We start from the raw sequence: 112,194 nt of genomic DNA on the forward strand, positions 1-112,194 counted from the left end.
GTGTCCTGAGCAAGACTTGTTTGTCCTAAACTTTATCTTGATACCAAGGGGAGAGCCTGTGGTCTTGGTGCCCATCCCCCAGTGTCCGTGCCAAGGCCTCTCAGAAGCTGCCAGCCTTCACTCTTACTTTCTGTCCTGAGCTTGCCTTGTTTCTGATTTCCATGGACAGCCCTTTTGAGACTCTAGTCTCCCAGGCACAGTTCTACGCCATTGCAGTGGTCACTGGGGCACAGGGGTTCCTGAGTGATCCCAGTCTTTCAATGCTGACATGTCACAATTACCCAGATTAAAAAGATGACATTAATACCATTGTCGATTGTGTCATAAAGCTCCTTGGAGACTGGGAGACCGCCAGTCTCTGTGTGACAGATATAAATGCCCCAACCCAATTTCTCTTGATAGCTCACATTTCTGTTGGCGCCAAATGCAGTCATTTGCTTTCCCCTGATGCTCTCTGATTTATGCTTCTGTTTTCATGGAGATGGCTGCCAGATCCCCAGGTCCCTGTAACCCAGCAGGGGGCCTCAACACCAAGGCCCTGGCAAGCAGGCAAAAGTTCAGCCTCCCCTAAAAAAAGGTGTGGGAGGACAGAGATTAGGACCCTGAGCTGGGGTGGGGAAGGGGTGGGATGGGGCTGTTCTCCTGGCCTCGTGCATTCTGAATGCAGGAGGATTTGAGCAAAGGTTCTCCTCTATTGAGACACAAACACCAGTGACTTGCCTTGGGCAGCCCCGCCCCCCCAAACCAGTATCTGGGAAATATCTCAGAAGTTTCCACCTCCTGAGCCCCCTGCAAGAATTCAACCAGTCACCACAAAATATTGTTTTGTGTTTTGTTGTTTTGTATTTGAGAAAGAATCTCACCATGAAGTCCAGGCTGGACCAGATTTCCCCATGCCTAGCTCCAAGGTTTGTGTGGGTCCTGTTAGCAAATCTCCTTTTCCAGCCATGTATAGTAGTATACACCTTTAATCACAGCAATCAGTAGGCATAGGTATAGAGAGGCAGGGGGATCTCTATGAGTTAAAGGTCTGCATAGTGAAACCCAGTCTCCAAAAAAGCGAAAGAAACAGCCCCTCTTTTCCTGGCTTGTAGGAGGCGTTGCATTTGATTCCCAGCACCACAACAGAGCAAAAGCCTTTTATCAGCTAGTGTAGATTCTCTTTACCTCCCAGTCCTGTGAAATGGTAGGTATGTTTATAGCAAGAAGCAGTTGTGGGGTGGGCAGGAGACATGGTACCCAGTGGGAGCCCAGAAGCCTCAGCCGCCGATTGGTGAGGCCCCAAGGAGGCAGAACCAGGCATGTGGGTGGGACTGGGGTGGGGGTAGGAGATAGGAGAGTAGAGAGGGCTTCTCCCAATTCTGATGAACCCCAAAGATTAACGTCGATGTTCGATTTTGAGTTAAAGGTTGGCATGTTGTTACATCTCCAGGGCAGATTTTGATTTGGGGAACCATGGAAGCTTTCCAGGGTGGAAGCCGAGCTCGATGGAGCAACGCGCTGCCCCAGAGAGGAGTGAGACTCATGGTAATTACTGGCAACTTGTCTCAGTGCCGGAGTGTGGCTTCAAACGTGACATTTTCCCTGACACATAAATTGCAGGATTCCCCGCCAAATCATTAGATAACTTTAAAAGAGAAAGAACGAGCAGGCAGAAGGAGACGCTCCATCACCGTGCTAGGAAATAAATAGCAATCGTTTTCTGAAAAGAAAGTACATTCGATGAATTTGACCCACTGAGAAAATTACAGCCTCTTTTCCCGGCCCTGCTTCGATCCATCGGTGCCTAATGGAGGAAGCCTTCTTGTGTTTGTCGAGGTGGGGATGGGGCTGGTCAATTTAAAGTAGTGTGCCTCGTCTCGTGAAGATAATAGCAGGCCTGGACCCATCCATCACCGTGGGCTGGAATGTGACCTCCTGATATTGAGTCAGGGCCCTGAAAGCAATCTCTGTGGCTCATTATCATAGCCAGAAATTACTGCTCTGAACCTGATTTCCCTGAAATACCAAGTCAGCAGAGCGACTGCTGGACATATTAGAACACAATGTAGTGACACTGTGGCCTTGATTTTGGACGTGGGCCTGAAAATAGATGTGTTGCCTAACTCGGAAGAAGTGAAACCAGATGGGGTGGGGTCTGACATGACACCTGCCTCGTTGGGTAGACCAATTGCCACCTGATATTAAAGCAGAAACATTAACCCTCTGCTTTAGGCAGCCACACCTGAGCTGTGTCACCTCAAATTTGACCCTTCCTGTGAATTTCCACCGTCCCCAGCCAGGGCCCTCAGTATTTCCTGTCTGTCTTTGAAAACTCCCTTACAACTCTTCTGGGGCAGGAAATGGAAGCCATATGGAAGGGGAAGATCATGTGCTTGGGCACCAGAGCTATTGAACTTGGGCATCTTTGTTTGTGAACATGTCCATTCCACACAGACCAGACACTGGTGAGTGTATGATGTGCATGCGGCTTCCTCCCTAATTCCAGAGCAGAGGGGCCTCCCTCCTGTAGCACAAGGCCCTGCACACATCCTTGTTTACCCCAGTGCCCCTCCCTCTCAGTGTCATTCTCAATGCGGCGGTTGGGGTGTGGCCTAGGGATACAGTAGTATTTTCCTAGCATAAACAAGCTCCAAGTTCTGCATCCAAGCCTCAGCTCTGAAAAGAGTTGGTGTGTGAACATTTATAATCCGAGAACATTGGTATTACCCAAAGAGCCCAATTTATTCCAGTTTCCTTAGTGTCTTTGTTGTTGTTATTATTGTTTCTCTCTCTCTCTGTGTGTGTCTCTCTCTGTGTCTCTCTCTCTGTCTCTGTCTCTCTCTCTCTCTCTGTGTGTGTGTGTGTGTGTGTGTGTGTGTGTGTGTAAGACAGGGTCTCAGGCTAGTCTGCAACTCACTGTATAGCAGAGGATGGCCTTGAGTTCTGATGCTTCAGCCTCCTCCTCCCTCCTTCCCCCACCCCCCAGAGTGCTAGGATTACAGGTATGCATCCCCACACCTGGTTTCTGTGCTGAGCATCAACCCCCATGCATGCTAGACAAATTCTACCAGCTGAGCGGTGTTCATCCCCAGCCTTCTTTAACACTGAACACTCCGATAGTGATTTCCCCGCCAAACTGTCATCTCACCGCCTATGTGAAGGGACTGATAGGCATGGAACTCCCAACTGTCCCAGGGGCTTCAGTTAAGCATGGCAAGATCTGCTGGTACTCCAACTACAACTGCCATTTACCCATCTTTCCATCACCTGTCCATCCATCTGTCCATCCATCCATCCGTTTATCTGTCCGTCCATCCATCCAACCATCATCTATTAGCCATTTGTCTGTCTATCCATCCATCTGTCTGTCTATCATCATCTATTGGTCATCTGTCCATCTAACTTTTGATCCCTCTGTCATACATTTATCATTCATCCATTTGCTCACCCATCCGTCATCTGTCCATTCTTCATCAATTCATCACCCATTCGTCATCCATCCGTTTGTCTTGACCTAGTCCTTCACTCATCTCAATGGTCCTGAACTTCTGCAGCCCAGCTTGACTGTGGCCCCACAGCAGCTCTGAGCACAGCCACATCTGCGTTGTTAGTATCTTGCCTACCTGCTTCAGGACTCTGCTTCAGTAGCAGCTCTCCCGCCAGGAGAGCATCTTTAACCCTTTGTTGCCATTCTGTTATACGTGTACATTTCCACGTAACATGTACCATGTTCTCTGTCAGCATGACTAGGTGAGACTGCCAATTGGCCAGCTGTCAGGGGAACTTGGGACTAGTTGGTAAATTGCTACTGGTGTAGCTGTGCAATTTATTGTTATTTAATAAAATCTGAGGTATTGAAAGATACTTATCTGTCTGTTTCTGACATCTAGGGTTTATAGGCTGTGCCACCAAGACTGGATTTAAAAAGATGCTTTTGATTTGAGGATGTTTTGACTCTAGTCCTGTGAGTGATGACTGTGCTGGTTTTCTCCCTTGCTCTCGTTGCTCACACCCTAGTGAGCACGTCTCAGAGTTCACTCAGCAGGCTTCCATTTGGGGTCTTAAAGACTGGCTCACCCTCCCCCCTTTAGAACTTTTTATGTGTCTGTATATGTGTGTGTGCAGGTGCCTTCAAGGAGCCAAAATTGAGAGTCAGATTCCCTAGAGCTGCATTTTTGTGAACCACCTGACCTGGGGCTGGGTCCTGAACTCAGGTTCTCTGGAAGAAGAGCAGGTGTTTTTAACTACTCAGCCATCTCTCCAGCCCTCACCTCCAGAACCTTACACTCATTGGACGACAGCCCCAGAGACCCTCACTTGCTACTTCTCTTTCCTGTCATAGTGATGTAGCAATTTGTCTTTCTATGACAACCTTTTTGTTCTTGTTTTTAAAAACTGAGTCCCAATTACTGGCTAAGAGTGTGGTAGATACACCCTTAATCTCAGTTCTTGAGAGGTAGAGGCAGACAGATCTCAAGTTTGAGGCTAGCCTGGTCTACTGAGTGAGTTCCAGGACAGCCAGGACTATGCAGAGAAATCCTGACTTGACACACCCGCTCCACTGGCTTCCCCACCCCCGGGCCCCCAATGGGACTCAGTTTGATTCTTAGTACCCACATGGCAGCTTAAAACCATCTGTAACTCCTGTCCCTAGGGAGCTGATACCCTCTTCTGGCCCCAGAGAGCACTGCAGGTATATGCTACACAGACATTTGGGCACTTATATACATAAATTTTTTTTAAGATCTAAAAACAAAACAAAAACAAACTGAAAACAAACTGATCCCAAGTCACACAGCATGGGTCAGAATCTCTTGTGTATAAGATGTGGGTGTCACATCTGGTTTGTCCCTCCATGTGCTCGGATGTTTGAGTTAGCTGTCCCTCAGGTACTTTTGTGATCCATCAGTTGTACCTGTGTCCCTACGTTGACTGAGCCATAAAGCGCCAAGTAGTAGTCTTTCCTTGGCATTCTTCCTCTAGGCTATAGAGAGCTAGAGGTGGTTTGGGCTGTGGCACCACACAGCTGGGAACGATACTGCTGAGATTTGCAAGATCTGCTTCCCTAAAGCTGTTCTGTCCACTGTTCCTTGAAGAAACACTACGTTTCATATGTTAAGCACTAGATAATAAATATTCAAAAACTGCTGATGTTTGAATAGTCTTTCTAAACCTTGCATTTTACTGATTGCCATAGGAATCTGAAATGTTGATGGTACTGGGAGAATTCCTGGCACTGAGTTGAGTTATGTCACACACTTGTGATTCAAGAGTGTCACCCGCTCACAGCTACTTGGAAATCGACCTTTACCAATGGTCCACTACGGGGTGTCCATGTGTGTATGTGTGTCTGTATGTATGTTTGTGTGTTCATGAGTGTGTGTGTGTGAGTGTGTGTGTTTGTGTGTGTATGTGTCTGTGTATATGTGTGTCGGTATGTCTGTGTGTTTGTGTGTGTCTGTGTATGTTTGTGTGTGTGTCTGTGTTTGTGTGTGTGTGCGTGTCTGTGTGTCTGTGTGTGTTGTGTATGCATGTCTATATGTCTGTGTGTTTCTGAGTGTGTTTGTATGTATGTTGTGTATGTGTCTGTGAGTGTGTCTGTGCGAGTATCTCTGTGTGTCTGTGTGTTTGTGAGTGTGTTTGTATGTGTGTTGTATGTCTGTGTTGTGTGTCTGTGTGTCTATGAGTGTGTGTGTCTGTGTGTGCGTGTGCGTCTGTGTGCGTCTGCAGAGGAGATGCTGACACCGGGCATGAAGCCCCATCCTTTTAGTCAGGCTGTGCTTTTAGCCATAGTCGGGCTGTACTTGTCTGGGCATTCATTTTCCCAATCAAGACGCATTCTAATTGGTTTTGAAATCAGTCTGTTTACTCTTCATAAATGTGTTTCTTAGAGTTCTTTTTTGCATCAGCAGATGAAAAGGGCTCAAACCAGCTGTGTCACCTAGACGAACTATTTCAAGGTTAAGGATAGAGCTTTCAGACCCAGAGGGAGCTTAGCATGCAGGGTGCCTCCACCATACCCCTAGCAGCCCCTCCGGAATTCAGGCTTCCATCAAAAATACACGTTTGTATTTAAAACCTGTTGTTACAAGCCGGAGAGATGGCTTAGTGGTTAAGAGCACTGGCTGCTCTGTCAGAAGACCCAGGTTTGATCTCCAGCACGGGCATGGCTGCTCACAACCACCTGTAACTCTTCAGGAACTGAATGCCCTCTTCTGACCTCTGAAGACATCGAGCATGCATGTAGTACACAGACAAACATGCATACAAAACATCCTTATACATAAATGTTTTAAAGAATTGTTATTATTAGGGGTGCACATGTACTGTCAGCTTGTAGAGGTCAAAGGGAACTTTTCAGGATTCTGGAGGGCAGTCTGTTTACTCTTTATAAATGTGTTTCTTAGAGTTCCTTTTTGCATCAGGAGATGAAAAGGGCTCAAGCCAGCTGTGTCACCTAGACAAACTATTTCAAGTCTTTACTTGCTGGGCCATCTGGCAACTACACACACACACACATCTCGAATGTGAATGAAAACAGGCACAAACACATAGGTTCTTTAGTTGAAACTTTCTTGATGTCACAGTGAACTATATAGTAAGCTTTCTCTCTTTCTCTCCCTTTCTCTCTCCCTTCCTCCCTCTCTCTTTTTCCCTTCCCCCTCTCCCTTTTCCCATCTCTGTGAATGAGTCTGCCTGCCTGTCTGCCTGCCTGCTTGCCTGCCTGCCTACCTGCCTGCCTACCTGCCTGTCTACCTGCCTGTCTACCTGTCTGCCTGTCTGTCATCAGGGTCTCATTCTGTAGCTCCAACTGGCCTGAAGCCTTCAGTGATTCTCCTACCTCCAATTTCAGGTGTGCAGGTGTGACCCACCATCCTCAGCTCCCCTATAGCAGGTCCTGTTGGAGCTGGTCACCGACATGTACACGTAAAGCTTGCAGGACACTCACTGAGCCTCAGGGCTGGCTAAACCATCACGGATGAAGCTATGCTCTGGCGTCCACTGCCTCCAGGCATTTGGCAACAGATTGCAACTCCTGAGGCAACCAGCCTTATGGACAGAGCAGCTCCAGGGTGCTCAGCCTATCCAGTGTGAACCAGCCACTCTGAGACTATGCAGACTATACCTTGTAAGCCAATCTAGTGACTCCCCTTTCTATGCATATTTATACTGCTGGTTCTGGCACCTATAGAGACCCTCAAGTAACACACCAGGCAAGGGCTCGGCCATTGAGCCACACCACATCCCCTACACTGAACTCTGGAGAGCTTCCTCCTCACCTCCCTGAGGCAGATCAGGAAACAAGGCTCTTTGGGGGATTATCTTTCCCCAGATCCAGCCTGCCTATTAGTGTTCCTCTTTGTTTTGTTTCTGTCCGTTTGTTTTTTCGAGACAGGATTTCTCCGTGAAGCCCTGGCTGTCCTGGAACTCACTCTGTAGACCAGGCTGGCTTCAAACTCATAGAGATCCACCTGCTTCTGCCTTTTGTGTGCTGGGATTTGACATATGTCACCACTGCCCTGCCCATGTGTTCCTATTTCTAACTTTTGGGACAAACACGTGGAAAGTTTCTGTGACACAGGAAGCTCAAGTGAACTCCTTTGCTGCCTTCCTGTGTAGTGTCTCTGTACACAGCCCCGTGTAAGCTCATCTGTGTGTATGGCCACACGGCTGTGCTTGGGCCTCACATTTGTGATCGTGAAGATGGATGCTTTACCAGGCTGCCCTAGGCTGCCCTTGTAGGCTCTGCCCTAGAGCATACTCACCTTTAGCCCCTAGTGATGGCTTTCCAGGGTGCTTTGGTTGCCTGATCTCCAGCAGTCTAGAGCAAGCTTACACCCCAAAACTCACCACCCCTCAATTCTCCCCACAACCACTCATCATCCAACAAAACAGTGTTCTCAAGATAGGTGGGAGGGGAGAGCTGAGCCTCTTATTTTGGGGACAAGTGATACAGATGTAGCAGATGAAGGGCAAAACAAATCCAGACCGGGCACTTGTCTTCTTACCCGCATTAAAAGCATTGGTCTTTTTCACTTTCTTTATTGGTGGAGGGGCTCTGAGAGTATGGGAGGCACATTTAAAGGAGCTTGCTCGTCTGTCCTTTAAAAGCCAGGGGAAGTCTCTTCAGGGATTGCCACGGAAGACCGGGTGGCAAGTTAGTCACTCATTGCTCATCTATAAAATATTTAAGAGCATGAAGTGTATTCGTGGCTTCAATCGCCTGGTTGGCAAGAGGAAAACGCAGAGGGCTTTGCTGTTAAATGCAAATGCGTGCTGTCTCCCTGTGCGCACAGGCACACGAGCAAGCGGAGTCCTTTGGATGAAAGGCTGTTGGTCTCTACCACTTGCTCCTCAGAAGTTCCCCCATGGCTCACTCATGATGGGGGAGAGTGTCGAGGCAGTTTGAAGATTCCAGGCTGTCTTGGTTATCTTCTCATGCACTTAGCCTTTCCAGTGAAAATCACAGATGACTCTCCTGCCAAATCACTAAATTAGCAAGCTGATTAAATAACACGGCTCTGAACGCTAGTTTAGAGGTTCTGATTACAGAAGGCTCCGGAACGCCACCCTGAAGTGCAGTAAGATCGCTTCCACGGTGTAATCTGGGGAATCAAGCATTTTCTCCATCAGCAAATCCATTAGCTCTGCCTGTCCCTTCTCCCCTTCTCGACACACTTCTAGGGCTGCCAAAATTGCTTGGAGGTTTGGAGGTGAGCAACAGTGAACGTCTCAGGGTGTCAGATTTCTGCCGCTAGAGGCTCGTCCTCTTTCCCCAAACCTTTAAAAGCTGTTTGTATAAAATGTATGTGTGTGTGTATATATATATATATGTATATATATATATATATATTTGGAACACTTTAGTCATAGGAGAAGGAAATAAGATGAAATTTGCAGGTGGGATGGGGTGTGTCAGTTTAGACGTGAAATCTTCCCACAGACACATGTGCTTGCACACTTGATCCCCAGTTGGTGGCCCCTACTTGAGAAGTCCTGGAACCTTTGAGAAGTTGGGTCTAGCTGGTGGAGATGGCTCACTGGGGGGGATCGAGTTTGTATGAATTTCCAGGTCTGTTTTGTCTCCCTGTTTTCTAGTTGGCTTCAGTGATATGACCTTGTGCTCTTTCTAACACGGACAGAACACCCTTCCTGCCTTTATCATAGGTGGAAACCCTTTGGGACAGTGAGATTGAGTCCCCCCCATGGGCCTGGAGAGATGGCTCAGCGGTTAAGAGCACTTCTAGAGGACCTGAGATCAATCCTGAGCAACCACACGGTGGCTCACAACCATCTGTAGTGGGATCCGATGCCCTCTTGGCTCGCAGATGTACATGTAGATAGCGCATTCATATGCATAAAATACACAAATGAATCAAGTAAATAAATACACAAATAAACCTTCCTTCTTTAAGCGGTTTCTGTCAGGTATTTTGTTGCAGCCATGAGGGAGGTAGGAGACTGATGCCACAGACACATCAGTAAGTTCTGACACCAGTAAGAGCCCAGCCCTGAGGGAAGCGAACTGGGCTCAGCTGAACTGCCACTCCAGGAGTAAAGAAGTCCAGACACAGCCTGCAGGTTGTCTGGCACAGGGATGCCACCCACTGAGCTGTTTTCAACCAGGCATTATGGATGTTAATTTATGCGTATGGAAATGCCAATGCAGGGGGGCATACCTGGGTGATGGCTCCCTTGAGTACATACACCTGTGAGATTCTCTCCTGGGCCAGGCTAGGGAATGTGTGTTCAGCAGAGCTCACTGGTGCTCCTGTACCAACCCTACCCCCACCCCCATGCCCATGCCTATGCCTTGTAACCACCGTAGTGAAGAGACTTGCTCTTAACTGCTAGTGAGGGTGTTTATCAGGATACCCTCTTGTTGTCTGTCAGGATACAGATGTTGTCTATCAGGCCTTGATGGAAGAAGTATGGTTCTGGGCGGGGGAGGGGGTTCCATCATCGTGGACTCTGACCCTCTGGAACTGTAAGCCCAAATAAACTCTTTTCTAAGTTGCCTTGGTCATGGTGTTTTTCACAGCAATAGAAAAGCAGCTATATATACTGTTGCTCAGCCCCAGCCCCAGCCCCAGCCCCAGCCCCAGCCCCAGCCCCAGCCCCAGCCCCAGCCCCAGCCCCAGCCCCAGCCCCAGCCCAGGAGTGGTATATTTGTCCAGTGAGTTAGGATGTTATGCAAACGTTGGCTGGCTGCTCATCCTCCCCCTCACCTCTGATCACTGTCTGTTCTGTTTATGCTGAAGTTTTGGGCCAAGTGAGAGGTGCTAGTGTTTGAAACACCGCCATCCTGAGATTCCTGTTCTTGTAGCATCGCTGTCTTCTGGCCCCAGAGAGAGCATTCTAGACTGAGGGCCATCTGTGTGTATTGCCTTGTGACTCTAGGTTTATGGGGAAGGTGACAGGAAGGTAGGTAACTGTGGTTTGGCAGAGACCACACAGTGTGGAGTCCAGTGTGGGGGCCACTGCAAAGTAAGAGCTCCTAAAGTATGTGTTCCTGTCCTTCGCTCAGCTTACAGGGACCTGGCATCTCTGGAAACCATGGATCAAAAGCCAGTCAAGTGGATTCTGTGACAGGAGCAGCTGTGCCTAACCCGATTTTCCTAATTATCCTCTAAATGGGATGCATCCTCAGAGCCGCACCGGCTGTGTGTGCTGCATACTAAGAGGCGGAAGATCCAGTCTGTGGAGATGGGAATGAGGTTCTTATTTCTGCATCCCTTTAGGTCCTCTCTTTAGGCAAGATTAGTGTTTATGTTCGCTGAAGTCTGGCATTTTGGAAAGTCTTACTTGGGCCATTCCACAGATAGACAAGCCAGCCAGGAGAGAGAGCTTGAGGGTCAAGAGGGGACAGTAAGCCAACATTTTTCCTTTCTGAAAGAAAAAAATAATAAAGAAAATGCAGACTAAACCATAGCCATCAACGTGTGCGGGCATGCATGTGCATGAGTATCTGTGTGTGTGTGCTTGCATGCATGCGTGTGCATGCATGTGAGTGCGTGTGTGTGTGTACACACATGCACACTTGTGCACTCTTTTTTAAAAATGTTATTTATTTAATATATGAGCACTCTGGTGCATATACATCCACCTGCCTGAAGAGGGCATCAGACCTCCCTAAAGATAGTTGTGAGCCACCATGTGGTTGCTGGGAATTGAACTCAGGACCTCTGGAAGAGCAGTCAGTGCTTTTAATGGATGAGCCATCTCACCAGCCCCAGCACTTGTGCACTCTTGTGTGGAACATGTATGTGTGTGTATGTGTATGTGGAGGTCAACCTCAGGTACCCTTCCTCAGGACCCATCCATCTTTTAAAACATTTAATTTTTTTCCTTATGTGTATGTTTACATGCATATATATGTATCCTCTTTTGGAGGCCAGAAGTTTGTGACAGATGGCCTAGAGATGGAGTCTTAGGAGGCTGTAAGATGCCTGTGGATGCTGGACACCAACTTAGGTCCTCTGCAAGGTGCTCTCTTTTTTTGGTATTTTTTGTTTGGTTTTGTTTTTGAGACAGGGTTTCTCTGTTTATCCCTGTCTGGCCTTGAACTCATAGAGATCCATCTGCCTCTGCCTTCCAAGTGTTAGGATTAAAGGGGATACAGCAAGTGCTCTTAACCACTGAGTTGTCCCTGCAGTCCATCCATCTGTCTTTTTTTGTTTGTTTAAAGGTGTGTTTCCCACTGGGACTGGGGCTTGCTGATTAATCTAGACAGGCTGGACAGTGAGCCTCTGGGACTGGAGTATCTTTGCCTCCTCAGTGCTGGGATTACAGGCGTGCACCTCCACATAACAGCTTTAGATCTGGATGTGGGGGAGGGGTGCTGAGCTCAGGTCCTCCTGCTCCTGTAGCAAGCCATCTCCTCAGCTTCTAAAGCTGCTTTCAGTTGCTGTCGGTGGCATTTATGGGCTGAAAATCCATTTTGAACCATTGCAAGACTCCCAAATCATCTTCCAAATTGCACTGGCTAGGAAACCACCTCATCCTGCAGCAAGCAGTGCATGAAGACTAGGGTGAGTGCATGCAGCTCTCAGCCTGAGACTGGGGAAGACATTCCTCACCCACATTTGTGGGAAGGGTGCCACAAACTTGACCAAGAAGCAAGTATTACGGACTTGTATTTAACATTGGACTCTGCTTTCTGCAACTCAAATGCTAGGACTTCACTGTCCTATATATAACGTGTGTCGTGTGTCAGTTTTCTTGACAACAAGTATTCCCTGTCTGTGGGTTCTCTTCTTGAAACACAGAGGCCCCTGTCAGGAGCTGGGAGTCTGAAGCTTCTTTGTGATGTATGGCATTTTAAAAAGTGGGAATAGGGTTGGAGAGACGGCTCAGCTGCTGAGAGTGGGTATTGTTTGTCTTAGTTACTTTTCTATTGCTAGAACAAAACACTATGACCAAGGCAATGTATTTATTATTTATTTGTATTTTATGTGCATCAGTGTTTTGCCTGCACGTGTGTCTGTGTGAGGGTGTTGGATCCCCTAGAACTGGAGTTACAGACAGCTGTGAGCTATCATGCAGGTGCTGGGAATTGAACCTAGGTCCTCTGGAAGAGCAGCCAATGCTCTTAACTGCTGAGCCATTGCTCCAGCCTCTGACCAAGGCAACTTATAATAAAAGAACACATAATTTAGGGCTTATAGTTCAGAGGAGCATGGCATCGTGCAGACAGGCATGATGCCGAGGCATCTGATCTGAAAGCATCACACACACACACACACACACACACACACACACACACACACACAGAGAGAGAGAGAGAGAGAGAGAGAGAGAGAGAGAGAGAGGCGGGGGGAAGGGGAGGAAAGGACTAAATGGAATGGCATGGGATTTTGAGACCTCAGAGTCAGATCCCAGTGATACACTTCTTCCAAAAAGGCCCCACCTCCTCATCCTTCCCAAACATTTCCACCAATTGGGGTCCAAGCATTCCAATATATGAGTCTTGGGGGCCATTTTTATTTGAACCACCACATTGCTGTTGTAGAGACCTAAGTTTGGTTCCCAATACTCACACCAGTGATAACTTCAGCTCCAGGAAATCCACACTTTTCTTCTGGGTTCTGAGGCACTTGCACTCATGTGTAGAAACCTACACGGATACTTACACATAGACGTAATTAAAAGTAAAATAAATCTTTTTTAAAAGGCAGGATGTGATCTGCCTCTACAGTATTCAAAGAGGAAACTAACAAAGGAATTTGAGACTTCTGTGTGCTTGCTGGTCTCTGATAAAATAGTCCCATCGATTTTTTTGAGTCAATGGCCACTCCCTGTGCCCAGGACAGCATCTGATGCCTGAGTCTCCAACCTTGGCTCTCCTGTACCAGGATCAACACAGCTCTCTTCCATTTTCTTTCTGGTTCCCAGTTCCTTCTCCTTTGCTCCATCCCAGTCAGTGATCCTCCATCTGGAGTGTGCTGGGGCCTCCCTCCCAAAACAGTACACACGTCTTGTGGGAACTCCTGTAGTGGATTCCAGGAAGCCATGGGACCTGAGAATGCGTGCCAGCTTGTTTCCAGCTCTCAGGTCACATAGTCTCTGTCCTGATCACCTGTGTCCCCATCTCACAGGAGTCTCAGTATCTACATTTATGATCTTTTAATGTTCTCCCAGCTTATTAGCAACATCCAAATTCTATCTTGAGATGAAGATGCTTTCAAGACCCCTTTGGACCTTACCATCCCTAACCCTGGGGTACACTCTGCAGGAGTTTGCCGGTATCCTCTGAAGTTCTCTTTTCCCCACCTTCCTTCCCTCTGACATGCCCTTGTCATGTATTTCCATGTTACAAATGCAACTTAAGGAAGGATTCATTTTGGCTTGCAATTTTTTTTTTTTTTTTTTCGAGACAGGGTTTCTCTGTGTATCCCTGGCTGTCCTGAAACTCACTCTGTAGACCAGGCTGGCCTCGAACTCAGAAATCCACCTGCCTCTGCCTCCCAAGTGCTGGGATTAAAGGCGTGTGCCACCACCGCCTGGCTTGGCTTGCAATTTGAAGGTACAGTCTATAAGTCCATCGAACTGGGGAAGGCATGGTGCTTCTCAGGTCAGTGTGTGTGTGTGTGTGTGTGTGTGTGTGTGTGAAATTTATTAGAGTGGCTTGCAGGCTGTGCTAGTCCAACAATGGCTGTCTACCAAGTACAAGAACCCAGCACTTGTTCAGTCCATGAGGCTAGATGTCTCAGCTGCTTTTCTTTCTTTCTTTCTTTCTTTCTTTCTTTCTTTCTTTCTTTCTTTCTTTCTTTCTTTCTTTCTTTAAAGATTTATTTATTTTATGTATGTGAATATGTGAATATACTGTTGTTGTCTTCAGATACACCAGAAGAGGGCCTCAGATCCCATTACAGATGGTTGTGAGCCACCATGTGGTTGCTGGGAATTGAACTCAGGACCTCTGGAAGAGCAGTCAGTGCTCTTAACTCCTGAGTCATCTCTCCAGCCCCACTGCCCATATATGTGTGTGTGTGTGTGTGTGTGTGTGTATGGGAATCTGGAAGAAGTGGGCTTCTAAAGCCACTGAAAGAATGGAGTTGCCATTGAGAGCAAGGGCAAGCAAGTAAAGAGCAAAAGCTCCCTTCTATGTCCATTATATTGGTTGCCAGCAGAAGCTGTGTCCCACATTAAAGACGGATCTTCCCACCACAAAATATCTAGATTTAGGATGGGTCTTCCCTCCTCAGATGATTTAATGAAGAGAAATCCCTCACAGGTGTGCCCAGCTGCCAGTTAGGTTTTAGTTAACTCTAGATGTAGTCAAGTTAACAACCAAGAAGAATGAGCACACCTTTTTATTCAGTTTGGAGCCCAGCTCCTGGGGGTGGGGGTGGGGGTGGGGGTGGGGGTAGGGGTGGGGGTGGGGGTGGGGTGGGGGTGCTGCCCACAGTTGAGGCTGGTGTTGTCTGTCCCTCTCTTCTCAATCCAAAGGAGATAGATAATCCTCTGGGTACATCCAGAGCTTTGTTTCCAAGGTGATTGGAATTCTCATCAGGTTGACAATCAGATTAACCATCACGTGGGATGCAGAGGGTTTGCATTTCTGAGATTTCCGGGATCCCAAGGTCTCCGGCTCTCCCAAGATTAAGAGGGAAGGCAGTCTTAGCACTGAGGTGTAGGCCAGGGAAAGCCAAATGGCCTGTGCTGCCAGGAGGTGGGTGGCTTCTGGAGGAGGGTGGCTTCGCAGAGATAAGAGCGCCAGGAACTGGGCCATCGTGAGAGATGCCTGTCCTAGGCCTGTGAGTTTTCTTCCTATCCTAGTGGAGGGAGGTGACTCTTATCTTGGTCTTTGGAAACCATCCCTCCTTAGCAACTCTCTTTTCCCCATTTCTTCCTAAATCCTGGCCCTCTCTGATCCTTCTCCCCCTACTGGGATCCCCACTGCCCCCATCCCACCCTTGGCTTGTAACTCTTTAGATACTGGGCACCCCATTCTCCATGAAATTCCAAGGTGAGGCCAGTCTCATCTCAGCTGACAAGCCAGCTTGACTATACCCCTTCTGCCAACGTGAAGTGTGAATGTTTCCTGCACTGAACCGAAACCGCTCACCAGAAGGAGTGAGGCTCTGAGCCAATACAAAGGGAGGAGGAGGAAACAGCTCCCCCTCCCCCCCACGATTAGGTGCTGCGTGCAGCTTTACCCTCGCCCGGGTCCTGATAGCTCCTATCTCTGCTGAGCCATGCATCCACCCTTCTCCTGGAGCCACAGGCCATTTGGCTTTCCCTCTGCCTACGACTCAGTTCTCATGCTGCCTCTACCCCGCAGCGTCTCTAGAAACCCGGTTCACTTTGCTCCTGGTAAAACCTCCCTGCCTAATCCCATCCTTGTCCATGACCCACTGTTCCCAAATTGGCGAGAATCAATTTTGTGCAACACAAACCCGGCCATGTCTGTTAGCTTAGCATCCTTCCCTGGGCCTGCGCTCTTCCTCCGGGTGCCCGTGTTGTCCCTCCCTGATTCTTCCAGCCCGTGGCTCCCATGGAAGCCTTTGGCTGAGCTTGCCTTGGGGGAAGGGTCACTGTGTATGAGGCTACTGTCCCACAAAGGCACCCACTACACCCCCAAGCATCGACCCAAGGGATGCCCTAGTCCTGCGTCAGGATCCTGGCAGAGACTCAACAACTGACCGTACATGTTTGTGGGACTAATTGATTCTGGGCTTCCAGCACGGTGAGGCCGAACAAAAGGGGGCCGGTCGTGCCTGGCACTACGCGCAGGGTCCCGCTCTATTGCGGGCGGGGAGCTGAGCTACAGCACCGGGACTTCGGGGTCAGTAGGCAGGGGCGGGGAAGCCGCGGCCGCGCCCTCCTGGCCACTCCCCGGCCGGCGGTGGGTGGCGCGCACTCGCATATGTCCTCCGCGCCACCACGGTCCCCCACCCCGCGGGCCCCCAAGATGAAGAAGGACGAGTCTTTCTTGGGCAAGTTGGGCGGCACACTGGCAAGGAAGAAGAAGACCAGGGAGGGTGAGTGTGCCCCCGCGTCCCTTTGGCGCCAGCCGGGTGCTAGCGGTGTCCCCCATGTGTCCGCTCCTTGCCCGCCTCGGCAGCGCCAATGAGCCCTCCTGTAGCGCTCGCGACCTTTGGGACAGGCCGGTCCCTGTCCCTACAACCTTTGCGGTGCTGGCCCGGTGCCCAGGACGAGCGTCCTGCTCTGGACACAGGCCTAGCAAGCTACGGTTCCTGTGCCCATCCTTGTCGTGTGACACTCTCGTCACAGTGATTGGACACATGCTGGTGGAGAGGACAAGCTGCTGACTGCGTGATGCCTGCAAGCATGGCTCAGTCCCTAAGCTGCGAGTCAGAGAAAGGGCACAGGACACATAGGCCAGGAGCCTGGGAAGCCTAGAACCATTGCCGGGGATGGGGGATGGGGCGGGGGGCGAGGGGCGGGAAGAAGGTCATGCCCCCTGCGCAGGAAAGTAATTTTTAAAAGACTTTTGCTTTTTAAACTTTTAAAAAACAAAACTGCAAGGGATGTAACTTCTGTGCCCTGGTCAGTGCCTTAAGGTACCGCAGTTCCCAGTCCTCCCCTTGCAGAAACATTCCGAATTTTCTATTGTTTTGACCTGGAGGCTCTTGCCCTAGGGCTGAGATTCCCGAAGCTCACCGGGAATGGGAGGGGCTTGCTGAGAAAGGGCAGGTAGAAAGAAGCTTCAGAGACAGACTTCCTGGGGATCATCTGCTAGGGACCACGTAGTTAGGATGTGCTGAGGGTTTCCTCCAGCCAATGGAGCCAGACTGACTCCTAGAAAGCCTGCCTGGGCCTCCAGGGACAAGCCCTGCCTAGGAAGTGCCCGAAGGACAGGGGTGATGTATTTACTCTTAAAGGAGCTTCCAGGCCCTAAATTATAGGCAGACTCATTCTAGCCTTTCAAGGTATCTTGAAAGGGAGGGCATGTGGGGAAATGCAGAGCTTGTCTGGAAGTGTGGTACTACCTACACTTTGATACTGTGGCCCCCACACCCTGTCCAGACTTGCCTTCCCAGGTCTTTGACCCTAGAATGCCCTTTACCAAACTAGATTGTCCAGTTCCCCGAGGGCAGGCAGGCCTGGTCTTCTTCCTTAGGATTTATCCTGGGGTTTCTTTCTAAGCAAATGGGCTCCCCCCTTCTCAAGTCTTTCGTTCATAGCAGAACCTAAAGGTTGGCCTGCATCTCCATCAGGTCTCCTAAATGAGACTTAAGTTGTTGTCTCTCTTGGTCACCCATTGCTGTCCTTGTGATCCTGCCTAGAAATCCATTTTCTTAGGACAGTGTTAGGACAGTGGCAGACCTGAGTTCTGTCCATCACTTGGTTTGGTTTTTGTTTCTGAGCTGGCATTTTGCAGTGTCACTAAGTCTGGATTCAAGTGATCCTCCTGCCTCAGCCTCACCTGTATCAGGAACTGCAGGTGTGTGCCACCCTTTTGTGGCTTACCATCTATGTGAATCTCATGTGGTTTGATCACATCAAGGCCTTGGAAAGTAGAGGAGAGGCTGAGTCTTTCAGGGTCCTGGGAATGGATGCCATAATGTAGAAGCCTATGGGAAATCCCATGATCCTAAGCTGTAATTGTCAGAGGGCCCGGGGATGGGGATGGCGATGTTGGGGATAAAACCTAAGGAAGAAAATCTTTCATAGAAAAGCATGTGTAAGAGTATGAATGGTTAGAGCTGCTGTGTGTTTCATATGTGTGCACACACATGTACAGGTTTGAAGTCAATGCTGGGTGTCTTCCTCAGTTTCTCACTATTATCTATGTATCTATCATCTATGTATCTACCATCTATGTGTCTACCTATGTATCTATGTATGTATGTATCTATCACCTATGTATGTATGTATGTACGTATGTATCTATTATCTGTCATCTATGTATCTCATCTATCTTTCTGTGTGCTGGTATTGAAAGTGTGTACTTCTACACTGGGTTCCTTCTTGGTTTTGGAGGCAGAGTCACTCACTGAACCTGGAGCACTTTGACTGGGATCAGTAAGCCCTGGGGCCCTCTGTCCCCATGTCCTCTGACGTGAGATTACAGGCGAACAACACCCGGATTTTGACTGTTTTTAAAAATCGCCAGTGCTGGGGATGAAACTCTGGTCCTCATGCAAGGCAACCGAGCTGCCTCCCTCTCCTGTTATGGCCTTTCTGGGACAGTACTTAGACTATTGGAACATGAGGGCCGCACCAGTGAGGTAATGAGCTGGCCTCATTTTCCAATTGTAAGTGCTTCTCTGCTTTGCTTTTTGAGATCTTGGGTGTCCAGAAGATGGACGGCTGACCTAGCCCAGTTTAAATGCACCTGGAACCCCAAGCAACACCTCCCCCTGCCTGCTGCTTCTGTTGATATTGCCATCCCGTGAGTTAGCTTGGCCCTCTGCCTCGGGTCTCAAGGCTGGAGTACCTGTCACCCCCTATAACCAGAAAGCCACAAACCCTAATTGGTCTCTGAGGCAGGAATGGAGGGAAGGCTTAGCCTTGCAAGGAAGGGCTGAGTAGCTTCCTTGGGGTTCTCTAGGGAACGGAGGGGCTAATGTGAACACTGCGTAATGAGGCCTTGAATAATTGAGCACTGAGCGCTGCCAGTATTTCTGCAGACCTTGTTGCCTTGGCAACTGGCCCTCCTGACTGCTCTTGGCCTTGACTTTGGGCCATGGGAGCTTATGCACCGATGCCTACTAGGGAATGACCACTGGGAGGGCATGGGGCTTCCCAGCCTGCCAGTCGGAACACTTTGTTAGAAAGTCCAGGGTGGACTCTGGACATTTCCTGAGCTGAGGACACTGGAATGGGGGAGGGGATGGCTGGTGAAATTCAAGGTTTGGGGTCATATGGGCATTCGACCCCACCCTGCCTTGCAGAGTGGCAGAGAGGGGAGGGACCAACTGGGACAAATGCTTTGTCCCTTCCAGGAGGTGGGGGTAGGATGTGGGGTGAGCTAGGATACCCAGCACAGGAAGTGTCTAAGAATGAATAGGGCGTGATTCAGCCCAGCGGAGACTTTATGGTGTCACGGGGTGGCCTGGTCAGAAAAGGGAAGTATGACTAACTGTGCACATTGGAAAACGGATGGGACCGCCTACAACACTCAGGCCTCCCTATGGGGAGTCCGCCTCCTGGCCTGAGAGGTCAAGAGCTAGCTTAACTTCTGGAGGTCAGGGTGGGTGTGTGTGTGGGGGGGGGGGTGAGGGTTGGTGCTGAGGGTTGATGCCCCATATAGGGGCATCTTTCATCTATCTGTTCTATCAATTGTGTATGTATGCATACATGCATGTATGTATGTATGTATGGTCTATGTATCTACTCTATCAATTGTCTGTCTATCTATCTATCTATCTATCTATCTATCCATCTATCTATCTATTTATCTATGCATCTATGCATCTATCTATCTATCTATCTATCTATCTATCTATCTATCTATCTAATATCTGCATGTACTTTTGTTACCTAGCAAAATGGAGTGAAGACTGGAGTTTGCCCTCCCTACCTCAATTCTTCCAGGGAGTGTGGAACTTCATTTTAGTTATAAGAAGTTTTTTGTCTCAAAGCCCATAGCTGACGGTAGGGCTGCTCTCACAGTAGGGCTGCTCTCACAGTAGGGCTGCTCTCACAGTAGGGCTGCTCTCACAGTAGGGCTGCTCTCACAGTGTATAATGAAGGATTTCTGCTGCACTGCTTGTCTAGCCCTCCCTTCTCCAAGGCCCCAAAACTTAACAGACACTGTAGCTGTCTTCAGACACACCAGAAGAGGGCATCAGATCCCATTACAGATGGTTGTGAGCCACTATGTGGTTGCTGGGAATTGAACTCAGGACCCCTGGAAAAGCAGTCAGTGCTCTTAACTGTGGAGCCATCTCTCCAGCCCTGTTTTTGGCTTTTTGAGACAGGGTTTCACTGTGTAGTCTTGGCCATCCTGGAACTCACTCTGCAGATCAGTTTGACCTCAAACTCACAAGAGATCCGACTGCCTCTGCCTCCCGAGTACTGGGAGCCACCCCTGCCTGGCAACTCGTGAATTTTTTTTTTTTTTTTTTTAAATTTTTAACAATCTCCACAGCTTTGCCTTTTCTAGAATCGTGAATTGGAATCCCAGTGCTTAACGTGAGACTTTTCATATTGGCTTCCTTCACTCACTGTCCAGCTAAGCTTCCTCCCTGTGTCTATGGGCCACTATGCCTGGCTCATGCAGTGTTGGGAGGCCAACCCTGGGCCTGGTGTATGTATGCTAGGTGAGTGCTCTACCCACTGAGCTACATCCCCAGCCTTAAACATCTGAAATTTACTCAGTGATGTGAAAGAAAATAGAATTCAACCAACCTGTCAGATGTCCCAGAGGGTCCTAGTAGGAAAGGGGGAGGGGAAGCGAGTGTCCCCTGAGATGGAGACCCTAGGGGAAGTGTTACTCCTATACCTGAGGGCATCAAGAAACAGGTGGCAGACAGCTGGTTGTGTACTGGGGACCTCAGGAGCCAACCTGGCTCAGGTCCCATACTCAGGACCGCAAGGCCTGGTTGGGGGAGGGGTGAGTAGATGTGGGGACTGAGCCTCTTGGGGATACACAGCTAGATTTGAGGGGCTGAGGTTCCAGCTGGAGCTAGTGACCTGTTGTAATAATGTACTGTGATAAAACATTGACCAAAAATAACTTGAGGGAAGAAAGAGTTTGTTTGACGTCTACTTTATGGTGGTTTGAATACGCTTGAGCCATGGGAAGTGGTACTATCCGGTGTGGCCTTGTTGGAGGAAGTGCGTCACTGTGTAGGCGGGTTTTGGGGGCTCCTACTGTTCAAGCTCCACCCAGTGTGGAAGAGACCCTCCTCCTGGCTGCCTACAAAAGAGCCCCTTGCTGCTGTCTTTGGATCAAGATGTAGATAGAACGCCTGGCTCTTCTACCACCTTGCCTGCCTGGACCCTGCCAAGCTTCCCACTAGAATGATAATGGACTGAACCTCTGAAGCTGTAAGCCAGCCCCAACTAAATGTTTGCATTTGTAAGAGTTGGCCATGCTGTCTCTTCACAGCACAGAAACCCTAACTAAGACACACTTCCAGGTCACAATTCATATCTAGAGAAGTCAGGGCAGGAAGTGAAGAGGGAGCCACAGAGGAAGGCAGCTTATTGGCTCACTTGCTAGCTCATAGAGGCTGGGCCTGCCTCCCCCAGTGGCACAAGACCTTCTGAATCAATCATCAATCCAGACTTCTCACAGACAGGGTCACTAGGTCAACCTGCTCAAGGCAGTTCTTCAATTAAGGTTCCCTCTTCCCAGGTGTGCCAAGGTTGACACTGAAACTTAACCAGGACATGTCTTCGGTTGAGAATAAAAGACCGTTGTAATTAGGCAGAGGATGGGGGAGAGTGCCTGCAGAAGACCCCTCAACAAGGCCCTTTTGGGGAAACACAGGGGGTGCCTTGTGTCTGGACTGTGGTTTGGCATGTGGGGCCACGGTCAGCCACAGAGAGAGATCCTGGGGGGTACAGCAAGAATGATCTATTTTGGTGACATTCATTAGAGAGGCCTTGAAGGCCACAGTTTGGAAGCCAGCTGATGTGGATGGAGGAGGAGGAGTCTGTTTCAGCACTGTAGCTTCAGTGGGGTGGAGAGAGAGGAGGGAGCAGGTGGATGCCAGCAGGTAAGGAATGGAGGCATGTGCGCTGTGGTTTCCAGAGTGTTCTGGTAGAAAAAGGGACAGGGAGCTGCGAGGCCCTAGAGACCTAGCCAACAAAGAGAAGCCGCTCCACAGAGCCTTGCTCCAAACCCAGACCTGGTACTGAGGATGGAGTCAGGGCTGTGCCATGCTAAGCCCTTGTGGTACCACAGACCTGAGTCCCAGTCCTTCTCTTCCCTGGCGATCATTAAGGAGGCCATCTTGCTGGGGAGGAGGCAGCTCCTGGTTCCTGAAGGAAGGTCCAGTTAGGTTCACCAGGTATGTGGACCTCATACCATGTGGCTCTCAGTCCTCAAGCACTTCAACTGTCCCTTTTCTGAGCTGAGGTCCCCAGTACACAGCCAGAGCTATCTGTCACCTGTTTGCCTGATGCTCTCAGGTCCAGGAGCACTGCTCTCCCTGGGGCTTGGGCATCTCCCAAGAGGACATGAGGGGGTCTTTCATGGGGACTGTGTGTGGCTTCATCAAGTTTCTTGTCCTCGTTTTTCTGATCATAACATCACACCCAGGCATCTCTTCAAGTGTCCTGGTACATTCTATGGTCCCCGGGGAGCATGTTGATCTGTAGTGGTTGCTTTTCTTGGCAGCCTCCTGAGATTTCAAGAAACCAGGCTTCCGTAGAAAAAAAGGTGCCTCTAGACCCTGAGAACTTCCCCTGTTTCAGTCTCTACCTCTGTGAGCCAGGCCTTTTCTTCTATTCTAACGCCATGATTCTGATGCCTCGAGGTCATGGTTTCCCTAGAAAGATCCAGTCAACCAGTCATCCAACCCAGTGAGCCTTAGTTAGAGGCACCCTGCTTTGAATTCCCATCTCACCTCTCTGGAATTAGTATTTACTGAACACTCCGAAGCTGCTCCCCACGATGCTCTCATCCAGTCCTCAGAATAATTAACGGGTGTTTAGGCAGTGTAATGGGTCAACACCTGCAGCGGGCTGGTTCTAAAGTGCTCCTTTGATTCCGCCCCGCCGTGGCTGACCGAGGTCAACTCCATGCACCTAGCTATTTTCTTCTTGGCAAATACATGATTCATCACAGAAAAAAAAAAAAAAGAAAAAGAAAAAAAAAAAAAAAGCACTCGAAGAAAACGTTTTCTTCTCTTTGCATTGGCTGCGTGTTTCACTTTTTAGGAAAGTAAACGCCTAATGAGTGCGTTTGGGCTGGAAAACATCCCAGTCTTATGAAGTGGAATATAAACTCAGCTTGGCTTAATGGTGTTAATCCTGTCTATGCAAATGGCTGTTGGGGTAAGAGAGTGCAGACATGAGCAATCCATTGCAGGCGTCTGCATCATTAATTCTTAGTAACACTGTACTCAAAAGAGGGGCTTCTGCTTAGAAGTAAATACAGATTGAGCAAGAGTCTGCATCTCGAGCCCACTGTGTCAGCCGTGTGCCACCAGCCCTGGCCAAGCGTGACTGTGCTGTGAGGAATCCACACTCCATGCTGTGGGAGCTCGCCTTCATTCTTACCGGGTGGGGGCGGGACGGCAGGGCCCATGGAGGTAGATGAGTCCTGCAGAGTTGGCAGAGGTAGAATCACTGCCCTGCTGAGTTGGTTCTAGTTGGTTTGTAGAGGTGCAGCTGTGGGGGTACATATTTTACAGCCTGGCTGCAGGGATCTGTGACTTCATCTCTACCAGACTCTGTATCTGCCACCCTGAACACTGCAGCCTCTTCCTTAGGATTTGAGGAAAGGGCCAAAAGAGCCTTGTCCGCATGGGGTGGCTGCTAAGAGGTGTTATTTACTGATGAATGCTGGTAAGTGGTGCTTTGGTTTGCTGGTAGAGCAAGGGGTCAGGTAGATTTCCGCTTGGGAGCAAACTTGGCTAGATAACAGAATTCTGAGGGTGTGTCGGAACCTACGAGAAAAGGGGGCTGGAAACCCAGGGTCTCCCTATTTATGTGAGTGGAATTTCTGGAAGAGAAACCTTCCTGGGCTCAGATTTTTCAGTTAGCCCTGGCTGCCCTGTCCTTCAGTGCTTCACCCGGCTGCAGGTGGCTGGATGCTGAGTTGCCAAAAGCTCTGCCTCAAGGAGTGCCGGGACCCTAATTCTATTTTAGTAGCATTTCTGTTGCTCTGGTAAACACCCTGGCAAACACAACACAAGGATCCATTCTAGGTCACAATTAAGTTACAGCCTTCATTGTTGGGAGTCAAAGCAAGGACTTCAGCCAGTTAAGTGCAAAGGGGGAATGCAGGCTTAGTCCTCAGCTTTCTCTTGTTAATGGCTCCAACCAGGGAGTAATGGTACTGCCCACTTTCAGGCTTCAGGCTGGGTCTTTCCACCTCAATTAAGGCAACCGAGACAATCCCCTGCCGCCATGGTTCTCAGCCTTCCTAATGCTGCAACCCTTTAATAAAGTTAGTCCTCATGGTGTGTGACCACTAAGTATAAAACTATTTTTGTTGCTACCTCATAGCTGTAATTTTGCTACTGTTATGAACCGCGATGTAAATGTCTGTGTTTTCCCAGTGGTCTTAGAGGACCAATCCCTGTGGAAGGGGTCGAGACCCACAGGTTGAGAACCACCATTCTACAGGCCTAGCGTGATGGCTCAGTGGTTAAGAGCATAGGCTGCTCTGGAAGAGGACTGGGTTTGGTTCTCAGTGCCTTCGTGGCAGCTCATAACCATCGGTAACACCAGTTCCAGAGGATCTGACACCCTCTTCTGACATCCATGAGTACCAGCACACTTACAAACATGCAGCACCCCTTGCCCCCACCCCAAAAGACAGTCCCCTACAGACACACCCACAGGCCAATGTCATCTAGAGAATCCCCCACTGATACTCTAACCAGGCAATTTAGAGTGTGTCAAATTGACAATGAACCCTAAACACATTGCCCCCCAGCCATTGTGAAGCACTCTCTTGGAAGCCCTGGCTCTGTGCCTGTGGTTTGTGCCACAAGCAGCAGATACCGGAACCCTGTGCTGGGCACCAAGACTTGAGGCCAGTGCCGGGAAAGCTGGAGGACTTTGCTCCAGTCTGCCATTCCACTGGGTGTCAGAGGGCCAGACAACCAGAGGGCCAGGGAGCCTGAGCAGACGCAGGGTTATTTCTTAGGCTTATGTGTTGGTTGTGGAACACAGGGGTCCTCAGGCTCAGGTCTCCTGAAATACTGACCTTGGCTTGTTATTTGAACTCTTCCTTGCTGGCTGACTAGCACGAATCCTTCATATGGGTTTCCCCAGGCAGCACCACCTTGGGAGTTTATTCTTTAAAGTATCACTCTTTAGAAAAGTTATGTCTTTTCACACTTCTTCTCAAAAACTTACAAATCCCAAGAATCTAGGCTTTAATATCTAGTTAGTGAAAAGTTAAAGAGGCCACAAGGATTTTTATATCTCCTAGGGCTTGGGTGCATCATAGGCTTAAGTCTAGAGGCTTTTGGAAGCAGCTGTCTGGCTGGCTCAGCAACCCAGAGCTGCTGGCTCGGTTGCCAAGGCTCAAGTTACTGCAGGGAGCTGGAACCCCCAGGCCTAAACTTTAAATGTACAAGTGGAGTGGCCTCCAGCACAGCCCTTGTGGTAACTGTTTTAGTATCAATGGGGCTTGAGAGGCATCTTGCCCAAAGCTTAATTTGTACGTTCTTTCTCTTCCTCTTCTTCAACATTGTCTTTCAAAGTAAAGATTATAGATGTTCATATTCAAAGTGTGTGTGTGTGCATCTGTGTATTTGTGTGTATTTATGTACGTGTGTATGTATGTGTGTGTATGCATGTGTATGTATGTATTATGTATGTATGTATATGTGTATGTGTGTGTATGTGTGTATGTATGTGTGTATGTATGTGTATTATGTGTGTGTATGTGTGTATGTATGTGTGTGTATGTATGTATGTGTGTATGTATGTGTGTATATGTATGTGTGTGTATGTGTGTATGTATGTATGTATGTATGTATGTATGTATGTATGTGTATGTATGTTTTAGTTTTATTTCTGTCACTGTGATAAAAATACCATGACTAGAAACAACTCAAAAGTTTATTTGGCTTGTAATTATAGAAAGTTCCTAATTATGTGGCAGCCAGGATACCAGGTCACATCCCATTCACAGTCAAGAGCAGAGAGAGAATGAATACATACTTAGTGTTCAGCTCAGTTTCTCTAGTCTCATACAGTCCAGGGCCCAACCCTAGGGCATGTTGCCACTCACAGTGGACTGTGTCTCCTTACGTCAGCCATTACAAACCACAGTCACAATGTGCATGTATATATTTGTGTATCTATGCATACATGTATAAATGCATACATGTGTGTGTGCTTATTTTTGTTTGTTTATTAATTAATTCATTTATTTATTGAGACAGGGTTTTTCTCTGTAGCCTTGACTGTCCTGCAACTCACTCTGTAGACCAGGCTGGCCTTGAACTCACAGAGATCCACTGCCTCTGTCTCTCCAGTGCTCTGATAAAAGGCATGTACCACTACCATCCGACTTGTGTTTATTTTTGATAGAAGACTACCTAAACCATGAGAGAAACAGCACATGAATTAAAAACAAAGCAAGCCAGAACAGAAGCTGTGGAGAGCCAACAGAAGGCGGCTACCATCCTTGCAGCCATCTTGAGCCATATACCCTGACAAAAGACTTGATTACAATAGCCTATAACAGCTGAGCACACTCTGATAACATCTTGCTTTAGATACCCAGGATTTTTCCCTTGGGTGTATGAGACTTAAAGGTGTGTGACTTAAGGGTGTGACTTAGAGATCAGATTTAGAGACAAGACCTAAGGGCATGACTTAAAGGCGTGACCTTAAAGATGTGGTTTAGAAGTGAGACATAAAAGTCGAGAGGCAGACAGAAAAAATTATTATTAGTAGAAATTAGGCATTGAGGAAGAAGACACTTGGACTAGAGAACTCGGAAGAAGAATTATTAGTTATTAGGAACTTGGCACTTGGAGGAAGAACAGAATTAGGCATTAGACATTAGGCACTTAGCACTTGGAAGAAGTAACTTGGAACTTGGAGGCACTAGGGACTAGAAACTAGGGACTAGGAACTAGAGACTAGGGACTAGGGACTAGGGACTAGGAACTCAAGACTTGGGACTTGGACTAGGAAGAGAGACTGAAGAATAAACAGGATTGAATCACACTCTGTCTGGTCTCCATTCCTTGAGTCCATCCTCACTCTCTCTCTTGCTGAACCCCGACCTGCAGACTGGAGCAGCCTGGGGCAGTGCAGGCTCTAACAATTTAGTCCCCAAGGCTTTTGGCAGTGCGGGTTCCAACATTGATAGAGCGGTCCTTGACATTTTTGGCCCCCAAGCGTGGGGCAGAGTGGTCCTCAACAAGAAGCCAAATGGGTGGTCACAGTGACAGGGCCACTGAGACTCTGGGTTCCCTGACATTCATGGTCCATGCTCACCTCATGCATGGTGCCTTGGGTTATTCTACATGGCTGGAGAGTGACACCATATAGTGATTTCTGTCTTATGGGAGAGCAGAGTCTGGGTGAGGTGAGGGTCTCTTGTCTCACCTCAGCTGGAGGCATGGCCAGCTGGGAATGTACCCTCTCCTTTACTTGCTCTGGCCCTGGCATTTGAGTGACACTTTGCCCCAGAGTCAGAGAGATGCTGCAGAGGAGACTGACTGCATTCTGTGCTGATACAGAGGACTGGACCCTTGTGGTCTCATTCTGTTCTGGGCTGCTGCCTAAGAGGGCCTTGTTCAGTCCTGCAGGCCCCACAGTTTTCCTTGTCTTAGAGCCCTGACTGTCCTGCCCTCTCACCAGAGCTTTCTGTCTGTTATTTTTATGTCACACCTTCTGCTGCATGGGACACTATATGGGACATCCTAACAATGTCCGCCTTTGTGAGGGGTTGGCTTGAGACCTGTCTTCCCACTAGCGGAGGTTCTGGGTCAGCTGGGTCACTAGGAGACCATGATGGGAAATACTCATTGGTCATTTCTATTTATCAAGCCCAAGCCTGGTTTCTGAGAAATCTCAGGAGGCTGCCAAGAAAAGCAACCACTACAGATCAACATGCTCCCCGGGGACCATAGAATGTACCAGGACACTTGAAGAAATGCCTGGGTGTGATGTTATGATCAGAAAAACGAAGACAAGAAACTTGATGAAGCCACACACAGTCCCCATGAAAGACCCCCTCATGTCCTCTTGGGAGATGCCCAAGCCCCAGGGAGAGCAGTGCTCCTGGACCTGAGAGCATCAGGCAAACAGGTAACAGATAGCTCTGGCTGTGTACTGGAGACCTCAGCTCAGAAAAGGGACAGTTGAAGTGCTTGAGGACTGGTCCACCTAACTGGACCTTCCTTCATGAACCAGGAGCTGCCTCCTCCCCAGCAAGATGGCCTCCTTAATAATCGCCAGGGAAGAAAAGGGCTGGGACTCAGGTCTGTGGTACCACAAGGGCTTAGCATGGCACAGCCCTGACTCCATCCTCAGTACCAGGTCTGGGTTTGGAGCAAGGCTCTGTGGAGCGGCTTCTCTTTGTTGGCTAGGTCTCTAGAGCAGGCCCACAAGGTTCTTGTTGGAGGAGAGTGAGAGGTGGCAACCAGAGAGAGGGCTGTGGAGGGAGCCCAGGAGCTGAATGAGGAAGTCAGAACCTGGAGTACCTAGTGGTGTCCCATGCCTGCCCGTATCCTGTCCCGTAACTCCTGATCCATCCCCCACCCCCAGCCTGTAAGGCTTCAGCTCTGTAGACAGGCTATGTTTAGTCTTCTGACGTCCAGAACTCCAGGTTTGCAGGTCTGTGTGGTTTTACATCTCTGATCATTTCTCAACACAGACATTGGATACCAGTGACTGCTGACAGACTGTTGGGTGGACCCAGAGATGAGAGCCGGGGAATAAGTCAACCTCAACCATGGCCTCCTGCAGAGGGCGAGGGAGTCTATGTGTTCCTACAGGCTTGTGGATTTTAACACAAGGCCTTTTGGGGAGAGAGGATGTCACATGAGTCACACAGGTGCCAACATCTTTCTGTTAGCATTTCACCTTTAGTCAGCCAAGTGCCACCCCTCCCCATCCAACAGAGAAGAGATGCCAGGAGAGAGGAAAGGCTGAACTGCTGGTCCTTGGAGGGAAGCCACCAAGATACAATGGGACCACCCAGCATGGTGATTCAGGCAGCTGCTTTCCTATGGCAAGGACTGAGTGCGAGGACTGAGAACAGGAGCTGGGTGCCAGGGCTCATCTCTGCCTTCTCCTTCCCTGGATAACCTGCTCCAGGCATGCGTACGCTTCCACAGAGACAAGGCGGGAAGATGTACCTCTCTTGGGGACATGAGGACGTTCTTCAACTTCCTGAGTGACTGTTTGAAAGCCCTTTGCCAGGGGGGAGACAGTGTTGTCCTGAAATGTATGCAGGAGACTTGTTATTAGTATAATGAGATTTTAATGATTTGAAATTTTGTTGGAGCAGCACACATGGAATTTTAATCTTATTTTATGCAGCTGCTGGTGGTTTTGTTTTATTTGTTTGCCTGAGCCTCATTGTGAGGATGCATGTCTACAGTTATTATTTAGTTTGCCCTCACAGAGACCTGCTTTTATGCTACTCTTAATGTTCATGTTGAGAGACTCTTGGGAGGAAAAGAAATTATATATATATATGTGTGTGTGTATATGTATATAAATTATATACATATTAAATATATTTATGTTATATATAAAACATACATAAAATTATATATGGTCTGGTTTGACCAGAACTGGGATGTGAGGATTTCAATGTCTGTTCCTTATTCAAAATTGCCACAGAGTAGAAACAACCCCAGGGCCATTACCTGATAACAGGAAGCAAAATGTGGTATAATCGCAGAATGGAATAGTCTACAGCAGTGAAAAGGGAGGAGATATTGGTATGGGCTACAACATAGATGACTCTGGAAGATGCTAAGAATCTGTTCACAAAAGGATGAATATTGTGTGATGAAAAATATCCAGAGTAGCTAAAATGATAGGTCCTGAAGGTAGACAAGGGGTCGCTAGAGGCTGGGGGTTGGAGGCCGAGTGCTAATGGGTGCTTCCAGGGTGAGGAGAATGTTTTTAAGTTGACAGTGTGATGGCTACACACTCTGAATATTCTGAAAGTCACTGACTCGGGCCTTTTAAATAGAATTATAAAGAGTGTGAATTCTGTCACTATGGAACTAGTAAACCACAGAGCTCTACAAAGACATGAAGGTCTGGTTTGCCAGCGTCTTCCCTCAGCTGTGTGTGTGTGTGTGTGTGTGTGTGTGCGCGCGTGTGCATGTAAGCACATGTGTACAGAGGTCAGAGGTTAACCTCAGTTGGTGTCCCTCAGGTGCTGTACACTTTGTTTGTTTGTTTGTTTGTTTTGAGACAGGGTCTCTCTGGAATCCACTGATTGCACTAAGCAAGCTCCCTGGATCCTCCTGTCTCCACTCCACCCCCATCCCATCCCCAGGCTGGTGGGTGTTTCACACCGGCTGGAGTCTAGGCTTGACACTGGGAGTGGATTATAATATTCACTTAGTGTGTGGCTTTAAGCAGATGTGATCTTCTGGCTGGGGTCTCAGAACAGGGAAACCCCAGACATGACGTGGTTCTTTGACCCTGTGTTGGTGCTCAGAAACTGTAGGTCCAGTGCTCAATCTAATGCAGACACTGACTGTCATCTCTTTCCCTGATGGCCTCTCTCTCTTTTGAACTTATGATTGAGCACAGGACATTTTGCATTCAAGGCAAACACCAGACCATGAACTGGGTCCCCACCCAAGGACCTAATTTCTTTCTTTTTTTCTCTCCTCTTTTCTAAAAATAATGAGTCTCAGAAAAAATCTTGTTCCAATCATATATTTATCTAGGTCTGTCTGCCTAAGTATAAAATGGCCAAGTGCAGTGATACTTACCTTTAATTCCAGCATTCAGAAGGCAGCAAGCTGGTCCTGGAAGCTTCCCTCAGGCCAGAGGAAGGTGTGGACTATCCCCCAGCTGCAGTGGTTACAGGTCTTGCCCAAGAGACAGATAGGAGTCACAATGAATATGGAATTAGCCTCAGGAGAGGCTGACCAGAGAGGAAGACAGAGGCACTTTGTCTTTGCTGGATAGGGTATCCAATTCTCTGAGGAATAAACTGGAAAAGCCTGCCTCTTTGTGGGTAGAACAAGGTAGAATGGCCTTCCTGGGTGGGTTTTCCAGCTCTCTTGATTCTCCGGAAATTTAATTTTTTTTAAATTAAAATTTAATTTTTATGTGTATGGGTGTTTTGTCTATATGTCTGTCTCTGTGTGTGTGCAGTGCCTATGGAGGCCACAAGAGGGCGCAGGATCCTCTGAGACCGAAGTCACAAACAGCTGTGAGCTGCCAACTGGGTGCCAGTCTTATGGAAGAACAGCCATTGCTCTTAGCTATGGAGCTATCTCTCCAGCCGCTGCTGTGGGATTTTTTTTTCTATGTGGGGGAGGGGTGTGGGGCAATGGAGCCTTTCTTGGTTTTGGTGACCTCAACCCAGAGAGCTAGGTGCCGGATAACGATGGTCACTAAAGATGCTCCAACCCAGTGGTGTCCTGATTTGTCTGATACAAAACAAAACAAAACAAAACAAAACAAAACAAAACAAAACAAAACAAAACAAAAACCCAGCAGGGTTAAAGAGTGATCAATGATCAGAGTGAGATTTATTAAAGTAAGGAGACTCCAGGAGTAGGAGAGGCTCCCAGGGAGGAATGCTGAGGGACTGACCGGACCATGGCTTTTAAGGGCTTGCAGCAAGGATCGGACTGTGCATTGTCTTTGGGTCATCTTTATCGAGATTGGTCATTGTGGAGCACATCACAGGCTGAGTGAGTGAGGAGTCCACGGGTCCTGCACATGCTCTCTGAGACCAGGAGACTGGTGCTCCCACTGGGGATGGAGTCACATGTGACTAACTCATTGTCATGATCTCCCACTGGCCCTTGGCCTTCACTTCCTGTGGGATGCTAACTCCTGTCTAAATATGAGTCTGGCTATTTGAAATTTTCAGAGAACCAATGATGTGTTTAAGGGGTCTTGGGAATCTTAAGCACCCCCACTTCTACCTCCACCCCACCCCTCCCCCTCCCCCTCCCCACTGTCTGCTCTGGAGCTCAGCTGTCAGGCTAGCCCTCTGGTTAGCCCTCTGGTTAGCCCTCTGGTTAGCCCTCTGGCTAGCCCTCTGGTCCAAGGACTTTGCTTCTTTCTTTAGCTTGAAATGAATCTCATTTTACAGACAGGGAAACTGAGACCATGAGAGAGTCAAGAAGCCTGGTCTCTTGTTGAATGATCCCGCAGAGTCTTGTCCCCATGGGAGACTTCTGTGAGGTGTTGGGGGTGACAGTGAAGGACAAGCAACCATGACCTCAGCCAGCATGGGCACTCAGTCGGAGCCCAAGTTTAACCTCGGCTGATAAACTGGCTGTTGCTCTACACTTTTGAGGGGTGGCTGAGAATTGAATGGGGGCTTCACACAGGCCAACTAAGCACCAGGACACTGCAGTGTGTGCCCACCCCACAGGCTCTACTTTTTAACAGGAGTATTTACCCACCGAATGCCGGTGGTGAAGGCCACACGGGGTGAGCATGTCGATGGGAGATATTGGATTCCTCTAGCAGTAAGGTGCCCTTTGAGGCCGTGTTCCCGCACTGCCAACCCTGTTTACTGGTTATTATTTTCCTTGGGTTGGAGTGATCTAATTTTAAATACCATTTCAGAGCACATTGTGGGGAGCCCAAGGGGCCCACAACAGCCCTAGAGAAGGAACTGGAAATCAAACTCAAAGTGGCACCTTGTATCTGTGACTGGAGACAGGAGGCAACCTGGGAGGTAGCTCACCAGGGGCCGTGCACAATGCAGAAGGAATGATAGGTGGTGGTATTGTTGGTTTTCCTACACTAGGGATTATGCATGAGGCTCTAATGCAAGTTAGGTGAGCATTGCACCATTGAGCTGGCTGCCTCACGCACTTTATTTTGAGATAGGATCTCACCTCATTCAAGGTAGCCCAGGCTGTTCTTCAATGTCCCCATCCTCTGCCTCAGCCTCCTGTATGCTGGGATCACAGGTATGTGCATGCCTCCTGAGCTGAGGGAATAGAGAAAACAGTCAAGAAGTTTGCCTTTCCACTTGTCCCACCAAGAACCCATTGGACCTTTGGGGTTCTATTTCATTGTCTGCTTTGACTTCTGGGTTACACACAAGGCCCCAGGAACCTGCCTGCTTCTAGACTCCCTGTCCCTTGCTGTCTGTAGTTATCCGTGTGGGGACGGACAGTGGATCTCGCTGAACTTGCCTCTGGCCATGGTGGGGCTAATCAAGAGATGGTCTCCAGGCTGCGCCTTGTCCTGCCTTCTTGAGTTTATGCTGCTATAGCTATTGGCCTGTGTCTTTGAGCTCAGGTTCTTTTCTTTATTCTTAGACTTTATCTACAGCTGGGGTCTTCTGTAAAGGGTGCAGTCTTCAAAAGGCATGCTGGCTCTGTTGCGGCCACTGAACTGTGCTGTAGCAACCATAGATGGTGTGGAAACAGATGAATCTGGCTCTGTTTCAATAAAGCTTTATTGACAAACACCAGTTGAGAGCCAGCTGCCCTGAAGTATCATTGGCTGAGTCTTGGTCTGTGCCATAGTTTTGATGCCATAGATCAGAGGCTCTAGTTAGTCCCCTCTCCTTTTCTGTATGTGTGTGTCTGTGTGTGTGTATCTGTGTGTTTGTATTTGTCTCTCTGTGTGAGCCTGTGTGTATCTCTCTCTCTCTCTCTCTCTCTCTCTCTCTCTCTCTGGTGTGTGTGTGTGTTTATAATACACCTACCTGTATGTGGTCAGAGATCAATTTCAATCTTCTCTACTGCTTTCCACAGTATTAATTAATTAACTAATTAATGTTTAAACGAATAAGCATATTGCCTGCATGTATATCTTTGCAACACACGTGTGCCTTTTGCTTGTGGATGTCAGAAAAAAAGCATCTGATTCCCTGGGACTGAAGTTACAGGTGCTGGGAGGCAAAGCTGTCTCCTCTGGAAGATCAGTTCATGTTCTCAACTCCTGGCCATCTCTCCAGCCTTCCACTTATGTTTCGAGACAGTCTTTCACTGAATCTGGACCTGGGTATTTAGGCTGGGCTGATCGACCACTGAATCCCCAAGATCTGCCCGTCTCCTCCCCCCAGAGATGAGGCTGTATGTATGAGCCAGCACCCACTTTTCATGCGGATACTGGAGATCTGAACTCTGTAATCATGACAGCAAGCCTTTTATCATCTGAGCATCCTCCCAGAGCATGGGTACTTTCTTGAGTACCATTGTCTTGAGTAATTCCAAGGCTTCTGTGCGAGTCACCTGCCTGCTACAATCATGGAAAGCATGATCCTTGGTTAGAAGTTCAAACTGTGCAGGGCATGTAAACAGGAGGACCTGAGTTCGAATTTCCACTGCCCATGTAAAAGCCAGGTACCACTGTGGCACTTAATACTTGGATCCACTTCCCAGCCACCTCTATTCTGCTTACCTAGTATTTAAAAATAAGTTCCGATAGCTCTATCTCCCTTCCTGTTCTCTGAGGCCTCAAGTATTCCAGCCTGTGGAATGTGGCTCAGTGATCAGGTGGAGTGCTCAGCCTCACTCCACCTCCCTTGCCTGTGGTGTGTCCTTATTTGTTGAGTTTTGAGACAGCCTCACCACATAGCCCAGGCTGGCCTTGAACTCACAACCCTCTCACCTCTGCCTCTGAGTGGCTAGGGTCAGAGGCTTTCCCTCTGACATTATCTCTTTTCATTCCTTTGCCAACTGTTTCAGCACAGCAGAAATGCCTGGTTTCAAAGTGTGTGGTTCTATTATGAGAAAATTAAACACATTTAAGAACAAATTAAATTAGAGGATTCATGATCATTAGCTAAGTCAATTATTTATTTATTTATTTTTTTAAAGTAATGAGCCAGGCAGGGTACAACGTGCAGTGGCATGCTCAATAAATATTTGTTGGTGGCAGCGGTCGTCACATGAGCCTATCAAGTTGCACAGGAGGGAATTATTTGCCTCTGAAACTAATGGAATAGCTGAGGGGCAGTAACGGCCTCTAAAAATACCCTTTGTGTTTATAAAGACTCCAAAGACAGAGCACTCCGTGCTGGATCTTGGCCAGGGGAGAAGTCTGGGGACAGCTGGCACACGGAGCCCATGTGTCATCTAAGAGGCTTTGTGACCTTGGTTCGAGCTGTCCTTGCAGCCCTGGGGCATTTGTCAGTACTGTGAGCAGACTTAGGCCTGCAATGGGCCTCCCTTGGCCACTCTGGGAGGGAGCTGGCAGACAAGACCGGTGCTCGGGAAGGAGGAGGTAGTTAAAACTGTGTGATAGTTCAGGTGCGGGGCAGAGCTGTTCAGAATCAACACCTGCCTGGTGTAGGAGGGAGGCCAGAGGCCAGAGAGCCTGGGGTTGGGGCTTGAGAGCTCCAAGACCATAGGTTTAGATTCTAGGGAGTCACAGTGTGTCAGACTTGTGGTGTGAGGTAGGATCCAGAATGGTGACCCTTCTAGCCAGCCTCCCTGGGCAGGTACTTTGCTTGAAGCTTTGACAGGCCATCTCCCCATTTCAGTTGCCCCCTTGTCTAGGATAATTCTTGGTTATATAGTGAGGTTAAGGCCACTATCTTTCCAGCTAACTGGGATCTTGAAAATAATAAGTTTAGCCAATCCCAGTGAAGGGGATGGAGGCTGAGGACCATCACAAGTCAAAGCCAGCCCGCACTACACAGCTAGTTCTAAGCAGTCTGGTCTGCACAGTGAGAACCTGTCTCAGAAATCCAACAGCAACCACAGAACCAGCCTGGGGGTTTGCACATACCTATAATTCCAGCTCTCGGGAGGCAGAGACAGGAGAACTGGAGAAAGTTTGAGGCCAGCCTTGTCTATGTAGTGATTTCCAAGTCTGTCTGGACTAGGAATCGAGACTTTGTCTCAAGAACCCACTGATATACAGGCTGGACAGATGTCTCAGAGGTTAAAAGCATGCGTTGTTCTCACAGAGGACCTGGGTTCAGTTTCCAGCACCCATGTTGGGTGGCTCACAGCCTCCTCTACTTTCAGTTCCAGAGGGATCAATGTGGGTGCAGATACTCATGAATACACACCCCTCCCCCACATACACATAATTAAAAATAAAACAAGTTTTTAAAACAGTGTTTCTCAACCTTTGGGGTTGCCACTCCTTTGACAAACTTCTATCCCCCCAAATATTTATATTATAATCTATAACAATAGAAAAAAACCCACATTATGAAGTAGCAATGAAAATAACTTTATAGTTGGGCGTCACCACTACACCACGAGGAACTGTAGTAAAGGGTCGCAGCATTAGGAAGGTTGAGAACCACTGCTTTAAAATAAATCCACAAGAAAAATAACAATAATTAGAAGAACAACCAGATATTATTAGCTCTGCATTAGCACCCAGCACTTCTATCTGGTTTGAAGAGTGGGGTTCACCCCATCCCCCTTCTGCGGTGACCATAGCCCAGCCATTCAGAGAATCCTTCCTGTCTGCTCGAGCTGCTGCCGTTGCCTGAAGTCTGTCCTTTATGACACGCTTTCCCGTGTCTCACGGTGTCCTCCTGTGTACCTCTGCCTCTGTCACGATGTTCCCTCTGTGTGTGTCTGTTGGCTGAGACAAACAACAGTCTCCTTTTAAATCTGCTTGTCACCTCATCTTGAGCCTATCTTCAAATGCCTTATTTTCGAAAGAGTAGATTCTCAGGTCCCAAGTGGACATGACTTTCAATGGGCATTGACTCAACACACAGTGACCAGGACCCTGTGAGTGACTAAATCAAATCATCTCCAACTCTAGTGTGGCCAGGATGGCCCTAAACTCACTATACAGCCAAGAGTGACCTCAAACTCCTGCTCCTCTCTGCTCCGTGATGGGTTGACAGGCATGTATTTTCACGCCCCTCCTGCTTTATTATCGGTTTTCTTGTTATTATTTCCCAGAGGCGAGGGGATGGTGGGAAAAAGAGATAGTCAAAACAGCTGCTTATAATTATCTGGGTTCTGCACCCAGTGGTTTGTATCAGATCTTGAGCTCCAAGGGGAGGAAGCGGGGATTTACCCTTGCATGAGGAGGACTGAGAGGCCCTGTTTGTGTCTACAGTACCCAACCCCAGACTCTGTTGGGTTCTGTTAACTTCCCTCTGCTGTGTTGTTTTGTGTGATATGATTTCAGCCGTGAGATAAATAACCATTTTTCTGACATACACGCTGTTCAAATGAAGACCGTCCATCGCCAGCCTCGGGGATCTGAACGAGCTGGCACAGCACCCAGGTATGCCCTTAGTGATGCAGAGATAATCCTGGCCCTGACATGAGGGTGTTCCCTGTGGAGGGCTGAGTGCCATGCACTGTGTGTGGATGGCCTCAGCTTAAGACTTCGTGAACAGCTTCCTCTCAGAAGTCTCCTGAACTTCCGAGAGGTTGTTTGACAGGCGCAGACTGCGTGTCATTAAACACGGGCGAGACCTGCTATCACGAGACCTGCCATCACGCGGCTTTAAATAACGCTTGACATCCTGCCCGTGGCTTGCATGCTGAGCAGAGGAAAGGGTAGATGTGACGTCTCATGACACACTTTCCTCCTTCCTAGCCTTCCTCTGCTTGTCCCGTTGGAAGCTCTGTTCTTCCCTGGGTCATAGAGGCGGGAAGAATGGTCAGAGATACATGGAGCTCGGTGGTAGGATTTCCTGGCTGAGTGTCATGGAAGTATCATTTACCTCAATATCAGGCTGAGAGGAACTAATTTCCTTCCCCTTCCTTCCTTCCTTCCTTCCTTCCTTCCTTCCTTCCTTCCTTCCTCCCTCCCTCCCTCCCTCCCTCCCTCCCTTCCTTCCTTCCTTCCTTTATTTCTTCCTTCGTCCTCCTTTTTTCTCCCTTCCTTCCCCTCCCTATTTCACTTGAAACCCAGGCTGGATTTGAACTTGAGACCCTCCCGCCTCCTTCCTGAGTGCTGGGAACACAGGCATGTACCATGGTTCCCTGCAGAATGATTTCAACAGGTGACCCTTGAAACAGCCAGGCAGGATAAACTAGGGCTGAGCTGGAATGTGCGTGTGTGTGTGTGTGTGTGTGTGTGTGTGTGCGCGTGCGTGCGTGCGTGTGTGTGTGTGTGTGTGTGTGTGTGTATGCTCTCAGGATGCTGTGTGTTTCTAGGACGATACCACACACACAGTGTATCTGTGAAGCAGATACTTATGAGGCTCTGGGTTTGAGTTGGCAGATCAATGTATAACCCGGCTTCACGTGTGCTGTTAAAAGCCATCTTAGTGCATTGAGACTGTTGAGAGCCTGGAGTTGGGTACACACCTGTGATCACATTGCTGGGGAGGTGGGGGGGCAGAAGGATAGAAAGTTCAAGGTCATCCTTGTCTATATGTCGAATTCAAGCTTGGTTCAACAGGAGACATAACAGGAATCTTCAAAAAAACCAACTCTGCCTCTGTCTCTGTCTCCCCCTCTCTCTTTCTGTTGGTTTGTTATCACAGAGACCCCAGATCCCAGTTGTCATTGAGGCTCCCTAAGGCTTCTGTGAGGCTCCCTAAGGCTTCTCCATCAGACCACTGCTGGCCTGTGTTTGGGAGCCCTGGCCACTGCACCAGGTCTGTTATGACCAGCGGTCACCAACCCAAAGCACAACATGTTCAAAGAACACGGCACTAAATGGACAGTGACATGGGTACTTTCTCAGAAGTAAAGGCTGAAAGCAAGGAGCCAGAGGGTGTCCATCTGACTATAGTGGGGTGCTTGTACCCCAGGAACTTAAACTTCCTGCTTCACTCAGCTTGTTCCCAACTGAAAGACTCAGTACTGTGAGCATGCTTCATTCAGCCTTATGGATTTTTTTTTTCTTTTAGTGAGTGGGTTTGTAAACTCAAAACTCACAGAACAATTTGGACAACATTTGGCTAGTTTGTTTGGAATTGCAGGAGACAGACAGCCACCGCACAGACAGATGGCCACACGTAGCCCTGTGCCTCTGTTACTGCAGGGAGGTGTGTGGGGATCTCTTACCACACCATGCAGCTCTCTGGAGACACCACCAGGGTGTCCTCCAGGTCACTGTATAACTAGAGAGCATCAGAGCTGAGGGTCGAGGTTCAGCCCGCGAGACCACCCCATTTCCACTTCAAGTACAAGCGCAGGCTGTAGCTTGTGGCGGGCTGCTGGAAAGTGGGATTTCTATACCCTCCTTGGTTTGCTTCATTTGTGGAACCCTGGGAAACAGTTCTCTTTGTTTATTAAGATGAGGATGAACAGTGGGATGAAGAGAACCATGCTGACTGACTGAACACAGAAGCATCCTTTCTTCTGGAGTTCAGACAGGCCATTGTCCCAGCATGAAGGTGTATCTTGTCAACCAAGGAGCCCTCCCAAGCTGCCCTAGGTCAGGGATTTTACAGAGGCAACACACGAAGATGGGACAGATGAGGACCTCAGGCCCCAGTTCCTTTCCTTTCAAGAAAACAAGGGGAACTGGTGTTTCCAAGCTTCTCATGTTGTCCTAGTCTTTCTAGGACCAGGAACCTCCACAAGTTGCCTCCTTAGAACAACAATAACAACAAGAACAACAAAATGCTCCCGTCACTTGAGGAAACCTGAGGGTTTAGAAACTTGGGTCAGGCACCGAGGTGCAGACTATACATTAAGGCAAAAGGTGTTTTATCACGGCATCAGGGCCCAGCCAGTCCTCCAGGTTCCACGGTGCCTGCTCTTAACCTTGATCCTGTACAGGCTAAGGACACCGTAAACATCCCCCCCACACGCCTGCACTTCTCCTCTGGATGCTGTTAATGTTCTCATTACATCACCAAAACTCCTGACAGGCTAAGGCAGGAGTGGTTTATGTGGGCTTGTGGTACAGAGGGATTTTTGTCCACGGATGAGGGAGATTGCAATTGCTACCTTGTACATCTTGGAGGACCCTCCCTCCTGACCTTGGTCTGCATTGGTGCTGCTTAGGACTGCCTGTCCCAAAGCTGGGGGATGCTGACCTCCCTGAGGGGTGGTTCTCCCTCTCCTTGCTGAACCTACCTGGGCTGTAGAGCATCTGTGGAGCATCTGAGGAGCACTGATAGCCCACTATATAGGCTGACAGGCCAGGAAGACCCCGCAGCTGTCATAGTGGTCATCATGGCGTCAGAGTGCAGCGCTCCTTGGCATCTGAGGAGACCCTGTGTGAACAGCTCCTGCTCTTCCAGTGGGATGAAGGTACAGCGCGTGTGCCACAGGCAGCATGCGGTCACGTGTGATGTCATTGAAGTTCTGTTGTATGGCACTTGGGTCATTAGTGTACAGTGTGCCTGCTGATCAGGGACAGCTGACGGTGAACTTCTGGGGGGACACAGCAACCTTGTCTAGTCTGTGTTTGTCTAGCATCCTTTGGTGGCTTTGAGAGATCATGTGGAATAATGGAGCCACGATGTCTAGGTGTTTCTCTTAAGTATGGTCCTCGGTCTGAAGCTGCCCACCAGGGTAGGGATTACACAGGGCTATAGTTATACCTACAAGCAATAGCAGCTGGCCATCTTCTGAGATGCTAGGCATTATATGAGTTCATCGGTCACAGACCACCTGAGAGGTGCTCGGTGGCTACCATCGTCGCTCCGCGGTTAGCTGTGGAGTAGCAGGGAGGGCTCAGAGCCCAGGCAGAGTGCTCTGCGACTGCAGAAAAGCGGATATATTGCAGGCAAAGACCATAGAGCTCTACTGTGGCTTCCTCTTCTCTGCTTCCAGAACCTTCTTTTGCAAAAGACAAAAGCAGAAGCAAGAAGTCAGGACTGCTGGTACATACCAGTAATCCCAGGCTGAGGCAGGGGGATTAGGAGTTTCAGGCCATTCAGAGTTCATATAGAGATCTGTCCCCACAAAGGCAAAACACATGGCTTAAACTGCTGCTCAGATTTTGATTTCTGTTGTCGTGGTAACAAGTGACAGGCGCTCAGCACCCTCGTGTTTGGTCTTCTGTGTACTTGACAACCAGGAGATGCTTGCTGCCTGGCCCTCCGTGCCTGTGTCATGTCACCTACCACTGGGGCTCAGAGAGCTCTCCCCGAGATAGGGCAGACCTCGGCCCTTCCCCAGCCTCCAACCCAGAGCCCAGGAGATACTCAGAGTTGGGAATCTCCTGTTCACTTTCTTATAGAGTTTGGTGAGTCTCAAGCCACCCCCGTGGGTGTGGTTGGCCTTCTCTATTCTCAGTCCCACTGGGGCTCATGGGGCTGGTGGGTGGAATTGCCACTGTGGTTCTGATGTTGCACATCATGTGGCCAGTGGTGATATCTTGTCAAACAGCCCTGACCTCTGTGGCTTCCTCAGGGGCTCTGCACTTGCAAGTCATAGTGATGTCCCTGGGATCCTTATATGGTACATGTGCACCCCCTGCCTAGGCAGTGACAGTAGCTGCTTGCTGAGGTCCTGGAGAGATCTGACTCCCCCTTGGCTGCACGCTCCTGACAGTGAGTTGTCCTCCTTCTTAGCAGAGGCCAGGCTCAGCCATCCCTGCTATGGCCCTGGTCTGTGGGGGTTGGTTTGGAAGAATGGACTCTGGGCTGACCTTTTCCTGGGAAGGTGATGGGATGTTAGGGTCAGGTGATGGAGAAGGAGGACCCTTGGCCATCTTGTGGCAGTCAAGGGAAATGAGGTCCTGGCTTGTCCGCTGAAGCTTTTGTCACTCTGGTGGGCCATGTGGATCTCTGGGGCAAGAAGAATGGGACTTGGTACATTGTCAGGGACAAGCTGTGGTTAGGATTTGTGTGTGTGTGTACACGTGACAACACATGTATGTGGCAATCAGAGGGGTCTCCTTTCTCTCTACCGTGGGGGTCTTACAGAAGGAACTCAGGCTTGGTGGGTACCACATTTCCCTGTTGAGCCATCTTTCCAGTCCCATCTTGTCATTGGAGCAGCTAGTGGGAGGCATTTAGCATTAGGCAGGCCTGAGGAGAAGCTGGCCTCCAGTCCTATTGTAGGATAGCCTAGTGTCTGGGTTTTTTTTTTTTTTTTTTTTTTTTTTTTTTTTTTTTTTTTATAGGAACATTGTCCCAGTTGATGGGCAGTCTGTCTTTGTAACGGTTTTTCTTTCACTGTAGAGGCAATTGGAGCCCAGAGAGGTTTAACAACCTGACTCAGGTCACTCAGCAAGTGGGAACTGGGAGGTAGGGGCTGATCAAGCTAACTGGCTCTCAGGAGGGGCTCCAAACTCCCCTTCCCCCTCCCCCCAGGCTGTTTACCTGTTGTGTGACTGATACCGTCCCAATTTGGCATATGAAGTGCTCGGTGTTCTTGTTGCTGCTTCAGAATCCCAGACAAAAGCCACTTAAGGAAGGGTTGTTTTGAGGGTTCAGTCCATGATGGCAGAAAGGCACCCACAGGCAGGAGGCAGAGAGGAGGGAATGCTGGTACTCAGGTCTTATTAGTATGTGTGTGTTGGTGTATGTGTGTGTGTGTGTTGGTGTGTGTATGTGTGTTCTAAAAAAAACTTTAGAACTGTGCAAAAGGACTTTAGAACTGACTTGGCTGAAATGAGAGTCCAGCACTTTCCTGCCTTCCCTGGGCCCATCCCTGTTCCCAGTCAAGTGGCCACACCCTTCCACTCTGCTGCAGGGAGGAAGTGGGTGGCAGGCTTGGGTAGAGGTCTGCTTCCTGCTTCTCAGCTGTCCCTGAAGTCTCTGGCCCCTCCCCAGCATGTGTCTTATCCATCTGGACTGGGGACTTCCAGCTGGATGCAGAATGGGACCAGACGAGGATAGGGGAGATTGACGATCGATCGGGCAGCTTTCTGATGGAGATGCTGGAGGAACAACATTTCTTGCCCCTGGCCTATAACACCTGTGCAGGCCACAGGCCCTTACAGCAAAGGATATGTTTCCATGGTTGTTCATAAGTCCCCCACATGTCAGAAACAGGAGGAGGGAATCTCATCTTCCTGGCAGGACAGTCACCTTCAAAACACAGCTCTGGGGGCCACCTCCTTCAGGGCCTCAAGGAAGCTGGTATCTTGTGTGTGAATTTGAAAATGTCCACATGGTTCTTAAGAACTTGTTACCCAGGGAATGAAGCAGGGTAGAGAAAATGCTTGCCCTGTTGGCTAGGGGCCAAGGAGGTGGTCTTGGGGACAAAGAGAAGAACACAAAGCTTCAGAAGGAGGGAGCTTAGGGGCCTCAGCTGTGGCTGCAAAGGGCAAGCAATTAGCACACCTCCGACTGCTCCTGTGAACTATTAAACCAGGCAGGGGGAAAGCTGGAGGTAGCCTGGTTCTCCAACCCCCTTTTAGCCCAAGGCTGCGGGGCTAAGCCTTCTGAGAGGCTAGCTCAGGGGAGGTGGCTTCAGGTGCTGAGGGTGGCTGTCCTGTGGTGTCTGCATATAAAAGCCAATGCCGGTTGGGAAATCTGTTTCCTAGAAGATCAACCTCCCCTGACCTGGGTATCCGGGAGTAGGACCAGTGGGTGCCTTGCAGTGAGGATCAGGGAGGGGCAGTGTTAACTACAATGAGATCAAACCGACTGCCCTTCCTTTCTGTCTAAAGTCCTTCTGCTGTCTGACCCAGGCCTGTCAGTTTCAATAGCTCTCAAATGGCCCTCGAGAGTCTATTGGGCTGTGCAAGGCTGCTGGTAGCCACTCTTCTTGTTTGTTTTCTTCTTTTTGAGACAGGGTCTCTCTATGTAGCCCTGGCTGTCTTGGAATTCACTGTGTAGGCTAGGCTGGCCTTGAATTCACCGAGATCCGCCTGCCATCCGAGTGCTGGGATTAAATCGGTGTGTGCCACCACGCCCTTGTTTGTTTCTGTAGGGCTGAGGCAACAAGGCCCCAGAACCTCATTAGTTAGAACAGGAGTCTGTTTCTTACCTTACAGTCCTGGAAGTCTTCAGTCAAGATTAGGGCTGGGCTTTCCAGCGAACTGAGGCTTCACTGAGTTTTCATCTCTGACCTCCTCCAGTTCTGAGAGGACCTGTGCTGTCCTGCCATCTCCCCAGCCATCAATACACTGCATCTCCCAGCCTGTTTCTGCTCCAGGGTTCTCTTCCTGCCTGGATATCCCATGGGGTCACTTGTCCTACCCGAGCTAACTCCAGTATACATTCAAAGGCCTTTTTTTTTTTTTTTTTTTTTCCACCGTAGAAGGGGAAGGTAGCATACAGCCATAAAAGATGCAGGAGAAAAGAGGTCCAGGGAGATACAGTGAGAGGAAGGAATGTTAAGTCAGGCATGGTGTCAGATGCCTGTAATCCCAGCATTTGCACTAACGAGGCAGGAGGATTATGAGTCAGAGGCTAGCCTGGGCTCTGTATCAAGATTCTTCTCCAAAGGGGAAAAAAATTGAGAAAGTGAATACAAATAAAAGACTAGTGAAAGCTGCAAAATGCTGGCCCTGAACTCACCGGGGATCAGCCAGCTGTTCGCTGAGCAGTTTGCATGATGTCGTGAGCCAGGAGACAAGCAGGTGACGTGCCTGCCCTTTACAGAAGTGATGGCAGCTAAACCTCTGGTGCAGATGTGCCAAACTGTGACAATGCCTCAGAAGAAAGGAGCTGGCAAGGCAAGGGAGCAAATGTGTTGAGCAAGTATGTGGGGTGTGTTGGTCCTAAGAGTATCAGGGCAGAGAGCGCGTCTACAAAGGCTCTTAGCCCTGGCTTCTTGTCTGCCAAGCTTGCAGAGAGAGAGTCCAGTGCTAGTGTTCTGAGCACCCCACTCCCGCCCCCCTCCGCACCCCCAATCCAGGTCATTGCTTTTTATCTCAGCAAAAGAAGATAAACTGGGCCCGCCCCTCAAACCGTATCTCATCAAACAGCTATAGTACAGATGACCACTAGAGGGCGCCATTCACATAGCGTTCTTGCTCTCAGCCCAGTGTGTGTGTGTGTGTGTGTGTGTGTGTGTGTGTGTGTGTGTGTGTGTGTGTGTGTGTGTGTGTTGGTTCCTCCCTGTGGCAGGTGTACAGTAGAGCCCTTTTGTTGTTGTTGTTAATGGCTTAATGATTTAATCTTCTTATTTTTCTCAGCAGAACCACTTTAGACTTCTGGGTATGTGGGGACATTACCGATCAGATTAATTAATGCTAGTTCCACAGCTGGGAAGCCGGCCTCACCGGCTCTGCTGAGGAGTTACTCTCCTGCTGCCATTTCTGTTCCCTTTCCGGGTCTACACAGTGCATTTCTCTATCTGTGTGGAGCTTGACCAGGCTTGTTCTTCTGCTCCGAGCGACCGGCAAATTTCATTCCCCGTCTGCCTTGGTGAGCAAGCATCCTGTGCAGCGTTCTCAGAGGGATGGTGTGATTTGTGACCACCACAGGCAGGGAAATCTGAGTTCTGCTCTTTTGTTGTTTTGTTCGTTTCTTTTGGGTTTTGCACTCTCCTCCCCTCCTTACTCCCCCCTCCCCTAATGATTAAAATCACTTGTAGCATTGTTGAAAAGGCAGTGTGATTGGTTGAGGAGGGGGAGAAGAGAAAAGCAACTCTTCCAAGCCTTGCAGTAAAAGGCCTGCCGTGACCTGGGGTTAGGATTCACTGATCATCAGCACCTGACTGAGGGTCTGGGCCAAGAGAATGGATGATGAGCAGGGGAGCCCTTCTGTGCGGGGCCGGGGTGCGGGGTGCAACTTCAGCTGCTCGTCAGAGGTGGGGAAATCAAGGCATGGGGCTGAAGTCCTCTGGACTAGCCAGTAGGCAGTGTGACCTTGCAGTGTGACCCTGGCTGGACATGATGTCACATACTGTATAGTCCCAGCACTTGGAAGGCTGAGGCAGGAGGATTGAGAGTTCCGGAACAGCCTGAGCCACCGGGCTGGCTAGTTTTGTTAACTTGACATAAGCTATAGTCATCTGAGAGGAGGCAACCTCAGTCTCCCTAAGGTTGGGCTGTGGGCAAGCCTATAGGGTATTTTCTTAATTAGTGATTGATGGGAGAGGGCTCAGCCCATTGTGGGTGGGGCCATCCCTGGGCTGGTGGTCCTTGATTCTATAAGAAAGCAGGCTGAGCAAGCCATGAAGATCAAGCCAGCAAGCAGCAACCCTCCATGGCCTCTGCATCAGCTCCTGCCTCCAGGTTCCTGCCCTGCCTGAGTTTCTGTCTGACTTCCTTCAGTGATGAACTATGATGTGGAAGCATAAACCAAATTAACCCTTTCATCACAGCAATAATAACCCTAACCATGATAGCCTCAAAAAAGAAGGACTAGGGATGTAATTCAATGGCAGAGCACTTGCCTAGCATGTGTGACTCCCTGGGTTGCCCCTAGCTATGACCTGGGCACCTGAAGTTGAGGTTCCAGAGGTCTCTGACCTTCCCCAGAGGCCTGCCCTGTTTGCTTGCCCTTACTGCTCCACAGCTATAGTCTCACACTTCCTTCCCCCCTGTACCCCTGGACTGGGCCTGCATTTTCAACTTTACCACAGCCTTTTGAGCTTAGGTGGCCCTGGGCCTCCCTTAGATGCTGTGCTTGTTTGAGCCTGACACCGCTTTTTGCAGGGACTTTGGAGGGCCTGTGCCTCTGCAGAGTTGTCCACGGCCAGGATGACCCATGCTTCACCTTGCTTATCCCCGTAGCCTGGTGGGCATCTGTTGGAGGCCTTACTACCTGAGGTGCCCGGGCAGAGAATCCAGGAGCTTCCAAATAGGTTGAGCCTCGTCTTTAAGGTGGACGTTTGCCATCTGAGTCCTTTGAGAATTGGTGACCTTGGCACCTTCTCTCTGAGTCCCTGGAGTGTTGTTTGTTGTTTGATGAGGTCCTCTGCCCTTGGTACTGGCAGAGAGCTGAGCCTGTCAGAACATGGATTTGACTCAGTTCTCTCCAGGTGAGCTCAGGTGGCGTGAGCGCCAAATGTGGCCCAGCTATGTGGTAAGGAGGAGGCGAAGAGACCTAAGTCTCATCCTCAGCCACTCTCCACAGAGCAGACAGTTGTCTCAACAGACCTGTGGTCCTGCCCACCTATTATCTACCCCCTGTAGTGAGGGATGCCGTGTCCATAGCTGTTCTGGGAGGCTTTCCTCTCTGTTTTCAGTCTGGATTGTAGGGACCTTCAGCTGGGGGCTCAGAACTGGGAGATGACTTCCGAGCATGCACAGGCAGATGGAAAGTTCGGGATGCAGTCCCAGCAGTAGCCGTGGGATGTGGTGCCCGGGAGGGTGTGCAGGCTGAGTAAAGGCACTGTGGTCTGAGCTCTTTAGGAGAGGCAGCTTCCATCAGAGGAAGCAGAGGAAAAGGTGCTGGGAAAGTCAGCTGGGCCACGTGGCTGGTGACACTGGCGGGTGTGGACTGAATTCTGGAGACAGTAGAGGATGGTGTTGGAGGAAGGACTGGATGGGTCAGTGGTTAGGGAGCACAGTGGGTGAGAGGAGGGCATACTCAATGTGTTAGAGACCAGTCAAAGCTCACATCTGGCTGACAATGGGCTAGCCTCCGGAATTCTCCCTGTTGTGTTTAGAGCAATGGTTCTCAACCTTCTTAATGCTGTGACCCTTTGATATAGTTCCTCATGTTGTGGTGACCTCCAACCATAAAATTATATTGTTGCTACTTCATAACTGTAATTCTGCTACTGTTATGAATTGTAATGTAAATATCTGATATGCAGGATATCTGATAATGCACCCCCAACGGGGGTCTTGACCCTCAGGTTGAGAACCAATGGGATAGAGGGTGGGCTGAAGAAGCCCATGAGGCTTTGCATGTGAGGACACAGTTAGGCTGCCTTTTATCCTTCAAGGACCATGTTCTCTGTGAGTGAGGCTGCCTTGGCCCCTTCGCTTCTGATTCAGCCTGCCCAGGGGGCCTGTATGGTAAGCTTGACATTTTATTGTGAACCTGGAAACCTGCTTTCTATTCAAGTCATTTTTCTGTAGCTCTAACATTTTTCTGATCACCCCAGGGGACAGAGGGAAAGAAAAAGACTCTGTTTTGGGGCTGAAGGAATTATCTATTTAACCCTAGCTCCAGGCTTCAGCTACACACACACACACACACACACGCACACACACATGCACACACACATGATGTCAGGCATTGTGCAGTCATCAGACCTGGTTCCCGAGACAGATGCATTCTGCCTGGCATGGGAGTCTCTGTGTCATGGAAACCTGTGTGAATAGCTGGTCTGCCCTTCCAAGTAGAAGAAGCTGAGGGTGGCCCAAAACTGGTTGTCCCCATCAACCCCTAATCTCTGGGCAGCATCCTTCCCCTTACCTCATCAAGGCTGCATTGTAGTAACTGAGTTCTTGGTGACCCACGACTCCTGGGCTAATGTGAGCCTCAGTAGGAGACCTCTTTTCCATCAGTGAAGTGGCCGGAGGTGATCAGTAGGTGAGAGCCACGGTCTCTGTTCTGGGTAGCTATCCCCAGCTGAAGTCCTTTGCTCTCTACTTCCTATCCCCCTTTTGTGCACGAATCCTGGGCCTCGTTTTGTGCTGGATGCATGACCACGGTGATGATCTGAGACCTGGTTCTGAGTACAAGCAGGCGAGTATGTCCCTAGGCTAAGAGTTTGCCACTGTCACACGAATGGTGAACTGTGGGAACCCAAAAGAGTGGCCCTAGCTCCTTCCAGGGTGGTGGGTACACTTAGAGTGTCTCCTGGGCACTTCTAAAGACTTATGGTAAGAGAAGGCCACTCCCAGTGTCAGAAGTATGATCTACAGGACCTGACTCTAACAGGCTTTGAGGAAGGTACGGGGGTGGGGAAGGAGCGGGCGCTGCTGGGTTTGTGAGAGGCCAGTCTCTCATCAGGAATCTTTAGGAACCCCCATTGGCTTTACTCTGGAGCTCTACACCCTGGGCAATGAAAGGGAAAGCTTGGGGTGCTGGGAAAATGGCTGAGTTTAATGGGATTCCCTCTGTTTAAAATGATAGTTGACCCAAAGGCCCAGAGTGTCGCCATGTCCGGTTGGCTCTCACAGACAGTTGCATCGCACTGGTACCTGTGGAGTGAGCCAGAGCAAGCTTGGCTATCAGAGCCAGAGTATGATGGCAGAGAGTGGCCATCAGCAGGTGAGCTGAAGGCCGGCTCCACCCTCCAATAGCCTTCCTGGGTCCCAGAGGCTCTTGGGTCCCTTACTTATACAGTCTCAACTGGACACATCACAGCAGTGGCTTCTGATGTGGGCCACCGGCTTCCTTTTCAATGTATCTTATTAAAATGCACGCACTTTTATATTTAGTGTCTGAACCTACTTTGTCTTATGAAGTAGAATGGAACCTTATGCCCCAGCAGAACAAGCTCATAAATCAATGGTTCAAGTCCCCGTTGCATCCTATTCCTAGGCCTTGCCAACGCAGTGCAGAAACTACCCCCTCTTAGAAATTACTGAGTTAACACACTGCAGCATCCTGTCCTCAGTACCCTCAGACATGGTCTGTGGGAGAGGACCAAACCCATCTCTCATGAACAGCAGTCCTCTCATGAACAGAGTCCTGGGCCTCTTGGTGGTGAAGAGGCCATTTCTCTGGTGTTTACCACACAATGTTTGAACATCATTCCTTCTTTGCCATGTCTGGGTCAGACACTGTCCCTGGGCTCCCAGCCTTGCCCCACTTCACACTGGGTGTGGCCTTGTCTGTCCTGCATGCTGTCTTCATGTTTAGTGCTGAACCTGGTGGGTATCATGGACCAGCCTCGTACATCAAAGTCTTTGCCTGTGCAACTGTCAGGAACAGTTCCCCTCCCTGAGTTCCATCCCTCACCTTTTGCGTGGCTGTGGATGTCAGGAAGGTCACCGGCAGTGGTCAGCCCCAGCTGCCCAGCCTGATGGTATTTTCACTCTTACTTAGATCATATTTAGGTCAGATCTTGACTTGTCTGAGCTGGAAGAACCTCACACGCAGCCCAGTTTGATTGCTTTTCAGAACCGCTTTGAAGAAGCCCTTCACAGATGGTGAATTAGAATGTCTCTGGAGTTAGACAATTCACGGAAAACTCTTGTTTCCTGGGCTTGCTTATCAGAGGTGTCCTGGGGTCTCCGCTGCTGGTTCACGGGCCCCTGCAAGCCCCTGGATGAGAGCAGAGATGGACAATGGGCTCCTTGTCCCCTCCATTCTTCTGTGGTTCCATAGAGTGCTCTGTCTTTGAGTAGATCTGTGCAGGGCACTGCTGGGCGCCAGCCTGTGGCTGGTTAAGTGGCCCAAATTGAGGCAGCTTTGCTACGGGTTTCAAATTCTTCTTTTGATGTGCGGCAGGTGTGGCACGGCCCTTTTTGTGAGATTTTTGCTTTGATCCTGGTTCAGAGTGGGTTTGCTGAGATTTTCCCCACCATGGCCATTTGTTCTCTGTGAACCCCAAGACGTGTATATATGGTACACAAGGTCCCAGTGCGATGCAGTTGCTACGTGGATGTCAGTAACTGGAGTCACCATTGCTTTGGTCCCCAGGGCCTGCATCCCCAACCCCTGCCTTGAGGCTTTTGTGTCCTAGCAGACCCCTCCTTCCACTGTGAGAGTCTTACACCCCACTTTTCCAGAAGACGAGCTATACCACTTGGAGCGGGAAGCTGAGAGTGGATGCAGGTGCCATCCGGCTGGCATTTCCCTTCCACCTAGAGAGAGGCTTGTTCCTCAACCAGCCCGCTTTCAAAGCCCTGTTTTCCTAATAACGTCAAAAGGAAACAAAAAAGGTTGCCAAAAAAAAAAAAAAAAAAATCCTTTTTTTTTCCCTTAAGAGCCTGGGTATAAATAATAAATAAATAAATGGAACCACACAAAGAAAAAGGATAAAAAATAAAATCAAAGCCAGGGGCACTGCACTTGGCATGAGGTATAAATAGCTGGCTTTTAGGAGGCGCCTGGGTGAGCTTCTGAAGTCATCTCTTCCGTGAGTGACTGTAAGTCAGGAGAGGCGGCTTTTTCTTTCTTCTTCTTCTTTTCTTCTCCAGGTTACTTTCTTTTAAGTTTTAATTAAGAAAAATTTGAGACAGGGTCTTTATTAGCCCAGGCTAGCCCCCAACTCACTATGGGTCTGAAAATGACCTTGAGCTGACCCTCTGCCTCCGTTTCCTCCGTGACAGGATTAAAGGTGTGCACCCCCACATCGAACTTTTTGCTTTATAAGCCTTGCCAAGTCTTTGGAGACCCGTGAGTAGACAAGAGGCTTGTCTCAGTCACACTTCGCGCTCTCTTTTCTTCTCTGTCCTCCCCTCCCCCTTCCTTGACCTCCAACTCCTCTGCTTTCCCTGGCCTCCAAACTCCATCCCTCTCTGGCCTCCATCGTCCCCTTAGCTTCCTCCTCTTGGTCCTCAGCTAGTATTTCGGTACAATGGCTCTCCACAGGTCCTGCAGATTTGATGCAGTAAGAAGGCCCCTTGGTCAGAAGAACCAGGTTGATACTCACTCAGGTCTGGCTGCTGGGTTGCATGTGGACAGGATACTCACCTCAGAACAGTGAGGATGCTTGGGAAAGTTAGGCCAGCAGGCTCCTGTGAGTGCCGTCATAAACCTATCTCAGGTCTGGGACTGGGGACGGCCAGCCGCATCTCACATGTTGAAGTGTGAATCCTTCTGGCATCTGGACCATAACTAAAAATCTCAGCATCTCTGGGATTTGCTGAAGCCCACTAGCTTGTTGGGCTGATTGCTGGTGGGGTAGAAGGTACTGGGTCTTGTCAGGTCCTCTGAAGCTGACCATTGAGTTAACATTGGAAACTGTTCAATGCAGAGTGGAATGTTGCAGGACCTTTCCTGCCCGTTGAATTTGCAGTGGAGCTCTGTAATTGGGCAGTAGAAGAGGTAGGTGAAGCTAGGAGTTGGGAGGAAGAAGGAGGAGAAGGAAGAGGAGAAACAAAATGGAGGCAGACATACTTGTCTCTAGGAGTCTCGGGTAGCTATTCATGTCAAAAGGTTAGATATTGGGTTAACAATTCTAATTGTGTGGGCATCTTGTGTACTGAGCATTTTGCTAATATATAAATCCATTGGATAATATTTAAGCATTTAGAGTCTTCTTTCTACCACAAAGATGGCGGTATTGTCTGAGGTTGAGCCAAGAACCATAAGGGTGGAGGAGTTGACCCAAGAGCCATGCTTAGAGCTGTGGACTTCACGGAGCTGACTAGTGGAGGCAACAGCCATGCCAACTTCTTGTGGGTCCTGCGCCAGCGCCACTGGCTAGCCAGCACCACGGCTAGAGCGGGAACATGGCGGTGGCCAGGAGCTAGCAGGGCTGAGCCGTCTTCATTTCTAACACCCACTGCTACAGTGGGAGACCTGGAAGATCCAGGCTGGGGCGATGGGCCCTTCTACCCTTGGTGTCTGTGTGTCCCTGGGCTGGGTCCCTCCCACCACACACTGCTCTTTAGTCCCAAGTCTGGCCTTCTTTCAAGACCAGTTTATTGGATGCTTCTCCCAGGGAGTCTCCCATGGTTCTCCCACATGATGGACAGGTATCTCTTCCTTGTTCTTCCATGGCAGTGGCTCTCCTGAGCCTCCTCAGGTACCCAGCATCAGTCACAGCCGACCCTCCAGTTTGTATGTGTGCAACCCAAGCCAGGTGCCGAGGGCTCCAGACCTTTCCATTCCTCTGAAGACTTCTGTGAGCAGGAACTCTTCCCGCCTTTGTGCTCCAGCGGGGAAACTGAGGCTTAGTGAGGTGCAGGGGGCTTGGTATGTGGCAGAGTAAGGTTTGAGCTAGGACTAGGTGGCTTTGGCCAAGTTCACAGTACTTTTCCTGGGCTCTGAGTCTGTGTTTCCCCAAGGCCTTGAACAGGAAGGACCACCCCTGGGAGAGTGTGTGGATCGCAGCCTGGCAGGCTCTGGAGTGTACTTCTTGTTTATTAAGGTCACGCAGTCCCTGGCCCTGTTTAGTGTTGTTTTTGATGTTCAAGGGCAGTGTGGAAATTTTTGTTTTATGTGACCTAGTTTCTGTGCTTTGATAATGGTGTTTCGCTGCACCCCACTAACTTTGAGATTTCCGAATCAGGGTCACAATTCCACCCCTCAAGCCCCGGACTTCATGCCCCTGCCTAGGTAGGGGGCTGATAATAGCTCCAGGGTCTTTGTTGCTGTTGTTTTAAATGTCTCTTGTGTTTCTGTGTTTGGGCATTTGGGGTGCATATGAAGGCCAGTGGTTACCCTTTGAGGGCCATCCTTCTGCCTTTGAGGGCTTTCTGTGATGAGGTCTCTCACTGGGACTGGGGCTGGTGAATTAGGCTAGGCTGACTGGCAGGTGAGCTCCAGAGAGCCACCTGTCTCTGCCTCCCTAGCACTGGGATTACAGGGAGCATCGTGCCTGGCTGGTTTTTGTGGGGTTCTTAGTTTTTTTTGTTTTTTTTTTTTTTTTTTTTTTGAGACAGGGTTTCTCTGTGTAGCCTTGGCTGTCCTGGAACTCACTCTGTAGATCAGGCTGGACTTGAACACAGAGGTCTGCCTGCATCCACCTCCTCAGTGCTGGCATCAAAGGCGTGAGCCATCACCACCAGCTAGGCCTGATTTTTATGGTTGGGCTTGGACCTTCCTGGCTTCTCAGCTATCTCCCTAGCCTGGTGCTCCGGTGTCTTCCTGAGAGGAACAGTGGGCTCCTTCGTGTGATTCTCCTGTGTGGCTCACTGGTGTGATTCTCCTGTGTGGCTCACTGAAGTCTCCCTGGAGGATCGTATTCTCAACTGAAACTTCTTAGACTGTTACCCTAACCACTGCACATGGCCTAGGCATAGGGGACCCGCTATGCTTTTCTCTGAGAAGTCAGCTGGATGGGATTGGGGAAACACCGGTCACTGGGCTGCTGTGGAGTTGAACTTCTCTGGATAGTTGTCTTTTCTTCCTCTTTCTGACCCTCTCCATCTCACTTATGAAGTGCAAGGGATTGCTGGAATTTGGTCTGTTCTCTAAATGAGCCTGGTGCCCCAGAATGAATCTTTGGGAGGTGGGACAAAGGGAGTCCGCAATCCCTTGGTGGTCACCGACTCATGAAGCTGTTTGATGTTTGTGTGCTTCCCTCTAGAGTCATGGTGAGGATTAGGGGATTAAGAAATGGCTTAGTGGTTAAGAGCCTTTCAAGACTGAGTCACATTTATGGGTCCCCATGGGTGTGGCCATCACAGATTTTCCCCATTTTTTTTGAATCCATGAACACTTGTGTTGTTTTCGCTTTTGGCTGTTGCGAATAACGTGGCCTTGAACATGGGTTCACAGGAGGGTCTCCTTTTCCAAAACCTGAACACCAGCATCTTTGCTGACCTTGGAGCAGATACTGATGTTCTTTGGAGGCAGAAGATGGGTTATCCCCAGAGCTGCATCCACAGCCATGTCCCAAGAGCCTTGTTGTGTGTCCTGTTCCAAGCTGGGAATTGCCTGGAGACCAAAGAGAACAAACAGGAAACACCACCTGAGGCAATAGGGTTCAGAGGGGTTAACAGGACTGACTTGGGGTCTCCTTGCCAGCAGGGCAGGGACTCCTATTCTGAAGCCTTTGTGGTATATATGACGCTGTCCCTATCACCTGCTGTTGTAGGTGCCAGGTGACCAACACGTAAGGTGCTAAAGCGTTGAGGTGACTGGTATTCCGCGAAGAATTTAGAGGGGTTGTCTCTGTATAAGTTCCCCTGAGGAATTACAAAGAGGTGGGACACTTGCCCAGGGAGATCTCCTCAGGCAGGATGTGTGGTCTTCGAGTATCTGTTCCCTCCCTCCCCCCCATCTCTCTCAGGGTTGCAAAAAGTGGCAGGTGGTAACCTGTCTCTGTCACCTCTGGATCTGGGGGTTAGAGTCTGGAGATTGAGGTCCAGTGGTATAGAAGCCACCGTTTCTGGTTTCAGAGGCTCAGATGTGGAAGAACTTTCTGTAAGCAGAAAAAAAGCCAAGCCCTGTATCTGTACAAGCTTTTGTGTGTCGTGTTGTATCTCCTTGGCCACACACACACACACCCCATGGCTGTGACCAAGGGCCATTAGAGTTTCTGGAGAGATGAAGGATCCTGTGTGGGGCCATAGGACTGGGATGCACACTATCTGAACCCTACAAATACTCCCTCCCCCAGCCTATATACCTACTGCTTCTGTGCAGCTAGCAGTCTCTGGGCCCATAAACAGCCAGCATGGTATCTGGACTCACTTCATTAGTCTGTTCTTTTTTCTACTGGCCCTGATCCCAATCCTGTTACCTTCTACGGAGATATAAGATCTTAGGAGGAAGCACTCCCATTCAGGGGTCAGGAGAGACTGAGATGGTAATAAAGATTTAGTGACTTATCACCTGGAACACGTGTGTTTGTGTGTGTGTGTGTGTGTGTGTGTGCACCTGCAGAATTTGTAGAGTATCTGGGGAGGAAGAGGGCTGTGGACCATGCCTTCGCTGGGTGCAGGACATCGTCCAAGCAGATTTCTGTGCAGACCCAAGTATCAGCAAGTGAGGGCTGGTTGTTAGGACTCTGCAGTGTCCATGTGGGAAGTGAGGTGAGAGGGGACATCCAGGCTGGCTCTGGGTGGATACCCTCTAGGAGGTTAACAGTTCCCAGGACAGAGAGCTGAAAGGGTTGTGCCCAGCTGAGAGGAGGCATGTGTCCAGCTGAGGTGGCTTCTGGCCTGAGACTCTAGCCTGTTTAAAAATAGATGCAAGGAAAGTGCAGAATGTAAGAGGTCACTGCGCCTTCATCATTCTTCCATCCCAAAGGACATGGCACACTTTAAATTCTGATCACTCCTGTATGCAAGTAGGCCTGTTTACACCTCAAGTCTAGAACCCCAGCTACAGCTCTGCTAGAGAGAGAAGGAACTTCTATCCATCTTCTCTTGTCTTGCTGGGATCTAAGCTTTGTCTACCAAAGCATCCTCAGGCAGGTTTGGAAACCATCAGAAACAACCAGAAGCTTCCAGAAGCTTTCATGTCTCAGTCACATGTTCCAAAGAACAGTGTGGACAGACAGACTGGTCATGCTTGGGAGGCATCAAGAGTTGCTTGATGTCAAGCAAACTGTCAGGTGTTCTGGGCTACCCATGAAGGGATGTCCATGCAAGTGGCATGTTAGAAGCATGGGACTTTTCTCTTGGGCTCCCTGAATATTGACCTGGTCTCTCTTTGCTCAACAGTGACTGACCTCCAGGAAGAAGGCAAGAGTGCCATCAACTCTCCAATGGCCCCGGCTTTGGTGGACATTCACCCTGAAGACACCCAGCTAGGTACTATGGCCACTTGGCATCCTTCTGTGTCCATCCCTGGTATGAGACCCCACATGGGTGGGTAGTGTTTGAGAACCAGAGTCTCATTCCGAGATCTCTAGGGAGAAGCGGGCTTCCACTTGTCTTCCAGAGCAGATTTTATTGGCATCCAGGTATATATGACTAGCAGTGGGAACATGGCTGGTTACGATCACAGAGCCCAGGGGTGGTTATGCAGGGCTGGACAAGCAGTGGAGGAGAAGGAGGAAGAGTTGGCTTGGTTACTGAGCTAAAGACTGGATAGCGTAACTCCAGGAGCTCCAGGCACAAGGATCTGGCTTGAGATAGCTGATAGCTGGCCTAGGCGATGAGGAAAGATGAGTATTGCAGGGTGTGGTACCCAATGATCCCCTAGAGGAGGAGGCAAGGGGACAGCCACCTCGGAGGACAGACTCCCCAGAATGAGTGGGCCCTAAGATCTCAAAGCATGAAGAAACTTTCAAAAAACTAGGCACACATCCCAAACACCCTATATGTCTCCTTGGTTGCCACAAAAAGCCATGCTGGGCCTACAGCTGGCCACATGGGAACTGTGACTGGGGAAGCCCCCTGGCTCCTTGCAGGTTGATGAGGGTGTCAGCCAAGATACTCTTTCCTGGCTTTATGTTTTGGCAGCAAGTCAATGTGGAAGGCAGGTTTAGGACACTGCTTTTTTTCCAAACCCTGGTTCAGAGGGAGATTCCTGTCTACCCAGATTTTCCATGACAAGGCCATTAGGGTCTCAGGATAGAAGCAGGTGTGGCCCAACCTGTGGCCCAGAGTAGCTTGGTATCCAAGACCACTGGTCCGTGATGTCTTTCCCCACAGAGGGGCATGCCTCTGTTACGACTTCCGCAGCTGCTTGTTGCAGCAGGTGCTTCCAGGCTATTCTTCACCTGGGAAGCTGGACTTCCTCCCAGCTTCCCACTGTGGTTAGTGGGCCCACAGCATCCTGGCTTCTGTGGGACACTGGTCTTTTCTGTTCTGTCTCCTGTGCCTTCATTCCCTCCCCACCTTCCTGTACTGTTCTCCCCATGAACTCCACTGGACTCTTGTCGTTTAGAGCCAGACACGGAGGGAAACACACAGGGGAGATGGGTAAAATGTCATCTTTCTGTGTGTTTTGGCTATGTCTAGTACTTCCTGCAGATACTGTTTTGTATATGGTACTGCCTGCCCATCTGTTTCCTGTGTGTTCCCAGGCCTCACACAGCCTCCTGTGGACTAGTGAACAGTGTGTTCCAGGAGGTATTGATGCTCAAAGTTCTCTTCGGCCCTCTGGTTCTGGCAGGGCACTTTTGAAGGGGTGCCATCCTCTGACTTTCCTCAACCCATGCCATCATGGCTTAGACTCACTATGAGAGCAATTGGGGCTTAGAACTGAGGACATGGAGTCTGGCTTCATCTCCTCTGGCTGCTCCGTATTTCTGATCTTGGTGTATGACTGACAAAGCCCTGAGGGCTGTTCTCATGGAGAACATGATGGTCTCTGCTTTTCCACCAGCTTCCTGACTCATGTGAGGGAGCAGAGAGTCCTTCACCCCTGCCACCCCTGCCAACCTTCCCTCAACCCCCATTCACTCTGGTCCTTTCCGTCTTTGGCAGAGGAGAATGAGGAACGTACCATGATCGATCCCACCTCTAGAGAAGACCCCAAGTTCAAGGAGTTGGTCAAGGTGAGTTATAGTCTGATGTGGTTGGAACATCCCTGTTGGTTCTGGACCTTCTGAGGAAGCAGGACTCCGGTGGACAGAAGGAGAACCTGAGCTTTCAAGATCCTGAAAGGGCCACTGAGGCTACATTAGAAAAGGGTGGTGAAGAGTGGAGTGTGGGCTGAAGAATGGATGGAATATAACTCTTCTAGGTGCTTCCATGTGCCAGGGTATGCCACCCAGGGCCTTTATGGGCTGTCACATGATCCTCACAAGAGCTGTGTTGGGTCTGTTTTGAGCCAATATACCCTACCTACATGCATGGTTGTCTGTAGCTTCATAGGGTGTGGATTTAAGTTGTTTTGGGAGCAGGTTGTTGTCTCCCCCTATTGTAGCCTCATCTGAAGAGGCCTTGGTATCCCAGTGATCTGTAACTGTCAACTTGACCTGGCCCTGGAGTTACCTGAAAAGGGAGTCTCAACTGAGGGATTTCTAGGATCACACTTGACCTGTAGAATGTCTGTGGGAGATGGTCTTGATTGTTAATTGATATCGGTAGACACAGCCTACTGTGGGTGGCACCATTCCCTTGTCAGGCAGTCCTAGATATTTAGAATGCTAGCTATGCACGAACCTATGAGTGATCCAGTAAGTACTGTTTCTCCATGGTTTCTGCTTCAAGCTCCTTTGTGAATTTTTGCCCTGAGTTCCCTTGGATGGACTGAGCTGGTAGTGTAAGTCAATAAACACTTTTCTCTCCTAAACTGCCTTTGGTCAGAAAGCTTTCACACAGTGACAGAATGAAACTAAAACACTTGGGGACCATGTGTGGTAGTGTGAATACCAGCCAGGTAGGAAAGCCTGGTGGGAAGGCTTTGTTCTCAAAGGTCACAGTAACAGGCAGGTAGGTTTGTGGCTCAGTGGCTGCCAGGGACATCTGCTTCCTCTTCTCTAGCACATGGCTGATCCTGTCCAGGGGCAGCCTGAGGCTTTGATTGCTCAGATCTAAGTCACAGTAGGGCTCCTGAAGGCCACCCACCAGAGACAAAGGCAAGCAGATGGTGTCCTGCCTTGGAGACTCAGAGTTGGTTTGGATGACCTAGGTGCTTTGAAATGCTGCATGTGACAACAAAAGTGTCCTGAAATAGATGGTTCTCTATTGGCTGTCCCACCTTCACTGCAGTAGAGAGCCTGCTGCCATCCCTTGTGACTGAGCTTTCATAAGGGCTGGCTGATTCAGGGGAATCAGGGTTGCTTGCCAGCTATGTCCTTGTAGAAACATGAACTGGAAATGTCTGTTACAGTTGTCCTAAGATGATGATTCATTTTTCTTTTTTCTCTTTCTTTCTTTCTTTCTTTCTTTCTCCCCCCCCCCCTTTTTTTTGATAGGGTCTCACTATGTAGGAAAGAAGGAGTTTATTCAGTTTGCAGTTCTGGGTTACAGTCCAACACTTGGGCATGACAAGGTGGCAGGAGCTTGAAGTAGTTAGTCCCATCTACAGTGAGAACAGAAAGAATGAATGTAGGCCTGCTTACCTGCTTGCCTGGTGTGCTCAGCTCTTTTCTCCACTCTTATCCTATTTGGGGACCCCCCCCCCAGGCCTAGGGGTTAGTGCCACCCACAGTGGGCTTAGTCTTCTCACATTAATTAACAGACCCTCACAGACATGCCCACAGGCCAACCCAATGTAAGCATTCCTCTCAGCTGTTCTTGATTGTCAAGTTGACAATTAAGATTAACCATTGCTTTGGACAGTGTTAGCCCATGTCTTTAATCCTAGCAGTCTGGAGGCAGAAGCAGGTAGATCTCTGAGTTTGAGGCCAGCCTGGTTTATAGAGCAAGTTTTAGAACAGCCAGAGCTCCATGGAGAAATCTTGTCTCAAACAAAAAATAAAAACAACCAAAAAACCAAAATAAAACAAACAACAAACCAAACCGAATCAAACCAAACCAAAAAACAAAAATGTCAGACAAGCAAGAAAAGACAGGATATCTGTTGTACCTGTGCAGAGGGGCCTAGGCTCTTTGAAAATGGAGACATCAAGAAAGGAGGAAGCAAGGCTCCAGCTGCTGGACTGGATGAAGGATGAAAGCTGTGTGGCAAGGTCTGTGGGCGTCTCGAGAACCTGGAGGAGGTCGGGAAGCAGGGTCCTTTTAGAGCCTCCAGAGGGACCAGCTCTCCTATCCTGACATTTTACCTCAGCTCTGTAACAGGGATTCTGGGCTTCTTGCCTCCTGCATGTGAGAGAATCCACGGGATGGTTGTAAGCCACCAGAGTTGTAGAGGTCCCCAGAGCAGCCATAGGAAGCAAATCTCCTCTGCAGCTGACCGTCCACACGGGCCAGTCAGAGCTTCTCCACACCTGCAGCAGTGGCTGAGTTCCTGAGATACCCTACTCCTGTGGCCACCCTGTTGGCCGCAGCTATACATACAGAGACCAAACTTCTCAAACTAGCCTGAGATCTCATCCCAGAGCGGGCTGGTTTGGATCTAGCACTTTCAGATATGAATGTAAATACCACGGACAGGGGAGCAATCTGGGGATTTGGGGGACTCATCAGCTGATTTTGTGGCTATGTTGGGGGTTGTACAAAGTGTCAGATTCCTCAGCCAGGGAGGGCTCTGAGATAGATGAGTGTGAATATAAGGTTATACCTCTAGGTATAAGGTTAGAAGGGACAGTTTCCTAAAGACCCACAGGCAATTCCAGGGGGTCCATGCTACCTTAGGGTTGATAATTCACCAAAAGGACACCAGGCCCCACTGGCAGCTGTTGTCCTTAAGGTCATAGTTATCTGGGAGAGGCATACTCAGGACCAGGATCTAGGAAATGGATTGTGGGAGAAGGGGAGAAAATGTGGAGGCTGGATAATTGTTTCTCTATGCAGATGGTTCTAGAAAGTGCCCTGGGTCACTGTGTGTGTGTCAGTGTTTCAGAACATTGTGCTGCAGACCTGGCTTCTAGAGGTTCCCTGTGGGGGTCCCCCACGGCTATCTACTGTGGGAGTGCTGTTCAGAAGCAGGTTTTGCAGTTTGCCTTTTGCCATCTCCTACAGCTGGGGGTAGTACCCAGGACTCAGCTCCATTGCTGAACCTAATGCCTGTCCCCAACCCCCAAGGAGATATTTTAAAACTTAAGCCTGTCTGGTATGTTGGTCTGAGCAGGTCAGAGGACAATCTGGCTGACAATCTTGTTCTGCTGGACATGGTCATTGTGTCCATCTGTCCTTTAGAGACTCTCCCAGTCTTTGGGACCAGGGCTAAGTTTTTGAGGAAGCCTGGCTGGCCTTGTTTTCCCCTCTCCTGGTGTCTGCCCTCCTTGACTTCCCTCTGGTGTCTTGGTGGCCTTCTCTGTCGCCCACTACTTTATGACTACCATCTTTGCTGTGCCGTGAGCTGCCCCTCTGCCTTTTGTCTGAAGTCCCTGTCTCTGGCTGGGCAGGCATTGAAATGAGGTTGACCATTAAAAACTATTTTGAGCATCTGTCGTGCTTATTGGGCTATTAAGGGGTGAAGGTCCGATCCCAACTCAGAGCAAAGTGGAGAGCCTTGACCCACAGCCATTCAGTATCTGATGATGGGCACGGAGAGGAACCAGATCTGGTAGGGAGCTGGGCATTGGCCAGCTGGGCATCACTTTAGAAATGGACCTGTATTCTGCAGGCCCAGGAGCCTCAAAGACCCTGGCATCCTCTTCTGGAGTGTCTTCCTATGGCCATTTCCTCTAGAGCTGCTGGAATCAACCAGATGTATAGGTGGACAGTGTGTTGAAGGTTTATGGCTGAGATACTTTGTGGCATTGACTGTTCTGTTGAACCTGTCCTGCACTTTTCTGCTAGGGAGAGGCTTCTGTGCTCGGTGTTCGCATGGAGAATGCCATTTGGACCTTGTCCCCAGGGCCTGGCACAGAGCTGTGAAACTCTCAGAGTTGTCTGAGTGTGAGATCTCCTCTGCAATTACACACTCTTGGCCACACCCGGGCCACTGCTAATAAGGGCATTTGGTGAGCCCCCTGTTAGCTTCCAATGCAGGATGATCCTAAGGGGACTCACACATGCACGGTCAAGGGTTTGGCACTGCTGATCTCTGGAAGGGAAGAGGTCTGGAGGGTGGTTCTTTCTTTCTGATGACCAGTGACTGAGCTCATGACTTGGGGTGCTCAACTTTGGGAAGTGAGTGTCACAGCACTCTGACTACAGACCCCCGAGGTCAGATAATTGCTGTTGGGGTGATACATTTTGGAGTTGGAAAGAAAAACCCAACACAACTACACAGTTCTGAAATTAAGCACGCTGACCAGAGGCATCTAGACACCTCATGCTGGGATGTGTCTCCTTCTAAAAGCAGGTTTCACATCTCACTGTTCAGTTACTGGGCAAGGCTTACCCTTGTCCTAAGGCTATTTTTTTCCCTTCTGGGGCTCGGTCATATGGAGGTGCTCTGCCATGCTCAGGCCCCACGGACTCCCACCCATTTCAGGAAGGCGTATCTCCATCCTCTTGGGGACAACACAACCAGGACTCTGTTTGGAAGTGATTAAACTGTAACTGTCATGGCTCTGGGGAAGACAGACTGCAGACCTGATTATAATTCAGAAGGAACTAAGGGGAAAGTAATTTTTTATTCTGGTTAGAGCAAGCTCATAGAGCCGGCCGTGATCGAGTGCCGTGTAAGGATGTAATTAATATATGTCCTCCTTATTCGCCCGCAGGACTTGGAGCTCGCAGATGAGCGCGTCCCTAAAAATAATGGCTGATGCTATCTTTAAAAGCTCTTTTGTAAAATGGAAGATTAAGAAGGATGGCGGGGAGCAGAATGATGGGGTGATAGGTGATGTCCTCCAAGTCAGATCCACCTCTTTGGGGGGAGGAGGGTGAGACCCGACCTGAGATCCTGGCCCGTTGTGTAGGTTTTTTTTTTTTTTTTTTCTTTGAGCTTTTTGGCCTTTTGTTCTCGCTTTGGGTTTGGAGCAGGTCAGAGATCTAGCTATGGAGGGGTTTTTTGTTTGTTTATTTGTTTGTTTGGTTTTCGTTTTGTTTTTCTTCTCAAGGTTTTTGGTTCTCATAGAGGAAGCATTCTCTCGAGATTTCCTAGCAGGACTGTGTTTGAGGAAGGAAGCATCCAGAAGCAAAGTCCCATAGAAAGGTCTAAGCCCTTTCTAGAAGTGAATTTCCCCAGGCGGTTCTTTGGTTTGTTTGAGACCTTTTGAGTCTCCTGCTCCTGTCGTAGCCTCTGGGGACAAGTGCAGAGCAAAACAGCTCACTCACCAAGCTCACACAGTGTACCTGGGAGAAAGGCATGACGTGGGTCGAGTGAATATGCAATGCAATTAGGTGGCAAGGGGGCACCTCCAAGCCTCATGCCCTTCTGCCATTCCCCGCAGAGAAGTCAGGGAGGTGGTATTACCTAGTACCTAGTCAGTACCTAGGCAAATATCATAGCCAACTGCCCAACAGCAGGTGCAAAGGTCCTGTGGTATACAGGTGCTTGGCGCGTTCTAGTGATTATTGAGATGGACTGAGTGACAAGAATCTCAAGCATGTGGGGGAGTGTCCAGAGACTCAGTGATAAATGTCCACCATGTCCACCTACCACGCCTGCACCCTTCTCAGCCTAACACCCGTGATAGGTAACCGCCCTTGTGGGCAGGGACTGCACTGCATCCCTCTTCATCTTCACTGCCCTGTGTGGCACCTGGTGAGGACACTCATTCATGTTTTATCCTCAGGGGAGACCCTAGAAATGAAGGCTCAGCAGCATTAGAAGCTGGCGGTGGGACAGCGGGTCATTCCACGATTCCTTTCCCTTCTTGATGACAGGCAGAGAAGACTCAACCCTTCCCCATTGTCTTAGGGTTTCTGTTGCGGTGATGGACACCATGACCAACAGCACTTTGGAGAGGAAAGACTTACGGCTTGTAGTCATTATCTAGGAAAGTCAGGACAGGAACTCAAAGCAGGAGCCTGGAGGCAGGAACTGAAGCAGAGGCCATGGAGGAGTGTTGCTTACTGGCTTGCTCAGCCTGCTTTCCTACTGCACCCAGGGCCACCTGCCCAGGCGTGGCATTATTCATAACAGGCGGGGTCCTCTCACATCAATCATCAAGCAAGAAAACGTACCACAGGCTTGCTTACAGGCCAACCTAGTGGAGGTATTTTCTCTGTTGTGGTTCTTCTTCCAGGCGACTCTGACTCTGTACAGTTGACGTAAGTCCAGCCCTTTTGTGTTTGGGCTGCTGCCCACCTGAACCTGCTCCGACCCTGGCTTTATCTCGCAACTCTATGACTTTGCCTCTCACCTGCCCCAGGTGCTTCTGGACTGGATCAACGATGTGCTGGCGGAGGAACGTATCATTGTGAAGCAGCTGGAGGAGGACCTGTACGACGGCCAGGTGCTACAGAAACTTCTGGGTGAGTGGCAGGATCCCTCCAGGTAGCACCATCCTTCCTGCCCTGGGCTCTTGGGAACAGACCCAAGGCTTGGCTTATACCTCCTGGTGGCCCCGTCTGTGGGTTCGTCTGTCTCCATGGTTTCTCTGCTGGCCAGTGTGTACCCATCCCCCAGGCTGCAGCAGGTTCTCTCGGATGCTCATACCATCATGGACCAAAAAAACAATGTTCTGAAAGGAATCACATCCCTTATCTCTCAGGCCACCCGTGTTTCATCTGTTGGGATACAGGGTTGGGGGAGTACGAGGGGGCAGAGGATTGTCCCCAACAAACTCATCCATGTGAGAGAACATGTCATTGTCCTGACTCATGCTTCCAGGCTTTACTGTCCCCCAAGTCTGGCTGAGGATGACTGAGTGCATTCTCAAGATGGATGGGTGGAAGGAAAGATGGTCAGGTGGGCAGCCTCTCCATCATATGTTCCTGAGCCTTGCTGAACACTGGCTTCTAGGTCAGTGAGTTACGAAGCAAACATCACTCTACCCTGCCTTTCTGGAGCATGCAGTCTGTCTGAGCAGACAGTGACAGATGCTGTGGGTCTTGAGGGTAGTTAAAGGCCATACAGGTACCATATGGCTAAAGTGGGTGGCCTTACAAAGCACTGGGGTCTGGCGCGGTGATTCAGTCCCGGCATCCTAGCACCTGGGATGCTGAGGCAGGAGGATTGCTAGTTTAAGCCTAGCCTACATATCAAAAACCTCTCAACAAAACAAAACAAAACAACAACCAAAAACAAAACCCCACAATGGATGACAGCCTCAGGACCAGCTCTGACGGTGGCTGGCCCTGTTGTGAGCATGTCTTGGTGGGCAATGCTGCCATCTCTGGCCACCAGGGTGGCTCCGGGAGGTGGTGAGGTATTGCTCTCAGGCTTCTACCAACTTTTTTCTCTCAGCTGTTTGTCAGGTGCCTTGGGCACAGGTCCTGTTCATACAGGTCCTGTTCTTCTTTACCCCAGCAGGTTCTCACAGCAGCCCAAGGGCAGGCTCAGGGACCCAGCGTCTCCAAATGCCTTTACATCAGGGCATTTCACCCTGTTCTTTACTGACTTCTCCCAACACCCCTCCTCCCCCCTCTCTTATGACGTCTTTGAAGGGCTTGGGCATCTTGTACTGTAGAAGATGGACCTCTGTAAGTCATATGACCACTCTTCTATTTTTCTTTTTTAAAAGTGTACTTATTTTGATTTTATGTGATGAATGTTTTGCCTGCACAGGTGTCTGTGTACTACTTGCATGCAGTGCCTATAGAGGCCACAAGAGGGCATCAGATTCCCCCTAGAACTGGAGTTTAAGGCCGGTTGTGAGCTGCCCTGTGGATGCAGGGAATTAAACCCAGATCTCCTGAAAGAGTTGCCAGTGCTCTTAACGGCTGAGTCATCCCTCCAGCCCCGAAGTGCTTTCCTTGGTATTACCAAGTATGCCTTTTTGCCAGGACTGGGGCAGAACCCACCCCTTCTCATTGCCTAATGTGCACAGTGCCAGTTTATCGATGGTGATGGGGAAGGTCAGATCCTTAGCCAAAGTGATAGCTGGTAAGGAGGGGGTAGCGAGATTATGGGGTGCTGAGTGGCTGGATGGTCATGGTAGCCCCTCTGGGGAGTTCACAGCCCAACAGAGTTCCATATATAACCTCAGAGGCAGAGGCTCGTGGCCAGGTAAGCAGGATGGAGAGGTTGAGGCAGGTTTGGGGAGCAGGGAGGAAGGTGGGATCTAGAATTTTGCTTGGCTGGGAAGATAGGCAGGGTCAGACCTGGTAGACAAAGGCTTTCCTTCCATGTCTGTCACAAGAGCCATCGGGGGTTTGAGCAAAGCTATACAATGACCTGTGTTTACAAAGGTCACTTTGGCTTCTGAGTGCAGAGTGGGTAGGAAGGAGGGTTTGGGGTTGGAGCTGGGTGAGGCTCAGAGTGCTGTTTGTGGAGGCCCGGGCTTCAGAAATGGCTCTAGCCAGAGTGGAATGCAGATGCAGATGGGTGTTTTGGAGAGTAAAGCTGCCACAGGAACAGAGCGTGGAGGCCAGAGATGTGGACTGAGCAGCTAGTGAATGATGGGTGGGGATTTGGGGTGAGTCTACCTGCGTGCAGCCTGCTCCTGGGACAGGAGTGCTCCTGCTGCTGGGGCAGGAGTGCTCCCACCAAGAGAAACCACCCAGAGCTGGTGTTTAGTACCATGGGACCAACCATTCATTCCCTGGAGAGGAGTTCCGAACTCCTTAGTGGGCTGAATATCTAACAGTCAAGAGTGAACGTGGATGTTCAGTTAAGAATCCTAGACTTTGGATAAGGTTCTGTGGTTCAAGAATGAAGCTGGAGAGTTGGTGAGATGCCTGAAGCGCACTTGCCCCAAGTTGACAGCCTTTGATGCCCGGGACACACTTGGCTTCGCGTCTCTACTGGCCATGGTTGATCAACAACATCGATGTGTCCCTGGTCCCTCTTTGAGAGCAGGTGTTGGTGACCTCTTGGGCACATCTTTTTTGGTTCCGTCTTCTGCTTGCCTGGCAGATACAGCCGAAGCAGCTGTGAATCCCACCCTGTTGCTTCTCCAGGCCCTGTAACGGGAGGCTTGAGGCTTGCCCAGGCTCTGCTGTCTTTGTATTGTGAAGTGGTTGTTATTCCCTCTCATTTGAATATCTCTAGTCGGTACTTGAAAAAAGCAGCTTGCAAGCCTCTTATGTCAAGTGGGTTGGACGGAGAAAAGGACAATGGGAAGAGTATTCACGGCTGAAGAGGACACCAGCGCATCTTTGCACGGTTGTGTGGGGGTAACACTGTTTCTCATAAGATGTAATGATAACTCACTTGGCCAGGAGACCAGAGATTCCAGGAGTGACCTTGATGTAAGTGATGTCCTCTTGGTAGCTCTGATGTTAGCAGAGCTAGATCAAATCAAGTGGTGCTGGCCGAGCAACAGAGCCAAGGCCGATTTCAGTGGCGGAGCCAGGACTGCTCAGGATGAGGGTGAGCCAGCAAAAAAGTCCACTGAGACCAGCATGTGGGAAGAGGTCCCGAGGAGTGTCACATGGGAGTAGAAAGAGGAGGTATTCTTGAGTTATTTGAATTATGTTTTTTTTTTTTCATGGGTGTCTACATGTGAATGTGGGCATGCGTGTGCCATGATGCAGGTGTGGAGGTCAGAGGACAAATTCAGGTGTCATTTCTCCTTCCCCTGTGTGTGTGAGGCAGAGTTTCCTTGCTTACTTCTGCTCCCTCCAGGCTAGATGGCCCATAAGCCTTAGGGGTTTCTTTTGTCTGCTCCTTGATTCTTGCTCCCAAAGGAATGCTGGGATCCAGATGTACGCACACATGCACAGACACACACACACACACACACACACACACACACACACACACACACACCTGGTCTTTTGTATTCTGGGGATAGAACCCAGGTTCTCACACTTAATGTAGCAAGGGTGCTACTTGCTGAGTCCTGTCCCCAGCCTGAGGAGGTGTTTTGAGTGGACAGTATGGGCCTGTGGACTTGGCCATGTGGCATTCATCAAGAATGAGCCACCAGGGCATGGGGAGGAGCCCCTATTCTTGAGAAGAAATGCTGAGAACAACTGGGGATTCCTGTGGCAGGCCAGGTTTCAGCTTGAGTGGGTTTTACCTCAAGGTGGTGGGGTGGGTGGGGTGCCCCTGTAGGATGCTGAGGGGCTCGCTATCACCCTCAGTTGTATGCTGTGCTCTAGGGTCACCCTAAGCTTTCTCTGTCTCTTCTGGGTTGGAACATGAGGCCATGGTACATCTGACACCCCAACCAGATCACTGTGTGGTTGATACGCAGCGAACTCTCTCTTCCCTGCCTTGTAAGCATCGTGGACACCTAGGGCAAGACAGTGGGGTGAAAGACTGGCCTTTTTGGGCTAGGTCATATCCCCTAATCCCACATTCATATAGTGACATCAGTGCTGGCCGACTGCCTTTGATGATGGACTATGATTGGGATGTATATTGAAATACACCTTTTCCTCTCAAGCTGCTTTTGTGTGTGGTGTTCCACCATAGCAATAATATCCTTAACTAAGGCAACATCCTAACCGTCGGACCTTAGAATGTGGCTGCATTTATAGACACATTTTAAAGAAGTGATTACTTTGAAATGAGGTCATACAGTGTGACTAGAGTCCTTAGAAGAGACTAGATGGGGAGGTGCTGCCTACCCAATCCCAGCACTTGAGACGCTCAGACAGGAAGACTGAGAGTTTCAAGGCCAGCCTCAGCTACATAGGGAGACCCAGTCTCATAAAAAAGTGTGTGTGTGGGAGCTTAGGAGACAGCTGCACACAATGGGGACACAGAGAAGCCACGGGAAGAAAACAGCCAGCACCTTGTCTCAGACCTCTGGTGTCAGAGCTGGGAGAAGGAGCCTCTGTAGTCCACCACTTTCCCATAGCCCTCACTGACTGGTGCAGTTTCCTCCCCTTCTCTGCTTCCTCCTTGTCATTCCAGGTGACATGGCTGGTGGCATGGGACGAGAGAGCATTCTGGGTTCTCTTTGACCCTTCTTCCTCCTTCCCTGTTTCCTTCCTCCATGCCCTGCTTTGCTCTGTCCTTGGTCGCTGCACACCTGTGGGCCTGTCTTGCTGTGTATTTTCATGTTGTTCATGCACATAGCTGTGGGTGTCCCTGTGACATAGGTGACAGGTGATGAGAATCCATGGACGCAGGCACTCCTATCCCCAGAGGCAGTGTGGGATCACCAGTGTTTTTCTCCCTCATGCTCACCTCTGCCCAAACTGTCATGTATCTGTTTATGGTCCTTGACTGTCACATCCGCTGTCTTTTTCCCCACTTAGGGCCTCCCTTGTTCATGCTTTTCCAGCACCTAGGATAGCCCAGTAGCTGTTTGTATAGTGAATATGTGATTGAAAGGCTGTCCTGTGTGCAGTAGGTGGTCGTGTGTATCTCATCCTGCAGACTGCAGAAGAGCTGACCCTTCTAACTGCAGGAGCCAGAATTTGGGGGAACAAGAACACTGAAGTCCTGGGCCCGGTTAAAATGTGCTGGACAGAGTTTTCTGTGACTTCAGTGGGGTTCACGATCTCAGTGACAATGGGGCTGATGGCAGGCATGCGTCCTCGCTGTAATCACACTCAAGGCAATTGCCTCCAGTCACCCGGGGTCTGGGCCTTTGCTAGTTGGCAGAGGAGACCTGTCAGGAAACATCACATCTTGGAATTAAGGACCAGGAGGAAACAGGGCTCCGTGCTTTGGGCAGGAGCCCCGGAGCTCTGGCTGCTGCATCCGTGGCTACTTCTCTCACCTGCTGCCTCCTCCATTCCCAAAGGAAATTGAAGGCGGCTGGGTCTCGTCCAGGTAATTGAATTCCGAGTGAATGTGACAATTCTCACCAGAGGTCTTCCTGCTTGCTCTTAGAAATGACATAGTCACAAACTCAGCAAATCTCCAATCAAATTTCTTACAGTGTCAAAATGTTAGAGACGGGAGAAGGGGTGCCTGTGAGCGCAGGGAAGCAGACCTAAGATTTTCTTATCGTGTTAATGAAAATCCACAGTGGGACCCCACTGGGGCATCCCCCCCACACCCTCTGCATCTGCTCTCTGCAGCCAGCCCAGTAACCTCCTCTTCTGCACCCCAACTGGTCCTTTTGCTTTGGTTTTAAAATTATTATCAGTAGTAGTGGTACTGTCTGGTGTATTGAGGGAGTGTATGTGTCGGTGTTCAGGTCAGATGACAACCTTTTGAGACAAGGTTTCCCTGAGTAACCCTGACAGACCCAACTCAGAGTTTGCTATATTGTTAAGGCTGACCTTGAACTCACAGAAATCCACCTGCCTAGATTGTTTTGTTTTTTGAGAATTTATACTATTTTTTGTTTGTTTTTTTTGAGACAGAATTTCTCTGTATAGCCCTGGCTATGAGAATTTTATACTATCTTAACACCATTTCTAACTTTTCCAATTCTTTCCATGTCCCCCAGTCCCTCTCAAGTTCATGACTATTTCTTTTTTTACCCGTCTGTCTGTCTGTCTCTCTGTCTGTCTGTCTGTCTCTTTGCGTATGTGTGTGTATGTATGTGTACCACCTAATGAGTTCATTTCCTGCTGCTTCTGTGTGTGTGCATTTAGAGCTGACCACTTGGCACTGAATAATCAGCTGGGGGCTCCTTCTCCCCGGAGAAGAATGGTATTCCTTCTCTCAGCAGTCTGTGGTCCTTCAACTAGGGGTGCGTGGGGCTTCGAGATTTCTTCATCCGTGTTGGCATGTCACCTGATGCTGTCACCATCAAGTCTGTCAGCCATGAGGCTGAGGTTTCCTGGGTCCGACTTTCTAGGCACATCTAGAAGGTACTAGCAGGCTAGAGGACAACTTTTGAGTCGGCTCTCCCCTTTCACTGTGGCTTCTGGTGCCTGGCTGTCACCACGCTTGGTCCCCAGATATATCTTGAAGGATTCTTTTCCACTTCTGTTCCCAACCTTCATCCTTAGCTTCCCCTTCACTTGCAGTGTAACGTTCTCTCAGTAGAAATGGCCTCCCAAGTCTAGTGCTTTCAGGCTCAGCACAGCACCATTGGCCCAGGGGGTTGGGCTAAGATGCTGGACCTCTATCTGCCCCTGCTCCAGCCAGGGCACAGGTGGCTCCACCCCTTCCTGCTCCAACACTCTGCCTAATGACAAGTGTCCTTGTCTCTACAGAAAAGCTGGCACACTGCAAGCTGAATGTGGCAGAGGTGACACAGTCTGAGATCGGGCAGAAGCAGAAGTTGCAGACAGTTCTGGAAGCCGTGCAAGACCTGCTTCGTCCCCACGGCTGGCCACTGCGTTGGAATGTGGACTGTGAGTCGCCTCTGCATGGGGTTGTCATTGTGGCCATTGTGTCCCATGTGGCCTTGTGTTAAGAACCACCGCATCCTCTTGACCTGTTCTGCCAGAGGCCAGTGGCAGAAGAGAGGTCTGGGGAAGCTAGGGTGGGAAGCACATAGTTAAGGGCACACTCACACACCAGTGCTCAGCGCTCCCCATCCCCACAGCCTGTCCTCCAGAGGGGCAGCTCTGGGATTTGTTTATTTTGTGTGGGTCCATGTGCACATGTATGGAGGTCAGAGGTCAACCTCAGACAGCATTCCTCAAGAACCATGCACCTTGTTTGTTTTGAGGCAGGGTCTCTCACTGAGACCTGCAGCTCCCCAGTGAGGTGGGGCTGGCCAGCAAGCTCAGGATCCTTCCACTGCCAACTCTCTGTTGCTGGGATTACTTGCACACGGCACCACAGTTGTCTTGTTTTAACTCCAACTTGAGTCCTCATGCCTGTGTGGCAGGCATTTTATGAACTTGAGTCATCTTCCCAGCCCTTGTTTTGTTTCGGAGAGTCTCATGTAGCCCAGGTTAGCCTTGGACTCAATATATAGCCAAGGTTGACCTTGAATTCCTGATTTTCCTGTTTCCACCTTCTGGATGCTGGGATTACATGTCTAGTTCATGGAATTCTTGTTGGGACTTGCTACCCATCACCCAGTACAGTTGCACAAAGTGAACCTATCTGGGGGTGGTCCGCAGAGGCAGATGCCCAGGAGCCCATGACAACTCAGGAATGTCACTTGTCAGCTGGCTTGCAGGGGTTGTGACATCACAGAGGGAGCAGTAGGAGATGAGCTGACTGAAAAAGCCGATGGCTTCTGTCTTGTCTATGTCCCTACTTCCTATGGCTCTTTGTAGGGCAGGTGTGATGTGGCATGGTGCCAGAGACTGACCCTGCAGGGCCAGGGCTCTGTGGCCTGATAGAGAACCCAGATCTTGGCTATGGGGATGGGGTTGGCTCTGCTCCTGATTTCTTGGCATAACTTTGGATCGACCCATCCTTCCTCCTCAGGTGCTGGGGCTGTGGGTAGGAGATGTCCCACCACCTGCAAAGTCCTCCAAGGATTTGCTGCAACCCAGCCTGAAACTTTACATTCAGAGAGAGTCAGGACAGGCAGCCAGGACTGACTGCAGCCTAGAACAGTCCCTATCCTTGTCACCCATCCCCATGGGGACAGCTGATTGCCTAGTAGCAGAAGTTAGTAGAAGTTAGCTCACTGCCAATGATAATGATATGTGTTATTATGGTGGGTGTGTGGCTGTGACATGTCCTTCTCTCTGCAACTTGCAATTCCCCTCTTTAAAAGACATAGTGCCCTTAAGAGTGGCTGCCAGGGTTGGGCATGGTGTCACACACCTTTAATCCTGGCCCTCAGGAGGCTGAGACAGGTGAATCACTGTGAGTTTCAGGCCAGCTAGTGTAGGCCAGCCAGGGCTATATAGTGAGACCCTGCCTTAAAACAAACAAACACTCAAACAACAAAGCAAAAACAAACAAACAAAACAAAAACCTAGAAGTATGGTTGTCAAGTTGTCTTGGAGCAACAGGAAAGGAATAGAGAGAAGTTAGGTGTCAGCAGGCAGAAGTCCCCTGGGACCTTATCATCCCAGTCTATCTAAGGTCTCTTTGTCCTTCCCCAGAGGTGTCCTCAAGAGATACCCTTGAGGGGCTGGAGAGGTGGCTCAGCAGTTAAGAACACTGACTGTGCTCTTCCAGAGGTCCTGAGTTCAATTCCCAGCAACCACATGGTGGCTTACAGTCATCTGTCATGGGATCTGATGTCCCCTTCTGGTGTGTCTGAGGAGAGTGATAGTGTACTCATAGACAGAATAAATAAATAAATCTTTCAAAAAAGACATACTCTTGAGATGGGTCCCTGGCTTGATACAGTTTCTGACCTCTGTTGTCTTCCCTCTCCATCCCAAAGCTATCCATGGGAAGAACCTGGTGTCCATCCTGCACCTCCTTGTCTCCCTGGCCATGCACTTCAGGGCCCCCATTCATCTTCCTGAGCACGTCACTGTGCAGGTGGTGGTCGTTCGGGTGAGTACACTGGGCCATCTCTTTGCCCATCTCTGCTGGTGAGGCAAGCCGACTTCTTCTTCTTGTAGTTTTCCAGCCATTTTTTTTTTTTTTTTTTTTTTTTTTTGCCCCCTGCATCCCAAGAGCCTACCTTTTATTTTTCCCTCTTGATAAAATGCATATCTCACCCTGGTTCTTCAAGAAATGATTGGAGCGGGGACAATGGCGTTGATTTCAAGAGCGGCACATGGGCGTTGAGGTTTAATTTCCCAGGTTTCTGGAGAGAGCGTTCATTTCTCTCCGAAGCCACCGAGTCGGAATTCAATCCCCTTGAACGTGCTTATTACTCGCTGGAGGAGGCTGTGACTGGCGGTATGAAATAGACGCCCAAATTAAAGGCTCTCCACTTTTGCTCCATATTATAAGCCATCATCCCCCATTATCTCTTTTTTTAGGTTCATTTCTCTTGATTTACTCAGAGAAGGGAGCCAGGACCTGGGGCCCTGCTAATGTAGGGTGGGGGGCAGGCGTGGCTCTGCTGTGCGGACGGTCCTGTGCTTTATTGTTCAACCACACAGGTGCTGGCCAGGCTTGGTTCCTGTTCACAATTTCACCAGGAACCATGTATTAAACACCTACTGGGTACCAGACATTTGCCTGAACTGCTGGGGACCCTGAGTGAGGATAACCCATTTTGGCCTAGAAGAGCCATTTTATCTGCCAAAGGGCTGAGGTCACACTTGGGACCTGTATGTCAGTGTTTATGTGTCTGGAGACACGCAGCTACATTCTGTTCTCTGAATTTTTAACTTATCTTTTTTTTGTGGTCTGTGGTCCACGGGGACCTGGCTGAGCCTGTGTTTTCTGAAGCCATCCCGACCTCTCTACTGCTCTGGGAGCTTAGTGATACCCTGCCGGGAAAGCCCTGTCTGACATTAAAACGGAAGGTCACCTGCCATTTCTCCCTGCTTCCTTCCCAATCAGGATGTTTGTGGTCAGCGAGAGTGACGCAGACTCAGGGGGACCATTCCTGCGGCCCTAGTCTTGGCTGCTGGCTTGTAGGCATCGGGCCGGGAAAGGCTTCCCAAGGACACATGGGAAAACGGTTTCTAAACCTACCTACGTCAGCTCAGGCCTCAAGAGTACTGAGCGGGCTCACCATCTGGGTATTTTCTTTCAGTCTTACATGCTGGTCCAAGACAAGCTTGGGTTTTTGGAAAATCTGACTGCCCCTACAAGCCCCCTCCAGCGTGCTGTGCCTTCAATGGGCTTCCTGGGTTGTCTGAGCTGAGCACAAAGTAGAAGAAACTGAACAAGGAGGTCTAGCTGGATGGCAACTTCTCAGCCCTCCAGTCCCTGCTGGTCCTTTAGGTCCTCTGGACTGTCTGTGTGCTTGCTTGGGTGACCCACTAGCTTATTTGAGACAGGGCACGACCATGGCATTTCATGGCTGGAAGGCATGAGAACCAAGCCTTGCTTACCCCCTTAGCATTGGAAGCAGTGGGCAGACCTCTTGATTTCTCAGGCCTACAAACTCGGGGTGGTGTTGCTAACCTTTCAATTATTCAACTCCAAGTTTACCAATGACTTCGCCAATGCCCAGCAACCAACAGGCACCTCGTTCATGCTTATGCAAATAAGTGAACCAAATACCTGGAGTCTTCCTTGGAGGGCCCTGTTGAGTGCCAGTCGGAAGGAGACCGGGAGTGAGCCACGCCAAAGTCTCCAGCTACATTTACTTGTTAACAAGGACCAGGCTACAAAATCCCTAGGGCCAGCTCAGGGAAGGGTGAGAGGACTGCCTGGTTAGGACTCAGGTTCCTGTCTCTCAGGAGCTTCAAGCTGGGACCTGTGGTTATGGCTACTTCTGGCCTCTGGGAACTTCCGGTATATGTGGGCTGCCACCTCCCACTGCCTCTGCTTTTCTACTGCTGCCCCTGTGTGCCTGCCAGGGTTGCCGTGGTGAAGGACCACTAACTGGGGCTTCTGGTGACAGGTGGAGTTCTTTTCCCAGAACTTCTGGCTTCAGGAAAGCAGGCTTCTTTGCTCTGTTCTGTTTCTGCCAAGGCTGCCTGTGTTCAGTGTCCCTGGTTCATGGCCATGACCCTCTGTTTCTGCTCCTTCCTTTTGGGGTGGCCCACTCACTCCAGCTGCAGGGTTCATCATTATGTGGCCACTTCTAACTAGTATTAGAAACAGAGAAGGAAAAGCAGGTTCTGATGTCCTGGGTAGACATGTTTGGGAGATCCCGTTTGATCAAGTACCCACATATTCTTTGGAGTCTCCTCAGCATGGCTCATAACTACCCATCTCTCCTGCCCCAACTGCAGAATATGGTCTTTAATTGGTGTTTCTTGTCTGGGATGATTCTCTCAAGCCATATCCCATAGTATCATGGAGAACAATTTAGGGGTAGTCCCAGGCACCGAAAGGGTCTCTCTTGTGGTCATCTGGAGTATAGCTATCCAGGTGTGAAGTGTGCACTGGAGTATGTGGCCCTTTCTAGGCTGGCGTCCTGCCCAGGGTCACCCATGAAGGGATTTCCCATGAGGTCACTATGTGTTCTCTCTGTTGCTCCTGCCCTGTGGTCTGGATCTTGATGATTTGTTTGCTTTGGGGTTTTCAGAAGCGGGAAGGCCTGCTGCACTCCAGTCACGTCTCAGAGGAGCTGACCACGACCACAGAGTAAGTGGATGGCGGCTGCTCCTCAGGGTTTGGTACCTCATGCCAACTGGCCCTCAGGGACCCATGCCTCATGCAAGGCCCCAGGCCCTGGCTTCAGGCAGAGGCCCTAGCCTGGAGCACATTGGTTAGTCTTTCTAGCCAAATCAGTGAGCTTCAGGTTCAGTGAGAGACCCTGCCTCAAAAAATACGGTAGAGTCAGTCTCTGGCCTCTACATGTATACACACACACACACACACACACACACACACACACACACACACACTAAACACAATTTTAAAAAAATTTAAAAGGCTGTCAAGGAGTGCCAGGTTTGTTAGCTCAGGATGTCCACCAAGGCTCAAGTTCACACAGGCCGGTCATGTCCTGCTTGTGTTCTGGTTTTCCTCTTCTCTTGTCTATCAACAGTTGCTCTGTTAGAGGGAGGAACCAGTTAGAACTGTCCTAAGGTGGACACTATTCAGTCCTCTGGTCTCTTTGAGAAAGCTAGACTTTTCTAAAGCCTAGAGAAACTTGACCCCAATAGCCAACCAGATAGTGTACCATGTGTGCAGCCCCACCGTACCTCAGGATGGACTCTAGGAACTCAACACCTCTGCTTCTGACGAAACCTGTTTCAGTATTTAAAATATGGATGGTGTCAGCTAGCTCACCAATTCTGTTCACAGAGATGCTAAGGCTGTGTATTCAGTATGGCCTTACCAGAGCTGACTGGCACAGATCCACTCAGGCATGGTGAGTGGGCTGCCAGATAAGCTAAAGACAAGGCAGTATGCTCTGGGGGGTATGTGTGTTCTGATCCATGTGCCCTCAGGGAGAGGCAGACAGCTGGGGGTTCGGTTGAGGGGGTTGGAGGAGAGGCAGGCTGGTGTGTGTTGTGACAGTGCTGTGGGCCTGTGGCTGTAAAAGGGTGAGCTCAAGGAATGGAGCATGGGGTGGGGACTTGGTGGCCCATCTTATGAGACACTACCCTTAAGTCACTGTATTTCCTTGCAAGCCCACACTCAGCCATATGAATGTCTCAACCAGGCTGTTCTCGCTGTGCCTGGTCCTGTGATGTGTACATCTGAGGGCTTCCCAGAGTCTGGTGGATCAAGGTAGCTTCTCTTACACATTACCAAGCCCCAGATGCCAGCCAGTCGGATGCCAGCCCCAGAGACAGCCTCTGGAACACAGCTTCTGTGTGCCGGCCTGAAGAAACACTTCCCAGATTTCACCTTAATGATGCTGGTGTCTTGTTTGTCACGGCTGATTCTTCAGTCCCAGCTGACCAGAGCCACAGATTATTTTTAAAATATCACATAAATAGCCCCATAGAGTGTTTGGAGGACTCTTAAAATTCCCTCTGAAACTTCACCATCGAGATCTCCCAGACTGTTTCCTGAGTTCTCACAAATACCCATTCACCTTTAAGCATTCAAATGACTTTTCGAGCCCAGAGTTCCAGACTCCTTCCACATTCGCCCTCTGTCTCAGTGTCTCAGTTCCTCATGCTGTGGTGACCCCCAACCATAAAATTATTTTTTTGTTGCTACTTCACAACTGTAATTTTGAAACCATTATGAATCATAATCTGATCCGCAGGATATCTGATATTCGATCCTGGTGAGACAGCCATTTGACCTCTAGAAGGGTCTGGATCTCAGCCCAAAGCTTGGGCAACACCACTCTATCTGATGGGCATGGCTGCCAGAATCAGCTTGCACCCAGTTCCCATGATCCATTATGTCTGTCCCCTCCAAATGGTATACCAGGGTGGTCACTGTGTCAGGAACAAGGGCAGTTTGCTGTCACTCTTGGGCTGATTGTCAGTCACCTGCACATGCCCCTCACCTCTGTAAGGCTAGAGCTGAAAGGGTTGGGGGGTAGGGGTGGGGTGTCCATTCCTTTTGGGGCCGTGGGGCTGGGTTCTAGGGTCTGGTTGGCTTTACTAGTCTCCCTTGTAAGACTTGGTCCAAGTGACAATCTGACCCTTTCTTCTTGTTCACAGGCTCATGATGGGCCGGTTTGGTAAGTACCCTGGCTCGGAGTGGGACAAGCTGAGACCCCTGGGCACACATGGTCCAACACGGAAAACTCTGGGGTTCTCAAGGTCATGCATGTGAACTTGTGAACTTGGACAGGAGGAGCCAGGTTGTAGGGAGGGAGGGGCTAGCCTGGGGAAAGTCTCTAGCTTACCTGCAGGAAGGGAGGGAGAAAAGGAGGTAATTACTCTCTCACCTGATCCTGTCCCCTGGGCAAGAGAGGGCAGACAAAGGGATCAAAAACCTGTGGCTTCCTTTAAATTCTCAGAGGTGAAGCCTGGCTCCCTGAGTAGGCTGGGAGGCTGATGTGGGCAGAAGTTTAAAACAGAAGAAAATGGAGAAGGCTGTTAGAGGAAAAATGGAAGCCAGATAGCCGCTCCCAGCTCATTTCCAGAAGCATGTCTGACCCTGGGGAATCTGCGGGGGGTGGGGGTGGGGTGGGGGGTGGGGGTGGGGGGTGGGGGGGGCGGGGGGGGGCGGAGGAGAGGGGGAGAGTATCACCTCCAAAACCCAGTGCTCTTCTCTGACCTGGAGGTTATAAAGAATGGTTGAAGGATGAGTCACCTTGGACATGCAGCTCCAATGGTTGGGAAAGTCTTGAGTTTGAGAGAAAGCTGTGGCCACTGAGCCTTTCTGATGGACAGGCACTATGCTTGCTGGGAAAATCCCCAGGGGAGATGGGTGGCAGACATCCCTTGCCGGTGTCCAGGTGCAGGCTAGTTTAGAGATCTGTCTCTCCCTGTCACCTCTATACTGAGGAGGCTCAGAATCCTTGGGGATTGCAGAAGCGGGAGGATGGGGAGGATGACGAATGGGGACCTGAGAGTGTGGCATTGTCACTTCTGTGCTTGGGTTGGCCCTGTTTCAGGTTCAGAGGATTTGAAAAGAGTTGGCTGGGCTGGGGGGAGGTGAGCCTGGGCCAGGTTAGTATCTTGGGAGCCCTGACAGCCAGGAAGATCACCTGGTTAGGTACACGGGGTGTGTCTCCTCAAGGGGAGAGCCAGGTGCACCAGGACTCAGTCACAATTCCGGGGACATCTGAGGCCACAAGAAGCCTCCTCTGAGGCTGTACTCACTTCACTTCTTGCAGGCTCTGGCGTAAGATGAAACAGGCTATTAGCTAGTGACAGGCAATTAGTTCCGCCCCCGCCTTGCACTTCTGCTGACGCAAGGAGGTCTCCTGGTTACACGGCTGACAGCCTTAGTTTTGCGGCAGTGAGCCCCTGGGTTCCGAGGCATTCTCCTGGGGGAGTAGCACATGGCTGTTCCAGAATTTCTGGTCACTTCTGGCCTCGCTGCCCTGCCAGGGTCTGGTCACACGACTACCATTGGTGCATAGTTGGTTCCCACCCAGCATTTACTTTCTGCTTCAGTACACATTGCTGAGGAGGAAGCGACCCTTGTCACGTCTGTTTCCTGTCCATGGTTCCCACAGCAGCCTTTAAGGATGCTCCAGACATCACATCCCCTGTGGCCTGTTCTCTTACCTCCTGAGTGTCCAGGCCTAACCCTGGGCTCCCCGGCCTAAGATGCCCTCTTGCTAAATTACCCAGGGTTCCTTCCTGTGTTGGCTTAACTGTCACTCACCAGGGATCCCCAGCCACAATGCAGCATACACCCTCCCTGCTACCCTTGGGTTGTCTTCCTTATGTCTAGAATCATCTGACAAACCTTGAGCCAGCCCTGCTCCCAGGAGCCTCAGGGTTTGTGTGTGTGCTCCCCTTGCTCCGGGACACGGGTGTTGAGTGTTATGCTTGTAGGCACATCCATGCCTCTTCCTTTGTTCAGGGATCTCAGTATCCTGTAGGCAGCCACTCATCCCAAGCCTCCTTGGCCTTCAAGTGCTATGCAAAGGTAGAGTGTCTCCTCTCTGGTCACTCTTCCCTAAGGCCAGCAAGTTAAGGGGTGCTCAGCCTCCTTCAGTCAGCATTTTGTCCTGCCTGAGGTACAAGCAGGTTTTTCTCTCCCTGGAAACCAGTCTCCTGGGAGCTGGGAGGTTAGAGCCTGGTCTCCATAGCAACGCCTTTGCCAGTTGCCTTTTCTCTAGCTAGTGGCCCTTCCTCTCGGGTTCCCCCAACTCGGGAACCCTTTCTGGTGCTGACAGGATTGGGTGGGCAAGGGTGGAGGGCCCCTCTTAGTCCCAGGCTCAGTTTGCTGTGACCCAGTCTCTCCCATTCACCTTTCCAGCAGAGCCTGTGTTAAAACTCAGACCTGACGTTTACACTCTTGGTCACTGTGCGCATACAACACTGAGCTAAAGGATGCAGCTTCTGTCAGCCTCCCTCCCAGGCCACCCTGCTCTTGAATCCACCCTAGCTTTCTGTGTTTCTCTTTGCATGTGTTCACTCTGACTGCAATGGCCTTCTCATTTCTCCAGCTAGCCTGGCTCAGACTTCAAGGCTCTTTCTTCCAACCTCTTGTCCAATGGGTGCAAACTTGAATGCTGCCAGAGATCAGCCCGACAGAGTTGGTCAAACCCCAGAAGCTGAAGGTGATAAGAGGGGACCTGTGGAAAAGAGGAGCCCCCATCCTTGTACTGGGGGGAGTACCTTGATGCCAGGTGGCTATGTAGCTCACTGTGGCCCCAGCCTCCGATTTCAAGAGGAGTCAGAAATGTAGATTAGAGAGAACCTTTTAGTCTAAATGAGGCTGAGCTAAGCTCCAGGTACAGATCTGGGACCCTCCTGTCTGTGCCTTTCCAAACTAGTGACCTTTCCAGTGCAGGAGGAGACTTGATGGGGCACCCAGACATACGTGGGATTTGGGCTTGTCCCTGTGGCTCCACCCTGAGTCTTGATGCTCAGAGGAAGTGGGGAACAGACACGGTCCTTCCTGTCTACAGAGGAAGAGCCCTTTGGCTAGGGAAATGACCTACAGTCCGTGGGCTTTCTAGTCACACAGTGAGGATTTGAACCCAGCTCTGCCCTGTCCCCACCATCCCACATCCACCCATATGGAGCCACATTTTGTGTCCTCGAGGCCCAGGTAAACAGCCAGCGTGGGAGGGGAGGCGCCCAGCAGCCTCCCACACAGCACTCTGCCAGCCCAGCAGTGGCCCAGCTAAATAAACCAGTGACGTCAGAGCCTGAGCTCCTGGGGCTTTGCCTAAGCCGCTTTGCAGGGCTGCACTTCTTTCAGAGGACTAAGCTCCTTTTGCCCCTTTACAGATTGTTTTCTGGGGGATAATCTGATTTAGCTGATTATGGAAGTGAGTGACATCTGGTGCTAACTGAGGGTGGCTTTTTTGTCCCCACCAGCCCTTAGAGGAAGGCACTGCCTCCCTCCTGGACACCCCCTCTCCCCAGACACATGCTTTTGTCTACAAAAGGTCCCTTTCTCTCTGGTTAGCCTCTCACACTCCCAAGGCTGAGGAAGAGGCCCCAGGTTGGATGGAGCTGTCTCCAGACCCTGGCTGGCATCTCTGGCACCTTCATCTTGGGGCTAGGTTGGTAGGGCCTTCCTTTAGACCGTCCTGCTTGACTCTTCTCCCTGGAACCCTGGCTTTCTCAGCTCACCCCAGCCTTCTTTGTTCTCCTCTTTTCTCCTCCTCAGCAGCCTCTATCCCCTGAGGCTGGAGAAGTCTCCCTGTGCCTTACCCCTCCAGCTAGAACTCTGTGTTGGAGCTGGGAGTGGAAGGCCTCACTGCTAGCTGCTTCTTAGAAGCACACAATTCCCCAAGAACCAAGAAGACTGAAGTCAGGGCCCAGGTCCCTCTCAGTGCCTCCCTCCTGATGTAGCATGCTGTAGGCCCTGGAGACCCCAGGCCTCTGCTTGACCTGGGCTACAGCCATCTATCCCAAAAACTTCTGTGCCCCCACTTCTTACAGATGTAAGCAGACCTTTGGGTTCAGAGGGCATCTCTGGAGGGATTCCAGGTTCTTGTGTCCCTGAACACAGAGCAGAGCAGAAACACACAGTTGCAGCCAGTGCAGACTATGGAACATCCACTTCTGATGGAGAAAGTTCCGCCTCCAACGGCAGAGCTGGGCTTTCCTGTTACCTTAGAGCCACTTCCCCCTCCTTTGCATAGCGTGGATATTTTGGTTCATTGGCATAGAGTAGGCTTTTCTGAGTGTGTGCTATTTGTCACATGTAGTTCACATAAATTAATGTGTCAGCGTCTTAAATCTGCCTCCAGGGGTGTGCTACACTGTTACAGTGAGCCCCAGGCCACCTGCAGACACTTTGGAGGGCATGTGTCCTGAGCCAGAGGCACATGCAGATTTTCAGATTTAATTTGTTTTTCTTTGTCAGCCCTAGTGGGCTGGGGGTGTCCATTGTGGTTAGGGAGGGCTTTGAGGGTTCCAGTGTTCCTCTTTGCCAACTTGTTTCTTTCAGATGCTAATTTTACAGAGACCTTCTGTCCTCTGGTGACCTCAAGTAGAGAAGGATGGGGAATCATGTGATGATTTGTTTGGGTGGAAGTTAGAGTGAGCAGGTCATGGTTCACCAGGGAAGAGGAAGGTCATGGGCTACCTCAGGGAGAAGTGAGCCGCCTGCAGGTGTCCTGCGGAGAGTACCAAAGGCTCAGGTGCCTTTCGCCCTGAGCTTTCCCTGTTGCAGGAGTCAGAGGCAGGGCCAGGAGTAGGAGAGTCATCCATCTCTCCTGGAGAGTTAGGAGCTGAAGGTCCAGCAGACAGGACTGCAAGGAGAAACTGTATTTTCAAGATGTATTATGTATAAGCCTGGGCTCTTCGGAGGAGGTGACCTTGGAGAGCAACCTGGGGGGCAGTGAGGCTCTGTCAAATGCATCTTAGTGCTTGAGGGATGCAGGAACACAGAGAGGCCATTTCCTAAAGGCTGGGAGATGTGCAGGAGCATGGCCATCTCAGTATACCCATGGAGGAGAGGATGGACCACGGTCTAAGAGTGATGAGAGGTAGGGTTTTGAGGAGCCAGTGGTGAGAAGTTGTGCACAGTTAGAGATTCTGGCTGAGAGGGAGGAGGCCAATGGAGCTAGAGGCTGTGGCCATGGAGAGGTAAGAGGACGTAGATCAGGCATGGGGGCAGCAGACCTGGGCAAGAGTAGAAGAAGTGGGAGTCACAGGTCGTGATAGCGCTTAGGAAAGGAGAGGCGGGGGTGCTTCAAGTGCTTGGTGAGAGCATGCCGGTGCCCAAGTGTGACCTGGTATCCCATACCCAAAGCTTTACTGCTACCAAGGAAGCCCCACACAGCCCTTGTTCATAAGGCAGCTCACAACGCCTGCTTTACTTATACTCGGGGTGGGGGAGGGCAACCTGCAGTCTCCTCTGCTCTGGCAGAAACCAGAGAGATCAAGCAGGCTGGAACCCCAAGGCATAGCATCCAGAGAGGGCTGTTACAAGAACTGATAGCTGAAGATTGGGATCAGGGCAGCAGAGTCCTTTCTAGAACTCTCTGTGTTTTCTCTTGCATGTCATGCAGAGCGGGATGCCTTCGACACGCTTTTCGACCATGCGCCGGACAAGCTCAACCTTGTGAAGAAGGTAGATTATCTCACTCTCCGGTCTGCCCGCCACGGGAGCCGTGCTTATGCAGACTCCTCTGTCTAGACTCTGTAGACCCAAGGCAGGCCAAGATGGGGATGAGAGACATTTGAAATTCCTAAAGTTTGCCTTGTGTATTTTTTTTCTTTCCCTTTTCCCTCTTGCTCCGGCCCTGCTCCCTCTGGCCTTTTAAATTTTATTTATTATATGTAAGTACACTGTAGCTGTCTTCAGACACCCCATACGAGGGTATCAGATCTCATTATGGATGGTTGTGAGCCACCATGTGGTTGCTGGGATTTGAACTCACGACCTCCTGAAGAGCAGTCAGGGCTCTTAACCCCTGAGACATCTCACCAGCCCTTGCCTTGTGTATTGAGACTTCTCTCAGCATTGTGTGCTATGGCAGTGCTCTCTTACACTAGGGTCATGTAGACCAGACCGAACATACAGCTTGGTTCTTGTTGGCGCTGTGTGTCATTAAAACTAGGGCTGGCTTAAGAGCCTGGAGTTTCACACAACCTTTTTATGATAGCCATCAGAGGAGGGTTTGGAGTAGGCCAGCCTGCCGTACTGGGGGCTCAGGTGGGAGGTGGGGTCTGGAGAAGGTTTGCTGATATTGCCTTTTCCTCTCTGCCTTGACAGTCTCTCATCACGTTTGTGAACAAACACCTGAATAAGCTAAACTTGGAGGTGACTGACCTGGAGACCCAGGTAAGCAGGGCTTCAGTGGAGGGTCCCTCTGGCCTGTGCTTCTTGTAGCTCTCAACTCAGCTGGGTGTGGGAATAACCAGAGCCACCTTGTTTCTCTCAGAAGGAACTCCTAGAGTGTACCTCACGCTATTGCTCCAGCCCTACCAAGCTGGATGCTTAGATTCTTTGCTTCCTGTAGCTGTGGCAACCAAGATGGAAGGCCAAAGCCAGGGCTCTGCAGTGTGGGAGTCCAGAGTCACAGTATGGGCAGGCTGGCTCCTTCCCACTCTTGCTGTGGCTTCTGCTGTGTTTCTGCAGGCGGCTCCGGTGTTCTTGCATCTACAGATATATTACTTCCATCTTCTGCGGCCTCCTCCTGTGTCTGCATGTCTGCATGCTGCACAAGGCTCTCTATGCCCCGTCCGCTTCCCAGAGTTAGGGTCTAGAAATGGATGCCTGAGAGCAAGGAAGCATTGTGCTGGGATAGTTACCCATACAAGGACAACTGAGACCCTGTGTCCAAATGAAGTCACAGGCACCGGTCTAGGGGTTAGGATTCCAGCTTATTTTGAAGAGAGATAGTTTAACTTTCAGCACCCACCCCTAAGACTCCATCCGACACTGCCATAGGCCCTTTGCTCTGAGGATCTCTGGGTCTAGAACATTCTGTGCCCTCTGCTTCAGTGGTGGAGACATGGCAGCCTCATATTTGATCCCTTGGCAGTATGGAGACAATGTCCTATCCAACCTGGGGCCAGTGAGATGGCTCAGCTGGTAAAAGTGATTGCCAAGCAAACCTGATGACCTAGGTTTGATCCCGGGGGACCCACATAGTAGAAGGAGACAATTGGTCTCTGCAATTTGTCCTCTGACTACATAAGGACTGTGACACTAACCTGATGCCCTGTCCCATACATCATACAAGTTACATGAATAGTAATAAAATAGCATCCATTTGGGGACTAGGGACAAAATACTTCTGCCATCTGTACCTCAAACATTCCCTCCTCAAGGTACAGTGCCCTTGTGGTGACAGTCTCCAGGCACACAACATGCCTTGAGGGCCCAACTGAATGTACCCTCCACCCCCGTCCCCCCCGCTTAGTTGTGTGGTTGAGTTTTGAGCCGGAATCCTTGGTGCAGACGCAGCTGATCCATCCTAAACCCCTGGGCATTTTCTTCTATTGCTTTCTCTTCCTTTAACTTCTTCTCATTTGCTTTTCTAATTAAAAAAAGTAATTCAGGTTCATCGTAGAAATGTCTGAAAATGAAGATAAGGAAAATAAATAAAAGTTGCCCTAATCTATCACCCCAAGGGCACTGCACCTCGGGAATTGTTCCAAGCACTTCTCCTGAGTATTCTGGGTGTAGGCAGTGTGGCCTGCATTACGGAGCAGATTGTGTGTGTGTGTGTGTGTGTGTGTGTGTGTGTACATGCACACCCTGTTCATGTGCATGGTTTGCAAATGCATGTCTTATTCTTGGCTGTTTGCTCATGCAGTATGCTTGCTGTGTGACACTTTAGATTTCCTGAAGCTCGGGGAAGCTAAAGTGAAAAGCTGTTTCTCTCCCTCCTTGCTGTCCCCCACCCCCAACTCCGCCTGGGTCTCTTTCAAAGTGCTCATGCATAAAACAACACACTCCCTTTAATAACAGTCGATCACACTGGACAGCTGTTGTGTAATGCGTTGTTTTTTTTTCTCCCTAAATACATGGGCATCTTTTTGTGAGAGATGGATATCTCTGTCTGAAGCTATTTCGCTTTTCAGTCTGTCAGAATGTTCTCCCTCCCTCCTTTCCTCCCTCCCTCCCTCCCTCCCTCCTTTCCTCTCTCTCTCTCTCTCTCTCTCTCTCTCTCTCTCTCTCTCTCTCTCTCCATCTCATCCAGACTGGGGATTCACCTTTGCCTTGGATTTACTTTGTAGCTCAGGCTGGCCTTAAACTTTTGGTCATCCTCTTGTCTCAGCCTCCTGAGTGCCAGGGTTATAGGCATGCAGCACTGTGCCTGGCACTGGTCTCTTTTAACAATAGCCATCTTAGCTTGGGAGGTGCAGCTCAGTAGCATAGCCATCTGCTGAGCATGCTCAAGGCCCTTGGTTCGCTCCCCAGCACTGTTAAAATAATTTCCTTCCCTTTAGGTGCGAGGCTGCATTGGAGTAAAGCTGCCCCGTGATTGGGCCCCTTCCTGTTCATGTGCATGCTGCATGGCAGGTGTTCTGCTCACAGTTATTTGTGCCCTGTCTGTTTCCTGGGGGTGGGGGGGGTTGGGGTGGGGTTGTTAACATATAGAAATGAAATCAGACATGGAGTTGTAAGAACAAAGCAGCCTGCACCATGAGGCCTTCTAAGGTCTGATCATGGAAGCTGGGACCGGCTGCGTGGGCAGCTGACCCACATCTGCTGGAGCCCACCCAGCATTTCTTCTGTGACTCTGTAGGACACACAGCCAGGGCACCTTAGATCATGGGGAAAATCTGCATTTTTGCTTGTTTTTTTTTTCTTTTTTTCATTTTTTTCCCCTTCTAGACTATCTTACAATGTAAGGTTTGTAACATCTGCTTTAGCTATCGTTGGCATCCACTTAAATCTGTGCTTGGTGGCTGGTTCCCTGAGTGGTCCCCTAGAAGGCCTGCCACCTGCTAACACATGACTTGATGCCCTTTGTTTGTTAGAGACAATTTCCCCCCAAGCTCCTGGTTTTTAAAATCACATATTTGTGGTGTTCCCTTTTCCATTTAAATGTTGTCGGATGGATGAGTCTCCAAAGGGGGTCCCTACCCTTCTTCAGGCTCTCATTTACATATCTGGAGATGCTAGTCTCTGCAAGCTGAAGGCCCCCAAGGCTCCCCATCCTCTCTTACCTCTCCAGAAGTCCTGCCTGAGAATCTCAGAAGACTGGTGGAGGTGTTCTGTGGGCTGCCATTCACTCCTGCAGTCACTGGCCTGAGGGTGAAATATGTCTGGTACCATTGGAAGCTTCCTTTTCTACTTTAATAAGTTTTTAAAGGGCCAAAATGGTTCAGAGGATGAAGACGCTCGCTTCCAAGACTGACAAACCTGAGTTTGATCCTGGAAACTACATGGTTGAAGGAGAGACCTGATTCCCTCAAACTGTTCTCTGACCTCCACATGTGTGCCATGGTGTGTGTGTGTGTGTGTGTGTGTGTGCACCAGTAAATAATGTAATTAAAAAAGAGTCAAGGGGGTTGGAGTCAGTGGTCAAGAACAGTTGTTGCTCTTGTAGAGAAAGGACCTGGGTTAGGTTCCCAGCACCCACATGGTGGCTCATAACTATCTTTAACTCTAGTTACAGGGGACCCAGTGTACTCTTTTGTTTTCCATGGACATTAGGCATGTACATTGTGTATATACATACATACATACATACATACATACATACATACAACAAGGCCACACCTCCTAACAGTGTCGCTCCCTGGGCCGAGCACATACAAGCCATCACACTGGTTGTCTACTTTGAGTGGTGAAGATGTATAAATCACCACAGTTAAGATGGTGAGACAGGGGATGAAGTCAACAGAGGGTGAGTAAGAGAGGAACAGGTGCCATGTGACCCACATACATACATACATACATACATACATACATACATAATTTGTAGATAGAACACCCATACACAAAGCAAATAAAAAAATTTAAAAATATATTCAAATTCAAGACTTCAGAATATTGCTTGCACAGCTGGGCAGTGGTGGTGCACACCTTTAATCCCAGCACTTGGGAGGCAGAGGCAGGTGGATTTCTGAGTTTGAGGCCAGCCTGGTCTACAGAGTGAGTTCCAGGACAGCCGGTGCTACACAGAAAAACCCTGTCTCAAAAAACAAACAATATATGTGTATATATATATATATATATATATATATATATATATATATATATATTGCTTGCACAGTAATGTTGTTACTGGCTGTCTTAGTTTGGGTTTTACTGCTGTGAACAGACACATGACCAAGGCAACTCTTATAAGGACAACATTTAATTGGGGCTGGCTTACAGGTTCAGAGGTTCAGTCCGTTATCATCAAGGCAGGAATATGGCAGCATCCAGGCAGGCATGGTGCAGGAGGAGCTGAGAGTTCTACATCTTCATTTGAAGGCTGCTAGCAAGAATCCTGGCTTCCAGGCAGCTAGGATGAGGGTCTTAAAGCCCACCCCTACAGTGACACATCTACTCCAACAAGGACACACCTCCTAACAGTGCTGCTCCCTGGGCCAAGCACATACAAGCCGTCACACTGGTTGTCTACTTTGAGTGGTGAAGATGTATAAATCACCACAGTTAAGATGGTGAGACAGGGGATGAAGTCAACAGAGGGTGAGTAAGAGAGGAACAGGTGCCATGTGACCCACATGTGTGAGGTCCCCCAAGAATAAACCCCCTAGAGACAGAGGCTGACAGTGCATATTCCTATCATCAATTCCCAGTACCCACATAGCGGCTCACAACTGTATGCAACTCCAGTTCCAGGGGATCCAATACCTTCTTTGGACATCTGTGAGCACCAGCCATACATGCGATACACATACACATACAGGAAAAAAAAAAAAACCTCATTCATATAAAATCAATCTAAAAAAGTATTAACATCGTTTTATATGGTAAATGTTGTGTAATGTATCTCAGGCACTCATTGCTACTTCTGCAAAAGGATCCATTGCCTCTTCCTGGCTTGCTCAAGGAGGAGCATGGGTGTCAAGAGTGGGGGTCCTTTGTGCTGTACCCCTGGTCTCCTCCTGTGGGGGACTAGGGCACTGACCTCCTTTTCTTCTCTTTTCTTTTTTACCTTTTCTTCAATGAATTTATTTATTCATTTTACATCCAGATTGCTGTCCACTCCGTTCCCTTCCCCTACCCCATCCCATGGCCTCTTTTCTTGAGCTCTGCTGAGGGTTCACAGGACAGGGTGGGGATGCTGGGTGGAGTTGGGGTCCTAGGGTGGGCACTGCAACCTATAGGCCAGTCCTACATTCTCCCGAACATATGCAGGGTGTCTGTCCACTGCACACACACAGGGCGTCTGTCTACTGCACACACACAGGGTGTCTGTCCACTACATACATACAGGGTGTCTGTCCACTGCACACACGCAGGGTATTTGTCTGTCTACTGCACACACACAGGGTGCCTGTCTGTCTACTGCACACACACAGAGTGTCTGTCTACTGCACACACGCAGGGTGTCTGTCCACTGCACATATGCAGGGTGTCTGTCTGTCCACTGCACACACACAGGGTGTCTCCCTGTCCACTGCATACATGCAGGGTGTCTACTGCATACACGCAGGGTGTCTGTCCATTGCACACATGCCCCGGAATTGTCATTGAGTTCTCTCTGCAGTTTGCAGATGGTGTGTACCTGGTTCTACTCCTGGGCCTCCTTGAAAACTACTTTGTCCCCCTCCACAACTTCTACCTGACTCCTGACAGCTTTGACCAGAAGGTAAGTGCCTTGTTTCCTAGGAGTGGTCCCAGCCATGCTCCCTTGGGGGAGATAGAAGGAATGTTCCTTGGTGGCAAAGGGGAACTTTAGCCCCTCCATATCCTTTAGAATGTGAAGCCACACACTATCTGGGATTCAATCTGATTTAGCTCCCTGGAGACAGACTGGGAAACCTCTTAGTGGCATGTGTGCCACTATATGATGCAAGTGTGTCGCTTGGTCATGTTCCTGACATGTCTTTCCCACAGGCTAATATTGTTTTTAATGACGCTGGTCACAGCCCCCTGCGTTTCCCCGTTTTGGGAGCCTCCAAATGTCATGTCCTGGGATGACACACGTGTGGCTTTGCAGCGTGTGCCTCCTTCTTCTCGTGCCTGGCTACGTCAATTTGCTTCTATTTTTCCTCCTGGCACACTGGGCTTTTCTCAAATATTTACGGTAGTTCTGAATCTTCTGGGGACGGTTTCCAGGGCTCCCTTGGGTACCGAAGCAGGCAGATGCTCAAGTCCCACATGTGAAATGTCGTCTAAAGCATAAAGCCCACGCACTTCTTCCTGTAGATGTTAAATCCTGTCTGGTGGCTTATGATACTTAATGCAAATATGCAAATGATATGCAAAGTAGCTGCTTTCTGTATTGTTAGGGAGCAACATGGAGGGTGCTTGTTCAGTATGCTGCAGACTGTCTATCTGCAGTTGGTGTCATCTGAAACTAAGTGTGTGTGTGTGTATCTGTAGGCATGTGTCTGTCTGTATATGTGTATGTTCCTCTGTGTATACATACATGACTGTGTATATGTCAATGTGTGTACTTATGTGTGCATATGTATGTACATTTATGTGCCTGTGTATAAGCGTGTGTGTATATCATATATGTCTTTATGTTCATGAGTGTATATACATATATGTGTATATTCATTTATATAAATATGCATGCCTATGTATGTGTGTATTTATGTATTCATGTAATATGTATGTGACCTCATGTATGCCTGTGTGTATGTTTGTGTCCTCATATAACCCTGTGTCTATATATATGTGTGTGTGTATACATGTGTGTATGTATGTGTGTGTGTGCATACATGTGTGTATATATGTATTGTGGTGGGACTGTGTGCATGTAGGTATATTTTATTTCTGTGCTTGGTTTCTAGAACATTCCTCCTGTAGGAGTCTTTGGGTCAGCCCTTGAGTTTGTCTCTGTATCTGCTCTTTCTGTGCTCTCTGTCCCTTCCAGGCTCCCTGCAGTTAGGTCTGTCACTGAAGAGTTAGTGCCTCACTTCTGGGGACTTGGCAGAGACTAGTCTGGGTTGCTTGGGACTCATGGCACCTGCCACTTTATTTTTCCAAAGTGCGAGGCCCATGAGGCAAGGAGGCAGACGGTGACAACTGTGGTGGGAGCCAGGGTGAGAGCAGAGAACAGGCCAGTGTTTATCAATCTGCTGGTTCCTGGCACCAAGCAGTCTGTCTGCTCATGGCCAAATGTCGTTCCTCTCGTGCCTGCAGAGAGAGAATTGGATGGATTAGAGAGGTCTTGGCAGGTTGGAGTCCGCACTGGGGATGAAGGGAGAACAGATACAGTGAGGAATGAGCAGTACAGAGCTGCTGGAGTTATAGAAATCAGAGGTTAGACTGTCTGGTGAACAGGTTCTTGTATATCCAGGCCCCTATGTGGCTGTATTATCTCCAGGAAATCGTGTCTTTGTTTAAACTAATAAGGAGGCTGATGAGAACAGTGGATTTACCCAGTGGAACTGGGTCTTTGTCCAAACAAGGTTTTGTACAGATGGCAGAAGCCACATTCCCCAGTTTGGCTTTCTCTCTTTGAAACCAGGATGAACATCCATGCAAGCCACTGCCCTGATCTACAAATCAAAGACACTTCTGGTGATGAGCACACAGCAAGAGAGTTCTCGCACTCTCCAGGGAGATGGGAGGCCAGGGTGTTGGACTCTGCAGGCATCTGGGGCTGCCTCATCAGGCCATGAGGACTGGGTCCCTTTCTTACATATTCACATATATGTTCTGACCTCTTCCTCCTGGGGTAGTGATGAGGGTCATCACAGCTGTGATTGCCACGTTGCTATGAACCTTGACACACACACACACACACACACACACACACACACACACACACACAGTCTCCTAGTCTCAAGGGCTGGGAGAACCATGCCCTGGACTGAGGCAGACAGTGTCTCTGATCAGCTACATAGCCTGAAGCTGAGGGTCCTTTGCTCTGACCCAAGGCATCTTGGTGGCATTTCAAGAGTGCTGAAGGAGGCAAAGATATGGCAAGCAGAGTAGGGGGTATATGAGGGGTACTCCCTCAAGCATAACAGAAGCATGTATCTTTAACCAAAGATATATTAGGCTGGGGAATGTGGTTCAGCTGGTAGAGTACTTGTCTAGCAAACACACGCCCTGGGTTCTATCCCTGGCATTGTGTAAACAGGCACAGTGATAAACATCTGTAATCCCAGTGCTTGAGAGGTGGAGGCAGGAAGATTGGAAGGTCAAAGTTATCTTCCTATACTTAGTTCGAGGACAGCCTGGGCTAAATGAGACTGTCTCAGAAAAAACAAAGACAAAAGCAAACCACATTAGGTTGGAGAAATAGCTCAGAGGCAGAGCTTATGCCAACTGCACAGGAAACCCAGGATTCACTCTCAGCACTGGCGCAGGAGTGAGGAGTAGGGTTGGGGTGAGCCACAGGACTGGGTAGCTTAGACCCTACGGGTTTCTGCCTTCTGTTAATTCATAATTGACACTGTAAGGAGATTATTGCTGGCTCATGGCTCACTCATAGTGGAGTGACAGACAGTGCTACTACTGGAGAGACAGTTGGTCACTATGAACCCTAAGGCCTGTCCAGCTGGCGGCTGGCTATGCACTTGCTGGTTTGATGGTCCATTTTCCCATCCTCCTTTGCTCAGGGCAGGTGGAGGCTGCACATGGTTTGGTTGGTCTTGACTCCTGTAGACTTTAAATAAGATAAAGAGACCCCCAACTTGGAGCTTCTCCAGCCATTCGCAGAATGGAAGCCTCAACTGAGTGTCCAATTGGATGGGCAGGGCAGGGCAGGGTGGTCAGGCAGGTAGACGTTAGGGACTAGGACCAGGGGCCTCCATGCTGGCCCTTGAGCTAACCTCAATTCCAACAAGGTCCCCAATGCCTCAAGGGCAGTGTACCTCACAGAGACACAGTCAGGCCTCCAAGAATGTTCAGCCTGCCCAGCTCTTTAGTTATCTGACCAGGTAGCATGAAGCCACCCTGTGCTCAGAGGAGCACCCTCAGGGGCTGAGCAAAGGACTTGTCTTCCCTCAGCCTCCGTTTTCCAACCTGTCATTTCTCGCCATGTAGTAAATTCTGGCTCAGAGGGAGCACTTGGTTATGAGTCCTGTGTGGAGGAGGGCAGGCTGGGGGCTGCTATGGGGTTCTTCCATGAACCCCAGATCCCTGGCAAGAGAAAGAATAATTGTTGAGTCATCCCCATGGACTCCCTTTGTGTGCCTTCCCAGTGTCCCGTCCTGTGTCCTAGTGGGCTTTGTAAAAGAGAAAGAGTCAGTTCTTTCTACACAGAAGGGAGGATTATGTGGACATGGTCGGGTGTGGGGGGCATGGACTTTACTGTCACTGACCCTGCTCCTGTCTTGTCCCCGGCAGGTGCACAATGTGGCCTTTGCCTTTGAACTGATGCTGGACGGAGGTCTCAAGAAGCCCAAGGCACGCCCTGAAGGTAACACCCACCAGAGCAACTCCAAGCATAAAGAGAGGGACAGCAGGGGTCAGGGTCCCAGGCAGCCTGTGGGGTAGGTGCCAGGCATCTTTCTGCTACGTGTGTAGCAATAGAGCCCGCAGTTAGTCTGTCCTCTTCAGTCAACACTGTTTTTTTCTTTCTTTCTTTTTTTTTTTTTTTTTTTTTTTTTTGGTTTTTTGAGACAGGGTTTCTCTGTGTAGTTCTGGCTGTCCTGGAACTCACTCTGTAGACCAGGCTGGCCTCGAACTCAGAAATCCGCCTGCCTCTGCCTCCCGAGTGCTGGGATTAAAGGCGTGCGCCACCACCGCCCGGCTGAACGCTGTTTCCTTCCTTTTGCAGATGTGGTGAACTTGGACCTCAAGTCCACTCTGCGGGTCCTTTACACGCTGTTCACCAAGTACAAGGACGTGGAGTGACAGAGCAACTGATCCTTCCTGGACAAGTTCTAAGCAAGAAAAATGGGTGTATCCATCCACCATCCCTGCTTTCCCAGGAAACATCTCCCCAGGGAGGCCTTAGGCTTCCCGGGGCCCAGCTGTGTGATGCCTCTCCTCTTTGCTCCCTGCCTGGTTTGGTTTTAAACCCTTTCCCTGTGTGGTTCCCTCGCTGGTTAGGTCACTGAGAACTTGGTGCTTCAAACACCCTCTCCGGTTTGAGGCCTCACTTCCTCTTTTTTTCTGCCTCCCCCAAAAGATGAAAAAGAACAAAGACCCAGCCTAGCCCTGGGCTGGAGAGGGCTGTCCACCTGTGCTCCAACCCATGGAGCAATTACTTCAACAGCCCTGGCTCCAGGGACTCCGCCCCATTTGTCCTCAGGAATCCCCTGGGCTGGGCTCTCCTTGGAAGCAGGGTCTTGCCTCAGTAAAAAGATCTTCTCAGTTTTTCACTCCTGAGTCTCAGAAGATTTAGACTCCTGACGTGTGTCTCCACCCCCATCCGTCTTGCGGTTTGCTGATTTTAACTGACCTTTTACATGAACTCTCAGGACCCAGAATGCCTTGGGGCCCCAGGGCAGCTTGTACAGGGCATGTCTAGGTCTCTTGCTGGCTCTGAATGTGCAGTTTGAGCCGGCTTGGAGTCGGAACCTTCCATCTCTGAGGCCCTGTTAGGGAATTGGACACATTTTTAGAGTCTTTACAAGAGGGTGGGAATCCATTATGACCACAGGCTACCGGCAGCCAGAACGACAGAGGCGTGCATCTGGCGGCTCTGGAGGCTGAGAGTAGGAGACAGAGGTGCTGGCAGGCTGCCTTTCTCTGCCTTCACACCATTCCTCCTCTTCTATCAGTCTCCTCTTCATTCTGAAGTGGAACCATCCCCTGTATGACCTCACTGACCCCACGATGTCCGCAAGGCTCCTGTCTCCAAATGCACTCTCCCTTCAACCAGCCAGGAGTGGGTTTGTGATGTGTGTCTCAGCAGGCAGTGGGACCTATGAACCGTCCATACCCTCCTAGATGCTGCTTGACTTTGGGGGTGGTGCCATGGCTGGCTGGCTCCTTGTCTCAGGAATCCTGCTTCTGTGGTTCACTGCTCTTCACGCTCCTCCTTCCTCTCACCTGCAGTACAGCTACCCTCTTTCTTGAGCCTTCAGCGGTCATGGCAGCTACAGAGAGCCTTCCTTTCCTGATTCCCACCTTACCACGAACCAGGGCTGTGGCACCAGTGAGGTGCTGATACTGAACTGAACGCCAACAGCGACGTTCCAGAAAACAGTTTCATATCTTCCCTTGGTTCCACTGTTGCTAAGATGAGGACGAAGCTTGGAATAGCCAGTCAGGTGGAGGAGGCTTCCCAGCAGGGGAGAGAGATAATTAAAACGGCATTACCGTGTCTCCCTGTGGGATGCCGTGACATTAAAGAGCCACACTGACAAAATACTCAGGTCTGGAAGGTTCTGTGCTGCCTTCCTCACAGACACAGAACCACAACAGCACCTGAGAGCTGCTGGGGCCGCTTTGCTCTGCTCACAGGTGATCTGGGGCAGGGAGTTTAGCTGCAAAGACTTAGGTGCTGAAGGGAAGGAAATGACTGGTCTGGGAGGGGCGGTGGCTTCCGGGGATTCCTGTCTGGAGGGGACAAGTCCTGCTTGGAATCCAAGCAGGCTCCTTTGCCTGGGGCAGGACTTGGGAAGCCAGGTTGTGACCTTCCCTGTTGTCTGAGTGTGGAGGTGTGGTTCTCACACACCAGTGAAGGGCTGTCCTTGCTATCCCTCTACTGTGGCGCTGGCATTTACACCATTGCCTGGACAAAGGCACCAATAACTAAGATACCTAGGCCAACTTCAGGGCTACCCATGTAAGACAAAGCTTTCTTCACAGAAAAAAAAAAAAAAAAAAAAAAAAAAAAAGGGGGGGGGAGAACCCCTGCCCAAATGACTTCAGGTAACCAGTGCCCACCCCCAAACTTTCCCACAGTTCTCTGTGGGAAATTCCAGTTCCCCTGGAATACAAATGCTTCTCTTTGAGCTAAAGTTCTGGAACCTTCTACTATTTGGATCTTCATACTCTCCTGGTATTGTTGAGAGGTCTGGCCACTAAAACTGGTAGAAATGTCATCATCTGTCACTCCCATGGGGTCTTGAAGAAGGGACAGGCAGGTCTGCACCCCTGCCCCCAGATCTGCAGGTCAGATCTGTCCCTTCTGTCCTGCACTGACTAGCACGTCCCGTCCAGTTCTCCAGACCTCTGTGGACCCACAGGCAGCTCTTGTGCCCCCTTTGCACCCAGTTGTGCAAGCCCCAGCTCAGGGCCCCCTGCATCCTTCCTCATCGGCCAACAAAGGGGGATCTTATATCCAAGCAGCCAAATCTGTTCCGCCCCGCTTGCGGCAATGCTTTATTGTCTTTTTAATTGTTTGAAGCAATGTGTCCTTTGGATTTCTGGATATTAAATAAAAACCACTAAACCCCCGGCTGTGCTTTGATCAGACCCTCCTGGCAGACAGCAGGGACAGCGTGCTTGCAACAGCTCAAATGCGTGGCTTCCTGTGCCAGACATTCAGGCGGGAGATGAAGCTGGGGGTGTCACAGTGTGCTCTGACTTACTCTAGTTATGAGTTCCGATACACCAGCTGGCCCCTGGCTCTTTGCGGGGCTGCTTCTCACACGTTTCCTGCCTGTTCTCCCTGCCCAGAGCTGGGGCTGCATCATCTCACACGGTCAGGATGGCTTGAACTCTCCCTCTGATGCCACCAGGCAGAGGCTGAAGGAAGATACTGGTGAGGAGCAGAAGGCCTGGGGGATGGGCTCTCTGACTCTCTGTGTGGAAGGAATAGGAAATCAACGCCAGCCTGTGATGGCAACCTCAACTGGGCATTCTGTACCCCATCCCTTGAAGAAGTCCCACGCTTCTGGTACATTTTCTTGGCAAAGTGATGCTCACTGGGAAATCAAGAGTTCAAGGCCAGCCTGGGCTACATAATTCAGAGTAGCCTGAGCTATAGAGTGAGAGCCTATCTCAAAACAGTTTCCCCTACCCACAATGCATAGCTGGCCTGGACAACAAGTCAGTGATGCTATTTAAACAGACAGACTAGGGTTGAGAGATGGCCCATGGGTAAGGTGGTTGTTGGGTAATTGGGAAGACCTGAGCTTTAATCTCCTGCTTTATCTGCTGGGTGTGATATTGGGAGTCCATGATCCCAAGTGGAGACAGAATCTCTGGAAACTCAGGGGCCAACTACCCTGGTGAACACAGCATCGAACATCAGCGTGCCTGACAGCTGACACCTCTGACTGCTACACACATGCCATGACATTGTTGTGCCCTGATTCACAACATAAAGAACACATGTGCATACACGTAGACTCTTAAAAGATTAGCTAGACATGACAAACTGTGGCTGGGAAGGATTTAGGCATTGGATGGGCTCTTAGGCTCCAGCCCAGCTTTGTTTTCCAGTGACTGTTGGTAGGTTAATTTGCCAGAGCCTTCCAATTTGGAGGGAGAGAAACCAGCCATCTTCAGTACCATGACCCTAGGCCATGTGTTGTAACGTCTGGATTGGTTCTCAGAACTCTGAGCTACTAGCCTGTTGTGGAGGCTCAGCTTGCTACAGACATCCTACAGCTCCCTGGACAAGAAAGAATTAGTGTCCCCAAATGTTACTGTGCTCAGTCTGGGACACCCTGAGGTAAACTGCCAGTTCCTGGGGTAGTCTGTTCATCTCAACTTCTTTTGTACAGGCTTTATCTGTTACTATTGATGAAGGGATAAGAAAATCTTTCCTCTGCAGCTGGGGCCACAGATCAGCTGGTAGAGTCCTTGGCCAGATACTTCCAGGTTTTTTTTTTTGTTTGTTTGTTTTTTTTTTTTTTTTTTTTTTTTTTTTTTTTTTTTGAATCTGAGACAGGAAGAAGGCCTTGAGTTGAAGAGCAGACCAGGCTACTACATCAAACCACAACACTATATAATCACACACGATGGCATAGCTCTATAGCCTCAGCACCAGGGGGCTGGAGGCAGGAGGATCAGGAGTTCAAGGTCACTCTCTGCTGTACAGTGAGTGTATTCAAAGCTAGCCTGAGCTACATGAGATCCTGCCTAAGGAAAAAGTGTGTGTGTGTGTGTGTGTGTGTAATGTCTTAGTTTGCTGATAAACACCAGAACCAACCTGGAGAAGAAAGGATTCGTGTCAGCTTATACTTTTACATGACACTCCTTCACTGAAAGAAGTAAGGCAGGTACTACAGAGGGGCAGGAACCGGGAGGCAGGAACTGAAGCAGAAGCTTCAGAGGAGTGCTGCTTACTGGCTTGCTCTTCATGGCTTGCTCAGCTCTCTTACAGAATCCAGGGCCACCTGCCCAGGGGTGACACTGCCCACAGTGGGCTAGCCCCTGCCACATCAACTATTCATCAAGAAAATATCCCACAGGCCAATCTGGTAGAGGTGTTTTCTCTGTAGAGCCTCTTTCTTCCCAGATGACTCCAGTTTGTGCCAAGTTGACTCAAGAATGTGTCAAGTTGAAAAAAAAAAAAAAAAAACCCAACCCTAATTAGCACATACTAGACACCAGTGATTTGTGACCAGCTGTGACATGTGATCCTTCAGGGACCTCTGATTGGTTCTTCTCAGTGGATCTTTTTTCTGGGGTTTGGGAGGTGAGTCCTAATTGATCAGAGCCAGTGGAGTGGTCAGAGATGGCTGAGCTCTGGATCAGGAGACTGTATGGACGACTTCTGGGAAACTAGGGTGACAAGGCCCAGCAGGGTGTGGTTGAACATGTGTAGAAACTCAAAGACAGCTCAGAGGAGGACACAGAGATGAGGGTTCCATAGGCTGCCCAGGCCTTTGTATTCCTTATTTCTCACAGAAATGTTTTGTCCCATTCTTCTGGGCTGACTGTCTGTTGTCAGGTCTCTGGTAAAGCTCCCCAGTTGAGGAGTTTCTGGGCTTGTGTGGGGTCCCTCCTTCCTTTGTCACCCATCTGGGATTATGGCCACAGGGAATTCAGACAAGGAAGGGGCCACATGCTGTGACCTGTGCAACCTTCCCCAGGCTAGAGCTAGGACACTGCTACCCTGGGACAACCTCTTAGGACTGGAAAGGTGAAGCCTGTTGTAGAGGCTCCATCTTTGAGATTCAGGAAGTTACAATCAACGCCATCAAGGGTGGTCTTTGCACCGAGCAAGGTGTGGGGACCCCTATGTAGGCCCCACACAGAGGGCACTGTTTACTGAGCATCTGCTCTGTACCACACTTGCTCATGAACACCACATCTATGCTGAGAGACTGTTGGAGTCCGGCCCCATGTGCATCTCTCCCCACTGACCACGGAACATTGTGACTCACTGGCTTTGTGGACTGACATCTCGAATGACACACAGTGCCTGGTGAACAATTCAGAGTCCGTGGTTGCTTGGGGTACTGTCTTGGTTTTGTTTTCTGTTATGACAAAACATCTGAGACGGTAATTTATAAAACACAGAGGTGGGTTTGGCTCCTGGTCCTAGAGGTTGGGGAGCATGTTCTCCAGCGGTATCGACATGAGTTATGGACTTTCTGGGACAAGAGGGCAGAGCACATCTCATGGCAGACTAAGAGTTCTAGCTTAGGTCCCCCTTTTTCTTATGGCACCGAGCCTGAAAACCCTACTTTCAGAACTTTATCTGATCCTGCTTCTCTCTCTTCAGCCCTGCCTCCAAACACCATTAGCATGTGACTAGGGATAAGTCTCAACTTGTGAACTTTTGGTAAGGGACACATTCAAACCACAGCCTGTTCAGGTTTTAGCCTATACTAGGACTGCCGGCAAGCTGGTTTTGGTGGGGCGGCGGGGAGGGCTGGCGATTGAGTTTCTCAACAGAAGGAAGTTGTGATGTAACTGGGCACCACTGTGCCCACAGCTCTAAAGCCAGGACTGAGACATCTCCACTGCCCACTGTCCAACATCCTGGTACACTTTGCACACAGGGAACCTCCATGGACCCACTGGCTCAGAAGAACCCAGTGCCTGAGCTGTGGGCAACTACTGCTAGGGTCACGTGTAGACCTTCTGTCCCCAGTAGGTAGCCTTGGGGTCCAGGCATGGCATACATGGCCTTGTCTTGGCATCCAAAGAGCCTCTACCACCAAGCATGAGACCTCTTCCTTAGCTGCAAGAGAAAGGTCAACCCCTACAGTTTCATTTGGGAGGGATTGTCCTTAGATTTCTAGACAAGTAGATCTCCAGAGGGCCATGGACTAGCATAGAGGTGCCCCCATAAGACATCTGGAACAGGGCTGCCCACTGTTGTCATGTCATGGATCTATCAGTAGAAATAGAATGTTTAGGGCACACTGGATGGATAGATAGCCTCATAGGTAGTATTGATGAGCCTGAACACTCTGACTGTCCTGTGCACCAGGGGGTGCAATCCATCAGTTCACTACAAGCCATGTATTCGTGGGAAGCTTACCTGCTGTGACTTGCCCACTGGCTCCTGTTGACTTGATAGCAGCCATAAGGGAGAAGAGCTAGGTGTCTCGTTGATGATGTCATCTTGGCTGCAGCCTCTGTGTGTGTGTGTGTGTGTGTGAGAGAGAGAGAGAGAGAGAGAGAGAGAGAGAGAGAGAGAGAGAGAGAGAGAGAGATTTGGATCAAGAACCCCACTTGCTGACTGAGCTTCAGGTGAGGTGAGCAGCTGTGCTCTGGTAAGAAGATCACATGGAAGCAGCTGAAGTCCTTGGACTCCTACTAGCAAGGTTCCTTCTCCTCCACCTTTCTCTACAGAGGCAGTAGACACACCCTTAGAGCTTCAACTTGCTTTTTAGATGAGCCAAAGTGGAGATCTCAAGGCCTGGCTTTTTTTTTTTTTTTTTTTTGAAATACAAATGCTTTACTCCTCCCCCAGGATAGCAAGCCATCCTGTGGACCCTGGTCTGGGACTGGTTTGGTATGATCCTCTGTCATGGTCGCTGCCCTCAAGGCTGCTGGATTGGTTTAGCTTTCTCTGCTGTTGAATGAGTAGATCCTTAGTGGGTGGCCATCTGTTTCAGTGCCGGATCAATTGTCCACAGCCTGCTGGCTTTGGGCTAGACCCTGTTGAGCACGGCCCTGACCCTGCATCTTGAGCCCAAACTCACTTCGGTATTGGTTGATAGAGATGTTACAGCAACCCCCACCCCTCTATCCGTGCCCTCGGGTAACACCTTCCTGTGCTGGCTCTTGTGTTGGCAGTCTGGCTTGCTTCGCCCAAAGGGACAATAACAAAAGTGACACTAAAGAAGATTTGAAGAGTCTCTGGGCTCTGTATTCCCTGCTGGAAATGAAGGTCATGCCGTCAACAGCCATAAACCCTGCTTCTTGGGAGCCTGGGAGTGAGGCTGTCATAATCAACTGCCAGCTGGCTACAGATGTGGAGAGAGCCGGTCAGGGCCACACTATCTAGCCCAGCCCTGCTCAGCCTACTCAAAACCATACAGTAAAGAGGAGGGCTACTGGGTTGAGCCCCCAGGCAGCTCTACAGGCTTCCAGACTGAATGGTTCCTATGGCAGTTGTGAGCCTGGAGGTGTGGGGTCTGGAGTCGTCTGGAGGGAGGAGATTGGCATTCTCTGTAGGGCAGACACCTCAAATGGCTGCTGGGACCTTCCGAGGCAGGCAGGGTCTTTTTCTGTTGACCTGGGGTGGGCCTCATGGTTACAAAGTCTTTCCTGGGATTTGGAATGTTCAGATCCTTTCTCCGTACACAATGCCCTGCCTTCCTGTGGGGACTTCATGGGCTGTGACTTTAGTCTGTGTCACAATCCCATGGCTCACAGGATGGATTGAGGTTCTACATTGGTCTCTCAGCTGCATCTGCCCTGCAGCCCTGGCACTGGGACACCTTTAACACCATCGTAAGTCTCCTCAGTAGGCTGACCAGAGCTCATCTGAGAGTGCAAAACCTGGGCTGGTTCTTCCTATGTGTCAGACTGTCCAGGTGCCCCAAGAGCAGGCCCACCACAATGTTGGAATAGCCCCACCCATGGTATCTTGTGCAGAAGCCCCAGTTGAACCAAGGTTGTGAACTCTTGGCTGCAAGCGATTCCCAGAGATTATGTCACCACATCTGTGGGTCTCTCTCAGGATTCTTCTCTCTCATAGCTACTAAATCCACCAGAGTGAGAAGCCAACCCCCAGTGTCTATTCCTAAAGACACACAGCCTGCCAGTGAGATTGATAGCATATTCTTTAAGGACCCAATCCAGTCCTAGAGAGTCTGTGATGGCCATGAAAGGCTCGGGGGTAGGGGGTGGGGTGGCATGCTGCAGGTGGCTCCTGTCAATGAATGACACCGACTACTGAGTCAGCTCCTAGAGGGGAGCTGTCAGGGCCAGGAAGCCATGATGACCACTGCTCCTGATTGTCCCATCCACCTTCGTACCTACTCCTGTTCCCTGTCCTGATCCCTCTTGGACCCTGCTGCTGGTCTTTCTTGGGGGAGGGGCTGTTGGCAGGGAAGTGTATGTGGTGGGTGTTGGGGGCATGTTCCTCTTTCTGTACCTTCTGCCAATCATCATGTGTTGCCATGTCCCTAGTTCAGCCTTTCTCCAGCAATTTCCTCTTTCTGGACGCAGTATTCATTGGTCACTTGCTTTCTGGGCTTCAGAGTCCTCCCAATCTGCTGAACTGGATACAGTGCCATCCCTTCTGGTGAGCCCATATGGTGTTGTGTTTCCTTCATGAAACCATGGAACACACTCTAGTTTCCATGCTTGAATGTGCTGACTGCATGATCCAACACTGACTGCAGGGGTCAGAGGGCTCAGAAACCACCCAGAACATCAGACCTGAGTTCTGAGTGCCACTCAACAACACGGATCCCGAGCATGGCTGCCCTCCCACTTCCTTTGAGGGTCTGGGCCAGCTTTTATATTCTCACACCTTTGGGGCTGGCTCACCCACATCTTTGCCATCAGGGCCAGCACCGCTGGAACAGGAGTAGGTACAAAGGTTGCCCAGGTGAGGTACAGAGCCAGCTCTCCCAACTGCAGCAGGTGGCAGGGGGGCAAGAGGAAGAGGGCACCACCCCTGCACCCATGCCACTAAAAAAGAAAAAGAAGGTAGGGTTACGTTTGGTGGAGGCACAATGTTGTGTGGGGGAAGGGGGTTCCTCTGCGGGCCCATGCTGAGGCATTCCTTCCCCCTTGAGGGACCAGTCACACGGTGGTATAGTATAGAATAGAGTTTATTTAGGATATGGGGAGGGGAGTTGAGGGGGTAGTAGAGACAAAGAAAGGAATATATATATAGAGAGAGATAAAGAAAGAGAGACAGAGAGAGAGACAGGGAGAGAGAGAGAGAGAGAGAGAGAGAGAGAGAGAGAGAGAGAGAGAAAGAGAGAGAGAGAGAGGATGGCCATGAGCACGTGGAGAGAGAGGGGTGGGAAATAAGGAGAGAGGGAAAAGAGGGTAAAAGAAGAGAGAAAGGAGAGGGCAAGCAGCCCCTTTTATAATGAGTCAGGCACACCTGGCTGTTGCCAGGTAACTGTGGGGTGGAGCCTAGAAGGAATGCCAACAGCCACCTCAAGGCAGATAAATGACAGGGCCAGCTCTCCTGAGCTCTCACCCTCTCACAGGCTGGCCCACCTGTGCTCCCACCACCAGGGTTGTCTCTGTTGTGCTGTCCAGTCGCGTCCAGGGCCCGTTCTCCCAAGTGCTGCAGCTGGTGAGGGGCAGGGCCAGCTCTCCCCCACCATGAGCCTGTGGACAGCTTTCCTAACTGCTGGAGGTGGTGAGGGGTATGGGGTATCAGGGCAGACAGGGGTGGGTCAGCTCTTCCACACTCATCCCCTTGGGACCTGCTCACCCCCACCCCCACCCCCACCACCAGGGCCAGCTCCACTGTGCTGCCTGGGAGAGGCACAGGGCCTGCTCTCCCTTGTGCTACCACCAGTGAGATGTGGGGCCAGCTCTTCAGAGCTTCAGCCAATGAGTGGCAAGGCTAGTTCTATACAGCCCCTGGACATCCATGTGGTCCCCTGTGGCTACATTGGCTAGGGATGTCCCCGTGTTCTCTAGTGGTAATATGAGTGACAGACATCGACATTAACTCCTGCCACTGAGAAGTCATCGACCCAGTCATAGCCCTCAGCTGCAGCTCAGGCTGGGACCTCACCATGGCCCAGGTGGCTGGGCTGGCCACTCACAATGGGCTCCTCCTGTCCACCCTCCAGTCTCCAGTTCCATCTCTCTTCACAATGCCCAAGCCGCTCCACTCCTCTTTCTCCCCCATCTATCTGTTCACCACATATTTGCACATTGTGCTGGCTCCTGCTGAAGACTGGCCATGTGGATGGTGGGGCCCCTGGGTGACATTGTCCATCCATACTTTGTGGCATGGTGGCAAGCTGGTTTCTGTGACCTGCTTATGCCACCTATTCAAGGACTGGTCTGTAGGTAGCATGGCTCTACAGGTCTCTGTTTTTCCTCTCATACTGGGCTCCATAGTGGTAGGCAGGCTGTGTGTCTATGGCCCACCCATGCTGTGGAGTGGAGGTCATGTCTGGGTGTCTTTCCCCACCTACACTGCATGGAATGGTGGACTGCAGGCCACGCAGGTCTCTGTCTGTCTTTTTTTCTCCCATGCTGTGCTCCCTGGATTTGATTTGATTTTTATGTGTCCCAGGCATAAGACAGCTTTGTCCACCAAGCTAGGTATCAAGCTAGGATGGAGGAAGGACTGCCATCTGCTCTGTCCCTGACTGATTGAAGAACACCACTACCAACAAGGTGTCTCTTTGCTCAGTGCCAGGGGGATTTTCTTTTTTAAAGACAGTGTCTTGTATACTCTTGAAGCCTAGGCTGGCCTTGAACTTCTGATCCTCATGCCTCCAGCTTCTGAGAGCTGGGTCACACATGTCAGCTACCATGCCTAGAGGTACTGGGGATTGAACTCAGGGCTTCCTGCATGCTTGGCAGACACTCTATCATTTGAGCTATATCTCCAGCCTCCACCAAGCAGCTTGTCATAGCAACAAGTGATTAACGCAGTCCTTTAAGCAATAGCCATCAGAATATGTTCATTGAGACCATTCTGTGCTAGGTGCTATTGTAGGCACTGGCTTTTAATAGTGAGCGGGAAAGGTGAGCCCCTCCCTGCAGAACTCCTGGTTTGATGGAGAGACAGCTCTCGGGCACCGGCCAGTGTCTTCGGCTGATCCAGCATGGTTCCAGGCCCAAGCTTCTTGTACAAGATAAGGATACTGTGGAAGGATTCCTATAGGAGGAGGCACCAAAGCTCATGTCAGGAATGAGTTGTGAGCCTTGTGAAGAGCTGAGCAGAGCTTACAAGACCTGGGGATGAGCTGTGTGACATCAAAGTAAAAGCCTGTGGCACTGGCAGAGAACAGGCAGGTGTCAGTGAGGTTTATGGAGAGAGGACGGGAGGGCTGGGGAGGCTGTGGAATGCAGCTTATGGGTGCAGAGACTCGGGCCGAGACCTGTAGACTGGCTTTTATTTAAGAACTGTTGGCTGGGTGTAGTGCCTCCTGCCCGTAACCCAGGCATGTAAAAGATCGAGGCAGGAGAATCAGGAGTTGAAGGTCCACCTCAGCTTGGTGAATTTGAGGTCAGCCTGGGTTACATGAGACTGTTTTGCAGTCAGTCAGTCAGTCAATCAATCAATCAATCAATCAATCAAGCATGCAAGCAAGCAAACAAACAAGCTTGGTTGGAGTGTCGCTCAGAGGAAGCTCAGAGGTACAGGTTGGGCATTATGAGAAAAAGGCAGTGGAGAGCTCACAGTTCTCTGTTGGAGCGATTGGACATTGAGAGGCAGGAGCAGGGAGGGAAGTATGGGAGACCCCAAGATGCCACGGAGTCGTGGAAGACAAGGGGCAGGGCAAGGGCTGGGGTTCTGACAGTCTTTCAGTGGATTTAGGGTACCTCGCTCACCAGCAACTTAGAGGAGGAAGCTGTCTGGAGCCACTAGGGTGGCAGAGGAAGTGAACAGAAGAAGCCCTGCCTTCCACCTCCTGACGCGGAGCCTGTCTCGGTGGGGAACCTGCTCGCTCTCTGAGCTAGTGGGCTCCATTTCCTGGTTTGAAAAGAAGCAGCGGGTGAGTGCATCTAGTCTTTGGCCTGTGGGACCCCTGAGCTATTAGAGTCTTCTACCTGTTCACATGCCCGGGTACTGGCTCTCAGAGAGGAAGGCAGAGAGGCACATCTCAGATGGGACCTCATAGCAAGGAGGTCTGCCAAGGGGAGCCCCGAGTCTGGCCACACTGCTGAGGCCGTTACATCATCTTACTGAGGAGCTGTGAGACCCATCCCCACACAGAGGCTCTGACTACCTCCCCCATAGCCAGATAAGCAGTTTTCAGACCAGGGCCCCTCAGAGCTTCACTGCATGAGAGAAAGCTGAGTTCCCTACCATGAAGAAACTGCTGTATGGGGCAGGGAAGGGACCCACCTGGAACTGGTCACCAGAGGCAGTTTCAAGTCCGTGTGTACTTGGCTGGACACAGGGTCTAGCCTCTCCCTGTAAAGTTGCATCAGGGCCAAAGAGAAAGTGTGATGGGCTATAGTCACCCAGCCTGAGGGGGAGGAGCTGACTGGGGCCCAGGCTCCCTAACCCAGCCCAACTCTCTTTCCTCTTGTTCAGTTCATGAGGTCTGCGGCTCATTCCCAGGGGCTCTGTCCTTTTGCTCTTGGGTTCAGGGTAGGACTCAGTTTCCCGAGGTTCCCAGACTGTAGCCAGTTTGTGGCTCTCAGTCGCCCCCCACCCAACCCCAGTGCTTCTTCTTCACCACAACTCTAAACTCTCAGGCTCTTTGTTTTAATTTCTTCTGGTTTGACCCCAGACCTCAAATATCTGAGTGAGCCTGGGAATCTCCGGCAGACGCAGAGGCTGAATGAGGGACATAAGGGAAGAGTCAAAGGTGGCCATGCAGCAAATGAAACTTCCAGAGGGGAAGTGGGCGGAAGAACCAGAAGTAGGTTAGAGAACCAGAAGGGGTCCAATAACTTCTGAATCTGATCCTTTCTGGGGGTGGGCAGGCCTGACAGTGCTCACCATGAGCTGACTGTGGGGGATGGGATGCTGGGGTGGGATGGGACTGCTGGTCTCAGTCTTGGGCCTGACACTACTCATCATGAGGCTGGGGCTGGGGGTGGGGAAGACATGACGCACTGCTGGTCTCCGGCCTGACACTGCCCATCACAAGGATGAGGAGAGAATGCTGGTCTTTCACAAGAAGCATGTGCTCTGGGCTTCGTGAGCAAAAGCCCTGACAGACCACACCCCAAGTCTGAGGGTGCCAAGCCAATCAGAGAAAGCCTCATTCAAAACTGGAGGCCAGATGAACCAGTCTCCCTCTGTAAATCAAGCCAGCACAGAATGGGGAACATGTCTGGGTGGCTTTGGCCTTCAGTCTGGCCCACCCCATCTACATCTGGGAGAGTCTGATCTGTTTTTACCTGTCTTGGATTCCCAGACCCTGAAGGGATGGACAGCCACTCCACCTGACTAGTAGGCTCTTACCCTCATACAGGTTAACCCAGAGCTCCCTTCCCACATTTGTCTGATGCTCTGTGGAAGCTGGAGTTCTGACCTGGATTGAAAAAAAAAAAAAAAAAAAAAAAGAGGGAGGCTTTCTCTAGCTCCCACTTTGAAGGCACAGCCCCTTCAGAGGGAACAGGGGGCCACTGGTCACACTGTATTGGGAAGAGGAGCGACAAATGAGGCTTCTCAGCTCACTGACTCCATTTTCACTCAGCCCAGGACCAGCCCATGGGACAGTGCTTTCCTTCTTACACTGAGGGGATCTAGGCATGCCCAGAGCCTTGCCTATCAGGTGAGCCTAGATTCTGCCAAGGCGAAAAATCAGTATTAATCATCACAGCCTGGTAGCTTGTCTGCCCCTGCAAGGCTTGGCTGGCTTCAGGTGTCTCAGACCAGGCCTCACTCCTCACACTTGGTTGGCCCTTGGTGTCTTGTCCAATCAGAGTTTGGGCTCCCATTCTCCACCTCTCCCAGTCTGAATGAGAGAGTGAGCACATGGTGAGTCTTGACCTTGGGGACAGTAATGCACTCTCCTGTCTCTTCCAGGGAAGGCAAGGAAGAAGATGGAGTCAGAATTCCTCTACGACCTGTTGCAGCTCCCAAAGGAGGTAGCTCAGCCCACGGAGGAAGAGCTCCCACGAGGTGCTGGTCCTGGTGGGACAGAGTTGTTGGATCAGGGGAGGGAAAGAATGTGTGATTAGCTCACTAGAATGGGACAGGCTGTATCTGGTGACCACCCATGTATACATACATACATACATACATACATACATACATACATACATACATACATCTATCCATCCATTCATCCATCCATCCATCCATACATACATACATTCATCATCCATAATCCACCACCCATCCATCCATTCACAACCTATGTCATCCATCCATCCATCCACCATCCATCCGTCCATATATTCATCCATCCATCTATCATCCACTCATCCATCCATTCCTCCACCATCTACCCACCTATCATCTATTCTCTATTCATCTTGTCCACTCATCCATGAATCATCCATCCCTTCATCCACACACCATCCACACATTTATCCCTCCCTCTCTCCCTTTTCCTTCCCTCACTCCATATTCCTTCACTAGCTCACTCATGTTATCAGGCCAGCACATGACTGCAGTGTTCTGTGTCTCCTCCCACCAGGAGTGAGCATGCTCCTGGGTTTGGGAGATCATGTGTCTAGGGAGTCATATAGCAGGTTATATTTTATGAGCTTGGGCAAGTCAGCCCCATTTCCTGATTCAGTTTCTTCATGTTCATTGAGATCAGCTGACCCACAAAAGTCCCTCTGGGCCTGATGCTTTGTTGGTTCTACAAATTTAAAATGTGGAGACCCTGCTGACCAAGGCCTCAGGGAAGGTAATGGGTGGATGATGGATAGGTGGATGAATGTGATGGATGGATGGATGGTGGATGGATGGATGGTGTATGGATAGATGGTGGATGAACGTGATGGATGGATAGATGGATGGTAGATGGATGGATGGTAGATGGATGGATGGTGGATGAACGTGATGGATGGATGGATGGTAGATGGATGGATGGTAGATGGATGGATGGTGGATGGATGGATGGTGGATGAATGGATGGTGGATGAATGTGATGGATGGATGGATGGTGGATGAATGTGATGGATGGATGGATGGTGAATGGATGGATGGTAGATGGATGGATGGTGGATGAATGTGATGGATGGATGGATGGTGGATGAATGTGATGGATGGATGGATGGATGGTGAATGGATGGATGGTAGATGGATGGATGGTGGATGAATGTGATGGATGGATGGATGGATGGATGGATGGATGGTAGATGGATGGATGGTGGATGAATGTGATGGATGGATGGATGGTGGATGGATGGATGGTGGATGAATGATGGATAGATGATAGATGGTGGATAGATGGATGGATGAATGGATGGATACATAGATGACAACGCCAAAGTGGGTACAGGGAGGGCCTCAGTGATCCACCCTGGCTGGTGCTGCTTGGCAGCATGGGTGATACCCACCTCGGCCTGGCATGCTCCTTGCTCTCTTGGGTTGTTTTTCACTCTAGGCAGGTAGGCAGGGTTTCTAAAAGATGCTACACATCTGATTCATGGCCTTCAGGGTAAGGGGTGACCTCTGAGTTTAAGGGTGCACTCCCAGTGTGAAGTGCTCATGAGGAAATATGAATGAGAGGCAGCACTAGGCTCCACCAGGGGCCCGGGGTCAGTGAGTGACCTGAAGGGAGGTAGTTACCAAGGGCCCTCAGGATTCTCACACACACTTCCCACCTCTGCTTCCAGGAGAAAAGAAGAAATATCTATCGCCCAATTCCAAGAGGAACCCCAAGTTTGAAGAACTGCAGAAGGTACGCCACCATCTCCAGCCCTGAAGTCTCTGGAGCCAGGCTTGGTGCTTCTGACTTATAGACACCACACCCTTGTCCACACCCCGCCCCAACACTGCTCCCTTCCATTCCAACAACACACCCCCTCTTTCTTCCGAAAATCTCTCTGTTTCTACAGCCTTCTCTTGGAGGCAGCCTAGGCTTTGTAACCAAGTGCCCATTGGCATCTCTTGCCATTACCCAACTCCCCAGCCATGCTTCCAGGTTTAGGTGTTTGCTACAGTGGTGGCTACTGTCAGGTACCGAATCCTCACGTACCAGGATGATAGCTCATCAGGACTCAGGCAGCTGTCTAGGATATCTGGGGGTGGGGTGTCTTTGAGAGCTCAGAGCAGGTTCCAAATGACTAGGGAGATCAGGGAGAACTTTCTGGAAGAGCTACCACTTGACCAAACCTCGAAGAGTGGGTAGGAATTGCTGACCTGACCAGGTGATTCCTAATCCTGTCAGCTGTCCCTTGTGACCAGCAGGTGCTGATGGAATGGATCAACACCACACTCCTCCCAGAGCACATTGTGGTCCGCAGCCTGGAGGAGGACATGTTTGATGGGCTCATTCTGCACCACCTGTTCCGTAAGCTGCAGCTCAGGTCCCACCCCACCGCACCCATGTTTCCTAAACAGCTGCTTCCAGGGATTTGAAGCCAAGTGCACCTGCCTTGGCCCCCACAAACGGCTTTCTGTACCACCACAGCCATGAATGAAGGGGATCCCCTCTATGGCATTCTAGATTATCAAGCTGAGAAGAGGGAGACCCTGCCCACACTCGGCCATGGCAAGGCAGAGCTGTGGTTCCAACCAGTGGCTACTGTTTGTGCTGCCACGCCTTCTGCAGCACTAACCTCGACAGCATTTAAGAAGTGTCTGATAGTTTTAGGAGCTGGAGCATCTCTGACCTTAGAGTGTCCTGTGCTGCTGGATGGACCCAGGCTATCCTGGGTGAGACATTCCAGAGGTAGACCCAGGGGTGGCCCCAGTGTGCCTGGAAGTGGTATCCAAAGTCAGGCCAAGTTCCTGCCTCTGGCTGGTTTTCCTACCCATGTCTGGTCTGCAGATGTCTTGTGTAAGCAGAGTCCTGAAGCAGTAGGGCCCAGAACCATGTTTCCAGAGCCTGCTCAAACCACAATTCTATAGAGCTTAGCAGACAGGCTCCAGAGTGATCCTCCTGCCTCCGATGAGGCTTCTGGGTACTTCTCAGGGTGCAGGCACTGTCAGCTTTCTGAACAGCTCACTCCTATTCATTCCTCTCCCTGGCTATGGGTGAGGCCAAGGCTCCCAGACACAGAATGACATACCCAGGTCTCAGTGGAGAAAGCTGAGGTTGACATAGCAGCCTAGGAGTGTAGTGTTAACCACTCAGCCATGCTGCCCTGTGGGAATGGCATGGCCACCGCATGGCAGAGACTGAGATGTGGGTAGAATGGTCAGGGTGAGGTGGGCCAGAAGGGATGGCTCAAAGGGTTGCAACCTGCTCACATACATGGTCCGTGTCCCCCTTGGCACCCCCATTTCTTATGTGGATGGGGGTTCCTTGGGTGATGAGCACATTTGATGAAGGCTTCTGGGGTTGCCCAGGACTTAGCACCATGTGCCCATAGCTCCGTGTACTGTAAGTGCTGTCGGGATTGTTCTCACAGACAGTCCCCGTGACAGCCGCTGGGCCCACTTCCTGGCCCTGACTGTCCTTTTGCTTTTAGAGAAGCTGTCATCCCTCAAGCTGGAAGTGGAGGAAATCTCTCTGACCTCAGCCAGCCAGAGGCGCAAGCTAGGGGTCATCCTGGAGGCCATCAACCAGAGTCTGCAGGTTGAAGAGCAGCAGGCTAAGTGGAGCATGGAGGGTATGTGGGGCCAAGCCAGGCCTGGTACCTGGGAAGGGCAGGCTGAGCCAGGCCTGGGTGTGTGGGGGTGTGGAGACCATCTCTGCTGACTGCTCACTTAACTGATAAATGACATACTCACCTGTATATGAACCATCCGGGGCTGGGAAGGACGCAGGGGCCTCAGGAAGAGCCTCGAGGGATCACAAGCTGGACATGAAGCCAGGTGTCTGGTGGAAGAGAAACGAGCCTACACACATGGTTCTGGAGGGTACCACTGAAGCCAGCATAGCACAAGAATAATGACTTCCCAGAGATACGGCCACTGCTGAGTTTAAAAACACACCACACTTCTCAGCCTGGTTGAATGGAACTCAGATGAGGCTCATTCATTCTCTGCTTGTTAACAAATGAGAGTGCTATGTGTACATGATTCCCACCGACCCCTGAGAGAGAGAGAGAGAGAGAGAGAGAGAGAGAGAGAGAGAGAGACAGAGAGAGACAGAGAGAGACAGAGACACAGAGAGAGACACAGAGAGAGACACAGAGAGAGACACACATGTACAGAGACACACAGAGAAAGACACACACACAGAGGGAGAGAGAGACACACACACACAGAGAAACAGAGAGACACAGACACACACACACACTGAGAAACACAGATTGGGGGAAGACACACACAC

At 50.0% G+C, this 112,194-nt stretch overlaps 2 protein-coding genes, 1 long non-coding RNA gene and 1 other non-coding gene across 8 annotated transcripts in view; 2 read left to right on the forward strand and 2 right to left on the reverse strand.

Annotated features, from left to right (window-relative positions):
• The first annotated feature begins 16,234 nt into the window (after window positions 1–16,234).
• On the forward strand, window positions 16,235–96,219 carry Parvb (parvin beta). 4 transcript variants are annotated; one of them, XM_034516186.3, is made up of 13 exons: window positions 16,235–16,469; window positions 56,167–56,256; window positions 57,880–57,950; window positions 64,236–64,338; window positions 71,041–71,181; window positions 73,131–73,246; window positions 75,852–75,910; window positions 77,899–77,918; window positions 83,337–83,398; window positions 84,044–84,112; window positions 89,451–89,552; window positions 93,215–93,287; window positions 93,648–96,219. In XM_034516186.3, the coding sequence occupies exons 1-13, from the start codon at window positions 16,355–16,357 to the stop codon at window positions 93,722–93,724; spliced, it is 1,098 nt and encodes a 365-aa protein (XP_034372077.1). In that variant the 5' UTR covers window positions 16,235–16,354; the 3' UTR covers window positions 93,725–96,219. The 4 variants fall into 4 exon arrangements, with proteins under 4 accessions (XP_034372077.1, XP_076767891.1, XP_076767893.1 ...); XM_076911776.1 differs by lacking the exon at window positions 16,235–16,469 and adding an exon at window positions 41,159–41,316; XM_076911778.1 differs by lacking the exon at window positions 16,235–16,469 and adding an exon at window positions 41,514–41,623.
• Window positions 96,220–104,386: 8,167 nt separating this feature from the next.
• Window positions 104,387–104,530, reverse strand: LOC117719415 (small nucleolar RNA SNORA48). The gene has a single exon (XR_004608151.1). It is a non-coding gene; the product is annotated as a small nucleolar RNA SNORA48 (small nucleolar RNA).
• Window positions 104,531–104,799: 269 nt separating this feature from the next.
• LOC143434132 (uncharacterized) lies at window positions 104,800–106,301 on the reverse strand. Its single transcript, XR_013103397.1, has 3 exons — window positions 106,185–106,301; window positions 105,668–105,809; window positions 104,800–104,990 (listed from the first exon to the last, which is right to left on the reverse strand). It is a non-coding gene; the product is annotated as an uncharacterized LOC143434132 (long non-coding RNA).
• Window positions 105,695–112,194, forward strand: part of Parvg (parvin gamma) — a 21,482-nt gene continuing 14,982 nt past the window's right edge. Inside the window, exons 1-5 of one of the 2 annotated variants that reach the window (XM_076911779.1) lie at window positions 105,695–105,831; window positions 107,823–107,918; window positions 109,589–109,653; window positions 110,160–110,265; window positions 111,389–111,529. In XM_076911779.1, the coding sequence (XP_076767894.1) occupies window positions 107,840–107,918; window positions 109,589–109,653; window positions 110,160–110,265; window positions 111,389–111,529 (391 nt within the window). In that variant the 5' untranslated portion in view covers window positions 105,695–105,831; window positions 107,823–107,839. The remainder of the gene's footprint in view (window positions 105,832–107,822; window positions 107,919–109,588; window positions 109,654–110,159; window positions 110,266–111,388; window positions 111,530–112,194) is intronic. The other variant, XM_034516901.2, reaches the window with a different exon arrangement.

Source organism: Arvicanthis niloticus, chromosome 13, assembly GCF_011762505.2.
Source record: "Arvicanthis niloticus isolate mArvNil1 chromosome 13, mArvNil1.pat.X, whole genome shotgun sequence".
Lineage (NCBI taxonomy): Eukaryota > Metazoa > Chordata > Mammalia > Rodentia > Muridae > Arvicanthis > Arvicanthis niloticus.

What these genes read in the sequence shown, in the direction of transcription:
- Parvb (XM_076911776.1), top strand. Translation starts at nt 41,184, where the DNA reads ATGTCACCTACCACTGGGGCTCAGAGAGCTCTCCCCGAGATAGGGCAG. An exon ending in CCCTGAAGACACCCAGCTAG is followed by an intron (nt 56,257 to 57,879) that starts GTACTATGGCCA and finishes CGTCTTTGGCAG; the next exon opens with AGGAGAATGAGGAACGTACC. An exon ending in GGTGCTACAGAAACTTCTGG is followed by an intron (nt 64,339 to 71,040) that starts GTGAGTGGCAGG and finishes TTGTCTCTACAG; the next exon opens with AAAAGCTGGCACACTGCAAG.